The sequence below is a fragment of the Coregonus clupeaformis genome, chromosome 20 (assembly GCF_020615455.1).
Source record: "Coregonus clupeaformis isolate EN_2021a chromosome 20, ASM2061545v1, whole genome shotgun sequence".
In the NCBI taxonomy this organism is placed as follows: Eukaryota; Metazoa; Chordata; class Actinopteri; order Salmoniformes; family Salmonidae; genus Coregonus; species Coregonus clupeaformis.
Window position 1 is genome coordinate 44,907,306 of NC_059211.1, and position 144,179 is coordinate 45,051,484.

General features: G+C 43.1%; 4 protein-coding genes across 10 annotated transcripts; all 4 read left to right on the forward strand.

The window, feature by feature from the left end:
- Positions 1–13,206: 13,206 nt before the first annotated feature.
- On the forward strand, positions 13,207–21,120 carry LOC121533496 (hepatoma-derived growth factor-related protein 2-like). The gene is made up of 16 exons (XM_045205800.1): positions 13,207–13,445; positions 14,156–14,232; positions 15,689–15,827; positions 16,104–16,277; positions 16,395–16,514; positions 16,615–16,692; positions 16,826–17,012; positions 17,104–17,188; positions 17,292–17,571; positions 17,671–17,807; positions 17,915–17,982; positions 18,163–18,233; positions 18,392–18,493; positions 19,417–19,573; positions 19,773–19,893; positions 20,060–21,120. The coding sequence occupies exons 1-16, from the start codon at positions 13,374–13,376 to the stop codon at positions 20,154–20,156; spliced, it is 1,965 nt and encodes a 654-aa protein (XP_045061735.1). The 5' UTR covers positions 13,207–13,373; the 3' UTR covers positions 20,157–21,120.
- Positions 21,121–21,547: 427 nt separating this feature from the next.
- On the forward strand, positions 21,548–56,005 carry LOC121533497 (AP-3 complex subunit delta-1). 6 transcript variants are annotated; one of them, XM_041839480.1, is made up of 35 exons: positions 21,548–21,859; positions 24,641–24,736; positions 25,041–25,121; positions 25,230–25,310; positions 25,439–25,546; positions 25,634–25,763; positions 25,997–26,136; positions 26,268–26,341; positions 26,474–26,523; positions 26,908–26,957; positions 27,333–27,381; positions 28,689–28,834; positions 33,188–33,336; positions 33,684–33,914; positions 34,076–34,310; positions 34,448–34,593; positions 34,901–35,054; positions 35,272–35,343; positions 35,549–35,624; positions 35,891–36,078; positions 37,182–37,255; positions 37,536–37,556; positions 38,439–38,607; positions 38,718–38,855; positions 46,037–46,090; positions 52,642–52,746; positions 52,950–53,090; positions 53,382–53,429; positions 53,580–53,600; positions 54,009–54,198; positions 54,310–54,398; positions 54,581–54,666; positions 54,841–54,962; positions 55,311–55,390; positions 55,520–56,005. In XM_041839480.1, the coding sequence occupies exons 1-35, from the start codon at positions 21,764–21,766 to the stop codon at positions 55,613–55,615; spliced, it is 3,786 nt and encodes a 1,261-aa protein (XP_041695414.1). In that variant the 5' UTR covers positions 21,548–21,763; the 3' UTR covers positions 55,616–56,005. The 6 variants fall into 6 exon arrangements, with proteins under 6 accessions (XP_041695414.1, XP_041695412.1, XP_041695416.1 ...); XM_041839478.1 differs by having other exon boundaries at positions 21,549–21,859; positions 35,876–36,078; XM_041839482.1 differs by lacking the exon at positions 53,580–53,600 and having other exon boundaries at positions 21,549–21,859; positions 35,876–36,078.
- Positions 56,006–59,094: 3,089 nt separating this feature from the next.
- On the forward strand, positions 59,095–74,841 carry LOC121533498 (ubiquitin-conjugating enzyme E2 R2). Its single transcript, XM_041839485.2, has 5 exons — positions 59,095–59,771; positions 71,979–72,065; positions 72,296–72,393; positions 74,094–74,228; positions 74,471–74,841. Exons 1-5 carry the CDS (start codon positions 59,586–59,588, stop codon positions 74,691–74,693), a joined length of 729 nt encoding a protein of 242 aa, XP_041695419.2. The 5' UTR covers positions 59,095–59,585; the 3' UTR covers positions 74,694–74,841.
- A 55,721-nt stretch (positions 74,842–130,562) lies between these two features.
- Positions 130,563–136,794, forward strand: LOC121533499 (C2 calcium-dependent domain-containing protein 4C-like). 2 transcript variants are annotated; one of them, XM_041839487.2, is made up of 2 exons: positions 130,563–130,738; positions 134,199–136,794. In XM_041839487.2, exon 2 carries the CDS (start codon positions 134,245–134,247, stop codon positions 135,490–135,492), a length of 1,248 nt encoding a protein of 415 aa, XP_041695421.1. In that variant the 5' UTR covers positions 130,563–130,738; positions 134,199–134,244; the 3' UTR covers positions 135,493–136,794. The 2 variants fall into 2 exon arrangements, with proteins under 2 accessions (XP_041695421.1, XP_041695420.1); XM_041839486.2 differs by having other exon boundaries at positions 130,563–130,711.
- Positions 136,795–144,179: the final 7,385 nt, after the last annotated feature.

A 144,179-nucleotide genomic window follows, 5' to 3' on the forward strand; every position in this document is an offset into this window, starting at 1 on the left:
AGACAATGACCATACAATTAGAAGTCAAATAAATATGCATGTGTGGGCACCTATGCCTACTGCTTCCAGAATTTCATCTGCCAGAAAAATATACCAACATTTACAGTACATTTGATTCCATCTGGACTTTGGATGCAAGGAGAGACAATTTTAAACATACAGTATGGCTCAGTTGATACGATCAATACTAAGAATTACATTTAAAAAATAAAGATTTGGTTAATATACTCTAAAAAGTAAAGGTTCCTGGGGGATCCTTTAGGGGTTCTTCAAATTGAAACTGTAGGGGAACCCCTATAAGTTCTTAGAATAACTATTTAAAAGGGTTCTTCAAAGAACCCCTTTCAATGGATCCTCAAATAACCTTTTGAAGAACCTTTTAGGGTTAATTTTTGAACTACTCCCCACTCCCATATTATTATTATTAGTAGTAATACGCTTAACAATAACAACAATAACACAATATTTTAGTTTCCTGTTATATTCATCAGAGGTGTAGGGAGGGTGAAGTCTGTGAATCCAATTTTTTTTTTATTATACAGATGATTAACAAAACATGCACACGACAGTATTCATACCTTAGCTTTTGTGATGAATGTGGATGAATACAACTATTTTGATAATGGTTTTCATACACATACCTTGTCCATAATGTAGAGGCCTATGGGATTATCCTTGAAGAGGTAAGGGAGGGGGATTGTACATGTGATCTGCATAACATACCAATACCAATTGACATACCTTTGTATGCCTCCTCATCTGTAAACCTGCAGACACAGACACAAAAGTGAGCAGTTCAGTCATCTGCACCCAATACAGCTAGCCTTCAACATATTCTTATGCACTCTAAAAAGTAAAAGGTTCCTGGAGGATCCTTTGGAGGTTCTTCAAATTGAAACAGTGGGGGAACCCCTGTAAGTTCTTCGAATGAACTCTTTAAAAGGGTTCTTCAAATAACCCCTTTTAATGGATCCTCAAATAACCTTTTGGGGTTAATTTTTGAACTACGCCCCCCCTCCCCTATTAATAATATTATTAATAATACGCTTAACAATAACAACAATAGTACAATATTTTAGTTGTTAGTGTTTATTATGTTTTTAGTGGCAAAGCAGAATAAAAAAATCTAAATATGAGGTAAACTCCCAGCAGAGCCCCAAGTCCAATGGGTATATCCTCTGGCATGTTGATGTTCATGTGTTGATGTTCTCCATATCCATAGCTAGAATGATTTTGCAGTGCATGGTGATCGAGCAGGTTTCCTGTTATATTCATCAGAGGTGTAGGGAGGGTGAAGTCTGTGAATCCAAAAAATTGTAGTTGTACAGATGATTAACAAAACATGCACACAACAGTATTCATACCTTGGTTTTTGTGGTGAATGTGAATGAAAAAAACTGTTTTAATAATGGTTTTCATACACATACCTTGTCCATAATGTAGAGGCCTATGGGATATTCATTGTAGAGGTAAGGGAGGAGGATGGTAAATCTGATCTGCATAACATACCAATACCAATTGACATACCTTTGTATGCCTCCTCATCTGTATACCTGCAGACACAGACACAACAGTGAGAAGTTCAGTCATCTTCACCCAACACAGCTAGCCTTCAACATATTCTTATAGCCTACAGTACATATTATTACCTCTTTGTTGGTTGATATCCATTGAATTGTGTCCATTTTCTGTTTTAGAAAGATTTGCACAAATATGAAAAGATGGATAGTGTCATCAGAAAACAATATCAATTTAGATCATACAAGGGACCAACCTTACCTTAAATTGGGGAGATCTTTACATTTTTCAGTTAAGTGCCTGCACCTGCTGTCCTTTCAAATTCAAATCCAAATGTTTCAGTTGGGCAGTTAGGTTCCTGCAAGAACCCCCACCAACTATGGGGTTCTTGGAATAACCTTTTGGGTGCAATTTTCAGTGCCAAGAACCCTAAGGTTCTTCGAAGAACTTTGAGGATCTTAGAACCCTTGTTGAACCCCTAATTTTTAAAGTGTAGTTTTTATTTGGATTTATGATGGGGTAAGACAGTTGTACTAAGGACAGTAATCAAAAAAAATATATACAGTTGAAGTCGGAAGTTTACATACACTTAGGTTGGAGTCATTAAAACTCGTTTTTCAACCACTCCACAAATTTCTTGTTAACAAACTATAGTTTTGGCAAGTCGGTTAGGACATCTACTTTGTGCATGACACAATACATTTTTCCAACAATTGTTTACAGACAGATTATTTCACTTATAATTCACTGTATCACAATTCCAGTGGGTCAGAAGTTTACATACACTAAGTTGACTGTGCCTTTAAACAGCTTGGAAAATTCCAGAAAATGATGTCATGGCTTTAGAAGCTTCTTGACATCATTTGAGTCAATTGGAGGTGTATCTGTGGATGTATTTCAAGGCCTACCTTCAAACTCAGTGCCTCTTTGCTTGACATCATGGGAAAATCAAAATAAATCAGCCAAGACCTCAGAACAATTATTGTAGACCTCCTCAAGTCTGGTTCATTCTTGGGAGCAATTTCCAAACGCCTGAAGGTACCAGGTTCATCTGTACAAACAATAGTACGCAAGTATAAACACCATGGGACCAGGCAGCCATCATACCGCTCAGGAAGGAGACGCGTTCTGTCTCCTAGAGATGAATGTACTTTGGTGCGAAAAGTGCAAATCAATCCCAGAACAACAGCAAAGGACCTTGTGAAGATGCTGGAGGAAACAGGTACAAAAGTATCTATATCCACAGTAAAACAAGTCCTATATCGACATAACCTGAAAGGCCGCTCAGCAAGGAAGAAGCCACTGCTCCAAAACCGCCATAAAAAAGCCAGACTACGGTTTGCAACTGCACATGGGGACAAAGATCGTATTTTTTTGAGAAATGTTCTCTGGTCTGATGAAACAAAAATAGAACTGTTTGGCCATAATGACCATCATTATGTTTGGAAGAAAAAGGGGGCTGCTTGCAAACCGAAGAACACCATCCCAACCGTGATGCACGGGGGTGGCAGCATTATGCTGTAGGTGTGCTTTGCTGCAGGAGGGACTGGTGCACTTCACAAAATAGATGGCATCATGAGGAAGGAAAATTATGTAGATATATTGAAGCAACATCTCAAGACATCAGTCAGGAAGTTAAAGCTTGGTCGCAAATGGGTCTTCTAAATGGACAATGACCCCAAGCATACTTCCAAAGTTGTGGCAAAATGGCTTAAGGACAACAAAGTCAAGGTATTGAAGTGGCCATCACAAAGCCCTGACCTCAATCCTATAGAACATTTGTGGGCTGAACTGAAAAAGCGTGTGCGAGCAAGTAGGCCTACAAACCTGACTCAGTTACACCAGCTCTGTCAGGAGGAATGGGCCAAAATTCACCCAACTTATTGTGGGAAGCTTGTGGAAGGCTACCCGAAACATTTGACCGAAGTTAAACAATTTAAAGGCAATGCTACCAAATACTAATTGAGTATATGTAAACTTCTGACCCACTGGGAATGTGATGAAATAAATAAAAGCTGAAATAAATCATTCTCTCTACTATTATTCTGACATTTCACATTCTTAAAATAAAGTGGTGATCCTAACTGACCTAAGACAGGGAATTTTTACTCTGATTAAATGTTAGGAAATGTGAAAAACTGAGTTTAAATGTATTTGGCTAAGGTGTACAGTGGGGCAAAAAAGTATTTAGTCAGCCACCAATTGTGCAAGTTCTCCCACTTAAAAAGATGAGAGAGGCCTGTACATTTCATCATAGGTACACGTCAACTATGACAGACAAAATGAGAAAAAAAAATCCAGAAAATCACATTGTAGGATTTTTTATGAATTTATTTGCAAATTATGGTGGAAAATAAGTATTTGGTCAATAACAAAAGTTTCTCAATACTTTGTTATATACCCTTTGTTGGCAATGACACAGGTCAAATGTTTTCTGTATGTCTTCACAAGGTTTTCATACACTGTTGCTGGTATTTTGGCCCATTCCTCCATGCAGATCTCCTCTAGAGCAGTGATGTTTTGGGGCTGTCGCTGGGCAACACAGACTTTCAACTCCCTCCAAAGATTTTCTATGGGGTTGAGATCTGGAGACTGGCTAGGCCACTCCAGGACCTTGAAATGCTTCTTACGAAGCCACTCCTTCGTTGCCCGGGCGGTGTGTTTGGGATCATTGTCATGCTGAAAGACCCAGCCACGTTTCATCTTCAATGCCCTTGCTGATGGAAGGAGGTTTTCACTCAAAATCTCACGATACATGGCCCCATTCATTCTTTCCTTTACACGAATCAGTCGTCCTGGTCCCTTTGCAGAAAAACAGCCCCAAAGCATGATGTTTCCACCCCCATGCTTCACAGTAGGTATGGTGTTCTTTGGATGCAACTCAGCATTCTTTGTCCTCCAAACACGACAAGTTGAGTTTTTACCAAAAAAGTTATATTTTGGTTTCATATGACATTCTCCCAATCCTCTTCTGGATCATCCAAATGCATTCTAGCAAACTTCAGACGGGCCTGGACATGTACTGGCTTAAGCAGGGGGACACGTCTGGCACTGCATGATTTGAGTCCCTGGCGGCGTAGTGTGTTACTGATGGTAGGCTTTGTTACTTTGGTCCCAGCTCTCTGCAGGTCATTCACTAGGTCCCCCCGTGTGGTTCTGGGATTTTTGCTCACCGTTCTTGTGATCCTTTTGACCCCACGGGGTGAGATTTTTGCGTGGAGCCCCAGATCGAGGGGAGATTATCAGTGGTCTTGTATGTCTTCCATTTCCTAATATTTGCTCCCACAGTTGATTTCTTCAAACCAAGCTGCTTACCTATTGCAGATTCAGTCTTCCCAGCCTGGTGCAGGTCTACAATTTTGTTTCTGGTGTCCTTTGACAGCTCTTTGGTCTTGGCCATAGTGGAGTTTGGAGTGTGACTGTTTGAGGTTGTGGACAGGTGTCTTTTATACTGATAACAAGTTCAAACAGGTGCCATTAATACAGGTAACAAGTGGAGGACAGAAGAGCCTCTTAAAGAAGAAGTTACAGGTCTGTGAGAGCCAGAAATCTTGCTTGTTTGTAGGTGACCAAATACTTATTTTCCACCATAATTTGCAAATAAATTCATTAAAAATCCTACAATGTGATTTTCTGGAATTTGTTTTCTCAATTTGTCTGTCATAGTTGACGTGTACCTATGATGAAAATGACAGGCCTCTCTCATCTTTTTAAGTGGGAGAACTTGCACAATTGGTGGCTGACTAAATACTTTTTTTCCCCACTGTATGTAAACTTCTGACTTCAACTGTATCATAATTAGGGGTAAACACAGAATCAATACATTAGTCTCAATTCAAACTGATCCCAAAAGTTGTGTGATATCCACTACTGGACTTATCACCAGCATCGCCTGTGCCAGAGTATCAGTTGGCTGGGATTGCAACATGTATACAGTTAACATACATTGAAAGGGGGAATCTCTAGGTCAGAAGGAGGATCTTGTATTCAATGCGGTGGGAGACAGGGTACCTGTGGAGTTCATGGAGGATGGGATGATGATGGCAGCAGGTAGCCTAGTGGTTAGGTCATTGGGCCAGTAAACAAAAGGTCACTAGTTCTAATCCCCGAGCCCACAAGGTGAAAAATCTGTCCACGTGACCTTGAGCAAGACACTTATCCCTAATTGCTCCAAGGTCGCTGTTGATAATGGCAGTCCCTGGCTGTGACCCCACTCTCTCAGGGAGAGTTGGGTTATGCAAAAAAAATGTTTTACAATTCACACATGCATATTAATACACATTTGTATATGTGTGAAATAGGACAAATATAAGCACCCACCAAAATTATTATTATGTGCTGTCAGTATTTAGTGTGGGTGCAGAGATTTGGAGCTTATGGAGGCAGCTTGAGTTGATGCCGGAGAGTAATGCGTTGCAGTAGTCGGGAGGAGATGAGATTAATTCATTAAACTGTCTTTTCTTTCTAAAGTATGTCAGATGGTCCAGCACCATCCTCAGAATTGCTTTCATTTTTGGTGTAATTCTCATTTCTAGATAAGGCTTAAAATACAGTCTTGCTATGTCACGATTGCACAAAACACAGGGCCCTAATTATAAACAACATCCATGGCAGATTGTCAGTGTGCTGCTGTAAAACTGAGGTTTTAGGTTTGTGATTTCTTCAGCCACATCTTGTCCGACTCACGTGTCACCGACTGGGTGCACTCGATGCACGCTATCCACAGCTGCTTGGCCAGGTCGTCCGACAGGCGCTGCACTTGCCAAAGTAGTTTATATTATCATATTGTGCGTGTTCTTGCTGTCTATGCGGTACTGCTTGTACATGAGGTCATTCCATGAGCACTTCAGGTTCATCAGCTTGTGGTGGCCCTCCAGCAGCTCGGCTTGCTCTATCATTATGGAGTGTCTGCCACCATCTGAGGCATTACACAGGAAGGGAGGAGGAATATAAATACACAAAAACATTGTTACTGTACAGTAGGGCTCTCCAACCCTGTTCCAGGAGAGCTACCCTTCTGTAGGTTTTCACTCCAATCCCAGTGTTAATTTACCTGATTTAGCTTATCAACCAGCTAATAATCAGGTGAGATGAATTATGGTTGGAGCGAAAACCTACAGGACGGTAGCTCTCCAGGAACAGGGTTGGAGAGCCTTGCCGTACAGTGTCACATCAAATGCAATGCAAGCCAACAATAATAGTTCCCAATCAAGTGGCATCTTAGGTTGCAGCTGAGCATAACTGAAAATATATTCTACAGGTTCTCCACAGCTGAGGCAAGCTGACTGTGTTGCATCCCAGCATATTTTACGTCCTTCAGGATTCAATGATGTTGATGCTTTGCCTCCAGTCCTTGCTGATGTCTGCCAGGGAGTTCTGGATGTCCATCATGTCCCCCAGGGCATAGTGGAACTGACTGAGGCCTGTTCGTGCCCCGTCTAACTGGGAGTGGATGGCAGCCTGGAGAGTGGGGCCAACAATTGTAAATGGTTTAGATAGGGCTTTACAGCAAGCAGACTCCTTCAGTATACATACACAAACACGAGAGAGAGAGAGCGCGAGAGAGAACGACTTCCAGCAGTGGACATAACTTTATTCAAAATGTCTGGAAAATGACCTTAACGTTTCTGTCACTCTCCTGTCCATCTCCCTGATGTGTTGTTTTAGCAGGCCGGTGTTCCAGTCCATGAGTAAGTGTCTGGGCTGTTCCCCGTCTGCGCCCCTCTACTGGGACACTCAGGACCTCAGCCTCACATCTACAGGGAGAAGGAGAGGGCCACTGAATAAGCAATTCAACTCAACAGGCTTTTTAAAAGTATTATTATATTATTTAGGAAATGCTCCATTATTAAATTAAATACAAAAATTGCTCTATAAAGTAATCCAACAATGTGTACATCGCCATCTTGTCTATTTCAAATCTTCTCTCATTGATGAGACAGGCAAGTGTCATTCAAAGCAACGCTTGATTTCTGAGACACGCTCATGACATGCAGGGTGGACACCTACATGTCTCGCTCAATGAGAGAAGATTTGAAATAGACAAGATGGCGGCATACACATTGTTGGATTACTTCATAGAGCAAAACAAATTACACTCCATCTCCACTGCCAGACAGTTTTCAATGAGATATGGTCTCGCCTCCCTCAGCCTTTCTGAAGATATTTGCTGTCTGGTAGTCCAGTCTGATGAGACTGAGCAGTGGTGGTGAGGCCTTATCGTGGACATAGGAACTATTCCAAGAGATCCTGGAGTTCTTGGAGTATGCCATCTGTCCAAGAAATAGCTGCAAGATTAAGAAAGCATTTAAAAGTGACAGATTTAGGTATTATGCACTAATTAAAAGCAAACAAAATAATCTACCATACAGCTGATATGCAAACAAATTAAAGAAAATGTGTTATGCACTACAAATTAAGTACTTTATAACTACAAATGTATTTATCTTGAGTTTTTTCATGAAGCAGCATCAGACAACTGTTGATATTGGAGAAACTACATAAAAAAACAGCATTTGAAAGTGAAAGTGCGAGGTAGCATTATTACATCCTTAGTAAAAAATTATTGTAGGCCCATATGCATGGTATACAGTATAGGCTTTGCACAGCACTGGGAGAAAACTGCTCTTAAAGTGGCTGGTGATAGTAAAGCACTCATCCAATTCCACTTTTATTACATATACTGTATGATCATGAGTTGTTCCTGACTGCTGATGAACTCACAAATCAGTGTGTATGAGCACCCTACCCAACTATTATAATCTAAGTTTGTCAAGACAATTTGTAAAGACAGTAAATGTGATATAGTACATCCCAACTTTCTTGGGAACATTGGTCCAGTCGGTGGTGGTATTGCAAGGATCTGTAACTAAAACAAGACAAACACATTTTAATATATGTTCCAGAATTGAACCATATTAAAATCTCAAATTTAACTATTTTACTAGTGTGCATCCAGATTGTGTCGTAATTGGCTGAAAGTGAGTCTGTTCAAATGTACACTAGAGGACCAAAGTACTGCTGGCTCTCATTTTGGTGGTCCTCTGTAGCTCAATTGGTAGAGCATGGCGCTTGTAACGCCAGGGTAGTGGGTTCCTTCCCCGGGACCACCCATACGTAAAAATGTATGCACACATGACTGTATGTCGCTTTGGATAAAAGCATCTGCTAAATGGCATATTATTATTTTCTCTGTCTAATCAGGGAAATGAGACACCAGGTTTGTGGACTCAGGCCAATCAGTGAGCTTTACACCCAGGCAGATTTAATAGCTGGACTATGAGTTGTTCCTGGATCCGGCCCATCTCTAAAGCCTTGTTCACGAGGCAGACCTTAATGCTCAAATTATTTTTGTTTTTCAAATCCATTTTGGAATACTGATTGTCCAAACAGCAAGTTACAAGCGACCAAATCGGATTTTGTGTGTTCAGAAAGCAGTAATTTGTTGAAATGGCTACGCTAGTTGTCATAGTAACGACGGGTGTGCGCACAGTGTTGGGGTGGGGAGGAGGATTATTTAAGATAATGTTTGAAGAGGTAGGGTTTCAGATGCCCCCCCACACCCCAAAGGCCGAGACAATAAGAAGACACAGTGGCAGAATACATTTATCAACTTTGTTTTATCACAAAACCGGATAGCAACCTCTATCCAGTGATTTCCACAAAGCACATTGCATGTACAGTAACAGACAGTTACATGACCTACAGCATGGTCAAGCAAGTTAATGTTTCCGACATTTTCTGACCCCTAAACAACTATTGATTTAGAACCACAGAGAGTTACCGCAAGTCGCAAAAAAAACAGGAGCTGCCTCCACTATTCCAGACTCTAATAGTCTAATACAGTTACAACTAAAAGATAGCAAAAACACTTTAGTCCAATCAACATAAGCTAAATATGATGTGGCTGTCCATGCTTCTGATTTCTGTGTGCGCGTTCGTGCAAGTAGAAAAACATGTTGACTCACCCTACATGTAGAGAAACGCCGATGCCATCCTTGCTCTCATGTTGACGAAGCGGTCTATCATTCTGTCATACAATACACGCTTTAATTTTTTGTTGTCCTAGACTACCTGGCTTAAATGCATTTTTTTGGGAAGCCTGGCTTCCCTTGGCACCCATGAATACACGCCACTGCATGATTGAATGGTCTCTTGGGTCTCCAATAAAAGTGTAACATTTGCTATATGTAATTTAAGTTCAATTAAATAAATCAATGTGTGTTTAGTACAGGGGTGAAAGTATAATTAATTTCTTCCCGGTACGGGACCAACATTTTTTATGGGCCTAATCATATAATTACATATATAATCCCTATTAATTCAATAGGATCTCTGTGGGCCTAGTCTTAAATATTTGTCATTTAACTTTTAAAATGTATTACCGTTTATTGTGGCATAAACACAAGCAGTCATGTTTTCATCTGTTGTCAAACAATCACTTCAAATGGCTCCTTTATCAGGCTACCCGCGCACGTTCATCCACTCGCAATATATCTCCAGCCTCCAAACAGTGGTGAATGGAAATAGACATCTGTTACACAAAACACCAAAAAGTGTAATGCTATTTGGCGATTGTCATTAGGCCAGAATGTATGCGTCCACTGCTGTCCCGCCACTCATCTCTACCTTGTCAAATTTTCAGTGCTCTCGTCGAACCACATCGCATTTTGGTGCGTAGGTATATTATCCGTTTTCAAGTCCATTCGCTCATTTTTCATGCCTCTGACCAGCGGTAATGATTACAAAAATAGTGCAATTGCCTACAGTTTTCTTTACATTCTGTTTTAATGAGGCTAGTGTGATAGGCTCATGTTTTACCGGTATGTACCCCCACCTTTTAATTTGTTGGGAGCCATACCGGACCGTACCGCCTTACTTTCACCCCTGGTTTAGGGGTGGCATATCTTTACCGTATGACTGCGGACGATCAATCAATCAATCAATTTTATTTTATATAGCCCTTCTTACATCAGCTAATATCTCGAAGTGCTGTACAGAAACCCAGCCTAAAACCCCAAACAGCTAGTAATGCAGGTGTAGAAGCACGGTGGCTAGGAAAAACTCCCTAGAAAGGCGAAAACCTAGGAAGAAACCTAGAGAGGAACCAGGCTATGAGGGGTGGCCAGTCCTCTTCTGGCTGTGCCGGGTGAAGATTATAACAGAACCATGCCAAGATGTTCAAAAATGTTCATAAGTGACAAGCATGGTCAAATAATAATCAGGAATAAATCTCAGTTGGCTTTTCATAGCCGATCATTAAGAGTTGAAAACAGCAGGTCTGGGACAGGTAGGGGTTTCGTAACCGCAGGCAGAACAGTTGAAACTGGAATAGCAGCAAGGCCAGGCGGACTGGGGACAGCAAGGTGTCATCATGCCCGGTAGTCCTGACGTATGGTCCTAGGGCTCAGGTTCTCAGAGAGAAAGAGAGAACGAGAGAATTAGAGAGAGCATACTTAAATTCACACAGGACACTGGCTAAGACAGGAGAAGTACTCCAGGTATAACCAACTAACCCCAGCCCCCCGACACATAAACTACTGCAGCATAAATACTGGAGGCTGAGACAGGAGCGGTCCGGAGACACTGTGGCCCCATCCGAAGAAACCCCGGACAGGGCCAAACAGGAAGGATATAACCCCACCCACTCTGCCAAAGCACAGCCCCCGCACCACTAGAGGGATATCCTCAACCACCAACTTACAATCCTGAGACAAGGCCGAGTATAGCCCACAGAGGTCTCCACCACAGCACAAACCAAGGGGGGGCGCCAACCCAGACAGGAAGATCACGTCAGTAACTCAACCCACTCAAGTGACGCACCCCTCCCAGGGACGGCATGAAAGAGCACCAGCAAGCCAGTGACTCAGCCCCTGCAACAGGGTTAGAGGCAGAGAACCCCAGTGGAGAGGGGAACCGGCCTGGCAGAGACAGCAAGGGCTGTTCGTTGCTCCAGAGCCTTTCCGTTCACCTTCACACTCCTGGGCCAGACTACACTCAATCATATGACCTACTGAAGAGATAAGTCTTCAGTAAAGACTTAAAGGTTGAGACCGAGTCTGCGTCTCTCACATGGGTAGGCAGACTGTTCCATAAAAATGGAGATCTATAGGAGAAAGCCCTGCCTCCCGCTGTTTGCTTAGAAATTCTAGGGACAATTAGGAGGCCTGCGTCTTGTGACCGTAAGCGTACGTATTGGTATGTACGGCAGGACCAACTCGGAAAGATAGGTAGGAGCAAGCCCATGTAACGCTTTATAGGTTAACAGTAAAACCTTGAAATCAGCCCTTGCCTTAACAGGAAGCCAGTGTAGGGAAGCTAGCACTGGAGTAATATGATCAAATTTCTTGGTTCTAGTCAGGATTCTAGCAGCCGTATTTAGCACTAACTGAAGTTTATTTAGTGCTTTATCCGGGTAGCCGGAAAATAGAGCATTGCAGTAGTCTAACCTAGAAGTAACAAATGCATGGATTAATTTTTCTGCATCATTTTTGGACAGAAAATTTCTGATTTTTGCAATGTTACGTAGATGGAAAAAAGCTGTCCTTGAAACAGTCTTGATATGTTCGTCAAAAAGAGAGATCAGGGTCAAGAGTAACGCCGAGGTCCTTCACAGTTTTATTTGAGACGACTTTACAACCATCAAGATGAATTGTCAGATTTAACAGAAGATCTCTTTGTTTCTTGGGACCTAGAACAAGCATCTCTGTTTTGTCCGAGTTTAAAAGTAAAAGTTTTCAGCCATCCACTTCCTTATGTCTGAAACACAGGCTTCTAGCGAGGGCAATTTTGGGGCTTCACCATGTTTCATTGAAATGTACAGCTGTGTGTCATCCGCATAGCAGTGAAAGTTAACATTATGTTTTCGAATAACATCCCCAAGAGGTAAAATATATAGTGAAAACAATAGTGGTCCTAAACGGAACCTTGAGGAACACCGAAATGTACAGTTGATTTGTCGGAGGACAGACCATTCACAGAGACAAACTGATATCTTTCCGACAGGTAAGATCTAAACCAGGCCAGAACTTGTCCGTGTAGACCAATTTGGGTTTCCAGTCTCTCCAAAAGAATGTGGTGATCGATGGTGTCAAAGGCAGCACTAAGGTCTAGTAGCACGAGGACAGATGCAGAGCCTCGGTCTGACGCCATTAAAAGGTCATTTACCACCTTCACAAGTGCAGTCTCAGTGCTATGATGGGGTCTAAAACCAGACTGAAGCATTTCGTATACATTGTTTGTCTTCAGAAAGGCAGTGAGTTGCTGCGCAACAGCTTTTTCTAAAATTTTTGAGAGGAATGGAAGATTCGATATAGGCCGATAGTTTTTTATATTTTCCGGGTCAAGGAAAATTACCTGTTATTTTCATCTGTGTGTCAATCTGTTTGTAAAAACAACATTCATACAAAAAAACATACAATAATCACAAACAACAAGTTATATGTTGTGGAAGACAGATATTTATGAAATAAATGTTTTACTTCTGTGACAAACCTTTTGTTTTGATGTTACTATGCATTTTCTAATTAGTGGTAGATTCAAATTAGGAAAACGATTTAGAATTTATAGTGTACACATTGTAGAATATGATTGGTTTGAAGAATGGAGTGAGAGGAAATTAAACCAATTACAGTGGCCAGTAGGAGGGATTTCCGCTCCGATAATCACAGTTAGCGGAAGCTATTCTTGTGAAGCTAACCGCCTCATCTTGCGCTATTGAGAAGCTAGCTTTCTAGTTAGCAAACTTCATCGTTTTGCAGGTTTAGTGTCGTCCTGAAAACGGTAAAGAAGCGATACACAAAGACATTCAGAGTTAGCTAAAGAAGAAAGAAAAGGCTGTACAGAAGAGCAGGTCAATGCCGCACAATTTCCAACCTGGAGACCTGGTCTTCGCCAAAATGAAGGGGTACCCCCACTGGCCAGCCAGGGTAAGCTAGTAGCAGCCGGAGTGAAGGGGGGTGTGCGGAGGGGACGCTGGAGTTTCGCTGTGCATCCTTGGCAATGACTGACATAGCTAATATTATATAGCCAGCTAGCCTTGCCTCGTGCTTGGAACTATATAACTGTTTTTTTGTCCTAGCAATCTATTTGCAAGATGTTTGAGGGACCATTTATGGAAAAGTATAACCAGGCTACTTTGTGAATGGCGTTCATGTTTGTCTTATGTGCACGTATTTTGTCCAACCAGGCAGCGCTAAGTAGCTACAGTACCTGTACTTTACTTTTGGTGTGTGTTGATTGAAGATGAAGCCTTCTTGATTTACAACTTTGCAGACTTGCTGCCCAATAAAAAAAGATCCTAGTTATAGTAAATTAACCAGGTGAGTTTTTGGTACAGTAAACACACATTTTATTTTCTGGAAATGCATCTTTGATGTGACGTGTTCACTTCTGGCCAGGATTTTTTGGCAGTGATTAGACAATTCTACAGATTCTACCAATCAAGGTGTCTGTCGGAAGTGAGGGGTCCAGACAATGCCACAATATTATTGCCTACTTATTTCCAGCCTTCCTTTCCTCAGTTGCCCAACCTGACTTGAGGATCAGACTAGAAAGCGCAGTGAATATATTATCTCCTGTACCTAATTTGGATGTCTCTCACAATGTGTTTTTGGTTGTGTGGGTCTCATTCTCCTAGATTGAGGATGTGGCAGACGGAGCAGTGAAACCCCCTCCAAATAAAATCCCCATCTTCTTCTTTGGGACCCATGAAACGTAAGTGCTGTGTCTCTTTGATTTAGAATAGCAGGAGGGGAATCTCTTTGGTTGGACTTGGTATACTACATCATCATCATCAAGGTCCTTTATTGCAGGGGTTGTCAAGCTTTTTGGGGCCGGGGGCCCCTTTTGTGATCGCAAATTAATCAGGGACTCCCTTATAATCAGAACATAGCTTGAGTGAGATAAAAATAGCATAGAAGGAGTTCTACTATGACTTTGGCAGTGCATTTGCCTGGCTACCCAGACCCCTTGCTCTGGCCAAACGCTACGCCACCCCCACTGACTATAGTTTCTTCTCCGCAATGAAGAATGTAGCGAACGACAGAGCAACGGAATAATTTAGTGTGAGTCGTCAGGCTAGCAGTGCATGGCCGTATGAACCAAGTATCGTGCCCTGGGAAGGGACATTTTAAAGGCCCATCTCTTGACATCGGAGAGAATATCCTGCAGTTCTACACATTTTCTCATGGGGCAGAGATTTTTTGTTGTTGCAGCTTTAAAGCTAATATCGTGCAATTATACATGTTTTACCATGAGGCAGAGAGAACTTTGCAGTTTGAAAGCTTAAATTACAGTGCATTTATGTTAAAAATGTATATTTGTTGGGGGGGGATACAAGAAGTATTGAGTTGAAAAATGTATAGCTAGTGGAGTACTGTGAATATCAATATCCCTGTGAGCCTCCCAGGCCCATGTTGCCCAGGGTTAAGAACATAAATTGTAGATGAATAACATTGTATTGTATTACACCCTCTAAACTTTTCCCACCAATTCCTTGGCCAAAATCTGTTTAATCTGTTAGTAATATTAATTTTAAAAAATATTGAGGTCTGGCCGCGGACCTCCTGCAGTATCTCGGGTCTGCGGAGCCCACTTTGAGAACCCCTGCTTTATTGGATCAGTCGTTTTTTATATTTAGACGATGCAAATGGGGATGTTGTTGATTTGCATTTCTTTTCCAGTTGGTTCTGTTATTGTTGTTGTCCCCAGCTACCTAATGTGTTGTATGTTGTTTTTACTTGAAGTATCATAACTCATATTTCTGTGGAATGTATCCTCCATGTTTGTTGATGCACTGTATTTTCTTTAACTTATTTTAATCTTTTGAAACTCATTCATGTGTTTTTCATTACTGGTTTATGTCTGAAGTGATCTAGGTCAATTTGTGTGTGTAAAGTTCAGTCTTTTGTTTTGATCATACAGTGCTTATTCTGCAAGATGGCATATACACTATTCTTATACCACCACTAGGTGGCAAAAGATCCCTGTCAGTATTGTAGATCATGGCATTTACATAATGCAGAAACCCAGTGTGTCAGTTACCCTGAAAGCAGGGAGTTTGGCTGTGCTAAGTATCAGCTTTTTAATTCAGTGACTTAGAATTACAGTCTCGTAAATACCATCACAATATATAGCATTGTCTTATCAAATCATGCTCTCTCTTCCTCAGCGCATTCCTTGCACCAAAGGACCTTTTTGCATATGAGAAGTACAGTGAGCGCTATGGGAAGCCTAATAAAAGGAAGGGCTTCAATGAGGGCTTGTGTGAAATCCAGAACAACCCTCACGCCTCATACAGTGCTCCTGCAGTAAGTACATCATATCCTCAGAAGTCCCACCCAATACCGTTTCTGTAATACTGACCAACTGCAACTGAGTGCTGTTATCAATGGTTTCTTTTTTTTCTGTGCACTTCGGATCCATTTAGATCAGAGACTCATTCCCTAAAAGGGATGTGATTGCCAAAGTTACAGTACTATACAGCTCCCTGTTGATGGTATTATCTGCTCGGTCAGCACTCTATCACATCTGTGTTTATCAACAAACACTTATGTTTGGGCATTATCTCTTCCTTGACTCCCCAGCCTGCCAGCTCGTCTGACAGTGAAGCCAATGACGGTGCAGCAGGAAGTGAGGCAGGAAGCGAGGAAGCAGTGGTGCCCAGGAAAGCATATTCAGGAAGTGAAGTAGATTCTGACTCTGGAAGTGAGGATCGAGGAGGAGGAGGAGGGGTGAAGAGGAAGGCCCCTGCTGCCAAGGTGATTGCGAAATTATAATTTCAGTGTTTTTGGATGTTAATTCCAACCAGACAACTGCTTTTGCTTAGATGTGTCTCTGTTATAATATTAAATCTCTCTGTTCTATCTCGCATTCAGCGGCCCCCTGTGAAGAAGGCCCGGGGTTCGTCCAGTGACAGGGATGGAGAGGAGAGTGGCTCACCCTCTGAGCCAGACCCATCCCCTTCTGACTCGGACTCTGGAAAGAACAGTGACCAGGTCAGTTGACACATACAAACATTATATTATACACTATGTTATACACTAGCATGATAACTTGGTGTTAATTTGATGGTTTCTTGTTTGTTTTCTCCTGTAGGACTTCACCCCAGAGAAGAAAGCAGCAGCAGGACGTGGCGGCGTTGGGAAGAAGGTTGGAGGTGGCAAAGGGAAGAAGGTGAGGAAAGGATGCCCTTCAGGTGTCAAACAGCCCTGGGAAGCTGAATAACTAAAGCACCGTTTGTGGTTTCACAGTGACTGCTGGCTCTCTCTCTCTCATTATGGTTTTCTCTCTCTCTGGGATGCTGTAGAAGGTGTCGTCAGACTCAGACTCTGACTCTGGGTCTCAGTCGGACAAGAAGAAAGGGGGCAGTGATTCAGAGGATGAGAAGCCACGGCCTGCTCTGTCTGGATCAGAATCCCAGTCTGGCTCCAAATCCGACTCTGACTCAGAGCCACAGCCACCTCCACGGAAGGCCCCTCAAGCGCGCAAGAAAGGTGAGGGCCATTCTGTCTGGTATCCCACACAGTGAATGATAACTGTATTTGTCACTGCATAATCCTGTTCTCCGCCATTTGTCCCACTCAGAGAAGCCTCCACCAAAGCCTCGGGGTGGACGGAAACCCAAAGCTGCCCCGGTCAGAGCACCGGCGTCTTCCTCTGACAGTGACAGGTCAGCACGGCTCTAGTCTATTCCACATTGGTTGTGCTCTAATACATTATAAATGACTTTTATGAATAAATAAGTACATTATGAATGGTCTCCTGTACTACAGCGACAGTGAGCCGGACCGTGTCAGCGACTGGAAAAAGAGAGATGAGGAGCGTCGGAAAGAGCTGGAGGAACGCCGGAAGAAGGAGCAGGCAGAGGAGATCCTCAAGTATCGGGAGAGGGAGAAGGAAGAAGATGAGCAGAGAAAGAAGGACAAGGAGAAGGGAAAGAGCAGTGGTGAAAGCAGCTCAGATGAGGGCGTAGATGATCACCCACTGAAGAAGTCCAAGAAACCCCCACCGCCCCCCATCCCTGCCCCCTCTGACTCTGACTCTGGACCTGAGGTAACTGGCATGGAAGACTGTAAAGAGGGGACATTTGCTTGTTTTTGTTTTAGTATCATCTAGAATAGATTTGTTAAATTGTATTTTTCCCCCATTCAGGTGAAAGCATCTGCAAAGCGTTCAGACAACCAGAAGAAAGGGAGAACAAAGAAAGAGAGGGATCATGGTAAAGGCAAAAAGGAGAAAGAAGTGAAGGAAAAGCGAGCCCAGCGGTCAGAGGAGAGGCCCAGAGTGAGGTAAATTGCACATGGCTGAACAAGACAAAAGACCAGAGCACAGATCTCATTAGATGTTATCTTCATTAAATATAAATGCACACAGATCACTGAGCTCTCTCCCTCAGATCCAAGCCTGACAAGCCCAAACGCAAACCAGAGAGACCTCCCGAGAGGAAAGTAGAAAAGAAAAAAGGTCAGAGCTCAACGTTACTCCCAGTTCACCAATCCACTGTTTGTCCATTTGGAAAGCCTGCATATGGAAAACTAATTTGCATAATCTCACATTGTGTGACAAATGGTTGGTCAGATACAGTGCCAGGTAATATCAACTTTTTCGGGTCCTCACTCCTTGTCTTTTTGTGTCTGTACACAGAGCCAACCCCAGACGAAAAGCTGCAGAAGCTCCACACTGACATCAAGTTTGCACTGAAAGTGGACAACCCAGTGAGTAACCATATAAGGGGCTCCATTCATTGTCAACAGAAAAGTTATTATCACATAGTTGGGATTTTATAAGCAGCATGAGGAACCAAATTTTTTTATTTGACCAATTAAGGGTTCCTTGCACATAGAATACTGCAATCATGTTGTCTGTTCTGCAGGACATAGAGCGCTGTTTACAGGCCCTGGCGGAGCTCGAGGCTGTGCCGGTCACCAGCCACATCCTGCAGAAGAACTCTGATGTTATTGCCACGCTTAAAAAGGTGCCTTTCCCTCTGAACCTCTTAATGAAAGTGAACCTTTTGCACACTGAACAAAAATATAAACGCAACATGCAACAATTTCAAAGATTTCACTGTGAGAGTTCATATAAGGAAATCAGTCAATTTAAATAAATTCATTAGGCCCTAATCTATGGATTTCACATGACTGGGAATACAGATATGCATCTGTTGGTCACAGATACCTTTAATAAAATGGGCCTCACAATCAGGATCTCGTCACGGTATCTCTGTGCATTCAAATTGCCATCGATAAAATGCAATTGTGTTCGTTGTCCGTAGCGTATGCCTGCCCATACCATAACCCCACCGCCACCATGGGGCACTCTGTTCACAACGTTGACATCAGCAAACCGCTCGCCCACACAACGCCATACACGTGGTCTGTGGTTGTGAGGCCGGTTGGACGTACTGCCACATTTTCTAAAATGATGTTGAAGTCGGCTTATGGTAGAGAAATGAACATTAAATTATCTGGCAACAGCTCTGGTGGACATTCCTGCAGTCAGCATGCCAATTGCACGCTCCCTCAACTTGAGACATCTGTGGTGTTGTGTGACAACTGCACATTTTAGTGGCCTTTTATTGTCCCCAGCACAAGGTGCACCTGTGTAATGATCATGCTGTTTAATCAGCTTCTTGATATGCCACACCTGTCAGGTGGATGGATTATCTTGGCAATGAAGAAATACTCATTAACAGGGATGTAAGCAAATTTGTGCACACAATTTGAGATCTTTCTGGGATCTTTTATTTCAGGTCATGAAACATGGGACCAACACTACATGTTGCGTTTTATAGTTTTGTTCAGTGTAGATCCGCTGTGTATATCTCATCATCCCTTGTTTTATGGCCCCTTTGAACGCCACTGACGTTGTTCTGATTTGATGTTTGTCTTACTGTAGATCCGTCGATACAAAGCAAGCAGTGCCGTTATGGAAAAGGCCAGCCAGGTCTACAACAAATTAAAGGGGCAGTTTGTGGTCAAGTCTGAAATGCCAAGTAAACCCAAAGCTGAGGGAAAGGAGCAGGAAGAGAATGGGAAGGAGACACAAAACAAAGGTAATTCTCTCAGCCCAAACTTTTACCAACACTACTGATGGACTTAGTTACCGTTATCACATTTTCCTTATATTACCCCTCTTAAAGGAGAAGTTCACTATGGCTTTAATTCATAGACTTTTATTTTTCAATGTGTGTAACTAAAATAAAGGCCCTTCATTTGTAGCCAATCAATTTATTTAGCATAACTTGTCATCAGATGTAACGCCTGTGAATGGGGAATCAGAAGTCCAGAAAAAGGAATGCACTGAGCTGGAGGATACCCCAAAGTCACCGGTCCAGGAAGAGCATGATGAGCATGTGGCTTCAAGCCCCAACAGGTAAACGGTCTCCTCCTATGTCACATAATTGTGTACTTCCTTTATTTCTGCTAATATTTGTTCAAAGTATCCATGGTAATATATTGCTCTACTCATTGGTACTGTGCTACCATCACAACGGTATATGTGGCTCTAGTTCTGAAGTCTTGTCTCTTCTCCATAATAGGCCCAGTCCTGATAGTCCTTCTGAGCAGCAGACGCACACTGATGAAACACACCACGCTCTCTCTGCAGAGACAGAACTGACAGCGATAGAGAGCTGAAGAAAATGGAATACAATTGTTTACCACAGCTAAAAGGAAAGCTCACTAGTCTTGTCCCAGATACATGGCGCTGTGCTGACCCCTTTGTTGTTCGCCATTGTATTTTGCCTTTTATAGGACACCTTGGCCAGTCCCCAATTCCTCCCCCTCAAGCTACCTTGCTTTATTTTTCTCCCACATGAACTCTAACTTTGGTCTTTCATATTGTATTTATATTGAGAGATTCAATTTTTAGCACTTCTAACAGGAAATCGAAGGGGGAGAGTCTTGTCATGAATGTTCTGCTTTGAAATAACTGTACTGTCACGTGAGTCAAGGCATCTGTTGGCTTTGCTTTGAGATTGATATTGGAGCCTATAGAAAACCTAGAAAAGGCTAATGTCTGTTGGACAAGTATGAGTCTGGTACTTTTTGTGAGTTAGTTTTTTTTATCTGGTAATTTCCTATTAATCCAGTCACACCATATAAATATTAAGCCATTGAACGGAACCACATCACGTTTTCCAACTAAATTCCACTAACCTTTTATTTTTTTGTATAAGTATGTTTTCTGATATTGCATCTGCTTTTGACTTACTGAATGCTGTGGAATTATTCGCCCTGTCATCTGGTCTTTCCCTCAATACCATCTGCTTTCAATAATTTGCATATTGAACAGGATAATATACATTGTGTACAGACTGAATGATATGATCTTGATCCAAGTTGTCCAGATCCCATGTAGCTGGAGCCCATTTGACATTTGCTTGTCATACATACTATGTAAGTGTTTTTAGTGCTATGTAAAATAATTTGTATCATTTAGTTGAGTTAAATCAAAATCTCAACATTGTGGTCCTAATCTGAACACTTCTGTTATTGAAGGCTCATTGTCATCACATGGTACTTCAAGGAAGTCCTATATTCCCATAAAAGTGTAGTTGGATTGGGGTGTGACTGGTGTAATAAATGTATACATACATTACAAGTTGTACAAGTTGTAATTTACAAACCTTGTAACCAATCTAGGGAAGCAGAATAGCTGCACACAGGGCCTATGCATGTGGTCAGCGGTGTTACATTTATACATTTATGCAAGTTACATCGCAGATTAATTGCCATCCTTTTACATGAAAATGTTAATTCAGTCAGTCATTAATGCTCATTGGGTTTGCTGTGGCAAAGAAAAATACAACTAAAAGGCTATCTACTGTGCACAATGTTGTGGACATTGACACTCACAGACATGGTGATTAATTGCATTCTGTATAGAGAATAAAACTGGAAAATGATCATGCATTCACAATGCAAACCGCGTACTAGGCATATCTTTAATTGCATTGATTCTCATAATGAGAATCCCACATATTAATACACCCAGTCAGCTGACGTTAGACGCCATTTTGTCAGCCATTTCCTATACGGATCCATTGCCAGTGTCTTTGCACAGTTATAGGACGCCCCATCTGGCTTCGCCTTCTCTGCCCGGGATTAGTAAACAATTACGAATCCCGCAAAAACGGTATCCGGGTGGATGAGAGACTGTCTAGCGGGCCGGTTAGCACCCAAAAGACCTCAACAGGCACTTTGTCCCCGAGGACAGAAGCGACAGAAGTCAGCAAGCAGCCATGGCTCTGAAGATTGTTAAAGGGAGCATCGATCGGATGTTCGATAAAAACCTTCAAGATTTAGTACGTGGAATTAGGAATCACAAGGAAGATGAGGTAAAACAATTAGCTGTGTTTTCGGAAATGTCCACTGTCAGTAAGTCAATGTTCGTAACATATCTCATTGCAAAAATATTCTAGTTAGCCAGCTACAGTAACTCACCTATTTGATAGCCATTCCAACCATATGCTAGCTGTCTGCTATCCACATAGATAACTAAGGAGTCTTGTCATGAAGTTAATCAGGACTGAGTAGGTAACCTAGATAGAAGCACTAGCTAATGTCAACTAGGTGGTAGCCATTTAGTCTACTCGATAACTGTCAATGTGTCATTGCTCGATAATAATCGTAATTTGGCTAGCTTTCAGGTGATTACTTTGACAGATATCTTTGGTGCAACCGTTCAAACTTTAGCTAGCTAGCCGCAAAGCTAATTAGCTAGCAAGTGACAGCTAAGAAGCTAACTAGCAGTAGCTAAGTTTATCCACCTCTGCTGATGTGATCAGGATGATGCGCGGAATAATAGTCTTCCTTCTTCAGCACTATTTTTCTCATTTATTTGCTAACTGACAGTATCTAGAAAAATATATAGTGAGTTCATTTTGTGTATATTCATCTCCTATTGCATTAATAAAAACAGAGACATGCAAACAAAGTCTAGACGATTTTATTTTGTAGGCCTCGCTCTACAGCGTCAGTCAGGTGACAACGTTGCATAGGTAGACGAAAGGACGCTTCATCCACAGCCTTCTGATAACCTGGACTGAAAAACAGAGGCCCTTTTATCCAAACTTCTACACTTCCTCCACCTTTTAATGAATTCTGTTTGTACACTTATAGAAAATAGGTGAAGTGATACTCCTGAAGAGACATACAGCAGATCATCAGATGCTAGGCTTATGCAAGTTCACTAAAGATTTCATAATCATGCTTTATTAATATGGTTGTAGAATATACTAGCTATGTATACTGAGTTAGCAACATCAGAGGGCATCCAATGTGGTGTGGAAAACATGAATATTTAGTATTGCCATAACAGGGTACAGCTTCATAACGGTTGATTATATTTCTCTGTGGTATATGACAGCTGTTATGGTAGGAAATGCTCCTGTCTTCATGGGTGTCGCACCAGTGTTTTCAGGATGATGCCAGTGATGCTGTGTTCTGCTAATTAGATCATCAAAGAATCAGCATCATCACAGAGGGGTGTGTGACATTGGGTTGGCCAATAATCTGTCCAATAGAGGGCACTGTTGTTTGGATGAGATATGGAGGAGGAAGTTGCTCCAGAATGAATTCCTTAGTTTTAAACCGATTTTAAGTTTGGGAAATTATGTCACTTAGCAGAGACCATTATGCTGTTAGGTTGGATGTATTGCCACCATTCCAAAAAATTTATGCCAGTCAGTAACTAGGACATATAGGGAGTCTTTTATTGCTGAACTCTCTTGAGCAGCAGAGCGAGCCGGACCAGGCCTACTAAGAAATGTTGAATTGGGAATGGGATTTAGGCCTAAGTGTGAAATCGTGAGTTGACCTGTTCTACCATTTTAAATCTTGGGTTATTTTATACACACCTTGATTGATAGCTGCTGCTGGTTTCCACAGAGCTGTGGTGGCCACTGAATAATAATTTATCCTGTCAGTTATCTGGCAAAATAAAGTAAATGTTTTGTCATGTGCTTTTCCATTGCTTAGCTAGACCTACAAAGCATGATAGCTTTGACCGTATTTGACCATGGTCTTTTGATTCAGGTCCATATTCGGTCCCTTTTGTGTAACCTAACCCTGCTTACCTAGTGAAGGTGTTGGTTACCCAGCCAACAGTGGACAGCTCACTGAAGTATTAATGACTTGCGTGTGTTTGTGTGTGTTCTCTCCAGAGCTGCCCCTTGTTTGTCATGGACTCTATTTGCTTAATGCATATGTGCTGACGGATATAATACAGCTACACCTATTATACTTAGTCACTTCCTCATTTAAAAGGGAAGCAAATCTAAAAAGGTGTGAAGGCACACAATGCAATTGACATTAAATCCCAGATGGTAGAAGACAATAATATGTAACACTAACAGTGATGGTAGGTATTGTATTTGCTTATTCCTTTCCTGGAGGGAAAAACAGTGTCTGAGAAGGTCCCTCCACTGTCTCCCTGTACCTCCTGGAGAATCTGTTGTTCTGGCACAATGTAAGCCTTGGCTGTAGAACAACTATTCCAATTATTTCAATGGGATCTGAATTGGTAATTGAGTCAGAATGTGATAGAAAAGCACTCTGGTGATTCAGAGCATGGTCATGTGTCTCCATCTCTGCCCTGCAGCCTGATTGCAAGTATAATGTGCAGAGTGCAAGCCCCCCTCCCTCTCCCCCATCACCGTGCTGTCTCATGACTGCAGACAGATGACCAGCACACTTGTATTATAGAGCTCTGTGTGTGTGTGTGTGTGTTCCAAGTTTCTGTTTCACCAATGTTTTACTCTGCTCAATCAGAAAGTCTAACCAGGCTAAACAGTCTGTGTAGCAGATAAATGTAGCGGAAAACCTTGAATTAAAAGGTTACTCACTACTTATTCTTTAACTCCAAGTTCAGAATAAAACCCATTCAACCGTAGACTGAAAACCCTAACAAGCCTAAAACATTTCTGATCAGAAGCTTTGTTTGATTACCCTTTATTTTATAGATGTATAAAATGAATGACATTTCAAATGCCCTTAAGACTCCTCCCCTTACCTTAGACTATATGTTAACTGGTTCACGAGGTCAACCAGGAGATGAAAGTAAACTATCATGTGGAGGTTGTCATTGCTCTGTCTGATATTCCTCTGTCTCTCCTCAGGCTAAGTACATCTCCACCTGCATTGATGAGATCAAGCAGGAGCTCAAGCAGGACAACATTGCTGTCAAGGCCAATGCTGTGTGCAAGCTCACCTACGTAAGACCACAGACCAGCACCCCTCACTAAAACAGCCCTCACTGAAATTACCCTCACTGAAACTGCCCATACTGAAACTACCCTCACAGTGAACAACACAGAGATGCACAAACAGTGATGCACAAACAAAAACACTTAAGTTATATATCCTAGGCCTACTATGTATACTTTTTCACTAGATAGCAACTACTTTGAACACTGCTGTAGCTCTTTGATAATGCATTTAGGTCTCACTGCCACAGGGACAGCATAGTGGATGTTCAATGCCCTGACTCCATTTGTCTCTCCCCTGGTGTGTTAACAGTTACAAATGCTGGGCTATGACGTCAGCTGGGCTGCATTCAACATCGTGGAAGTCATGAGCTCCTCCAAATTCACATACAAGGTGAAAAAACTTGAATAATGTGCTTTATAATGTTGGTATTTGAGAATGTTCTATTGAAGATATAATTTGCCTTAGGTCAGAGGTTTAACATAGTGCTCTCTCCTACAGAGAATTGGTTACCTGGCAGCCTCCCAGTGCTTTCATGAGAGCACTGATGTCATCATGCTGACAACCAATCAGATCCGAAAGGTCAGTGTTGCTTTTTTCCTTCACACTTTTGGCCTGCCTGTCTCTGTTGATTTAAAGACCTGCTCTGATACCTGCTATTTCCTTTCTCTCCCTCTTTCTCTCTTTTCCATATATTTTTTCTCTCTCAGGATCTGAGCAGTCCTAACCAGTATGACACTGGTGTGGCTCTCACTGGTCTCTCCTGCTTCGTGACCCCTGACCTGGCTCGGGACCTGGCCAATGACATCATGACTCTGGTGAGTCACATTCTCAGCCACAAGAGTTCTTTCTGCACGTTTTTGTCTGTTTCATGCTTCTCTGACCTATCTCTGTCTGCCCTGCAGATGTCCCACACAAAGCCGTACATCAGGAAGAAGGCAGTCCTGATCATGTACAAGGTGTTCCTGAAGTATCCAGAGTCTCTGCGCCCTGCTTTCCCCAGGCTGAAGGAGAAACTGGAAGACCCTGACCCTGGTGAGATAGACTACCTAGTACCTACCTGCTTCTCTGTTGGTTGGGGCCAGACAGATTTTTTTAATCACCTGGAATCATAAATTATGCAATAACTAAGGAATTGAGTGTCTTAACTGAAGCTATTTTAAATAATTTGAATGCATTTTACCTCATTCGTATCCTAATGTCCTTAAGCATGGATTTTGTTGATCTAATCTCAACACTCTCCCTGTGTGATGCCTCTGTCCTGTTAGGGGTCCAGTCAGCGGCTGTTAATGTCATCTGTGAGCTGGCCAGGAGAAACCCTAAGAACTACCTGTCTCTGGCTCCGCTCTTCTTCAAGCTCATGACCTCCTCCACCAACAACTGGGTCCTGATCAAGATTATCAAGCTGGTGAGTGAACAGGGAGAGAGCTGTGGGAATCAATGTGTGTCAGTAACTGTGGAAGTAACAAATTATTGCCAAGTATCACATCATGGAGAGGTGTTGCTCCATTTTAGAGTGTGTGTGTGTGTGTGTTTCAGTTTGGTGCCCTCACACCCCTGGAGCCTCGCTTGGGGAAGAAGCTGATTGAGCCCCTAACAAACCTCATCCACAGGTAAAAAAAACCCTCACAGAGATCCAACCAAGGGGGTTTTGTTCAATCCCTATAACGAAAAGTTGTCTGATGAAAGTAATGACCTTCTGTCTATCCCTACTGCTTTTCTTACCCTTTCTTCCTCTCTTACAGTACCTCTGCTATGTCACTTCTATATGAATGTGTCAACACTGTAATAGCAGGTCAGTATTCGTCTTCTCACTTGTTCTTTTTGTAGGTACATTTTCATTTAGTCTGTGTGCCGGGTGTAGGCATCTCTCTTTGTGAAGCTTGTGTATAAACTGAAGATGTGGGCAGTGGGAACATGCCCAGTTATTTCTGGCTCATAAACACTCATAATAAAAAGACAATATTCTCTTTGCCATGTCTATAATCTTCAGTGTGGGCAGTTGTTTTTTTGTATGCCTGTGACGTGCTACAGAGGAGGTTGTGTAGACTGTGGTTTGTTTTATGTTAAGTGAAAAGCATCACTGTGCTTTTAAGATTTGAAGCTGGTGATAAATTGTTTTTGACAAGTATGTAGAGTTGTTGTCACAGCAGGATCTGATTGTCGTTGTCTGTTGCAGTGTTGATTTCCCTGTCCTCTGGGATGCCAAATCACAGTGCTAGTATTCAGGTAAGTTTCAGCCTTCATTTTCACGTCTTCTCTTGTAGCTGATGATGTTAACCCTTTCCACTCCAATTTGATGAGAATGCATGTTTAAACCATGAATCTTTTTTAATTCTTTGTTTTTACCATACAAGTCTTTTTCAAAAGATGAACACCAACAGATCAGACAGGCTAGTGCAACTGAATAAATTGTGTCTGATTTTTATAGCTCCTAAAATGTCTATATAAATGTATTTAATGTACAATGACATCAGCTGGGATCTACGGTCACTTTTGCCCCAATACAGTTGCTGAGCCCAAATGATAATGCTAACACTGGACCTGAACTGATAGTAATGTCACTTTCCCCTCTCTTCCTCCCTTCTTTCTCTCTATCCTCAGCTCTGTGTTCAGAAACTGCGAATCCTGATTGAAGACTCGGACCAGAACTGTGAGCCCTCTGTCAATGCCTGCAGTGTGTCATTCTCTCATTGTCTGCGTGTTTCTGAGTAGCCACCCATCTAGCTTACGACAACCTAGATCCCAAACTCTGGATAACTCGACATTTTGATCATGGTCCCACATTGGGGGCTGTTTTTACATTTCACTGCACATAGTTGCAGTTGTGACTGTATCAAAAGGTAGGGTTTTGTCTTCACATCCATTTATACATCTCTACTTCATCAGGCAATTTAGTTTTTAAATTTTCAGTATATTTGATAAGTAATTCATCGGTCTAACAGGTTACAGCTAACAGTAAGTTAAACCATCTACGATCATTATGTTGATGCAGCTGGTGATTCGAGTTATCTGGGCCCCTTAGTAGGTTGTGTGTAGATTAGATATACGTGGGCAGCTAGGTTTTGTTTTTAATTTGAGTTCTCTTGACCGTTTCGCAAGTTGGCCTCAACTTCAACAGGCTCTTGCCCTCCCTTGCTCACATTTGACACCACTTTAGTCTCAAACATCATAGTGTTTACAGGGCTTCTCCTGACCTGCTCTGATGAAACCGAACCTGTATCTGCAGCGACAGTACTTCACCTCAAGGTCACATTCACACATATTGATCCATAAACCTGATATGCAGCTATCTGTGTCTGAGGTATCAACAGCCCAGATAATAATTGGATGTTATCGAATGCCTGATTCAGCAAAAAAAAATAGTGTTTCTGTTATCGGGTTATTGCACTATGGCTACATCTACCTAGGACTCAAGTTGGTGGCAAAAAACGAAACGTCCATGTGTATATGTTGTCTCGTGTGAGTGTCTGTTCTCCATCGTTTTGTGTTTGTCTTTGTCTTTGTATTTTCCTTTCCTTTGTTTTAATGTAATGTTTTGTAGAGAAAGAATCATATAAATCTGTGAAAATATCAGGAAGTCAGTCAGACAGCATGTTATGTATACTATACTGTGTAGACAGTCACATTATAAAGGCGTTCAGAATAGTGATAACGGCCTACAGTAATGAGTCTAATGTAATCGGTGAGGTTTCGGCAGGTGAGAGGGGCTAGTGAAGACAGCCAAAGAGACATAGATTGTTCAAGATATTTTGGGTGACCAATAGACCTCTTGTGCCCTAAGACAGGGAGGTAGGCTATAGCCATAAGATAATGTATACTGTGGAATGTAAAGGCATGCTGTATGGCTCGTAGTACAGTCTCCATAGTGCAGAACCTCTAGTCTAGTGCGTAGGGAAGTAGAGTAGAAGGCCCAGTGTATAGTGCCCTGGCCACTGAGTGTGTTGTCTCTGTTCATAGTGAAGTACCTGGGCCTGCTGGCCATGTCCAAGATACTGAAGACTCATCCCAAGTCTGTCCAGTCCCACAAGGACCTCATCTTGCAGTGTCTGGACGACAAGGACGAGTCCATCCGCCTGAGGGCTCTAGACCTGCTCTACGGCATGGTGCGGATAACTGTCATGGCACATTGTCATCGAAAACACACTTACCCTAACCCCATGTCTTCACCACACCTCAGTAACCGAAAAGGTTGCTGGTTCGAATACCCGAGCTGACAAGTTGAACAAAATCTGTCTGTGCCCTTGAGCAAGGCACTAAACCCTAATTTGCTCCAGGGGCGCCAACCTATTAAGTCTGACCCTTTAAAACAATACATTTCACTGCACCTATCCGGTCAATACAACATTTTTCGATCTACTCAAGGGGAAATGCCTTTAGCTTAAGAACCTCCCTGATTCTATTGATAGCCTAATGCCTCCCAGAGGGGTATACTACCTACCTGGTTTGAGGAGTTAGCGAGGTAACTTTGGACAACTCTGAGTTCAACTCGGGATAACCGCTAACATAAAATTGGCTCACCTTTTAGCTACAGTGCTATGAAAAAGTATTTGCCCCCTTTCTAATTTTCTCTACTTTTGCATATTTGTGATACTGAATTATCAGATATTCAACCAAAACCTAATATTAGATCAAGGGAACATAAGTGAACAAATAACACAACAATTACATATTTATTTCATAAACAAAGTTATGCAACACCCAATTCCCCTGTGTGAAAAAGTAATTGCCCCCTTACACTCAATATTCTGGTTGTGCCACCTTTAGCTGCAATGACTCCAACCAAATGCTTCCTGTAGTTGTTGATCAGTCTCAAGTCGCTGTGGAGGAATTTTGGCCCACTCTTCCATGCAGAACTGCTTTAACTCAGTGACGTGTGGGTTTTCAAGCATGAACTGCTCGTTTCAAGTCCTGCCACAACATCTCAATTGGGAGTAGCTCTGGACTTTGACTAGGCCATTTGAAAACGTCCAATTTGTTGCTTTTTAGCAATTTTCATGTAGACTTGATTGTGTGTTTTGGATCATTGTCTTGCTGCATGACCCAGCTGCGCTTCAGCTTCAGCTCACAGACGGATGGTCTGACATTCTCCTGTAGAATTCTCTGATACAGAGCAGAATTCATGGTTCCTTCTATTAAGGCAAGTCGTCCAGGTCCTGAGGCAGCAAAGCATCCCCAAACCATCACACCACCACCACCATGCTTGACCTTTGGTATGATGTTCTTACTGTGGAATGCAGTGTTTGGTTTTCGCCAGGCATAATGGGACCCATCTCGTCCAAAAAGTTGACTCAAGTTTGCCAAAAAGCACCTGGATGATCATCAAGACTCTTGGAAGAACGTTCTATGGACAGCATGATTCAAAAGTATAACTTTTTGGACGACATGGTTCCAGTAATGTCTGGCGAAAACCAAACTCTGCATTCCACAGTAAGAACATCATACCAAAGGTCAAGCATGGTGGTGGTGGTGTGATGGTTTGGGGATGCTTTGCTGCCTCAGGACCTGGACGACTTGCCTTAATAGAAGGAACCATGAATTCTGCTCTGTATCAGAAAATTCTACAGGAGAATGTCAGGCCATCCGTCTGTGAGCTGAAGCTGACGCGCAGCTGGGTCATGCAGCAAGACAATGATCCAAAACACACAATCAAGTCTACATGAAAATTGCTAAAAAGCAACAAATTGGAAGTTTTGGAATGGCCTAGTCAAAGTCCAGACCTAATCCCAATTGAGATGTTGTGGCAGGACTTGAAACGAGCAGTTCATGCTTGAAAACCCACACGTCACTGAGTTAAAGCAGTTCTGCATGGAAGAGTGGGCCAAAATTCCTCCACAGCGACGTGAGAGACTGATCAACAACTACAGGAAGCATTTGGTTGGAGTCATTGCAGCTAAAGGTGGCACAACCAGTTATTGAGTGTAAGGGGGCAATTACTTTTCACACAGGGGAATTGGGTGTTGCATAACTTTGTTTATGAAATAAATATGTAATTGTTGTGTTATTTGTTCACTTATGTTCCCTTTATCTGATATTAGGTTTTGGTTGAAGATCTGGTAACATTCAGTATCACAAATATGCAAAAGTAGAGAAAATTAGAAAGGGGGCAAATACTTTTTCATAGCACTGTAGGTGAATTTCTATGGCAACGAATGCTTTAGAACTAACCTGCTCCGGTGAAGGCTAACTCAGGTCTAACTCAATTTATCCTGAATAAATCTAGTTAGTCTGAGCCGTAAATTGAGGATCAGTGAAATCAGATTATCTCGCAAACATCATCATCTTGCCCTTCATTTGAGGAAGATGACCGATAATTTTTTTTTTTACAAAATGTAAAAAATATATATTTTATTTTTGTTAAATTGTCATATTAAAATACCTATTACATATTTAGTAATGACAGGATGTATTTGAAAGTACACGCAGAGTAAAACGTCTGACATTCTAAAATTATTTTGATAGGAATGGGTAAAAAGGTGCTGTGTGCATTGATAAGCACAAAGATGGTATTAACTATATGTAATAAAAGAAAGACGTTACATCTAAAAGCCTATTTCGCATCATAGCCTGCTGAATTTGCAAAATAACTCTTTCATGTAATGTGGCACTGACTCGCCCGTGGATTAATGTTTCAGCATTGTCGCAATGAAGAGTTTGGGGTTCAACTAGCCACGTGCGACATGTACACACAGTTACAAGCCTGCTAGAGTTAGCGGTTAACGGTTCACCAAACCCACGGTTCGGTACGTATTGCGGTTTTGGGGTCACGGTTAAATTAATTACATTAAATGCCATTCACAATGTTCCTGGCATTATCTGTTGTGGCAGGATTGTTATGTTGGGCCTCAAGTTTCCACTGATGCTGCGTTTGTAACCATGTGGGTGGTGGGAATTTACCAGTTGTGAAATCGTAAATACCAATGCATTCATGTGATTTGAACTTGTTGAGAAATGCTGATTGACTAATGGCCAACAAGCTGCGTCAATCATAAACTAAAAGTACAGCTATCACGCTTGTCAGTGGTCGAAAAAGTACCCATTTGTCATACTTCAGTAAAAGTAAATATACCTTAATAGAAAATGACTCGAGTAAAAGTGAGTCACCCAGTAAAATACCACTTGAGTAAAAGTCTAAAAGTATTTGGTTTTAAATATACTTAAGTATCAAAAGTAAAAGTATAAATCATTTCACATTCCTTATATTAAGCAAACCAGATGGCACAATTTTCTTGTATTTTATTTATTTACGGATAGCCAGGGGCACACTCCAACACTCAGACATAATTTACAAACAAAGCATTTATTTTTAGTGAGTCCGCCAGATCAATAGGGATGTTCTCGTGATAAGTGTGTGAATTTGGACCATTTTCCTGTCCTGCTTAAGCATTCGAAATGTTATTAGAATTTTTTTTGTTGTTTTTTTTGTGTGGTACTTTTACCCCCTTTTTCTCCCTAATTTCATGATATCCAATTGGTCATGTCCCATCGCTGCAAATCCCCTACGGACTCGGGAGAGGTGAAGGTCGAGAGCCAATTAATAGAAAATGTAAACTTTTTGTCTTGCTTATGAGAGCGGGTAATACCTGCTTGCTGAAGTGGGTGCAAGACTGCAAGACGGAAGTTCGTAACGTGGCTCGGGCACTTTCACGATGTGCTGAAACCCCCTATTCTCAACCACCGAGAATGGGCGCATATCTGACTGTAAAAAATATAGAAAGCCTACTTATCGAGCTTGTAATTTCTTTGGCCTGGTCAGAATCAGCTGCCAAGGGCTGCTTTAATGCAGAGGGGGGACGATGTTGTGTTTCTTTTGAGTTTCCGTCTTGCTCAGGTATACTAGGGTGATGTCGGCGTAAATGTGTAACATATTTGAGATTTCTGCAGGCTGCTGCATAGGCTATTCTCATTGAGTGTGGCGACATACTGTTAACGTTTGATCCCAGACTCTGTCCATCGCCGTTGTAATCTAATATTCCCAAACTGGAGACGAGGATTGAGGATCCTCCAATTCTGGTTTATCGACCCGTAACACTCGCCATAGTTCAGAACTAGTTTCCGGCTGCGCCTCACAAAAGGACAGTTTTGAAATGTGCCAATTAAGATTTAAATGTCGTTTACAACGTGCGCATAGGCTCCAGTTGTTTTTAACAGAATAGCCTGAAATATTTTTTCAGATCAGATTTACTCGAGGCATAGGCCTACAATGCGGTGTAGGCATAGCCTATAGACCTAGTGTTTTTATTTATTTAATTTAATTTTTATGTATTCATTCGGGTTCACATTGCGGACTGAATCGAGGTCCCTGCACTGAACGGTTTGGTACGAATATGTGTACCGTTACACCCCTAGTTAGCGGCAGGCGGACAAGCAATATCCACCGTCATAGTATGTACTGGTCACAGTACAGTTTCTGATGCCCCCATGGCTCTGTTTCTCATTGACTATTTGTGTCCTCCCAGGTATCCAAGAAGAACTTGATGGAGATAGTGAAGAAGCTGATGCTGCACGTGGACAAGGCTGAGGGAACCACTTACCGAGATGAGCTGCTCACCAAGATCATCGACATCTGCAGCCAGAGCAATTACCAGTACATCACTAACTTTGAATGGTCAGTACAACTTACTGGCGGGGCCTATAATTGTCTCGGATTCTTTTAGATGCGTACTTTCATTACACACTTTTAAACTCATACTTTCTGTGATCATGAGTCTCTCTGTGTGTCTCAAGTAGCGTTGAAAGACTGAGTCAATTCGTTGAAGTAATGTGTCTTGCTGTATTGTACTCTATAGGCTGATCTGCTCTTACTTATATGTATTTTTGTAAGTTATTTGTAAATAGTTCACAAAGGTTTTTTTGGGATGACCTACCATTTAGGGGCCTACCTTCCACTCACCTCATCTCACCTGTTCTGAGGTACATCGGTCTGACTGTCTCTGTTCTGTGTCCATCTCTCAGGTACATCAGTATCCTGGTGGAGCTGACCCGTCTGGAGGGCACGCGGCACGGCCACCTCATCGCCTCCCAGATGCTGGACGTGGCCATTCGGGTCAAGGCCATCCGAGCCTTTGCTGTGGCCCAAATGGCTACTCTGCTGGACAACGCCCACCTGCTTACCGGCAACACACAGCGCAACGGCATCTGTGAGGTGCTCTATGCTGCCGCCTGGATCTGTGGAGAGTTCTCAGAGTATGTATTCATATTTATTCCTTTTCTGCAAGAGTACACACACACACCACACTTTTTTGCGAGACTGTTTTCCACTAAATCAAACTAGCTAACATCAGGCCAGTTCAGCCCTATATCATTGGCTTATCTCTCATCCAGTACCATCCTCCATCTTCCCCCAGACACCTGGAGGATCCCATGGCGACCCTGGAGGCCATGCTGCGGCCCAAGGTGGCCACCCTGCCGGGCCACATCCAGGCCGTGTACGTGCAGAACGCTGCCAAGCTGTTTGCCACGGTGCTGCGCGGCCAGGAGGGGGTGCCAGCGGACAGCACGGTGGCCCAGGAGACCAGCCAGCTGCTCATCGACAGGCTGCCTCTGTTTGTCCAGAGTTCCAACCTGGAGGTGCAAGAGAGGGTGAGTCACACAGGGCCTCACACAGCTAACCTTAGTTAACCTCTGGGGGCTATTGGCCGTTTGAAAGGAAAATACCTTTTTCACTATGCATCTCTCTTTGACCGCCCCCCTCACTCCCCACCCTCTCCCCTCCCCAGGCTTCATGCATCTTGCAGTTGGTGAAGTATATCCAGAAGCTGCAGCAGAAGGACGTGGAGGTGGCTGAGGAGGTGACGGCTCTGTTTGCTGGGGAGCTCAACCCTGTGGCCCCCAAGGCACAGAAGAAAGTGCCTGTTCCTGAAGGGTCAGTCTGCCTGCTGCTCTCTTCTACTCACAGTGCTGTTAAATGAAGCTTATAGTGATACACAACATTACATCTTTTTTTTTATAGGACTACTTTATACAGCCCATTACACAATTTTAGATATTGCAAAGTAGCTTTGTTTTTTTACAGTCTGTCTTGCAGACTACTGAATGTCAGTCTATGATGAGTCATATATAAAGTGCATACACAACATCAACAGAGACTTAGTGATAATAATAAAGCACTAAACACATCCCTATTGAACAGTACAGCTGGTGAGAATGTGTTATCTTTGTTTTGCCTCCAGTCTGGACCTGGATGCGTGGATCAACGAGCCTCCGTCTGGGAGTGAGTCTGAAGATGAGGGCAGGAAGTCCAAGGGCAAAGCTGTGTTTGCCAAGGAGGAGTCCAGACACACCAAGCCACGCTACACTGAGGTGGACGAGAAGGAACTGGCCAAGGTAAGAGGGAAATGTAGAAGACGACAATCACTGCTGTATACATATTGATATACAAGCTCATCAATTCTTTCATCAGTTGATCTTTTGCTGGTGTTAAATGTTTGGTGATGCTAAAACAATCAGACACCGAAGAGGTACACTGGTACACACCACTCAACCATAATATAAACACACTATAATTTTCATATGACTGAATTGATGCTGTTTCTCTCTCCAGAGGAGAGAGGTAAGGAAGGCAGAGCAGGCCAACAACCCCTTCTACATCAAGGCCTCCCCCTCCTCTCAGAAGGTACGCAGAGCATCATTACCCAATCAGCAGCTAGTCTTATGTATTATCCTGACTCTTGCAGAAATGTAATTAATTACACATTTGAATATACTTCCATCTAAATATGATAATTTTAATGGACTAGGAGCCTTTGTGGTATATGCCATTCACATCCCTGTGTTATAGTTCCTGTGTGTAAGACGTGTGTGTGTGTGTGTGTGTGCAGGTGTACCAGGATGGTGTTGGTGTGGAACACATTCCAGTGGTGCAGATTGACCTCAGTGTGCCTCTTAAGGTCCCAGGTCAGTTCCTCTGGCCACTAGATTATAAACTACCGATTTCAATGTACAGTGTCTGTCAGTGGTCCTGTAGACAGGACTCTGTATCCAAACCTAACCCATCTCCCTCTTTCTCTCTTCGCCTCTGTGTCATAACTTAACCCCTCTACTGTACCACTTTCTCTCTCATCTCTCTCTGTAACAAAACTTAACCACTCTTTCTCCTTCCTTCTCTCTCGCTTTCTCTCTTCCTTTCTCCCTCCCGTTTGGTTTAGGGATGCCAATGTCAGATCAGTATGTGAAGCTGGAAGAGGAGCGTCGGGAGAAAAACAAGGCAGACAAGAAGAAGAAGGACAAGAAGCAGAGGAGGGAGAAGGGCGAGAAGGGCCGCCGGAGGAGGGGGGACTCTGGCCCAGAGAGCGAGGAGGACATCACCCCTGCACACATGGTGGACATCGTCACTGAGGAGATGCCAGAGGTAGGGGCTTACACATGGTGTTCAGAGTAGAGGTCTTCACGGATCCAAAAGTTGACCTGTTCCGAAATGGACCTTGGGCCTTCCTACCCGGACTCGAAAAGCATAAATTAATTTGTTTAATATAGAGACCCGTTCCGTATAGATCTGGTCAGACCCGGTCCGATCCGAGTGATGGAAGCAGCAGAAAAGTAGTTTTTTAAAGCTACTTTATTAACCAAAGCTGATAAAGCGGGAGAGGAGGGAGTGCGAGGTGCCGCTTTGGAGGGAGAGACAAGAGACAGAAACCAACCAACATGCCCACTCGCACTATAGTAGACTAATAGCTGCCATAGCTAGGTTATTTATCATCAAATATGAGTACATAGTACCTGTCTTGACTGCATCAAACCGGAAGAAGCTAGTTATGCTAGCTAACGTTAGCTAGCTAGGCTAATTGAGACTGCAGTGCATGCGCTTTCTCATTCTACAGTTACAAATAACAACTCCATTCAGAATATTAAGTAGCAGCCTACCTGTTAGCTCTTGGTTGTTGTAGCCTATCCTTCTCCTTTCTCTTTTAATTCCATCCTTTTAATTCCATCTTCCATTGATTATTTATCTCCTAACTTCTGCCACACACGGAGGCTCTATGACTGTAGCCTATTGCCACTTTGATTACTTATAATTGGCCAGCAACAACAACAAGCTACATGCTCCACTCTGGTGAAAAGTAAAGGGCAGCAGCATAAATTATAACATTTCTCTCTCTACTGCAGCAGTCACGTTCGGATCTGTACAGGCCCTTCTGGACAAGTCAGTTAAGATTACACCTACAGAGACCCGTGACAATCATATAAGATCTGACCCAGACCCGTGATATTATTTAGAATTCCGGATCGGGTCTCGTATATTCGGATACAGGTGGATCCGTGAAGACCTCTAGTTCAGAGCGTTTCATATAGGAATGTAAGGTAAAAGAGAGCCCAAAACCTCATGAAAGGGGCTCAGGTCAAGAAGCCATAATACGTTTGTGGTTATATTGAGTGGTAATTCACATTAATTTCATATTAAATGCAAGGATATTATTTTGCACTGTCACTAACTCTACTCTCTTCCTGTCTCAGAATGCCTTACCCAGTGATGACGACGACAAAGATCCCAACGATCCCCACAAAGCTCTGAACATCGACCTGGACAAGTGAGTTCACTCATCACTGACCTCTCTGTATTACAGATGTCCGCTAATGGATTAGTATGAAACAGCAGGCTATATAACCAGGCTGTGCTATTATATACTCTGTGGGGGTGTATAATATCTCCCTGGCACCACTGATGAGAGATTGGTGCTAGTGCTGCCCTGGCCCTCTCCATCCTCACACACTCCCGCTCACTGTGCTGTGCTCTGCTCTGTGGTTATCACCCTCTGTCTCTCTCTCTCTCATGCGCACACACACCTCTCTGTCCCCTTGCCCGGGCAGTTTGCTGGCAGCATCTCGCAGGTGAGTACATTCTCAGTGTCAGGAGAGGCCCCGTCTGGGCCTGCATACTAAACTGACTGATCTGCTGTTCTCTCTCTCTCTCTCGCCTGCCCCCTTCCACTAACAGCATTACTCTCTCTCTTCATCTGATTATTTCTCTCTCTCTCCGTTTGGGCATGACGTGACTTTACAGTTTGAAGTTTGATCCCAGTGTTCAACAACACTATTTTCTCCCACTCACCCCTACTCCATTTGAAACCTTCTACAAGCTCACTTCAGAATATCAGCATTCCCTCCATACAAAACTCTGTTATTGTGGCAGGAGCTGAAGAAATGCGCTCTTCTCACCAAATAAACAGATTGATGTGATGAGAGTTTATAGATAGTTAATAGATTTCTCAGTGGAGCTACTGATTTTCTGAAGTCATAACTCAATCACCAGTACTACTCCTGGATGACTACTGTGCTGCTCTTTTTATTTCAAATCCTCACCCAATTCATTGGTCTTCTTCAACATAATGTTAATCGCTAGTTATTGGATAAACCTGTTAATGGGGGTGTCCCTCCTGACCCACCAACTGTGCCTGAGGAATGGCTTTGAAGGTTTGTGTTTGAGATGTCGTGCACCTGAGTGGAGTGGATGACTTTGTCTCAACTAGCTTCCTTTCCTAATCTCCTTTCTGTCACTGGCATTGATAAGTGAAAGGACTGGATAGGTGTCCACCATGCTGCTTTTAACCTGTCCTTTCCAGCCAGATTAGTGGTCATGGAGGAAAGGAGACAAGGAAAGGAGACTAGTTAAGACTATTGAGATGCAGCCAATGGCTCTGGTTTGACCAGAATCCCCATGCACACCCAGGGCTGTGGTTTTATCAGTGTGTCTCCTTCTCTCTGTGCTCTCAGGCCCCTGGCAGACAGCGAGAAGAAGCTGCCGGTCAGGTCACACCGTCCCGACGAGGTCCTCAAGAGCCCCATGGAGGACGGGCAGGGGGTGGAGGTTGCTCCAGAGCCCAAGAAGAAGACCGGAAAGGAGAAGAAGGAGAAGAAGAAGACAAAGGATAAGGACAGGAAGGTTCGGCTCCATCTTTATTTCTTTTAAAAATATTTTATATATTTTTGACATCTGTTTCCCTAGTATTTGAGACATTATTGACTTGAGGATTGTGTTTTTTGTCATTGTAGAAGAGTAAAGAGGAGAAGAAGAAGAAAAAACACAAACAAGAGGAAGGGGAGGATCTTATGGGCGCTGGGTCAGAGGAGCCTATCCAACCAGAAGAGACCAAGGGGGTGGCAGCCCCGCCTCCTGCCTCCACACCAGAGGTATGATGTCACAAAGGGAGGGACTACCTTTTTTATACAGGGACAATATATTTTTGGGCGACCCGACCAAATTCACATTGAAAGCAAGTCTAAGAAGAGTTAGATCTGTTCTATGTACACTATTTCTATGCTTCCCGTTTGTAAGTTTCACTTTTGCGTCTTTTACTTTCGGTTTTGTACACCAGCATCATACAGCTGAAAATACAATACTTTTGCAGAAAGAAACAAGGTCATAAAAATCAAACACATTCATCAGTAATAAGGCCCTCAATCAGCTTTCTGAATTGCCCTAGAGGCACCAAAACATCAAATTTAAGAAAATGTTGGAGATTGTTCCACAAATAAGGTGCAAGAAAACTAAAAGCTGATTTACCTAAGAAGCTGAGAATAAAAATGGGCTTCTTCTATAGAACTAGGTCATGCCTCTCGCTAAATAGTAGAAAGCAGGTTATTCAGTCGACGTTCCTAACGGTCATAGACTGTGGCGACATCATCTATATGAATGCAGCTGCCATTTCATTAATGCCATTAGATGTAACCGCACTTACAGTTGACCGGGGCAGCTCTAGCAGGGCAGAAATTTAACAAAATAACTTGTTGGAAAGGTGGCATCCTATGACGGTGCCACGTTGAAAGTCACTGAGCTCTTCATTGAGGCCATTCTACTGCCAATGTTTGTCTATGGAGATTGCGTGGCGGTGTGCTCGATTTTATACACCTGTCAGCAATGGGTGTGGCTGAGTTAGCCGAAGGGGTGTCCACATACTTTTGTATATATAGTGTACTTATAAGCAGGGATGCTATCAATATGGGCACCATCCAAAGTACATATGCTTAAATCATCAGTTACTTTTATGCATTCTATAGAACAACATACAGTGCCTTCAGAAAGTATTCATACCCCTTGACTTATTCCACATTTTGTTACATCCTGAATTCAAAATGGATTAAATAGATTTTCTTTCTCACCCATCTACACACAATACCCCACAAAGTGAACACGTTTTTAGAAATGTTTGCAAATGTATTGAAAAAGAAATACAGAAATATCTAATTTACGTAAGTATTCACACCCCTGTCAATAATTTGTAGAAACACCTTTGGCAGCGATTACAGCTTAGAGCCTTTTTGCGTAATCTCTAAGAGCTTTGCACAACTGGATTGTACAACATTTGGCCATTTATTATTTTCAAAATTCTTAAAACTCTGTCAAATTGGTTGTTGATCACTGCTAGACAACCATTTTCAGGTCTTGCCATAGATTTTCAAGTAGATTTAAGTCAAAACTGTAACTTGGCCACTCGGGAACATTCACTGTCTTCTTGGTAAGCAACTCCAGTGTAGATTAGGCCTTGTGTTTTAGGTTATTGTCCTGCTGAAGGGTGAATTCATCTCCCAGTGTCTGGTGGAAAGCAGACTGAACCAGGTTTTCCTCTAGGATTTTGCCTGTGCTTAGCTCCATTCTGTTTATTTTTTTATCCTGAAAACTCCCCAGTCCTTAACGATTACAAGCTTACCCATAACAGGAGGCAGCCACGACTATGCTTTAAAAAATGGAGTGGTACTCAGTAATGTGTTGTATTGGATTTGCCGGAAACATAACACTTTGTATTCAGGACAAAAAGTTAATTGCTTTGCCACATTTTTTGCAGTATTACTTTAGTGCCTTGTTGCAAACAGGATGCATGTTTTGGAATATTTATATTCTCCTTTTCACTCTTGTCAATTCTGTTAGCATTGTAGAGTAATTACAATGTTGTTGATACAGTTGAAGTCGGAAGTTTACATACACCTTAGCCAAATACATTTAAACTCAGTTTTTCACAATTCCTGACATTTAATCCTAGTAAAAATTCCCTGTTTTAGGTCAGTTAGGATCACCACTTTATTTTAAGAATGTGAAATGTCAGAATAATTGTAGAGAATTATTTATTTAAGCTTTTATTTCTTTCATCACATTCCCAGTGGGTCAGAAGTTTACATACACTCAATTAGTATTTGGTAGCATTGCCTTTAAATTGTTTAACTTGGGTCAAACGTTTCAGGTAGCCTTCCACAAGCTTCCCATAATAAGTTGGGTGAATTTTGGCCCGTTCCTCCTGACAGAGCTGGTGTAACTGAGTCAGGTTTGTAGGCCTCCTTGCTCGCACATGCTTTTTCAGTTCTGCCCACAGATTTTCTATAAGATTGAGGTCAGGGCTTTGTGATGGCCACTCCAATACCTTGACTTTGTTGTCCTTAAGCCATTTTGCCACAACTTTGGAAGTATGCTTGGGGTCATTGTCCATTTGGAAGACCCATTTAAGACCAAGCTTTAACTTCCTGACTGATGTCTTGAGATGTTGCTTCAATATATCCACATAATTTTCCTTCCTCATGATGCCATCTATTTTGTGAAGTGCACCAGTCCCTCCTGCAGCAAAGCACCCCCACAGCAGGATGCTACCACCCCCGTGCATCACGGTTGGGATGGTGTTCTTCGGCTTGCAAGTACCCCCTTTTTCCTCCAAACATAACGATGGTCATTATGGCCAAACAGTTCTATTTTTGTTTCATCAGGACATTTCTCCAAAAAGTATGATATTTTTCCCCATGTGCAGTTGCAAACCGTAGTCTGGCTTTTATATGGCTGTTTTGGAGCAGTGGCTTCTTCCTTGCTGAGCGGCCTTTCAGGTTATGTCGATATAGGACTCGTTTTACTGTGGATATAGATACTTTTGTACCTGTTTCCTCCAGCATCTTCACAAGGTCCTTTGCTTTTGTTCTGGGATTGATTTGCACTTTTCGCACCAAAGTACGTTAATCTCTAGGAGACAGAACACGTCTCCTTCCTGAGCGGTATGACGGCTGCGTGGTCCCATGGTGTTTATACTTGCGTACTATTGTTTGTACAGATGAACGTGGTATCTTCAGGCGTTTGGAAATTGCTCCCAAGGATGAACCAGACTTGTGGAGGTCTACAATTTTTTTTTCTGAGGTCTTGGCTGATTTTCTTTTGATTTTCCCATGATGTCAAGCAAAGAGGCACTGAGTTTGAAGGTAGGACTTGAAATACATCCACAGGTACACCTCCAATTGACTCAAATGATGTCAATTAGCCTATCAGAAGCTTCTAAAGCCATGACATCATTTTCTGGAATTTTCCAAGCTGTTTAAAGGCACAGTCAACTTAGTGTATGTACACTTTTGACCCACTGTAATTGTGATACAGTAAATGATGTGAAATAATCTGTCTGTAAACAATTGTTGGAAAAATTACTTGTCATGCACAAAGTAGATGTCCTAACCGACTTGCCAAAACTATAGTTTGTTAACAAGAAATTTGTGGAGTGGTTGAAAAACGAGTTTTAATGACTCCAACCTAAGTGTATGTAAACTTCCGACTTCAACTGTACATCCTCAGTTTTGTCTTATCACAGCCATTAAACTCTGTAATTGTTTTAAATCCTTGAGCAGTTTCCTTCCTCTATGGCAACTGAGTTAGGAAGGACGCCTGTATCTTTTGTAGGGACTGGGTGTATTGATAAACCATCCAAAGAGTAATTAATAACTTCACCATGCTCAAAGGAATATTTAATGTCTTTTTTATTTATTTATTTATTTTTATCTACCAATAGCAACCCTTCTATGCGAGGCATTGGAAAACCTCCCTGGTCTTTGTGGTTGAATCTGTGTTTGAAATTCACTGCTCGAATGAGGGATCTTACAGATCATTGTATGTGTGGGGTACAGAGATGAGGTAGTCATTCAAAAATCATGTTAAACACTATAAAATATATATTGAGGATTAAAACATACAATCTACCTGCTTTGAAGCCGCTCAACTTTTACATTACGTTCAGTCATCTAGCAGACTCTCATCCAGAGCGACCCACAGGAGCAACCAGGGTCAAGCGCCTTGCCCAAGGGCACGACGACAGATCTTTTTCTGTAATACAATGAAGGCAGACTGTAGGTCAGATAGAGCCTGGTCAACCGTGGTGGCAAGAGCATACACAACAGTATCATTGGCATGGTGCAGGTTAATTTTTGTCAATATTGTTAATGTAAACAATAAAAAGTACAGGACCCAGAATCGACCCCTGCAGGACACCTTTCGTTATGCTCAGAAAACCTGATTTAACACCATCAGTAGATACACATTGAGTTTTATATGTCAAGTAATTTTGAAACCATTTACATGCAGCCTGGTGTAGGCCAATTGAGGAAAGCAGTGAGTGATCAACAGTATCGAAGGCCTTTGACCGGGAGAGGGCAGCACAATGTTGCCTTTTATCCATACAGTTAACCACATCATTTATAACTAGGGATGCAGCAGAGATAGTGCTATGACCTGGTCTAAAACCCGACTGATGTACATTTAGAATACATTTCAAAGATAAGAAAGATCTTAGCTGAGAATGAATAAAGGATTCTAATATTTTAGCTAGGCAAGAAAGTTTAGGAATAGGCCGATCATTAATTATTTAGTTCGTAAGGGTAACCACCTTTGAAGGGGGAGTACATGGGCCACCTTCCAAACCTTGGGGATAGTACCACATATAATCGTCAGGTAAAAAATATGGGTTAATGATTCCACATTTGGGGGGCAGAGAGATCAAATAAAATAAAATTGTATTGGTCACATGCGCCGAATACAACAGGTGCAGACATTACAGTGAAATGCTTACTTACAGCCCTTAACCAACAGTGCATTTATTTTTAACAAAAAAAGTAAAAATAAAACAACAAAAAAAGTGTTGAGGGAAAAAAAAAGAGCAGAAGTAAAATAAAGTAACAGTAGGGAGGCTATATATACAGGGGGGTGCCGTTGCAGAGTCAATGTGCGGGGGCACCGGCTAGTTGAGGTAATATGTACATGTGGGTAGAGTTAAAGTGACTATGCATAAATAATTAACAGAGTAGCAGCAGCGTAAAAATGATGGGGTGGGGGGGCAGTGCAAATAGTCCGGGTAGCTATGATTAGCTGTTCAGGAGTCTTATGGCTTGGGGGTAGAAGCTGTTGAGAAGTCTTTTGGACCTAGACTTGGCACTCCGGTACCGCTTGCCGTGCGGTAGCAGAGAGAACAGTCTATGACTAGGGTGGCTGTAGTCTTTGACAATTTTGAGGGCCTTCCTCTGACACCGCCTGGTATAGAGGTCCTGGATGGCAGGAAGCTTGGCCCCAGTGATGTACTGGGCCGTACGCACTACCCTCTGTAGTGCCTTGCGGTCGGAGGCCAAGCAGTTGCCATACCAGGCGGTGACGCAACCAGTCAGGATGCTCTCGATGGTGCAGCTGTATAACTTTTTGAGGATCTGAGGACCCATGCCAAATCTTTTCAGTCTCCTGAGGGGGAATAAGCTTTGTCGTGCCCTCTTCACGACTGTCTTGGTGTGTTTGGACCATGATAGTTTGTTGGTGATGTGGACACCAAGGAACTTGAAGCTCTCAACCTGTTCCACTACAGCCCCGTCGATGAGAATGGGGGTGTGCTCAGTCCTCTTTTTTTTTTCCTGTAGTCCACAATCATCTCCTTTGTCTTGGTCACGTTGAGGGAGAGGTTGTTGTCCTGGCACCACACGGCCAGGTCTCTGACCTCCTCTCTATAGGCTGTCTCATCGTTGTCGGTGATCAGGCCTACCACTGTTGTGTCGTCGGCAAACTTAATGATGGTGTTGGAGTCGTGCCTGGCCATGCAGTCATGGGTGAACAGAGAGTGCAGGAGGGGACTGAGCACGCACCCCTGAGGGGCCCCCGTGTTGAGGATCAGTGTGGCAGATGTGTTGTTACCTACCCTTACCACCTGGGGGCGGCCCGTCAGGAAGTCCAGGATCCAGTTGCAGAGGGAGGTGTTTAGTCCCAGGATCCTTAGCTTAGTGATGAGCTTTGAGGGCACTATGGTGTTGAATGCCGAGTTGTAGTCAATGAATAGCATTCTCACGTAGATGCAGCAAAAATCAGCCCCAGTATTTTTTCTTTAACATCAATCTTAAGTAAGGCATCTAGCACATCACAGGTAGTAAATTGTTGAAATGAAAACAAAGATTCACTAGACATTGACGGTTAACCGTCAAGTCAGCTAGAGGCTGGCAGAGGGAAGAGCAGTTGATTGACTGACCAGGGTCAATTAAACCACAGTTTCTCTCAAATAAAAAGCTTGTCAAGATAAAATGATGATTAAAAGCATCACTTATCCCATTGTTCTCAGTTATGATGCCAGAGTCAGACAGAACTTGCTTAGGCAGGGAAGAAAATGAATTTGTACGCTTCAGTGCATTTACTGTTTTCCAAAATGTAGAAGGATTACTAGCAGGCTCAGAGATGGAGCTTTAATAATTAGCTTGATTTAGCTTTCTTAATCAATATAGTACATCTGTTTCTCAGTTGTCTGAAAGATTGCCAGTCCACTACAGAGTCAGTTTTCCTTGTTTTGGCCCAGGCCTGATTTCTCATCTGAATGAGCTCTGATCGCCCTGAAGAAAACCAAGGGTTAGATCTATCTTTGACTCTGAATTGTTTAAAAGGGGTGTGTTTATCGGCCAGAGGAATGAATATGGAGGATACATTTTCTAGAGTGAACTCTGGGATAGGAATACAGGAGGTAGTGGCTTAATCAGAGTAGAACATTTAATGTAAAAACCCTTGAGGATAACATTAGAATGAGTATTTTGCTGTCCGGTATCTCTAATACATACTATGGGAAAATGATCACTGAGATCATATTTAAATATGCCTCTAGACAAATATTTATGGGGGTTATTAGTAAGAATTAAATAAATCAATGAGGAGTTAATCAATGCACAATTACATTCTGTGTAGGGTATTTTGTCAATCCTGTTATTCATCTACATCTATTGTAGAATGAGGACTGACACTAAATAATTTGAAACTAAGAATTTGATTTGAATTAAAGAGGTCAGATAATTAGTCAAGCAAACACATTTCTTTGATCATTTTCATTCATCAAACATTGTCATTGCTGCTTTCAAGCCCCCTCCCATACTATCAGCAATAAAGATTAAATCAAGTATCGGTATGTGTGCTAAGATTTCAGTGCGCGTAGTCTCTCTTGAAATACTTGATTTATTCATGAAAAGAACAGTGTAATCTCTGTATCCATTTTCATGAAGAGGTAGCGCTAAAATGTTTAACCTGTCTGCCCCCAACCCCCTCGCCCCTCCCTCCCTCCCTGTTCTAGGCTTCGGATCTGGATTTCTGGCTCTCAAATGCTCCAGTGCCCTCTAACCCTCAGGTTGAGTTCCTCTCTCTCTCTTAGTCATTCCTTGTCCTTGTTGTCATTTGTGTTCTAACATCACCTCTTCATGCATCCTCTGCTCTCGTCTGATCCTCCTCACCATGCGTGGTTCTTTCTTTCCTTTCTTTCTTCCATTCACTCTTCTCTTCTTTCACACTTACATTACTTCCTCTCTTTCACAGGCCACATAACCCTACTCATTCTTGGGCTGTGGTTTTCTGTTCTTTGTAATTGTGTTTCTTAGTGTTGGTTCTCTCTGTTTTTGTTTTCCTCACTGTGTGTCTGTTTCCTGTCAGTGGTGGTCACAGTTGTTGTCAAGTTCAGGGGCCTCAGAGTGTCTGGAATCTTGCTGACAGTTCCTGTTGATCAAGTCAAACCACAGCAACAGTAGCACAGCTCTTCGTGTGTATGACTACATATAGACAGTGTTTTTGACTACTGACTGAGTGTTTGACTACATACCCTGTGCGTGTGACTGCACATGGACGTGTGTGTGTGCAGACGACCTCTCTAGCCCAGAGCAGCTGTTAGACCAGGCGGGAGACTAAAGAGAACAGTACAGTATTCAGTTTGAGCTCAGACTAGGTCATAAAGTTACTTTAAAGTCTCTGTGACCCCACACTCTCTGTCCTGTGTTCAGCCCCTGCTGTATGTGACTGTTTAAAGCAGAATCTGATCATTGGCCTGTACGTTTATTTGGGGGCTCTGCATGTTGAGAAAATGTATAAGGAACATCACACCAACCGTCTGCCCTCAGGAAATAGGCTGTACGTCTATCAGTCACCCAAACGTCCTGTTTGAACATGTTTCTGTTCTTCTGTTTTTTTTGTGTGTGTTTTGAGTCTATCGTTCCTCTAAAGCACAGATATCTATCTATCTCTTGCTGATTTTGTATCTTTGCCCACTGACAAAGGCAAAGGTTTATTTGAACAGTGAGCGACAGAATAACAACAAAAAAATCCAGAAAAACGCATGTCAAAAATGTTATAAATTAATTTGCATTTTAATGAGGGAAATAAGTATTTGACCCCTCTGCAAAATATGACTTAGTACTTGATGGCAAAACCCTTGTTGCCAATCACAGAGGTCAGACGTTTCTTGTAGTTGGCCACCAGGTTTGCACACATCTCAGGAGGGATTTTGTCCCACTCCTCTTTGCAGATCTTCTCCAAGTCATTAAGGTTTCGAGGCTGACGTTTGGCAACTCAAACCTTCAGCTCCCTCCACAGATTTTCTATGGGATTAAGGTCTGGAGACTGGCTAGGCCACTCCAGGACCTTAATGTGCTTCTTCTTGAGCCACTCCTTTGTTGTCTTGGCCGTGTGTTTTGGGTCATTGTCATGCTGGAATACCCATCCACGACCCATTTTCAATGCCCTGGCTGAGGGAAGGAGGTTCTCACACAAGATTTGATGGTACATGGCCCCGTCCATCGTTCTTTGATGCGGTGAAGTTGTCCTGTCCCCTTAGCAGAAAAACACCCCCAAAGCATAATGTTTCCACCTCTGTGTTTGACGGTGGGGATGGTGTTCTTAAGGTCATAGGCAGCATTCCTCCTCCTCCAAACACGGCGAGTTGAGTTGATGCCAAAGAGCTTCATTTTGGTCTCATCTGACCACAACACTTTCACCCAGTTCTCCTCTGAATCATTCAGATGTTCATTGGCAAACTTCAGATGGGCCTGTATATGTGCTTTCTTGAGCAGGGGGACCTTGCGGGCGCTGCAGGATTTCAGTCCTTCACGGCGTAGTGTGTTACCAATTGTTTTCTTGGTGACTATGGTCCCAGCTGCCTTGAGATCATTGACAAGATCATCCCATGTAGTTCTGGGCTGATTCCTCACCGTTCTCATGATCATTGCAACTCCACAAGGTGAGATCTTGCATGGAGCCCCAGGCTGAGGGAGATTGACAGTTCTTTTGTGTTTCTTCCATTTGCGAAAAATCGCACCAACTGTTGTCACCTTCTCACCAAGCTGCTTGGCGATGGTCTTGTAGCCCATTCCAGCCTTGTGTAGGTCTATAATCTTGTCCCAGACATCCTTGGAGAGCTCTTTGGTCTTGGCCATGGTGGAGAGTTTGGAATCTGATTGATTGATTGCTTCTGTGGACAGGTGTCTTTTATACAGGTAACAAGCTGAGATTAGGAGCACTCCCTTTAAGTGTGCTCCCAATCTCAGCTCGTTACCTGTATAAAAGACACCTGGGAGCCGGGAAATCTTTCTGATTGAGAGGGGGTCAAATACTTATTTCCCTAATTAAAATGCAAATCAATTTATAACATTTTTGATATGCGTTTTTCAGTTTTTTGTTGTTGTTATTCTGTCTCTCACTGTTCAAATAAACCTACCATGCAATTATAGACTGATAATTTCTTTGTCAGTGGGCAAACGTACAAAATCAGCAGGGGATCAAATACTTTTTTCCCTCACTGTATGTGTGTATATATATATATATATATATATATACAGTGGGGAGAACAAGTATTTGATACACTGCCGATTTTGCAGGTTTTCCTACTTACAAAGCATGTAGAGGTCTGTAATTTTTATCATAGGTACACTTCAACTGTGAGAGACGGAATCTAAAACAAAAATCCAGAAAATCACATTGTATGATTTTTAAGTAATTAATTTGCATTTTATTGCATGACATAAGTATTTGATCACCTACCAACCAGTAAGAATTCCGGCTCTCACAGACCTGTTAGTTTTTCTTTAAGAAGCCCTCCTGTTCTCCACTCATTACCTGTATTAACTGCACCTGTTTGAACTCGTTACCTGTATAAAAGACACCTGTCCACACACTCAATCAAACAGACTCCGACCTCTCCACAATGGCCAAGACCAGAGAGCTGTGTAAGGACATCAGGGATAAAACTGTAGACCTGCACAAGGCTGGGATGGGCTACTGGACAATAGGCAAGCAGCTTGGTGAGAAGGCAACAACTGTTGGCACAATTATTAGAAAATGGAAGAAGTTCAAGATGATGGTCAATCACCCTCGGTCTGGGGCTCCATGCAAGATCTCACCACGTGGGGCATCAATGATCATGAGGAAGGTGAGGGATCAGCCCAGAACTACACGGCAGGACCTGGTCAATGACCTGAAGAGAGCTGGGACCACAGTCTCAAAGAAAACCATTAGTAACACACTACGCCGTCATGGATTAAAATCCTGCAGCGCATGCAAGGTCCCCCTGCTCAAGCCAGCGCATGTCCAGGCCTGTCTGAAGTTTGCCAATGACCATCTGGATGATCCAGAGGAGGAATGGGAGAAGGTTATGTGGTCTGATGAGATAAAAATATAGCTTTTTGGTCTAAACTCCACTCGCCGTGTTTGGAGGAAGAAGAAGGAGGAGTACAACCCCAAGAACACCATCCCTACCGTGAAGCATGGAGGTGGAAACATCATTCTTTGGGGATGCTTTTCTGCAAAGGGGACAGGACGACTGCACCGTATTGAGGGGAGGATGGATGGGGCCATGTATCGCGAGATCTTGGCCAACAACCTCCTTCTCTCAGTAAGAGCATTGAAGATGGGTCGTGGCTGGGTCTTCCAGCATGACAACGACCGAAACACACAGCCAGGGCAACTAAGGAGTGGCTCCGTAAGAAGCATCTCAAGGTCCTGGAGTGGCCTAGCCAGTCTCCAGACCTGAACCCAATAGAAAATCTTTGGAGGGAGCTGAAAGTCTGTATTGCCCAGCGACAGCCCCGAAACCTGAAGGATCTGGAGAAGGTCTGTATGGAGGAGTGGGCCAAAATCCCTGCTGCAGTGTGTGCAAACCTGGTCAAGACCTACAGGAAATGTATGATCTCTGTAATTGCAAAGAAAGGTTTCTGTACCAAATATTAAGTTCTGCTTTTCTGATGTATCAAATACTTATGTCATGCAATAAAATGCAAAATAATTACTTAAAAATCATACAATGTAATTTTCTGGATTTTTGTTTTAGATTCCGTCTCTCACAGTTTAAGTGTACCTATGATAAAAATGACAGACCTCTACATGCTTTGTAAGTAGGAAAACCTGCAAAATCGGCAGTGTATCAAATACTCCCCACTGTACACACACACACACACACACACACACACACACACACAGGACCAGTCAAAAGTTTGGACACACCTACTCATTCCAGGGTTTTTCTTTTCTTTTTACTATTTTCTACATTGTAGAATAATAGTGGACATGTGTGTATATGTTGTACGAGATCTTCAGTTTCTTGGCAATTTCTCACATGGAATAGCCTTCATTTCTCAGAACAAGAATAGACTGACGAGTTTCTGGCCATTTTGAGCCTGTAATCGAATCCACAATTGCTGATGCTCCAGATACTCAACTTGTCTCAAGAAGGCCAGTTTTATTGCTTCTTTAATCAGCACAACCGTTTTCAGCTGTGCTAACATAATTGCAAAAGGGTTTTCTAATGATCAATTATGCCTTTTCAAATGATACACTTGGATTAGCAAACACAATGTGCCATTGGAACACAGGAATGATGGTTGCTGATAATGGGCCTCTGTACGCCTATGTAGATATTGCATTAAAAATCAGCCATTTCCAGCTACAATAGCCATTTCCAACATCAACAATGTCTACATTGTATTTCTGATCAATTTGATGTTATTTTAATGGTCAAAAAAATTGCTTTTCTTTCAAAAACAAGGACATTTCTAAGTGACCCCAAACTTTTGAACAGGAGTATGTATATATGTGTGTATGTATATACAGTTTGAAGTCGAAAGTTAACATACACTTAGGTTGGAGTCATTAAAACTCGTTTTTCAACCACTCCACAAATTTCTTGTTAACAAACTATCGTTTTGGCAAGTCGGTTAGGACATCTACTTTATGCATGACACAAGTAAGTTTTCCAACAATTGTTTACAGACAGATTATTTCACTTATAATTCACTGTATCACAATTCCAGTGGGTCAGAAGTTTACATACACTAAGTTGACTGTGCCTTTTAAACAGCTTGGAAATTCCAGAAAATGATGTCATGGCTTTAGAAGCTTCTGATAGGCTAATTGACATAATTTGAGTCCATTGGAGGTGTACCTGTGGATTTATTTCAAGGCCTACCTTCAAACTCAGTGCCTCTTTGCTTGACATCATGGTAAAATTAAAAAAAATCAGCCAAGTCCTCAGAAAAACAATTGTAGACCTCCACAAGTCTGGTTCATCCTTGGGAGCAATTTCCAAATGCCTGAAGGTACCACATTCATCTGTACAAACAATAGTACGCAAGTATAAACACCATGGGACCACGCAGCCATCATACCCCTCAGGAAGGAGACTCATTCGGTCTCCTAGAGATTAACGTACTTTGGTGCGAAAAGTGCAAATCAATCCCAGAACAACAGCAAAGGACCTTGTGAAGATGCTGGAGGAAACTGGTACAAAAGTATCTATATCCACAGCAAAACGAGTCCTATATCGACATAACCTGAAAGGCCGCTCAGCAAGGAAGAAGCCACTGCTCTAAAACCGCCATAAAAAAGCCAGACTACGGTTTGGCGTAGTCTGGCTTTTTGGAGAAGTGTCCTCTGGTCTGATGAAACAAAAATAGAACTGTTTGGCCATAATGACCATCGCTATGTTTGGAGGAAAAAGGGGGACCTTGCAAGCCGAAGAACACCATCCCAACCGTGAAGCACAGGGTTGGCAGCATCATGCTGTGGGGGTGCTTTGCTGCAGGAGGGACTGGTGCACTTCACAAAATAGATGGCATCATGAGGAAGGGAAAACTATGTGGATATATTGAAGCAACATCTCAAGACATCAGTCAGGAAGTTAAAGCTTGGTTGCAAATGGGTCTTCCAAATGGACCATAACCCCAAGCATACTTCCAAAGTTGTGGCAAAATGGCTTAAGGACAACAAAGTCAAGGTATTGGAGTGGCCATCACAAAGCCCTGACCTCAATCCTATAGAACATTTGTGGGCTCAACTGAAAAAGCGTGTGCGAGCAAGGAGGCCTACAAACCTGACTCAGTTACACCAGCTCTGTCAGGAGGAATGGGCCAAAATTCACCCAACTTATTGTGGGAAGCTTGTGGAAGGCTACCCGACACGTTTGACCCAAGTTAAACAATTTAAAGGCAATGCTACCAAATACTAATTGAGTGTATGTAAACTTCTGACCCACTGGGAATGTGATGAAAGAAATAAAAGCTGAAATAAATCATTCTCTCTACTATTATTCTGACATTTCACATTCTTAAAATAAAGTCGTGATCCTAACTGCCCTAAGACAGGGAATTTTTACTAGGATTAAATGTCAGGAATTGTGAAAAACTGAGTTTAAATGTATTTGGCTAAGGTGTATGTAAACTTCCGACTTCAACTGTATATGTATATATGGTCCATTGGAACAATGTCAGCATTAAAGAACTTCTTAACAACAAACAAATTACTACAATTTACCCAAGCTGCTACTACTACCTGTACTTGTATATGATCAATAAATGACAATGCGTGTTGTATATAAATTATCCTCCTAAATATGTCCAAACTAACTTTATTGGTGTGTGTTGACAGGCAGCAGCAGAAGCAGAGGATCCCACTAAGATGGTATCTGGTGTGGCTGCCGTGGCACCAGACTCTGAGCCTGAAGAGGCCAAAGACACTGAGCCGGAGGAGACTGTGAGTCACTCCACTCTACTGATGATGCCATAATCACAAGACAGAAATCTTAGCTGTTACTAAGGATTCTACATTACAGACCACTACAACAGGATACTGTATTTTTGACAGATCTTGTCTGAGCACTTCCCCATTGGACATTTTCACTCCCTCTTTCTGAATCGACTGCCCTTCACTTCATCCCCTGCTTGTTTCCCTCTTAGAAGTCCTCCAAGCACAAGAAGAAGAAGAAGCAGAAAAAGGAGGAGAAGAAAAAGAAGCACCATCATCATCATAATCATAGCGATGGGGCCGGAGACGAGTCTGTGCAGAACGGCACTGTGGAGGAGGAGGAGCCTCTGCCGGTCAGTAACCAATCACCTTTCACGCTGTCAATTCTCTGACCAATCCCTGTCCATTATGTAAAATCCCTGTCCACTGGATGTTTAATTCATAGATAAGCTCTCGTTTTCATTGTATGGTTTTGGTCTGTTGACACATCCCCACCTTCACCCTTTGATTGGCACAGTCAAGTGTGCATTGTGTATACGCTGGCTGTCTCAAATAGCATATACATAATCCACACGTCGGTCTGGTTGCCTTGTTTGCATATTGAGTGACGGGCAATAACTGACCAGACGCTTCTCTTGTTACAGCCCATGTCCAATTACGCCCTGCTGGCTGAGAACTCCTACATCAAGATGGTGAGCGTGATTGAGAGAGAAGCTTGACTGAACTAAATAAAAATACTATTGTATATTCTATGTGGATGGCTGATGATATGGGAACTGGGAAGGGTCATTTTAACATAAAATATAAATACTATATGTGGACCTCCTTTTCTCTCTTTCAAGATGAAGCAGGATGCTGATAAGGTATTGGCTGAGGTTCTGTGAACTGCAGGCTATGGGTTTTACAGGATAATATTATATATGTGCTGTATGGTTGTGACTTAGACTGTGCCCCCTGGCTTAATTACCCTGTGATAACCAAGCTGTTATGCAGAGACATGCATATATTGGAAAACGTGTTATTCAGAACACCGTAAGCCAGGGGCATCCTCTTGTGTTTGACGTTATGGTTCTTTACTATCCTATTAGTGCTTCCAGATTGCTTATGAAAAATCACATGGGATTCATGTTGGGATTGGAATGGTTGAATCGATTTGCTGGTTTGCTGTGGTTTTGCATGCAAGTCAATCTGCCGGGCTCCTTGTGTGAAGACTGCTGGCTACGGAGTGGATCGACCTCTGCTTTATCTCTCCCTTCATCCCTCTCCTCCAGGTGTGTGACATCCAGGGGAACCTGCAGGACGGTAGCCAGGTGGTGGTCTCTATCATCTTTGAGAATAAGTGCGACAGCTTTATCAAGTCAATGGAGTTCAATGTGCTGGACTCTCTCAACTCCAAGCTGCAGCGGCCTGATGGAGCTGGCCCACATGACGGCCTCAACGTGCCCTTCCAACTACCCCCCGGTGAGGAGAGAGCGGGATGGAGACTATTATTGAGAACTACATTCACTTCCAAATATTAAAATTCCTGTTTTACATCCAGACTAATCTGTTTGATCTCCTCTTGTTCCTCAGGGATCTCAAACGAGGCACGCTTCATCTTCTCAGTGCAGAGCATCGTGATGCCCCAGAAACTGAAGGGAACCCTCACATTCATAGTCAAGGTGAGTTAGTCTAGCCCACGCTTTGTGGTGGGCTAGACATCGCCCCCACTAGCCCTCTTTGTGAGTCTGTCTGCGACTTTGTCTCTGGATACAGTCTCTTTTACTGCTCAAGGTTTGGCTGACTTATTCTCATCCGTAAAAGCGTATTATTAATCTTCTGCTGTTATAATGTTCTCTCACAGACTGATGATTCCTCCACTCATGAGAAACTGGACTTTAAACTGCACTTTACCTGCACCTCATACCTGATCACCACTCCCTGCTACAGGTCAGTGCAACTAGCTGCCCTCAAAGAACCTCATTCTGCTGTTCAATAATAATGAATGTTACCTAACTGTATATTTGGAGCGATTGGCTTAGTGTGTTGTGCCCTGATCTGAACTCATGATTAAACTGCTATGTGATGTGTAGTAAATGTGATTGCTGCTGTTGTTGTTTGCAGTGATGCTTATTCTAAGCTGTTGGAGTCAGGGGACCTGAAGGGGAGCTCTCTGAAGCTGGAGGGAGTTAATCAGCCCTTCCACCATCTACTGGCCAGGATCTGCTTCCACCACCACTTCTCTGGTGGGTACACTGGGACTGGAGGAAACCGGTGGAAGGCAAAAGGGAGAGAGAGAGGGTGGGGGATAGGATAGGATAGGGACTGGGATACAGGGGAAAGGTTGAGGCATGGGAGAGGTATTCAGGGGAGAATGGACCCAACCATTTTTGGGGGTGTTTTTTCTAGTTTGCCTCGTGCACAAATATATCTCTTTGAGTAAACATGTCCACTTTAAGAGGATAATGTGGTAGATAAAGACCTTCGATGTTGAGATTGCATCTGTTCACAGATTAGTGTCAGTAATTCAAAGTGTTTGCAAATGGACTGAATGGTATAACAAGCTTATGGTTGTGTTCTTGTCTCTTTACCAGTTGTGGAGAGGATCGATTCCTGTGCCTCTATGTACAGCAGGTCAGTCCAGGGTCACCACGTGTGTCTGCTCGTCAAAACTGTGAGTAGCTCTACTCCTCAGTCACGTGTCCAGAGATCCACATGTTCAGACAACTCAAATGAGATAGAAGGCTGTGAGTCATCATTGTAACCTTTGCCCTCTGTCTGTCTGTGTCCCTGTCCGTCTCAGGCTGATCAGACCGTGTCCATCGACGCTAAATGTGACGAGCCGGGCCTGCTTGGGAATGTGCTGGATGAGATCAAGCTCACCTTCTCTCAGTGCTGATTGTGTCTGACAGCCACTTGGTGCCCCCCTACCCCCTGTTCAACCCCTCGCTCGCTGAAACACACACTTGTATAATCCCATTACAAACACTGCGGCTGGCACTCCTAGTTTCACCCTATTTATTAATCGTCAGATTCACAACTCTCCTTCTTTCACTTCCCCACTCCCCCATTCACTGATTTTCTCTATGCACACTCCCTCAGTGCACTTATAGTTCCACTTCCTCGTTTCAAATCTCTTTTCCTCTTCCAGCCTCTCCACTGTCAGAATGCTGGTTTCCCCTGCTCCCCCCTCCCTCCCTCTGACTGAACTTGTACCAATTCTCTCTCTCACTCTCACTCACTCATCTGCATTACAGTCTGTGACGGTCATGTAATGTAATCTGACAACTATACTTTTTTTGTTGTTGGTTGAATTGTGTTTTTACTTTTTCAAGTTGTTTCTTTGTTTGTTGCTGTTTTTGTTGATTTCTGACGTCCGTCTGCCCCCCCGCATTAAACATCAGTGTGTTACTACTACTCTCTATAGTCCTTGTAGAATGCGTGACTCCCTCTGACTGGCCCTAGTTGGAAACATCATGTAAACTCCTCCCTCCATCCTGACCTGACCTCCTGAGACCCACCTCCAACCTCCCCCTGGTGTCCATGCTCCAGCTGTGCTAAGCTTCAGTTTGAACCGTGTCGCTGTAACATATCAATCCCTGTAAGAATTTAAAATGCCTGAGCTGGAAAGTTACACTAAGAGTGAATTGGAATCAGCTCAAAGTGTAGCCATACTGGAAAATAATGTTTCTGCATCTGTCTTGCTCTCAGTCTCCTATTCTAGACATGGGTAGAATGGTATCTTTTTACAATTGTCTGATTTATCGCTTTGATTATGCTGTAACGGTTGAAGGATATTTTACTGCTCATCTGCTGTGCTGATCTAGACCTCTCTTTCTTGCCTCAGGCATGTCTACCACAGTATCTGTAGTGAGTGACCGAATAATATAGAACCTCTCATTGCTCTGCCTCGGTTTCTCTTTATTCACTTGTGACCAATTAAGTGAAGGCTAGCTATCACATATTGCAGCTAGAGCCTCTCACGTAGCTTTGCTATAATAGCAGGCTTCGCATATCAATTTGTTGTAGGTCTCCCAGATGTGTTGATATACTTAGTTTGGGATCACCTATGGGAATGGAAGGCTATTGTAGTTGTCATACAGGCACATTTTATTCTGGGAGATCAATGGTACTTGGTTTCATATTTTATTTTCAATCAGTATTAGTCAAGGTGGCTTCTTGTTTGCTACTCCCTCCTGTCTTGAGAAAGCAAAACATTCAGTCAGTCTTTCAAATCATCCAAACCTCTTGCGCCTCTGCCACTTTTACTCTTACAATACATCATATATGTCACTGATATACAGTCATAAACCGATCTTACTCCAGTGTTATATTCTCTCAGAACTGCCTTGCCACATCCTGTGCATTGACAATATGACGAACATTAATGTTCATCATTTCAAATGGCTTCTTCCTTTCATGACTTGCTCAGAGGTTATAAGTTTGCTGTGTAGTTACTCTCAACATGTCTCACTGCCTGGTCCAGCACGACGTAGTAGCAACTGATCCCATCGTTTTTTGTTTGTATCCCGACTAACCCTCATTCATGTCTTGCAAGCGTAGATGATGTTGGTCTCCTGTTGGACAATGGGTCTCCTGTCCCTTGTTGGTCTCCTGTTGGACAATGGGTCTTCTGTCCCATGTTGGTCTCCTGTTGGACAATGGGCCTTCTGTCCCATGTTGGTATGAGCACAGAGTAAATAACTGTTTTCCAGAATGTTATCCAAAGAAAATATAGTTCCTGAAAAATTATTTGATTTGCATTACAGAATGGAAATGAAACAATTACTTGTAAATCATACATTGTACTAATTATGAACATTTCTGTGCAGAGTATTTCATTAAAATGTGTATCTTGCATGAGTAGGAATGTATACTTTTATTATTTTCCCTATCCAAGGACACACTCGCACACAAACTCCCTTGTCATTCCTTGATTGTCTTTATTTTCTATTATAGTTTTTTTAATGAAGTGAAAGTAAGTTGACTTCATCATTCTACAGTTTGATGGTGTTGTATTTTTAAGTCCATACAATTAAAAAAATGATATCTTTGAATGTTTTAAATTATTTAACATTGGGGAAGGGGGTTCTATTTGGTGTCATGGCGCTGAGAGGAAGAGGCTCCAATCAGTAGAGAGGAAAGGTCTTGTAATGCTATTCAGAGAAGATACCCACTTTTTCTTAATTCTTTCTCTGGTAAATTGTAGTGATTGTCTTGCTGAGTTTGGCTTGTGACATTAAAATATACTCTCATTGCTCTTTGTTTGAAGGGCCTGTCCAACTCCTTCATTCGCAATTCTCTAGCTGTAATATGTTTTAAGAGGGGACTACATGAGCAAGACGATATTAGTCGTCTGGCATATCAACATTCCCTTTAAAGAACGGATAAGTCTACCCAAATTGAAATAAAGGCTGAGCTGCTTTCACATCATTTTTAAAAAAATCTTTCCTTTATTGACTGATTCATTAGAATTCCTGTTTTGTGTAGGTGTATTTGTATATTCAGTGAAACAGCATGCACTTTTCTTTGTGTGCAAGTCCGATTAAATTATGGATGTATACTGAACAAAAATATAAATGCTAAGATTTTACAAGTTACAGTTCATACAAGGAAATCTGTCAATTGAAATAAATTGATTAGGACATAATCTGTGGATTTCACGACTGGGCAAGGGCGCAGCCATGGGTGTGCATAGGCCCACCCTCTAGGAAGCCAGGCCCACCCACTGGGGAGCTAGGCCCAGCCAATCATAATGAGTTTCCCCCACATAAAAGGGCTTTATTACAGACAGAAATACTCGTCAGCACCCCCCTCCCTCTCCTCAGATGATCCCACAGGTGAAGAAGCCGGATGTGGAGGTCCTGGGCTGGTGTGGTTACATGTGGTCTGCGTTTGTGAGGCCGGTTGGACATACTGCCAAATTCTCTAAAATGATGTTGGTAGAGAAATTAACATTCAATTCTCTGGTGGACATTCCTGCAGTCAGCATGCCAATTGCACGCACCCTCAAAACTTGAGACATCTGTGGCATTGTGTTGTGTGACAAAACTGCACATTTTAGAGTGGCCTTTTATTGTCCCCAGCACAAGGTACACCTGTGTAATGATCATGCTGTTTAATCCGTTTTTTGATATGCCACACCTGTCAAGTGTATGGATTATTTTGGCAAAGATGAAATGCTCACTAACATGGATGTAAACAAATTTGTGCACAACATTTTAGAGAAATAAGCTTTTTGTGCGTATGGAACATTTCTGGGATCTTTTAGTTCAGCTCATGAAACATGGGACCAACACTTTACATGTTGCGTTTTTATTTTTCTTCAGTATAATTTGGAGGCTCTGTGTCCTAACTTCAATTCCCAGAAAGCTTTGCTAGCACTGCTCAGGGCTTCAAGCTTTGTGGGACCAGCTTGAGCGACTTTAGTTGCGACACGGTGAAGCAGCTGCTGTAGTGAATTAAGACTGAGGAGGGGAGATCTTTCCCTACTCTGTCGGACAGTCGTTCGTTTGTGATTTCTGGTTTACTTTGACTATTAAAATTTCCGTCGCTCAAATCTGTCTTCGAGTCAATGAGGACACGTCCCGTTGGCCGCCAGGGGTAGATCAACAACAGATTCGCGAGAAGTGCTAGCAAGCTAGGTTTGGGTTGGTTGTAATCGAGAGATTTACGGGTTTGTTCGATCACAGTGGAAGAGAACCGAACGCAAACGTAATAACAGCGGAGAATTGTAGAGTTTTTGTGAGGGGAAACGAGTGAACAATCAAAAGGTTTCTGGGAGGGTGGTTGAAGTAGCTAGCTAGCTAGCTAGCTACCTTTTATCTAAAAAGCTCTAGATAGGTATTTTAAACAAATCGTCGCGGAATATGGCTCAGCATGGACATCATCATGTAGCCAGTTCCCAAAAAGCACTCATGCTAGAAATGAAAAGTCTTCAAGAGGAGCCAGTTGAAGGGTTCAGGATAACTTTAGTGGACGAATCGGACTTGTACAACTGGGAAGTTGCAATATTTGGACCCCCAAATACTCACTACGAGGGAGGTTATTTTAAGGTGAGTATTCTGAATATTTAACAAGATAGCTAGCCAGCCATCAAATCACTCACTGTCGCAGTGTTTTTTTCTCCTCGTAGCACGAATGTGCTTGGGTCTCCAGACTGATTATATGTGCCTGGTCAGTGTTCACTCTTGTCCAAAACTAGAAATTCATGTCTACAGTATTACTTCTGTAAATGTTATGGCGGTAACAATTGTGCTATATTTTGTCACTATTGTTTGTGACGTACCTAACTATTGAAAACTGTCTGACAACCTCGAACCTGGCCTAGTTTCCTGACTTGAGTTGACCAGTTGAACACAGGTGGCTGGTGGCACCTTAATTGGGGAGGATGGGCTCATAGTAATGGCTGGAATGGAATCAATGGAATGGTATCTAACACATGGATTCCATGTGATTCCATTCACACCATTCCGGACATTTGAGCCATCCTACCCTCAGCAGCCTCCTGTGCAGCTGAACTACATCTGACAACCATGTTCAGATGTTAACAGATAATTTGAGGAAATAAAATTGCCAAATGATCTCACTGTAGCCAGTGAGCCAGTCAGGCAGAATTAACTGTCTGTATGTTGCCATTGCTTTATTGTTCATAGATTGGTCCTGTTTGTCAATGTATGTCCATATTTTAACCCTAACGACCTCCCAATAACGTGACAAGATTTCTTTCTGATTGGAATTTCGGCAATCATTGCCCAGCACATGTTGTTACAATGTATCGCAATGTATTACATCCAAAGCCACATTGTTACTTTCCATGGTTGTTTGAAATGTATCTCAAATCAAATCAATTTTTATGTCACATGCGCCGAATACAACAGGTGTAGACATTACAGTGAAACGCTTACTTAAAAGCCCATAACCAACGACGCAGTTTTAAGAAAAATAAGTGTTAAGTAAAAAATAGATGTAAAAAAATAAAAAAACAAATAATTAAAGAGCAGCAGTAAAATAACATTAGTGAGGCTATATACAGGGGGTACCGGTACAGAGTCAATGTGCGGGGGCACAGGTTAGTTGAGATAATTGAGGTAATATTTACATGTAGGTAGAGTTAAAGTGACTTGGTAACACACGTTATTGATATACAGCTGCTGATAATGATAAAGACTAATTAAGCAGACCTCATTTATAATGTATTGTAGGTTCCTATCACAGGAGGTTGGTGGCACCTTAATTGGGCAGGACGGGCTCCTGGTAATGCTGGAGTGGAATTAGTGGAATGGTATCAAATGCATCAAACACATGGTTTCCAAGTTGGACAATGCTCGCCGCTGCTATCGCTTAGCTATGAAAACAAAAGGAACTGGGTTAAGTTTGATGCATTATACGAACCAGTGGAGGCTGGCTCATAATAATGGCTGGAATAGATAAAGACCAATTAAACAGACCTAATTCATAATATATTGTAGATTCATTGTTATGAGCCGTCCTCCCCTCAGCAGCCTCCACTGGTCCCTATAATGCATCAAACTTAACCCCGTTCCTTTTGTTTTCATAGCTAAGCAATAGCAGCGGAGAGCATTGTCCAACTTGACTCTAAGCACCCAGTATTATAGCCTAGTGTCAGTATCTATCTATATTGTTTGTCATTGATATTTGGGTTGTAAACACTCAATGTTTATCTTTTTTCTTCTGGTTTTGACTAGGTAGTATACAGCTACGACGAGAAGTGACTTTTTTGTAGCAGGTTAGGAGAACTTAGGCAGCAGGCTAGGAGAATTAGGTTAAGGATAACATTTTTACATTTTAGTCATTTAGCAGACGCTCTTATCCAGAGCGACTTAGAGTTAGTGAATACATATTTTTTTATACTGGCCCCCAGTGGGAATCGAACCCACAACCCTGGCGTTGCAAACGCCATGCTCTATCAACTGAGCTACATCCCTGCCGGCCATTCCCTCCCCTACCCTGGACGACGCTGGGCCAATTGTGCGCCGCCCATGAGTCTCCCGGTCGCGGCCGGCTGCGACAGAGCCTGGATTCGAACCAGGATCTCTAGTGGCACAGTTAGCACTGCGATGCAGTGCCTTAGACCACTGCGCCACTCAGGAGTACGGGATAAAAGGGTGAGGGTTAGCTAAAATACCAAAAAAATACCAACCACGGTATTTTTTTTACCATGTCGTGATATGACTCAGATGAAACATCATAAAGACATTCCTGCTCATGCCATAATTTAACTGAGGATTTTTTCAGACCAGTTGTAAACCAAGGTTTCCAGAATTGAAAGATGTAAGAAAAGTCTGGTAAGCAGACTCCACATCGGCCTGATTATAAACATTTTCCCATGAAATATCATCAATCAACATCTTAACGTGCTCACAATTACTTTTGTTAAATATCCTACCTTTAATGTCACTAATCATTCCCATCTGTTCATTTCCAGCTGCCAAAGAGAAGTGAAAAATATTGGAAAGTGGTCAGAAATGTCAGTAGAAAGTATACCTGTATTAGCCACATTATTCAAAGAATTTGTAAAAATATTATCAATAAGGATGGCAGATGAACTGGTCACTCTTGTGGGCTTATAGATGAGGGGATACAGATAGCTGGAGTATAAAGAATTCAAAAAGGCAGATGTCAGTGAGTGCTTCTCACATTTAAATAAGTTTATGTTGTAATCACCCAATAGAAAACACATTTTATCTTCATTAATGAAACTACCAATGTCAGAATCGGGTGGCCTACTAATTGTCTGCTAATTGGTTGATGTCATTGGAAACACTTAGAGGAAGCTATCTTTTTATTCAGAAACCTGCTTCCAGTCTTTTCTGAGCGGTGCAGTAGGCTAAGCTTGCACTGTGCTAGCTAGGAACATGTGTATTGTGGGTGCTGTGTACGGGATTCAATTGTTGGGCCAGGAATGCAATGCTTGGCTGTGAAATACACAGCAGACCTGTGACTCATTGGTTTGTTGGAAAAGTTCAAGGAAACCAGTTTCCACATTCTGACTAAGAGCCTCCTTATCTATACAGGTTAGACAAACCCTCTGTGACATGTTGCTTTTACTTATTTATTGAAAAGAGTGAGTCAAACAATGACGTATGCCTATTCAATCCCAGAGCAGCACATTTTGCGTCAGGGTGCAACTCCTCTGTGTCACCAGACCAAACAAAATATGAATGATAGATGGGCAAACAACACTAAATTACAATACAGTAATAATATTTCCAAATAGGCTACTCAACACTTGACATTGTTAGGGGGGAACTCCTCTCATTCATTGCCAATGTGTAGCTCTGTCTTCATTTATATACAGGTAAAAGTCAGTAAATTAGAATATTTTGAAAAACTTGATTTATTTCAGTAATTGCATTCAAAAGGTGTAACTTGTACATTATATTTATTCATTGCACACAGACTGATGCATTCAAATGTTTATTTCATTTAATTTTGATGATTTGAAGTGGCAACAAATGAAAATCCAAAATTCCGTGTGTCACAAAATTAGAATATTACTTAAGGCTAATACAAAAAAGGGATTTTTAGAAATGTTGGCCAACTGAAAAGTATGAAAATGAAAAATATGAGCATGTACAATACTCAATACTTGGTTGGAGCTCCTTTTGCCTCAATTACTGCATTAATGCGGCGTGGCATGGAGTCGATGAGTTTCTGGCACTGCTCAGGTGTTATGAGAGCCCAGGTTGCTCTGATAGTGGCCTTCAACTCTTCTGCGTTGTTGGGTCTGGCATTCTGCATCTTCCTTTTCACAATACCCCACAGATTTTCTATGGGGCTAAGGTCAGGGAGTTGGCTGGCCAATTTAGAACAGAAATACCATGGTCCGTAAACCAGGCACGGGTAGATTTTGCGCTGTGTGCAGGCGCCAAGTCCTGTTGGAACCTGAAATCTCCATCTCCATAGAGCAGGTCAGCAGCAGGAAGCATGAAGTGCTCTAAAACTTGCTGGTAGACGGCTGCGTTGACCCTGGATCTCAGGAAACAGAGTGGACCGACACCAGCAGATGACATGGCACCCCAAACCATCACTGATGGTGGAAACTTTACACTAGACTTCAGGCAACGTGGATCCTGTGCCTCTCCTGTCTTCCTCCAGACTCTGGGACCTCGATTTCCAAAGGAAATGCAAAATTTGCTTTCGTCAGAAAACATGACTTTAGACCACTCAGCAGCAGTCCAGCTCTTTTTTTTCCTTAGCCCAGGTGAGACGCTTTTCGCGCTGTTTCTTGGTCAACAGTGGCTTGACACGAGGTATGCGGCAGTTGAAACCCATGTCTTTCAAGCGTCTCTTGGTGGTGGATCTTGAAGCCCTGACTCCAGCAGCTGTCCACTCCTTGTGAATCTCCCCCACATTTTTGAATGGTTTTTTTTTCACAATCTTGACTAGGGCGCGGTGATCCCTATCACTTGTACACTTTTTCTGACCACAGTTTTTCCTTCCCTTTGCCTCTCTATTAATGTGTTTGGACACAGAGCTCTGAGAACAGCCAGCCTCTTCTGCAATAACCTTTTGTGTCTTTCCCTCCTTGTGCAATGTGTCGATGGTCGCCTTTTGGACAGCTGTCAAATCTGAAGTCTTCCCCATGTTTGTGTAGGCTTCAGAACTGGACTGAGAGACCATTTAAAGCCCTTTGCAGGTGTTTTGAGTTAATCAGCTGATTAGTTTGTGGCACCAGGTGTCTTCAAAATGTAACCCTTACACAATATTCTAATTTTGTGACACACGGAATTTTGGATTTTCATTTGTTGCCACTTCAAATCATCAAAATTAAATGAAATAAACATTTGAATGCATCAGTCTGTGTGCAATGAATAAATATAATGTACAAGTTACACCTTTTGAATGCAATTACTGAAATAAATCAAGTTTTTCAAAATATTCTAATTTACTGACTTTTACCTGTATTTGCCATGGCCAAACACTCTTTGCTGGATCACACAACTACCCTGTGGGAAGGAAACTCTAGTCCACCTTTACTCCACGCACAGAGACTCGTACAAAGCTCTCCCTCACCCTCCTTTTGGCAAATCTGACCATAATTCTATCCTCCTGATCCCTGCTTACAAGCTAAAACTAAAGCAGGAAGTACCAGTGACTCGCTCAATATGGAAGTGGTCAGGTAGCTTAGTGGGTAAGAGCGTTGTGCCAGTAACCGAAAGGTCGCTGGTTCTAGTCCCCGAGCCGACTAGGTGAAAAATCTGTCTGTGCCCTTAAGCAAGGCACTTAACCCTAATTGCTCCTGTAAGTCGCTCTGGATAAGAGCGTCTGCTAAATGAATAAAATGTCAGATGATGCAGATGCTAAGCTACAGGACTGTTTTACTAGCACAGACTGGAATATGTTCCGGGATTCATCCGATGGCATTGAGGAGTATACCACATCAGTCACCGGATTCATCAATAAGTGCGTTGATGACGTCGTCCCCACAGTGACCGTACGTACATACCCCAACCAGAAGCCATGGATTACAGGCAATATCCGCACCGAGCTAAAGGGTAGAGCTGCCACTTTTAAGGTGCTCATCACTAAGCTAAGGACCCTGGGACTAAACACCTCCCTCTGCAACTGGATCCTGGACTTCCTGATGGGCCGCCCCCAGGTGGTAAGGGTAGGCAACATCTGCCACGTTGATCCTCAACACGGGGGCCCCTTGGGTGCGTGCTTAGTCCCCTCCTGCACTCCCTGTTCAACCACAACTGCGTGGCCAAGCACGACTCCAACACCATTGTTTGCCGACGACACAACGGTGGTAGGCCTGATCACCGACAACAATGAGACAGCCTATAGGGAAGAGGTTAGAGACCTGACAGTGTGGTGCCAGGACAACAACCTCTCCCTCAACGTGATCAAGCCAAAGGAGATGATTGTAGACTACAGGAAAAGGAGGGCCGAGCACGCCCCCATTCACATCGACGGGTCTGTTGTGGAGCAGGTCTAGAGCTTCAAGTTCCTTGGTGTCCATATCACCAACAAACTATCATGGTCCTGTCTCCCGAGTGGCACAGCGGTCTAAGACACTGCATCGCAGTGCTTGAGACATCACTACAGCCCCGGGTTCGATCACAGGCTGTGTCACAGCCGGCCGTGACCAGGAGACCCATGAGGCGGTGCACAATTGGCCCAGTATCGTCCGGGTTACGGGAGGGTTTGGCCGGCCTTGATTTCCTTGTCCCATCGCGCTCTAATGACTCCTTGTGGTGGGCCGGGCGCCTGCAAGCTGACTTCGGTCGCGTGTTGGACAGTGTTTCCTCCAACACATTGGTGCCGCTGGCTTCCGGGTTAAGCGAGCAGTGTGTCGAGAAGCAGTGCGGCTTGGCAGTGTCTACCAATTGGTAGACTGTAACTACCAATTGGATGTCACGAAATTGGGGAGCAAAACGATCATGGTCCAAACACACCAAGACAGTCGTGAAGAGGGCACGACAATGCCTATTCCCCCTCAGGAGACTGAAAATATTTGGCATGGGTCCTCAGATCCTCAAAAAGTTATACAGCTGCACCATCGAGAGCATCCTGACGTGTTGCATCACTGCCTGGTATGGCAACTGCTCGGCATCCAACTGCAAGGCGCTAGAGAGGGTAGTGCGTACGGCCCAGTACATCACTGGGGCCAAGCTTTCTGCCATCCAGGACCTCTATACCAGGCGGTGTCAGAGGAAGGCCCTAAAAATTGTCAAAGACTCCAGCCACCCTAGTCATAGACTGTTCTCTCTGCTATCGCACGGCAAGCGGTACCAGAGCGCCAAGTCTAGGTCCAAAAGGCTCCTTAACAGCTTCTACCCCCAAGCCATAAGACTGCTGAACAGTTAATCAAATGGCTACCCAGACTATTTGCATTGAACCCCCCCTCGCTGTTTTATTATCTGTGCATTGTCCCTTTCCCTCTACCAACATATTACCTCAATTACCTCGGCTAATCTGTACCCCCGCACATTGACTCGGTACCCCCTGTATATAGCCTTGTTATTGTTAACTTTTTTTTATATATATTTTTTACTTTTGTTTATTTAGTAAATATTTTCTTAACTCTTATTTTTCTTAACTGCATTGTTGGTTAAGGGCTTGTAAGTAAGCATTTCACGGTCAGGTCTACAGCTGTTGTATTCGGCGCATGTGACAAATAAAATTAGATTTGTTTTCAGCAGTGCTAGGGCCTGCAGCCTGATGCCTAGTGACACGGTGGCAGCAGCACTGCAGCCTGGTCTGGGGTGACCCTGGGACACGGACGAGGAGCCAAGTCACCTGGCCAGAGAATTTGTCCTGGCAGGGCCAGAGGGCAGAATGACCGCTGCCTGGGCTGGAAGCTCAGGGCTCAGGGGAGATCTGCTCTCTCCATCAAGACCCAGTATTTTATACATAATCACTTTGTCACCTCCCTCCCTCTTCATATTCTCTCTTCTTCTTGGGGACTACATTGTCCTCCCCAACCCTTCATTGACACACCAGCAATCCTATTAGCTTAGCTGTCCCTGGCAACCTTCCACTACGACACCCAGCCAGCCAGCCCTTCACTCTCATAGTCAACAACACATCCCTCAAGCAGAGTAGGCCAAAGACAGCCCCCTTATTTCTTTTAACAACAGAGCTTTTCAGCTTTGAGATGTGCATTATGTTTTGCTTGGAGTTCAAAGGCTGTCATGACGAGGAATAGCTCTAGCTCAGCTACTTCCTTTTGAGTGACATCATACATACACTTCCTCAACCATGAGGTCATCTACATGTTGAAGCGTGAGATTTCCGCCACGAGTTACACTAGCTAGAAAATATCTTAGAAGTAAGCGAAGCTTAAGCCTATGCCACGACAGTGTTAAGAGCCTGGGGTCAGTGGAATGTCAGCACTGATGAGGGTGACGGGAACCACACTTGGTATGGTTGAGAAATGCAAACCCTGCTTCACAAAGTGGAGAGCACACTAGTTTCGTTCAACGTAACATGACGTGATGTAATGTAACATTGACAGTCAATTGAGACACTCCGTATTCAGAACCTGGCTGTTAATGTGGTGCCAGTCTCCTGGCCTCAGGCTGGTGACTGGAGGGGAGGAGGAGGAGGCCTGCACAGGGCTGGGCTAGGCTGTCCTTCCTGGGCTGCTGGAGTCATGTTTCCCCCTCTGGCTGCCTGGCTCTGTCACACAGAAATAAGAGCTGGGAGTAGGAGCGAGAAAAATAGATAAAGGGAGAGCGAGGCAGTGCCATTCCTGGCCCCGCTCGGGCTGGGCCCCTGGGGGCCCTGTGAAAAGCGAGAATGCCATGAAGTGAATGGGGGCCCATTTAGAGGTAGAGTCAGACAGTACACCTTCCAACAGTCAGCCTAATCATGATCGTGTGCTTACACGTCCCTAGCCTGGGCTGATGTCCTACTAAGAGAACTGGGCGCCATTGATAGGCAGCCTGTTTCAGCTTTTGCTTTTTTCAGAAATAGGCCAACATTGGGCTAGTTTAGCGTATTTCCAGATATTGCTGGACTGAATCAGGTTGCAAATCCAATGTTTCCCCTACATGGATAAATCACTAATTTTGCCTACTTCCATGGGAATTAGGCCTACCAGTAATGCTTTGAATCAGAAAAGGTTGAATAATGCTTGGTGCCTTGGTCCACAGTAAATTTAGTTCACTCTTTTCTCAGTGAGCCTAATAGTAGAATATTTGTGCAGCACAGCTGCATTGTCTTTTTCCAATACTAAAGGTCTGGGTTTTGGCAGGCCCTCCTCATTGTGTCAAGTTTGTTGGCAGCCTCTAATTAGGCAAATTGTGTTTGAAGTGGACCGCCGTTCAGTCTTGACAGTGGTTCTGGTGTAGTGTACTGGGCCTGTACTTCTTTCTCCTCCTCCCCTCCCCCGCACTGAAAAGGTTCTGTTAATGAGGCAGGACCCTGGTGGGTCTGGGCAGGATAATCTACAGCACCTCTCTCACATTCTAGTCTACAACACGTGTATATATGCATGTGTGCGGCGCACTGCTGTTCTCAAGGACACATTCCTCTTTTCATTCACACTCTGTAGAGCAGCCAGGAGAGAGGGAATGAGAGAGAGAGAATCCAAGGGAGAATAGAGAGAAAGAGAGCGCCTGGGGACTGGTAGAAGGGGGTCGGCAGACAGGGGAAGGTGGTGCGTTGGGAGAAGAACATAATGATTAGTTCTGTTAGGGTTTAGGCTGTTTTAGCTGACCTGGTTTACTTTGCCTTGATTCCAGCCTCCCTCCACAAGGTGTGTTTGTTCTCCCTGACTGGCTTCGCCACACAAGTGTTCAGGTCATCATCCAAGAAAGAGATTTTAAAAGAGTAGAATATGTATCTGGCTTATTCTTCATTGCCATAAATTGTTTCACCTTTTAACCACGTAAACTCTTAACGATGCAGTCTGGGATCTTAAGCATTTACAAATGGAATTCGTAACATATCATCATACGAATTGCACACAAAAAATAAGGATGTGTGTGTCATACAAAATGGATGACGTAGTGTGTCATCCGAAACGGGGACCCATTTTGGCTCATCAGCACTACTTTCAAAACTACTGGCTGAAATTATACCAAAGCTGTGGAGCATCACTTTAACTCTGTTCAGATCCTATTACAAGGAGAGTGTTGCAAGAGAGCAGGGGATAGCATGTTCAAACAAACATGGGCTCGGTAGGTTACTAGGTAGATGCTGAGCCTAGCAGTTCTGCTCTAGAAATCCTGTTTTCCCTGCTCCAGCTGCTTCTCCTTCTGCCTGGCTGACTAAAGCAGCAACACATCCTCCCAGTTCTGTACCTGTGACTGGGTGATACTTAAAAGCAGCTGCCGCTTGTTTCCACAGGGCTCTCAGGAGAGCCTCACTTCAAAGAGACATGGAGCTGAGCAGCCAGGAGAGGGGAGGAGAGGCTGGGTGTGCACTGAGGAGCTATGGGTTAGGGTGTGTCGCTGTGTGGCATGGCTATGTGATATGAGAGACAGTTGAGGCTTGCAGGCATGCAGGGGATATTTATAGAAGAGAGAGGGAGTGTGTGTGTAGAGTTAAGAATTAGGGAGGGAAATGGAGCTAATGTCCTTATTCTGAGCCTCCTCTTGTTTGTTTGGCTCCTCCTTGAGATGCTCTTAATGAGGTAGGCAGTAGGCACAGTGCAGCAGAGGGCGTGAGCAAGGCCAGCTTTTTAAGCCCAGTCACATTCCACTGCGCTCTCTCTCTCGCTCTGTCTCTTGGTCTGTGTGTGTGTCGCTCCGTCACTGGGCTTGGTGTCAGTTTTGCATGCAATTCAGTGGTTTCAGCTCTCTCTGCTGCCATGGAAAGTTTCCCCCCTCCCTCCCTGCCTGTGAGTGCAGCCTGCCTGCCATGGGCTGTGTGAGTGGCATGCAGGGCGGCAGTGCCAAGGCAGTGCTCTCTGGAGGACAGACCCTCCTTTCCACCGCTCCCTTTCCTGTTTTCCTTATCTTTCGCTCTTTCAAACTAAGCCTGGATCAGCCATTTTCTATGTTTTATTTAACTCATGCAAATAAATAAAGCCCTTTAGTTATGTTGGTTTGGTGTGTCTTTGTGCTATTTTGGGCAGAGTATGACCAAAGACAGTACAGTATGAAGATGGGGTAAAACTGCTTATCCAATAACAATCACACTTCTAGGTGACGTAATGGCGACGTTGGCTAGCTAAGCTCGTACAGAAACATGTCATCGGGTCTAACCGTTGTCTCGCACCAAACTGCGTATGTGCAGGCTGTTAAATCAAAGGCACTGCTAAAGTTATTTTTGACCAATAAAACATTGTCACTTTCACGAGGTTGGTGTAATAACATGTTCAACTACTTAAGACATTGGCTCGAATCTAGGTTGTGCCTTTTTAGATTTCAATAAAATTAATGTTGCGCCTCTGGGTTTAGAAGCTCTGTGGTATGAGGTTTTATTATTATTGAGATCCATGTTGTGGCTCTATGTGGGCAGAGAAAGTGTTAAAGGCCTTCTATAAGCCACATGGTGAAATGCAATACCTTCTTTTAATAAGCTGATTGCTTGAATATTGCACTCAGCTCACCTTACGGAGCTTAAATATCCCTCTGCGTTACACCTGGTCCTCACTGACTACTATGCTAGCTGGATGTAAGCTACATGTAAGCTACAAGGCTGTTGTTGCCTGTCTCTCTCGCTGTCTGTATGTGTAATGTTGGCGTGACCCCCAGTCATTCTGGACCCGAGCCAGTTTGGAGGCATGGCCCCAGACTTTAAAAGCAATCAGGGTTCTATTATGCCTGTCAGGTTTTCCACTCTGGGCTTGTTGTTGTATGGAACTGGTAGATATGGCAACGTCTTCCTGTTCAATTTACTAGTCACTACTGCCTTGTACAATGCAATCAGCATTAGGCCTAAATAACAGTGTAATGTTAGGGAAGGCATTGCCTCGTGTGGAGTTTGTGCACAACCCCCCCACCCCCCACCCCTAGTACATGTTTCCTCCCTCCCCAACACACACAGACACACACCCAGCCCCCACCCGCTTCCCCTCGTGGCAGTTGGCTCAGCATGGTGTGCGCCAGCTGACCGTGCCGAATCAGCAAATGTGGGAGAGTGTGGGCAGGGTGTGGCAGAGGGGGGATCAGCAGGATCTGTGAGTGGTGTGTGTTTCTGCCTTTTGTCATTAGTTTATGTGTGAGAGGTAAAGAACGACCCCCACTGGCGAACCCTGAGCCTCGGAGGAATGGGAGGGGTACCATGCTCTACTCGGCACTGGGAATTATGGTGTGTGTGTCAAAACCACGATCTGTATTTAATGTTGTGTTGGCTAGATGATCCTTACTACTTACTACAGCGCAGACACAGTATCACCACATATCAGCTTTGGATTACATTTATAATAGAGGTTAGAATATCCTCAGCTTTTCAGCTTGTCTGTCTGTTTGCTGTTAAACACCAAGCTCTGGAGTCAATTAACCAGGAGATTCCATATCCGTCAGTCGGTCCGTGGTAAAAGAGATGGAGAACTCTAACTAGGCCTATTCACCCGTTTTTATTAAGCTGGTTATCATTGTGAGAGAGCTGTTTTCAACGACATAAGTGAGAGTAGGTAGAAAGGTAGCCTCCACTCCAATGTCTATGGCATGACAACATAGGGGAGTTGGCTAAAGCACGTACTGGTCTGGTACCAAGCTAAGACGGGCCTAAATAAAGTAGTCATGACTAGGCATTTGACCAGAGGTATATTCTTTTACACCAAGAGGCCTCTGCCTCTTGCATCACTAATTGGTGTGCACTTCTTCCTCTTCTCTCAGGCTCGGATCAAGTTCCCCATCGACTATCCCTACTCTCCTCCGGCCTTCCGCTTCCTCACCAAGATGTGGCACCCTAACATCTATGAGGTAAGAGACAGAACAACACTGTCATTGTTACTCAATCACCTCTTTTGTTTAGGCTTTTCCCCTACATAATAGTCCAATGTCCCTTTTGTCTCTTGATAGCTTTAATTTGTCATCTTCTATTAGAATGTTTTCAGACTCTGCTGCTATCATATGATTTAGCGATGGCCTAGGTAGTGCGTTTTTATAGATGGTTAATGTATTGTTGGTAACTGACGTGCGTGTTTCTGTAGAACGGGGACGTATGTATCTCCATCCTGCACCCCCCTGTGGACGACCCCCAGAGTGGAGAACTGGCTTCTGAGAGATGGAACCCCACACAGAACGTCAGGTACCCCATACACAACACCTCTTTCTCTCCCTCACACAATGATCATTCTCTCACTACACCCCTTTTCATCATCTTTGAAATGTGGTTGACTGTTAGTATAAATGTGGAATTTATCAAACACTTATTTTTTTTACACACGTTGATTTCATTCCATTTACTTGTTTCCGTTGTCTCCAATTTTATTTTCTTTATATTTCTCGCTCACTCACATATATTACGACACACAGACACACTGTCACAGACATAGCAGGATATATAATTACTACATTGGATCTCCTCGGCAGCGCGGCAACTACAGTCAATTAAAAATAGCCTCACGTGTCTTTGCCCAGAGAGACACTACGGGTGTGAAAAAGTTGGAGTGGAGCGAGAATGCTGTGTACACAGTCATATCACACGTTTTGACTACCTTCGTCTCCGCTATGTTGAGTTCTGAGGTGACATTTTCCTAAGCTACAACACAGCACACCATTTTATCAGTGGACCTGTCTTCTTTAGTTTATTAGCCAGGTTTAGACTTCCCCTGAGCACGACAACAAACTAAGGATGTGACAAATGTGCAATTGTTCTTATTGTTTAAACTGACATTATTTTTAACGTTTAAGCAATAAGAAAAAATCATAAAATGACAAATTCACAATTCAAATATTATACTGCTTATGACCGCTAGGGTGCAATGCAGTTCAATCTACCACAGTCCTGGCTACTTACTAGATGGCGCTCATCTCACTGCTGTCTCCCACTCAGCAATGATTGTAGTTAATGCTATTTTAGGTTCTCTGGGGCCCTCTCCTCCATGACCTCAGTAGACGGGACTTAATGTTCCACTTCTCATCAATGTGATGGCTCGTTGCAGTGATGTATGACAACGTGTTCATAGATGTCCAACAATCTGTTGTTAACGCCATGTATGGTGTTTGAGAGCTCGCGCTTTGTACTTGCGGAGCAAGGCCATCATCATCCAGGCCGTCACCGCTTTTTGACACGGCGTCTTGTTCTAGATATGCAGTCACGGCAGTGAAGCCGACATCCTCTACCATTGACAATGGCTGCATATCAACTGTAATCAGCGGTGTGATTTTCTCACTCTGTCCCTTTCATATGGTTAAGCATTGCACATGTACTGCCACTGCAGCTCAACTCACCTCCTTCTCATTTTAACTTCTCAGTATTGTCATACAATACTTTGCTGCTGTCACTTCCCTGTCTCACTCTGCCATTTTTCCAACGACGTTGACGTGCGGAGCACTTTATATCTGTGGTAAATCATTTGAAAGATGCTTATCTCCTCCTAATGTTACAGCATTGTTGCATTAGGTATTTGTTACATTTAAATGTGTCACTTTATGATGATGATCAGGACCTGTTAGTAGTAGTTATGTGATAACTGCCCTGTGTGAAAAAGTTTTTCGGTTGGGGATTTTGTCTAAACGTTAACGATCCCAATGTCATTTATACGTTTAAACGTTCACACCCCTACAACAAACAATAGTGTCTGTTGTGTCCATCCATCCCAGTGTGTCAGATTAGCTGCTGTCAGAACTGTCTGAGATCAATCAGCCACCGCAGGAGCAAATTGACTTAGCTGATTGGTTGCCTTGCCTCTAATAACCCTGGTGTTGACTCCTTTCCATCTCTCCCTCGCTCTTTCTGTTCCTTCACTGTCTCTCTTCCTCTCCCCCCCTCTCTCTTCCTCTTAGGACGATCCTGCTGAGTGTGATCTCTCTGCTCAACGAGCCCAACACCTTCTCCCCAGCCAACGTGGACGCCTCCGTCATGTACCGCAAGTGGAGAGACAGCAAGGGCAAGGACAGAGAGTACGCAGAGATCATCAGGTGGGTGCTCGCGCACACACACACACACACAGGGACAGTGTGCACAGATGGATCATATGGTCCACACAAAGAGCAAGGCCAGGCACAGAGAGAGCGACATGATCATTATGTAGGCACACACATATTAAGGGTGAGAACAGAGATTATACTCAATCCATCAGATACACACTTTACCACCTCCACAGTTAACTGATGTCCCTGTTATCCAGCTCTCACCATGTCTCTTCCCTGTCTCTTAACAGGAAGCAGGTCCACGCCACCAAAGCAGACGCTGAGCGCGACGGCGTGAAGGTGCCCACTACCCTGGCAGAGTATTGCGTCCGCACACGCGCCCCGCCCCCCGACGAGGGCTCCAACCTCTTCTACGACGATTACTATGACGACGAGGACCTGGAGGACGAAGACGAGAATGATGACGAGGACTGCTGCTACGACGAAGACGACTCGGGAACCGAGGAGTCCTGACGACCCACCATCGCCTCACTACCCCTTCCTCTCCCCCGTCACCACACCCCCCTTAAACTGAACTCATACTCCACCCCCCCACAGTGCAGCCACACCTGCACGTTAAACCCAGATGCGTTTCGAAAGAAAGCTACAGATTTAGTTTGTCCATTTGTTTCTGGTGTTTTTATTTTCCTTTCTGCGGAGTGTCACAGAGCTAATGTTAGCTCTACAAATGATTCCCATGGTTTGCTCTTCATGGCGGCTCTCAATTACCGCTTGCTTTTTAACGTTTTGGGTAAGGGCTGTCTCCTGTAGAGTGTGTGTATCCAGACAGAGGCAGTGTGGAGAGAGAGAGAGGCGTGAGCTAGTAGTGTTCATCTGAGCTTAGTGACCTCTCACCTAGTTGACAGCCGTGTGAAGCCCGCCTTCCTGTCACACGAGGCTAACAGAATAAGGGGACCCCTGACATTTCACTCTTGGGTCTGGGGTTGCTCATAACTGTCTGCCACGGTCTACCTAGCTCTAGAGCCACGTTTTACTGTATGAATTGGTGGCTTGTAATGATAAGGGCGAATTGCAGACAGTTGATGTTCTGATGCTGATGTACTCTTTTGGAGACCTATGCAGTCTCTCATACATTTTACATTTTAGTCATTTAGCAGACTCTCTTATCCAGAGCGACTTAGTTAGTGCGTTCATCTTAAGATAGCTAGGTGGCACCACCGCATCTCAGTCATAGTAAGTACATTTTTCTCCAATAAAGTAGCTATCAGCAAAGTCGGTGTTAGTTCACGAACGTCAATTATTTTGTAATATATATTTTTTGGGGTGAGGAGTATGGGCAGGGACTCTGCTGTCCTAGCTTCAGGGGGAAGCTGGTTCCAGCGTCGGGGTGCCAGGACAGAGAAGAGCTTTGACTGGCCCTCCTGTAGGGGTGGGAGGGCCAAGAAACCAGAGGTGGCGTAACTGAGTACTCTGGTTGAGGTGTAGGGTTTGAGCATAGCCTGAAGGTAGGGAGGGGCAGTTCCTCTTGCTGCTCCGTAGGAAAGTACAGAAAGGCAGTGGTCTCAGCTGGGGTTTTTTTTTTACCCATGGCCTGAACAACTGTGTTAAATACAGAGCTCCTAACTCTGATCACTACCTCATGCTTTTTCATAAGTCCAACACCACATGCTTGCAGTCCTCATGTAATTCCTCACCAGCCACATCCACTGCTCATTTAAAGATGGAAGTGAGGGATAATTGTCTCAATGTGTGTCTATATGCATGTTTGGGTGGTGGGTCATTATGTCATTCAAATGTAGTGCAGGAATGCTTCGCAATTGAGAAAATGTTTGCATTAACTCAACGTCAGTTTGAGTTAGACAACTCCCTATGCCAAGTCTGTGAAACAGTGATGTCTCGCACATCAGCCATTTTGAATTAGCTGATTTGTTTAAACTCCTCAGTCACTTGACCAAACGTATGTCTGTAGAGGTGTAACACAAGTGGCTCCATCACACAGGATTTGACACACTAAATACAAACTATTTAACAGTATTTACACAACCCCATGTTTCTGTTGCTTCAGTAGTGTGTAAATGCTCATTCATCGTTACGCATTGACTATTTGATGGGAAGTTTGAGAGATGAGAAGGGCATTTCCCATCGAATGCTAGGGACGTGGATAGGGAGGGTTGAGTATTAGGTCATACAGCTATCCCACTAGCATGATGGTGTCCGGCTCGGTACAGGGCTGTAGGAAAACACTTTCGATTCCCATACTCCATTATAACTAAGTTGAGAATGGGCTTCTTTTGATGCAGTATGTTACTTCAGAATTAATAAGGTGTGAGCAAACATTTTTTTTCTTTACATGTACTTAGTGCTCAGATTCTTGACCTTTTGTTTTAAACACCATGTCATGCGGATATTCATTTGACTTAGTAGTACATTTACCACCATTTTAATTTTTTCCAATACAGAAATATTCAGGTATTTTTCCAATTGATGAAAATGGGTGATTACTGGAAACTCATGTACTCTTTGTCGTGTTAACATCTTGAGTATTAAGCATGTATACATCAATTCTTAACTGTTTTACATTCTCCATATGGCTGTTGCGTCACTTGAATAACCCCCGTTTTGTTTTAAGGAAGTGGGATTTAATTTTGTGAATCTGCCGTTTTTATAATCTACTGTATATTCCCTCCCAATGTGCAACCTTCCTTCCTTCCCATCCATACAGACTTTCTTTTTGGTGATGGCATCACCGAGGGACCCCCGGTGTTACTAAGGAAAACAAAACCACAAACTTTCCCCCAACCTATCACCTCTACTTCAAAGACTGTATACAATCTGGATATTTTGACGATCACTTGATGTATTTCTTTCCTTGTTTGTATTTTTTTTATGGGTTGTAAATCAATTTAAAGCCTAAATAAAGATCTTTCTTAGACGTTTGAGCTGTTTCTTATAGCAGGAGTGAATGGATATATTCTAATAGATATTATAATAGACTGTTTATGGTCTAATATTTTCATTGACTAATTATAATTGAATACGATTCTTAACTCACTATTATTCATTAAATTCATTTCTGTTTTGTGTTCTTTTTATAGATACTGTGGGGATGTATGACTGAAGGATAACTATGAGGTAAGACTGTTCTTCCTCTACTCACACTTCTTATCTGGAGTGTTGAATGTAGATTAAGTGAAAATAAGTCACTGTTAGTGTAACAAGGAAAGTTGATGATGAGATCTGTACTCTGTAGTCACCCTAACACCCAGTTGGGGTGGTGGCGACCTAAAGGATTTCCTGATGCTTTCCTTGGCTAAAAGGAGCACATACTGAATAGTACTGTTATAGCGTCTTTATTTATTCCATTCTCTGTTTGTGTTCTCTTCTAGACACTGTGGGAACGTATGACTTGGGGCTAACTCTGAGGTAAGACTGTTATTCCTCTACTTACTCTTCTTATCCTGAGTGTTGAATGTAGAGAATGAATCCACTTAACTTTAGATTAACACCACAGTCTAAGGGTCTTGATCCAAATGGTTTTAGCCCTTTTTTGAGGACAGAGGTCAGATGTCGAGGATAGTTGATGATGATTTGTACCCTGCAGTCACCCTAAGAGCTGGGGTGGTGGCGACCTAAAGGATTTCCTGATGCGTTCCTCGACTAAATCATTACCAAAAACACATACTGTACGTTTGCTTCTTTATTTATTCTGTTCTCTGTTATGTGTTCGCTTACAGACACTTGGGAATGTACAGTTGAAGTCGGAAGTTTACATACACCTTAGCCAAATACATTTTAAACTCAGTTTTTCACAATTCCTGACTTTTAATCCTAGTAAACATTCCCTGTCTTAGGTCAATTAGGCTCACCACTTTATTTTAAGAATGTGAAATGTCAGAATAATAGTAGAGAATGATTTATTTCAGCTTTTATTTCTTTCTTCACATTCCCAGTGGGTCAGAAGTTTACATACTCAATTAGTATTTGGTAGCATTGCCTTTAAATTGTTTAACTTGGGTCAAACGTTTCGGGTAGCCTTCCACAAGCTTCCGACAATAATTTGGGTGAATTTTGGCCCATTCCTCCTGACAGAGCTGGTGTAACTGAGTCAGGTTTGTAGGCCTCCTTGCTCGCACACGCTTTTTCAGTTGAGCCCACAAATGTTCTATAGGATTGAGGTCAGGGCTTTGTGATGGCCACTCCAATACCTTGACTTTGTGGTCCTTAAGCCATTTTGCCACAACTTTGGAAGTATGCTTGGGGTCATTGTCCATTTGGAAGACCCATTTGCAACCAAGCTTTAACTTCCTGACTGATGTCTTGAGATGTTGCTTCAATATATCCACGTAATTTCCCTTCCTCATGATGCCATCTATTTTGTGAAGTGCACCAGTCCCTCCTTGCAGCAAAGCACCCCCACAGCATGATGCTGCCACCCCCGTGCTTCCTCCAAACATAACGATGGTCATTATGGCTAAACAGTTCTATTTTTGTTTCATCAGACCAGAGGACATTTCTCCAAAAAGTACGATCTTTGTCCCCATGTGCAGTTGCAAACCGTAGTCTGGCTTTTTTAATGGCGGTTTTGGAGCAGTGGCTTCTTCCTTGCTGAGCGGCCTTTCAGGTTATGTCAATATAGGACTCGTTTTACTGTGGATATAGATACTTTTGTACCTGTTTCCTCCAGCATCTTCACAAGGTCCTTTGCTTTTGTTCTGGGATTGATTTGCATTTTTCGCACCAAAGTATGTTCATCTCTAGGAGACAGAACGCGTCTCCTTCCTGAGTGGTATGACGGCTGCGTGGTCCCATGGTGTTTATATTTGCGTACTATTGTTTGTACAGATGAACGTGGTACCTTCAGGCGTTTGGAAATTGCTCCCAAGGATGAACCAGACTCTACAATTCTTTTTCTGAGGTCTTGGCTGATTTTCTTTTGATTTTTCCATGATGTCAAGCAAAGAGGCACTGAGTTTGAAGGTAGGCCTTGAAATACATCCACAGGTACATCTCCAATTGACTCAAATTATGTCAATTAGCCTATCAGAAGTTTCTAAAGCCATGACATCATTTTCTGGAATTTTCCAAGCTGTTTAAAGGCACAGTCAACTTAGTGTATGTAAACTTCTGACCCACTGGAATTGTGATACAGTGAAATAATCTGTCTGTAAACAATTGTTGGAAAAAAAAAACCTGTTATGCACAAAGTAGATGTCCTAACCGACTTGCCAAAACTATAGTTTGTTAACAAGACATTTGTGGAGTGGTTGAAAAACGAGTTTTAATGATTCCAACCTAAAGTGTATGTAAACTTCCGACTTCAACTGTATCACTCAGGGATATCGCTGAGGTAAGACTGTTGTGTACTATTCTCATCCTGAGTGTTGGTCAAAAGAAGCCACTTAACTTTAGATTAACCACAACACACTCAGGTTGTTGACCTTTTGGCCCTACTGGTTCTGGCACCCTTGTGATGTTAGGGGGTCAGGCGACAAGGAAAGTTGTTGATGAGATCTGTACCCTGCAGTCACCCTGAAAGATGGGGTGGTGGCGACCTAAAGGATTTCCTGATGCTCTCTTAGCTAAGCTATTTAAACATGTCATTATGCTGAAAATGGTTGAAAGATAAACTAACATGGTTATTCAAATAATAGCCTTGTGAGAAGAGATTTATATTGGCCTGTAAAGGACTCTTATGTATTTTTTACCTCTAGGGGGCAACATTACATTACCTTTCACTAGAGTCTAGAGTAGATAATAGTGGGGCTGTTGTTATCAGCTATAGTGTCGGTTTACACATGGTTTCAATCTGCTGACCAACTGAAACCGCATTAGATTCAACAGTAAATGTTACACATACAGACAACTGAACTTTCCACCACAGTTCCATCATAACTGTTAGCAGGTGGTTCTCTTTCACTTACAAAATGGCTCCTCTTGCAGTAGTGTGGGCAACAACACCAAAATAATGTGTACACCACCCTTAACAAATAGCACACAGTAAAGTGAAACATCAAACAGTTTCAGTTTGATTATCTGATGGTGTTCTATGTCATTGCCCAGGCTACCTCACCTGTTGAGCATCGAGGGAGAAGACCCCATCCTTGTCTGATAAGAGAGGGAGAGTCACATGACTCACAGAAACACTTCTAGCATTTTGAGGATTAGGAACAGATCAAAATTTACTGGGTGGGGGGGGGGGTTATAAAAAAGTAATGCACTCCCCTCCCAAAGTATATATATTTTTTCTCACATGAACCTTCCCTTGTACTGTAAAATAAATTCAACACCCTCCCCCCTCATAGAGTTAACTAAAAATAATGTTTACGACCACAAATAATAACTGTAGCGACCCTGTGTTTTATAAACGTGTTTATCTACTTCGCTATTGTAGCACAGTCGATGCCATGCAGGGCTACGTTTCTGAAGGTTGAGGGTTCGCCGACCACCACAGAGGAGCTCGCTGTCCCTGCCTGTTTCATTACTTCATGATCAGAGCTGTTGTCAGACAATGATCAGCTTGGGGTTTTTCAACATTTTGATGCCGTATTTATAATTGTATAAAAGATAGGTAATTTATGGAACTGTATGTTGTCTGTATGCCTCTGGGACCAATTCTTAAGCCCGAAGGATAGCTGCTTTAACATTGTCCTAATCTGAACGCGTACACGTTCTGAACTTTTCCCACAAGAACACTTTGGAGGAGCAGTGACCAAATTCACTATATGGCCAAAAGTTTAGGCCTAGCTCGCAGTCGGTGTTCCAATTCATCCCAAAGGTGTTCGATGGGGTTGAGGTCAGGGCTCTGTGCAGGCCAGTCAAGTTGTTCCACACTGATCTCGACAAACCATTTCTGTATGGACCTCGCTTTGTGCACGGGGGCATTGTCATGCTGAAACAGGAAAGGGCCTTCCCAAAACTGTTGCCACAAAAGTTGGAAGCACAGAATTTTCTAGAATATCATTGTATGCTGTAGCGTTAAGATTTCCCTTCACTGGAACTAAGGGGCCTAGCCCAAACCATGAAAAACAGCCCCAGACCATTATTCCACATCCACCAAACTTTACAGTGGGCACTATGCATTCGGGCAGGTAGCGTTCTCCTGACATCTGCCAAACCCAGATTCGACCATCGGATTGCCAGATGGTGAAGCGTGATTCATCACTGCTCCAGAGTCCAATGGCGGCGAGCTTTACACCACTCCAGCCGAAGCTTGGCATTGTGCATGGTGATCTTAGGCTTGTGTGCGGCTGCTCGGCCGTGGAAACCAATTCCATGAAGCTCCCGACGAGCAGTTCTTGTGCTGAGGTTGCTTCCAGAGGCAGTTTGGAACTCGGTAGTGAGAGTTTTTACGCGCTACGCGCTTCAGCACTCGGCGGTCCAGTTCTGTGAGCTTGTCTGGCCTACTACTTCGCGGCTGAGCCGTTGTTGCTCCTAGAAGTTTCCACTTCACAATAACAGCACTTACAGTTGACCAAGGCAGTTCTAGCAGGGCAGACATTTCACGAACTGAGTTGTTGGAAAGGTGGTATCCTATCACGGTGCCACGTTGAAAGTCACTGAGCTCTTCAACACGGGCCATTCTACTGCCAAAGTTTGTCTATGGCGATTGCATGGCTGTGTGCTCAATTGTATACACCTGTCAGCAACGGGTGTGGCTGAAATAGCCAAATCCACTAATTTGAAGGGGTGTCCACATACTGTTGGCCATGTAGTGTATCTCGCAGCCATTTTAGGGATGTAGCAATCCGCTCAAACAGAGTAAAATATACATCCACCTCCTTTTTGTTGAAAGGCGGTATAAACCGGCTGTTCTTACCAAGATCAAACTCTGTTGAGGATGAAGGATGGCCTGACTTTATTCTGAGTACTTCCAGATCTATCTCCCTTTGTCGTGCTTCCAGCTCCATCTCTTTCAATTGAATGGCATGTGCACATTCTTGTTCTAGTCTGGCTGCATGTTCTCTTTCCCTTTCCTTGTGCTTAAACTCTGATTTCTGTTCCAATCTCTCCTCACATTCTCTTTCCTTTGTTCCCATTTTGCCTTTAGTGCTACGTCTCCCAGTTGCATGTCTATGGTGTGCACTCTACCACCCGTAGGACCCTTTTCATCATCCTCCCTCACCGGAAGAGTTTCCCCCTCCACCAAAGCAGTATAGACTAACTCTTTGACTACTGCTTTCGAATCAGCATGTGCAACTTTGATGTCATAATGCTTTGCAATGACGAGCAGATTCACCTTTGTACATTTATCTAGCATCTCCCATGTAGGGTTTTCCACAAATGCTTCGAACTTTATGCAACTTTCAAAATTATTCCACCAATCTTATAACCCTTCAGAGTGGATGTCAGTGACCGGAATTCTACCACAAAAGTGTATTTTGAATACTCAAATATCTGGGCACAGCAGAGCTTCAGAGTAGGTGATTAGACCGACTACCATACTCATGGGAAACAAGATTCCGGACGAGCCCCCATTTTTTGTTATATTCCCCAGCAAGAAAACATTTTTTTGCTGTTGCTCAAACAGAAAGGGGAACTAACAGAGTCACTGACAACAACCAAAATGAAACGGGTGGGGTTTTAGGATGGGTTCGGAAAGACACTCGTGGGTTTCCACTGAAAGTTGACTAGCAACAACAACTTGGACATAAGACACCCACCATGAGTGCACACCAAATTTGCCCAAGAAGAGACAAACAAAATAAAAACCCACACCAAACTTAAACACAGGAAGCAAACCAAAAAGTGGAGCAAAACAAAAACAGGGAAGATCAGATAAAGGATTGTTTGTCTAGAAATCAAGTAGGGAGTGCCAGCTAAAGGTGTTAACCCTCCTTCTCTCAAGACAACTGGAGCACTGGGCCAGCTACTCTTAAATAGCACCTAGGCCAGCACAGGTGAAACACCTTCCCTCTAATGAGATGACCAAACAGCACAGGTGTAATACAGAATGACTAACGAGGTGACACCGATCAGTGCGCCCTGTGTGCTAACGTCCCACCCCCGCCGGCCAAATAGGTAGGTCCCGCCAGCCAGATAGGTTGGTCCGGCCGGCCACATAGGTAGGTCCATAAAGGTAGGTCCAGATAGCTAGGTCCTGTTGGCCAGCCAGATAGCTAGGTCCGGCCAGCCATGTGGGTAGGTCCGGCCGGCCAGATAGGTCAGGCCGGCCACATAGGTAGGTACAGCCGGCCGGCCACATAGTTTTGCCCAGCCAGATATCCATCCCTACCTTGCTGAGCGGCCTTTCAGGTTATGTCGATATAGGACTCATTTTACTGTGGATATAGATACTTGTGTACCTGTTTCCACCAGCATCTTCACAGGGTCCTTTGCTGTTGTTCTGGGATTGATTTGCACTTTTCGCACAAAAGTACGTTCATTTCTAGGAGACCGAACGAGTCTCCTTCCTGAGCGGTATGACGGCTGAGTGGTCCCATGGTGTTTATACTTGCGTACTATTGTTTGTACAGATGAACGTGGTACCTTCAGGCGTTTGGAAATTGCTCCCAAGGTGGATCCAGGCTTGTGGAGGTCTACAATGTTTTTTCTGAGGTCTTGGCTGATTTCTTTTGATTTCCCCATGATGTCAAGCAAAGAGGCACTGAGTTTGAAGGTAGGTCTTGAAATACATCCACAGGTACACCTCCAATTGACTCAAATGATGTCAATTAGCCTATCAGAAGCTTCTAAAGCCATGACATCATTTTCTGGAATTTTCCAAGCTGTTTAAAGGCATAGTCAACTTAGTGTATGTAAACTTTTGACCCACTGGAATTGTGATGCAGTGAATTATAAGTGAAATAATCTGTCTGTAAACAATTGTTGGAAAAATGTATTGTGTCATGCACAAAGTAGATGTCCTAACCAACTTGCCAAAACTATAGTTTGTTAACAAGAAATTTGTTGAGTGGTTGAAAAACGAGTTTGAATGACGCCAACCTAAGTGTATGTAAACTTCCGACTTCAAATGTATATGTATGTGTGTAATGTGTGTGTGTGTGTGTGTATGTACATATGTGTGTGTGTATATATATATATATATATATACACAAACAATAGTACGCAAGTATAAAGACCATGGGACCACGCAGCCGTCATACCGCTCAGGAAGGAGACTCGTTCTGTCTCCTAGAGATGAACATACTTTGGTGCGAAAAGTGCAAATCAATCCCAGAACAACACCTTGTGAAGATGCTGGAGGAAACGGATACAAAAGTATCTATATCCACAGTAAAACAAGTCCTATATCGACATAACCTGAATGGCCGCTCAGCAAGGAAGAAGCCACTGCTCCAAAACCGCCATAAAAAAGCCAGACTACGGTTTGCAACTGCACATGGGGACAAAGATCGTACTTTTTGGAGAAATGTCCTCTGGTCTGATGAAACAAAAATAGAACTGTTTGGCCATAATGACCATCGTTATGTTTGGAGGAAAAAGGGGAATGCTTGCAAGCTGAAGAACACCATTCCAACCGTGAAGCACAGGGGTGGCAGCACCATGCTGTGGGGTTGCTTTGCTGCAGGAGGGACTGGTGCACTTCACAAAATAGATGGCATCATGAGGAAGGGAAATTATGTGGATATATTGAAGCAACATCTCAAGACATCAGTCAGGAAGTTAAAGCTTGGTCGCAAATGGGTCTTCCAAATGGACAATGACCCCAAGCATACTTCCAAAGTTGTGGAAAAATGGCTTAAGGACAACAAAGTCAAGGTATTGGAGTGGCCATCACAAAGCCCTGACCTCAATCTTATAGAAAATGTGTGGGCAGAACTGAAAAAGTGTGTGCGAGCAAGGAGGCCTACAAACCTGACTCAGTTACACCAGCTCTGTCAGGAGGAATGGGCCAAAATTCACCCAACTTATTGTGGAAAGCTTGTGGAAGGCTACCTGAAACGTTTGACCCAAGTTAAACAATTTAAAGGCAATGCTACCAAATACTAATTGAGTGTATGTAAACTTCTGACCCACTGGGAATGTGATGAAAGAAATAAAAGTTGAAATAAATCGTTCTCTACTATTATTCTGACATTTCACATTCTTAAAATAAAGTGGTGATCCTAACTGACCTAAGACAGGGAATTTTTACTGGGATTAAATGTCAGGAATTGTGAAAAACTGAGTTTAAATGTATTTGGCTAAGGTGTACGTAAACTGACTTCAACTGTGTGTATATATGTGTATATATATTCTGTATAATAAATTCCCCTTGTAGGCCTTTCACTATAGGCATACTCTTTTTCCTCTACATTTTGTTTTAGTTCAATGAAAAGGTCTCCATCTTCGCAATCAACAGTAGCCAGGCGTATGTGCGCGCAAGGGGTGAGAGAATGGTGCTGAAGCGCAAATTGTAGGCTATGATAGACAGCCTCTCCTGGACAATTTGGCCCAATACAAATGTATTTATCGGCTTTTCATTATTTTTATCGGCCAAATGCCAGTGATTACCAGCTAAGGGAAACCCTGGCGCATTTTCCCATCAGTTGTATTTTCATCAAATTGACTTGTCGAAGATAAATCCCTGCGGGAATACGTAGTGCTCATAAAAATACATTTTGAGGTTATTAAATTCCCATGTACCGAATATAAAATACAAGTTAAATGGGTTTCCCATCACATTTAAACTCTAAGCCTACTGATGGGTTTTCCACTAAAAATGTTGCTTTGGTGTTGAGAATGTGCCCATTCTGGTATTGGCAGGTGCGCTCTAACCAACAGCTTGCATATACAGTGCTACAACATGAAGAGATTATTATGGATAAAAGTGTGAGATTATTTTTTATTTGTCAAATGGCAGCCAAGCATCGATCATCATGTCACCAGAATATTTATTGAAAGGACCATCAACCTCATCACTGTGCACTGTCACCACCGTGTTAAATTCATCATAATTTATTTCATCTGTAGCCTAAAACTGCATACTTTCCCATAATGTGGTGATCTTTTTTGATCAGACGTGTAGGCTACTTTACTCACATAAAGAGGTTGGATGGGAACCTGGTTTATGTCAAGTCATTTTGAGGATGCTGGGTTTATATTTTGGATGAACGTGCGCATGCCTACAGGATACTTTTTAAGTAGCCTAATCAGATTAAAACGTTGTGACTGGTTGTGTTTATGCCACATATAAAAGGTAATACATTAAAAAAAAAAAATAATGATAAATATTTAGGCTATATTGAAGGATTTCTAGGTGCGCGAGGAATAGCCGCTCAGATTGGAAAGGAGGCAGAGCTTGTGTTAAGCTTTCCTGAATAACTGGGCCTGCCGGGAGCATACGTGGCCACATTAATATAGGACAAGTTTGGAGAATGGTGGTCTGCAATCATAGCATCCTATTTCCCAAGCTAGAGGCTCTGGGGTTGGGCAGTACTACTCTTGAATGGGGTAAGTCCTACTTGTCGGGAAGGGAACAAGTGGTTGAGGTAAATGGTTTGCCCTCAGAGGCTAAACCCGTAAGCTGTGGCGTGCCACAGGGGAGCGTGCTAGGGCCTCTGTTATTCCTGCTGTGCATAAATTATATGAAGTATGCTTGCTCATGTCATGTCACCTGTTTCTTTATGTGATGACCAAACCACACTAGCAAGTATACTGCGTGCAGAGCTCACTAACATCAATGCATGGCTCAAAGACAACAAGCTATCTCTGCACCTCTGCAATTCTGTTCGGGCCCAAAATGAAACTAAGCAAGTCCTCAGACATCAGGGTACAGCTAGCAGGGTATGTGTGGCAATTAAGTAACTAGGTAAGGTCACTGCCACAAACAAGTTATTGGCTAAGAAGTCGAAGATGTTGAACAAATATTCAAAGAAAGTGCTAGCAAATGTTCTCATCTAATGGCATTTTGAAAATGTTAGCACCTCCTGGTTCGAATGCTTAACTAATCTACTAAAAAGCAAGCTTCAGGTAGCCCAGAACAAGTTGATTCGGGTTGTGTTGAGTCTGAGCCCACATACTCATATTGGTAGGAGACAATTTCAGGAGCTCAACTGGCTACCCGCTGAATCAAGGGTCACAGACCAAGCTTAGTCTGGTACATAGGATCCAGCTCCTAGGTATTTGTCTGACTACTTTCCCCATGTTAGAGATTCACACAACCGCAACAGTAGAGCTAGGATAGCTAGTGTGTGTGTGTGTGTGTGTGTGTGTGTGTGTGTATATATAGATTCAGAAGCCTGACAGGGAAAGGTACTTTTTTATATTCAGGAGCTTCTGAGTGCAAAAGTCTGCCTCTGTCTGTTAAAACTATTCCCACTCTGAGTAGCTTTAAAAGGAAGGTGAAATCCTGGTAAATGGATAGTGTGCCTCTGAGCAATCCCTCCTATCCCATTGATGATGACCAAATAGCATTCCTTTGTATATAGTATGTATATGTTGTTTTTATATGACTAAATAACCAAATTGACTTCCATTTTAGCTTCTGTTTTTTTTTTACCTTCCACATATGCCAAACTTGCCAAATGCTATCATGAAAGAGGACTACAATGGAAATAAGTCATATACTTTTTTTGTTTATCCTCAATGATTCTTAATCAAGTGCATAACTTTGTATGTGTACCTTGTTTTAAATTATCAAATAAACCAAACTTATCATGACCGTGTCACATTCTTCTCAAGTCCTCCCTATTCTGCAGTGACACATTGTCCCCCGCTCACCCACCCACACCTGACTAGAGGACTCTCAGACCATGAGAAACAAGATTCTCTGGTCTGATGAAACCAAGATTGAACTCTTTGGCCTGAATGCCAAGCGTCACGTCTGGAGGAAACCTGGTACCATCCCTACGGTGAAGCATGGTGGTGGCAGCATCATGCTGTGGGGATGTTTTTTCAGCGGAAGGGACTGGGAGACTAGTCAGGATCGAGGGGAAAGTTGAACGGCGCAAAGTACAGAGAGATCCTTGATGAAATAATGCTCCGGAACGCTCAGGACCTCAGACTGGGGCGAAGGCTTACCTTCCAACAGGACAACGACCCTAAGCACACAGCCAACACAATGCAGGAGGGGCTTCGGGACAAGTTTTTGAATGGCCTTGGGTGGCCCAGCCAGATTCCGGACTTGAACCCGATCTAACATCTCTGGAGAGACCTGAAAATAGCTGTGCAGCGACGCTCCCCATCCAACCTGACAGAGCTTGAGAGGATCTGCAGAGAAGAATGGGAGAAACTCCCCAAATACAGGTGTGCCAAGCTTGTAGCGTCATACCCAGGAAAACTCGAGGCTGTAATCGCTGCCAAAGGTGCTTCAACAAGGTACTGAGTAAAGGGTCTATGTGATATTTCAGTTTTGGGTTTTTAATAAATTTGCAAAAAAATCGAAAAACCAGTTTTTGCTTTGTCATTATGGGGTATTGTGTGTAGATTCATGAGGAAAAAAACTATTGAATCCATTTTAGAATAAAGCTGTAACGTAACAATGTGGGAAAAGTCAAGGGGTCTGAATACTTTCCGAATGCACTGTATATGATATAGGCTACTGCACATTACGCATGACAGAAAAATATAAAAGCACATAGATGTAGCTAGCTATATGCTCTCTTTGGTAAATAAATGAAACTAGCTTCAGTAGGCTAATCTTTTTGAGTGTGAACTGTATTACTGTACTGTATTATATTATGCTGTATTATATAGACTGGAATTACGCACATCGTTCAAACCATGATAAAGCAGAAGTGAATGTGATTTTGGTGCAACACATGCGGCCTACCAATGTACAAGTATAGGCTAATATATATATGGGCTAGCGAGTTTGATTTACATTTTGAAATATACTAGGGCCTATAATTAGTAGGCTGACGCATATATAGGCTACTTTTCATAGTATTTCCCGTAATGTTATTAGCCTACCTCCTCTTTCTCTCTATTGTTGCTTCATTCCTTCCTTGCTTTCAACTGTTAAATTAAATAAGTTTAGTTGTCTTATCTTCATCATTCTAATGACATCCTTGATTAATATAGGACTAGAATTAGATGCAGAAGGCTTTCACTTCTCTTCACGAAGCCTACCGCCATCTCGCGTTCGCTCTTCTTTCAAACTACCCGTGAGTTCTATTGGCTGCTGTATTTAACATTCATCAAAAAAGAGCTTGCGTCCCTCTTCGAATAGTCTATTGCTATAGGAAATGCAAAAAAAGTCATGTCCAGCAAGCTATTCTAGTTTATCTTTCTCTGCATGGGACTCCAAGAGCTAAGGTTTTTTAAGGAGAGGCTAGAGGAGCGTAGTTGCGTGCGTATTGCGCAAGAGATAGTGACTATAAATTAGAAGCATATTATGCATAATCCATCATTAATTAGCTAAATATAAGGGTAATACTGCATTGAATGTATTACCTGAAAGAGGTAGGCTAGGACATCTATATATAGGGCTATATCTAGAACAGGATTATCTATTTTGGATGCAATTTGAATGAAGTTGATGGAGAGAGAGAGAGACTGCAAGAGAGTGCTTGGGTGCACTGATTTAAAGCAACAATACGAGTGATATGCTGTTTTAAAACTCTGCTGCTGCAATAATGAAATTAAAATCTTAACAATTAAACAAGGTGACCCCTGAAAGCCAGATGGAGATGGGTAAATTAGACGGCATTCGCTCTTTATATTACTGTAACATAGGTTATGCTGCAGCAAATGTAGGCCTACCTGTCACAAGAAAAAAAGTTACCATGATGAGATGATAGGTCTATATGCATTGTGAACTGCACACCATACTGAGATGGGCTGTTTTTCCCCACCCTGAGCGTTGATTCATCAGGCAGAGGCCGTAGAGAAGCCAGATTTAGACATCGCATGTAATTTAACAGTTCCATTTCACGCCAGCTGTTCATATAAATAATTTATTATAATTGACTGGTTTCTCACAGTTATTTATCCTGGGAAAAGGACGTTGTTTTGGGTGGTTAATCCCGGTAAATCTCGGTATCTGGGTTCCCGCCATTCAACCCTACACCTGACCTGCCCTCTGCCCTGTATGTGACTGAGTGGTGGACGGAGGAGGTCTGGTTCTTGTGAGTCACATGTTCCCCCTTCCATAGGCTGACTGCTACAGAGCTCCATATGAGAGGCCTTGAACTGAACCGTCACAGATTGGAGAGGTGAAAAGTGCTCCTCCCAGTGTGTGTGTGTGAATTATATACAGTACCAGTCAAAAGTTTGGACACACCTACTCAGTCCATCATTACTTTAAGACATGAAGGTCAGTCAATCTGGAAAAAAACAAAAACCATCAAGCGCTATGATGAAACTGGCTCTCATGAGGACCGCCACAGGAATGGAAGACCAGAGTTACCTCTGCTGCAGAGGATAAGTTCATTAGAGTTACCAGCCTGTGATATTGCAGCCCAAATAAATGCTTCACAGAGTTCAAGTAACAGACACATCTCAACATCAACTTTTCAGAGGAGACTGTGTAAATCAGGCCTTCATGGTCGAATTGCTGCAAAGAAACCACTACTAAAGGACACCAATAAGAAGAGACCTGCTTGTGCCAAGAAACACGAGCAATGGACATTAGACCGGTGGACATTTGTCCTTTGGTCTGGAGTCCAAATTTGAGATTTTTGGTTCCAACCGCTTTGTCTTTGTGAGACGCGGTGTGGGTGAACGGATGATCTCTGCATGTATATTTCCCACCGTAAAGCATGGAGGAGGAGGTGTTATGGTTTGGGGGTGCTTTGCTGGTGACACTGTCTGTGATTTATTTAAAATTCAAGGCACACTTAACCAGCATGGCTACCACAGCCTTCTGCAGCGATACGCCATCCCATCTGGTTTGGGCTTAGTGGGACTATCATTTGTTTTTCAACAGGACAATGACCCAAAACACACCTCCAGGCTGTGTAAGGGCTATTTTACCAAGAAGGAGAGTGATGGAGTGCTGCATCAGATGACCTGGCCTCCACAATCCCCCGACCTCAACCCAATTGAGATGGTTTGAGATGAGTCGGACCGCAGCGTGAAGGAAAAGCGGCCAACAAGTGCTCAGCATATGTGGGAACTCCTTCAAGACTGTTGGAAAAGCACTCCAGGTGAAGCTGGTTGAGAGAATGCCAAGAGTGTGCAAAGCTGTCAAGGCAAAGGATGGCTATTCGAAGAATGTCATATAAAATATATTTTGTTTTGTTTAACACTTTTTTGTTTACTACATGATTCCATGTGTTATTTCATAGTTTTGATGTCTTCACTATTATTCTACAATGTAAAAATATAGAAAAACCCTTGAATGAGTAGTTGTGTCCAAACTTTTGACTGGTAGTGTAAGTCTATGGTGTGTGTGTGTGTGCCTGTGTATTGTGGGGGGAGCAGGGGGGAAACTTCTTGGCTTACTGTTTGTCAGGATATGTGAGGCTTGGTCTCCAAGGCAACTAAGGGGGATGGGGGAAGATGGAGAGAGACGGATGGTAACAACAATGGATTTTTTTTTTTATGTGCTGTGGACATGTAATGCCTCTGACTCCCCAGCCATTGTGTCCGTATGTGAGGGGGAATGGAGCCCCCCTCCTCCATGCAGCACACAAACTGCTGGAACAACAAATGCTGTGCTGCGGCCTCCTGGCATGTTAGCTCTCCCACTGAGCCTTTGTACACTTCTGTTGGGTCAGAGGGTTTTATCTGTTATTTCTGCTCTCCCCCGCTCTGCTTTCATCTCACTTCCTGTTCTTCCAGGGGTCCAACAGACTTGTTTGCGGCTGTGACACAGAGAATTAAAGGACTTGGTCTCAGGACATACAGTCATGGTTTGACTCCCTATGGTCTGAAGGATAATTGGCCATTTTCCAGCGCTCTGATTTACATGTCCTCCCTGGGAAGAACAAGGAAGGTGCACCATTGAAATTGTTTCTGTGTCATTCACAGGTATGACCGAGGGCATGAGCTTGTTTCCTCTGGTTTAATTGGAAGACTTCAGTGTTTTTTAAATTCTCAAATGGATAGTGTGATGCTGGCTGTGGCCATTAATGAGCACAGAACAGCCACACTTTTCTCTCTGTATCTGTTATCTGTCTCTAGGTCCCTGTCTCAGCCTAGATCTGAAGAACCCTTGTAGGCTGTCTATGGCCTTAATTTGGAAATGAATTGGCTTACCTACTAATATAAAGTATGTGTGTGTGTACACCACTGTACCAAATAGACTCAGGGAGTGTAGCTAATATTACAGCCTTGCTAGCCCTGCACTGGTGGATCTAAACTGCTGTCTCAGACTGCTGTAGACAAGACTGTGACCCTCTCAATTACCTTAATCAGGGTGTTTTACCAACAGTGACTGGGTAAGAGGTTAAACGGTAATCTGCAATCCATAATAAATGGTATTGGTTATGTCGTGAGAAAATGACACTAGCAGTGGACTGTTATGGGTTGACCTGGTTGCAAAGTGTACAATTGAGTATTTATTAGGATCTCCATTAGCTCTTCCTGGGGTCCAAACAGGGTTAAAACAGTTACAACAAAACACAACGGCCTACATCATAAATAGAACAAAACATCATACAAGATATTATTACTTTATTACACATACAAAATACAAAATCCACAATACCTAACATTACAGTGTGTGTGTGTGTCCGCGTTGTGTCAGGAGGTGTTGTTTTATAAGATTTTACTGCTCGCTTGAGTTACTTGATGTGGAAGAGTTCCATGTAGTCATGGCTCTATGTAGTACTGTGCATTTTACAGAGTCTGTTCTGGACTTGATGACAGTGAAGAGACCCCTGGCGTCATGTCTTGTGGGGTATGTATGGGTGTCTGAGATGTGTGTTAGCTGTTTGAACAGACAGTTCGGTACTTTCAACACGTCAATACCTCTCACAAATTTCTAGTTTTATTAGTCGTATGTACGGGATACACATGGTATACGCCGTCCAATGAAATGCTTACTTGCAGGTTCCTTCTCGACAATGCAACAACAATAAGAAATAAGAAAAGATAAGAATACGAACATAAAGTAAATGTCTCAGTAGAATATAACTAGATGATAACTTTACATGAAGTAAAGTTGTGGGGCTTGCTTTAGCTTTTTTAAAGTATTTTTGTGGTAGTGGTCGATGTAAAAAAAAATTAGTACTTGACTATTTAACCTTTTCACATGTACAGTGGGGAGAACAAGTATTTGATACACTGCCGATTTTGCAGGTTTTCCTACTTACAAAGCACGTAGAGGTCTGTAATTTGTATCATAGGTACACTTCAACTGTAAAACAAAAATCCAGAAAATCACATTGTATGATTTTTAAGTAATTAATTTGCATTTTATTGCATGACCACCAAGCTTTCTCTCACAGTTGAAGTGAACCTATGATAAAAATTACAGACCTCTACATGCTTTGTAAGTAGGAAAACCTGCAAAATCAGCAGTGTATCAAATACTTGTTCTCCCCACTGTATTAACAAACGGTGTGATCATTCTACAGTGGTCCCTGCAGCGTACGCTCAAACCGGTGTGATTAGAACGCTTATTTAGAGCATCCAGTTTCGATTGACGCAACAGTCAGCGTTTGAGCTGGCCACACTGTTTTTTCATAGAAACGTTTTGCACAAACGCAGTCCTTACAAAGTTATGTCCTTAATCAATCAATTTTATTTTATATAGCCCTTCTTACATCAGCTAATATCTCGAAGTGCTGTACAGAAACCCAGCCTAAAACCCCAAACAGCTAGTAATGCAGGTGTAGAAGCACGGTGGCTAGGAAAAACTCCCTAGAAAGGCGAAAACCTAGGAAGAAACCTAGAGAGGAACCAGGCTATGAGGGGTGGCCAGTCCTCTTCCGGCTGTGCCGGGTGAAGATTATAACAGAACCATGCCAAGATGTTCAAAAATGTTCATAAGTGACAAGCATGGTCAAATAATAATCAGGAATAAATCTCAGTTGGCTTTTCATAGCCGATCATTAAGAGTTGAAAACAGCAGGTCTGGGACAGGTAGGGGTTCCATAACCGCAGGCAGAACAGTTGAAACTGGAATAGCAGCAAGGCCAGGCGGACTGGGGACAGCAAGGAGTCACCACGGCCGGTAGTCCCGACGTATGGTCCTAGGGCTCAGGTCTCTCAGTTGGCTTTTCATAGCCGATCATTAAGAGTTGAAAACAGCAGGTCTGGGACAGGTAGGGGTTTCGTAACCGCAGGCAGAACAGTTGAAACTGGAATAGCAGCAAGGCCAGGCGGACTGGGGACAGCAAGGTGTCATCATGCCCGGTAGTCCTGACGTATGGTCCTAGGGCTCAGGTTCTCAGAGAGAAAGAGAGAACGAGAGAATTAGAGAGAGCATACTTAAATTCACACAGGACACTGGATAAGACAGGAGAAGTACTCCAGGTATAACCAACTAACCCCAGCCCCCCGACACATAAACTACTGCAGCATAAATACTGGAGGCTGAGACAGGAGCGGTCCGGAGACACTGTGGCCCCATCCGAAGAAACCCCGGACAGGGCCAAACAGGAAGGATATAACCCCACCCACTCTGCCAAAGCACAGCCCCCGCACCACTAGAGGGATATCCTCAACCACCAACTTACAATCCTGAGACAAGGCCGAGTATAGCCCACAGAGGTCTCCACCACAGCACAAACCAAGGGGGGCGCCAACCCAGACAGGAAGATCACGTCAGTAACTCAACCCACTCAAGTGACGCACCCCTCCCAGGGACGGCATGAAAGAGCACCAGCAAGCCAGTGACTCAGCCCCTGCAACAGGGTTAGAGGCAGAGAACCCCAGTGGAGAGGGGAACCGGCCTGGCAGAGACAGCAAGGGCTGTTCGTTGCTCCAGAGCCTTTCCGTTCACCTTCACACTCCTGGGCCAGACTACACTCAATCATATGACCTACTGAAGAGATAAGTCTTCAGTAAAGACTTAAAGGTTGAGACCCGAGTCTGCGTCTCTCACATGGGTAGGCAGACTGTTCCATAAAAATGGAGATCTATAGGAGAAAGCCCTGCCTCCCGCTGTTTGCTTAGAAATTCTAGGGACAATTAGGAGGCCTGCGTCTTGTGACCGTAGCGTACGTATTGGTATGTACGGCAGGACCAACTCGGAAAGATAGGTAGGAGCAAGCCCATGTAACGCTTTATAGGTTAACAGTAAAACCTTGAAATCAGCCCTTGCCTTAACAGGAAGCCAGTGTAGGGAAGCTAGCACTGGAGTAATATGATCAAATTTCTTGGTTCTAGTCAGGATTCTAGCAGCCGTATTTAGCACTAACTGAAGTTTATTTAGTGCTTTATCCGGGTAGCCGGAAAATAGAGCATTGCAGTAGTCTAACCTAGAAGTAACAAATGCATGGATTAATTTTTCTGCATCATTTTTGGACAGAAAATTTCTGATTTTTGCAATGTTACGTAGATGGAAAAAAGCTGTCCTTGAAACAGTCTTGATATGTTCGTCAAAAGAGAGATCAGGGTCAAGAGTAACGCCGAGGTCCTTCACAGTTTTATTTGAGACGACTTTACAACCATCAAGATGAATTGTCAGATTTAACAGAAGATCTCTTTGTTTCTTGGGACCTAGAACAAGCATCTCTGTTTTGTCCGAGTTTAAAAGTAAAAAGTTTTCAGCCATCCACTTCCTTATGTCTGAAACACAGGCTTCTAGCGAGGGCAATTTTGGGGCTTCACCATGTTTCATTGAAATGTACAGCTGTGTGTCATCCGCATAGCAGTGAAAGTTAACATTATGTTTTCGAATAACATCCCCAAGAGGTAAAATATATAGTGAAAACAATAGTGGTCCTAAAACGGAACCTTGAGGAACACCGAAATGTACAGTTGATTTGTCGGAGGACAGACCATTCACAGAGACAAACTGATATCTTTCCGACAGGTAAGATCTAAACCAGGCCAGAACTTGTCCGTGTAGACCAATTTGGGTTTCCAGTCTCTCCAAAATAATGTGGTGATCGATGGTGTCAAAGGCAGCACTAAGGTCTAGTAGCACGAGGACAGATGCAGAGCCTCGGTCTGACGCCATTAAAAGGTCATTTACCACCTTCACAAGTGCAGTCTCAGTGCTATGATGGGGTCTAAAACCAGACTGAAGCATTTCGTATACATTGTTTGTCTTCAGAAAGGCAGTGAGTTGCTGCGCAACAGCTTTTTCTAAAATTTTTGAGAGGAATGGAAGATTCGATATAGGCCGATAGTTTTTTATATTTCCGGGTCAAGGTTTGGCTTTTTCAAGAGAGGCTTTATCACTGCCACTTTTAGTGAGTTTGGTACACATCCGGTGGATAGAGAGCTGTTTATTATGTTCAACATAGGAGGGCCAAGCACAGGAAGCAGCTCCTTCAGCAGTTTAGTAGGAATAGGATCCAGTATGCAGCTTGAAGGTTTAGAGGCCATGATTATTTTCATCATTGTGTCAAGAGATATAGTACTAAAACACTTAAGTGTCTCTCCCGATCCCAGGCCCTCGCAGATCTGGCGCAGATCCAGGACAGCTAAGCCCTGGAGGAATACGCAGATTCAAAGAGGAGTCCGTAATTTGCTTTCTAATGGTCATGATCTTTTCCTCAAAGAAGTTCATGAATTTATTACTGCTGAAGTGAAAGCCATCCTCTCTTGGGGAATGCTGCTTTTTAGTTAGCTTTGCAACAGTATCAAAAAGAAATTTTGGATTATTCTTATTTTCCTCGATTAAGTTGGAAAAGTAGGATGATCGAGCAGCAGTGAGGGCTCTTCGGTACTGCACGGTACTGTCTTTCCAAGCTAGTCGGAAGACTTCCAGTTTGGTGTGGCGCCATTTCCGTTCCAATTTCCTGGAAGCTTGCTTCCAAAGCTCGGGTATTTTCTGTATACCAGGGAGCTAGTTTCTTATGACAAATGTTTTTCGTTTTTAGGGGTGCAACTGCATCTAGGGTATTGCGCAAGGTTAAATTGAGTTCCTCAGTTAAGTGGTTAACTGATTTTTGTCCTCTGACGTCCTTGGGTAGGCAGAAGGAGTCTGGAAGGGCATCAAGGAATTTTTGTGTTGTCTGAGAATTTATAGCACGACTTTTGATGCTCCTTGGTTGGGGTCTGAGCAGATTATTTGTTGCGATTGCAAACGTAATAAAATGGTGGTCCGATAGTCCAGGATTTTGTGGAAAAACATTAAGATCTACAACATTTATTCCATGGGACAAAACTAGGTCCAGAGTATGACTGTGGCAGTGAGTAGGTCCAGAGACATGTTGGACAAAACCCACTGAGTCGATGATGGCTCCGAAATACTTTTGGAGTGGGTCTGTGGACTTCTCCATGTGAATATTAAAATCACCAAAAATTAGAATATGATCTGCTATGACTACAAGGTCTGATAGGAATTCAGGAAACTCAGAGAGGAACGCTGTATATGGCCCAGGAGGCCTGTAAACAGTAGCTATAAAAAGTGATTGAGTAGGCTGCATAGATTTCATGACTAGAAGCTCAAAAGATGAAAACGCCATTTTTTTTTTTGTAAATTGAAATTTGCTATCGTAAATGTTAGCAACACCTCCGCCCTTGCGGGATGCACGGGGAATATGGTCACTAGTGTAACCAGGAGGTGAGGCCTCATTTAACACAGCAAATTCATCAGGCTTAAGCCATGTTTCAGTCAGGCCAATCACATCAAGATTATGATCAGTGATTAGTTCATTGACTATGACTGCCTTTGAAGTGAGGGATCTAACATTAAGTAACCCTATTTTGAGATGTGAGGTATCACGATCTCTTTCAATAATGGCAGGAATGGAGGAGGTCTTTATCCTAATAAGATTGCTAGGGTGAACACCGCCATGTTTAGTTTTGCCCAACCTAGGTCGAGGCACAGACACAGTCTCAATGGGTATGGCTGAGCTGACTACACTGACTATGCTATTGGCAGACTCCACTAAGCTGGCAGGTTGGCTAACAGCCTGCTGCCTGGCCTGCACCCTATTTCACTGTGGGGCTAGAGGAGTTAGAGCCCTATCTATGTTGGTAGATAAGAGGAGAGCACCCCTCCAGCTAGGATGGAGTCCGTCACTCCTCAGCAGGTCAGGCTTGGTCCTGTTTGTGGGTGAGTCCCAGAAAGAGGGCCAATTATCCACAAATGTTATCTTTTGGGAGGGGCAGAAAACAGTTTTCAACCAGCGATTGAGTGCTGAGACTCTGCTGTAGAGCTCGTCACTTCCCCTAACTGGGAGGGGGCCAGAGACAATTACTCGATGCCGACACATCTTTCTAGCTAATTTACACACTGAAGCTATGTTGCACTTGGTGACCTCTGACTGTTTCATCCTAACATCGTTGGTGCCGACGTGGATAACAATATCTCTATACTCTCTACACTCGCCAGTTTTAGCTTTAGCCAGCACCATCTTTAGATTAGCCTTAACGTCGGTAGCCCTGCCCCCTGGTAAACAGTGTATGATCGCTGGGTGATTCGTTTTAAGTCTAATACTGCGGGTAATGGAGTCGCCAATGACTAGGGTTTTCAATTTGTCAGAGCTAATGGTGGGAGCCTTCGGCGTCTCAGACCCCGTAACGGGAGGAGTAGAGACAAGAGAAGACTCAGACTCAGACTCCGACTCGCTACATAATGGGGAAAACCGGTTGAAGGTTTCTGTCGGCTGAATGAGCGACACCGGTTGAGCATTCCAACAGTATTTCCCCTCCAGAAGCCATGAGAAAGTTGTCCGGCTGCGGGGACTGTGCGGGGGATTTATACTAACGTTACTGTCTGTACTTACTGGTGGCACAGACGCTGTTTCTTCCTTTCCTACACTGAAATTACCCTTGCCTAACGATTGCGTCTGAAGCTGGGCTTGTAGCACAGCTATTCTCGCCGTAAGGCGATCGTTCTCCTGTATATTATGAGTACAGCGACTGCAATTAGAAGACATCATGTTAATGTTACTACTTAGCTTCGGCTGTTTGAAGATGTTGACGAACCATGTCCAGATAAAGCGTCCGGAGTGAAAAAGTTGAATAAGGGAAAAAAGTTGCGATGGAAAAATGGAAAATAAAGTAAAATTGGCAGCTAAAACGCACAGGAAAATGACTCTTCTGTCTCGGGATAAAACGTCAGGGGTGAAAAAGTTTAACGAAAAAAGATGAGTGAGGACAAAACTAAAAAGTTGGTAAATTTGTTGAACACAGAGATTGATTAAACGTTTATTAAAAGTAAAACGTGAATAGTTTGGCAGGTAGCCAAGTAGCAACAAACAGCACAGCAGCACGGAGACAATGCGGAAGCATATATTCAGACATTCACAGAAGTCATGACAGCATAACACAATCATTCAAACCAGAAAATGTAGGCTACATTACTCCTAGCGCTAACTGAGAAAAGATTGACATAACACAAGGTCATATTTAGCTAACTCTCAGCTGACAGAAACCACTATGAATTAGCTAAGCAATTACTATTTACAATTCATCACATCACCGGTGAGCTCACCATTGATCGAAATAATTGAGTAAAATACTTTATACAAATCAAAAGTAATCGACGATGGGTAGTTTGTGCGTGCCACCATGTTAGTTTTTTCACGTCAACCAAAGATAAGAAGAGAAGACAAGATGAGTTTGGTTTGTTTGCAGTATGCATGTTGAAGGGGGTGTGTCGTCTACGATCATTCACTTCCCTTCATTCACTTCCGGAAGTTTACTTGAAAAATGAGTGAACCATTCCTTCACCTCATTATAACATCATTGGTCTGACAGACTTTTACGTGACACCCAGAATGCATTGTATAACATCAACAAACATGGCGTCACACATAGCTGGCAAATAGCTTAGCATTAGCTCATTATAATCAATACAACCTTCAAAAAAGTATTTTACACACATCATAGGTGTCCATTACAATCTATGCAATAATCGGAATGCATTATTTGTCACCAGTACTTGAAAACATGAATAAACTGTAAATACATTATGCTACATACATACATACATACAGTGAGGGAAAAAAGTATTTGATCCCCTGCTGATTTTATAGGTTTGCCCACTGACAAAGAAATTATCAATCTATAATTTTAATGGTAGGTTTATTTGAACAGTGAGAGATAGAATAACAACAACAAAATCCAGAAAAACATATGTCAAAAATGTTATAAATTGATTTGCATTTTAATGAGGGAAATAAGTATTTGACCCCTCTCAATCAGAAAGATTTCTGGCTCCCAGGTGTCTTTTATACAGGTAACGAGCTGAGATTAGGAGCACACTCTTAAAGGGAGTGCTCCTAATCTCAGCTTGTTACCTGTATAAAATAAACCTGTCCACAGATGCAATCAATCAATCAGATTCCAAACTCTCCACCATGGCCAAGACCAAAGAGCTCTCCAAGGATGTCAGGGACAAGATTGTAGACCTACACAAGACTGGAATGGGCTACAAGACCACCGCCAAGCAGCTTGGTGAGAAGGTGACAACAGTTGGTGCGATTATTCACAAATGGAAGAAACACAAAATAACTGTCAATCTCACTCGGCCTGGGGCTCCATGCAAGATCTCACCTCGTGGAGTTGCAATGATCATGAGAACGGTGAGAAATCAGCCCAGAACTACACGGGAGGATCTTGTCAATGATCTCAAGGCAGCTGGGACCATAGTCACCAAGAAAACAATTGGTAACACACTACGCCGTGAAGGACTGAAATCCTGCAGTGCCCGCAAGGTCCCCCTGCTCAAGAAAGCACATATACAGGGCCGTCTGAAGTTTGCCAATGAACATCTGAATGATTCAGAGGAGAACTGGGTGAAAGTGTTGTGGTCAGATGAGACCAAACTTGAGCTCTTTGGCCTCAACTCGCCGTGTTTGGAGGAGGAGGAATGCTGCCTATGACCGCAAGAACACTATCCCCACCGTCAAACATGGAGGTGGAAACATTATGCTTTGGGGGTGTTTTTCTGCTAAGGGGACAGGACAACTTCACCGCATCAAAGGGACGATGGACGGGGCCATATACCGTCAAATCTTGGGTGAGAACCTCCTTCCCTCAGCCAGGGCATTGAAAATTGGTCGTGGATGGGTATTCCAGCATGACAATGACCCAAAACACACGGCCAAGGCAACAAAGGACTGGCTCAAGAAGAAGCACATTAAGGTCCTGGAGTGGCCTAGCCAGTCTCCAGACCTTCATCCCATAGAAAATCTGTGGAGGGAGCTGAAGGTTCGAGTGGCCAAACGAGTGGGACAAAATCCTTCCTGACATGTGTGCAAACCTGGTGGCCAACTACAAGAAACGTCTGACCTCTGTGATTGCCAACAAGGGTTTTGCCACCAAGTACTAAGTCATGTTTTGCAGAGGGGTCAAATACTTATTTCCCTCATTAAAATGCAAATCAATTTATAACATTTTTGACGTACGTTTTTGTGGATTTTTTTGTTGTTATTCTGTCTCTCACTGTTCAAATTAACCTACCATTAAAATTATAGACTTATAATTTCTTTGTCAGTGGGCAAACATACAAAATCAGCACGGGATCAAATACTTTTTTCCTTCACTGTACATATACTCTATGCTACAGTAGAAACGACAACACGATATACAGAAAATAAGGCACTTACTTTGAAAGGAACGCACACATGTGCAAAGTTGTTATTTGTAACAAATTGTCCGCAACAGTGAAATGGGCTACTTCTATCTGAATTAATGAGGAGGCGGAACACGCCTCAATTCAAACTGTTCTTAGAAAATGTGTTTGTTAGAAAATAATTTGAAATTGACAAATTGAAACACAGCCTATAGATAACACGCACTGCTTGCTAATTAACTGTCCTGTTGCATAACAATTACATTTTGGAACAGTGAGTGCATTCAGTGAGTGCATTCTAACTCCAAAAAGTTTTGGGACACTGTAAAGTCCGTGGAGAATAAGAGCACTTCGTCCCAGCTGCCCACTGCACTGAGGCTAGGAAACACTATCACCACCGATAAATCTACAATAATCGAGAATTTCAACAAGCATTTTGCTATGGCTGGCCATGCTTTCCACCTGGCTACCACTACCCCGGCCACCAACTCTGCACCCTCCGCTGCAACTTGCCCATGCCCCCCCCGCTTCTCCTTCACACAAATTCAGACAGCTGATGTTCTGAAAGCTGCAAAATCTGGACCCCTACAAATCAGCTGGGCTAGACAATCTGGACCCTTTCTTTCTAAAACTAGCCGCCGAAATTGTCGCAACCCCTATTACTAGCCTGTTCAACCTCTCTTTTGTAACGTCTGAGATCCCCAGAGATTGGAAAGCTGCCGCGGTCGTCCCCCTCTTCAAAGGGGGTGACACTCTAGATCCAAACTGTTACAGACCTATATCCATCCTGCCCTGCCTTTCGAAAGTATTTGAAAGCCAAGTTAACAAACAGATCACCGACCATTTCAAATCCCACCGTACCTTCTCCGCTATGCAATCCGGTTTCCGAGCTGGTTATGGGTGCACTTCAGCCACGCTCAAGGTCCTAAACGATATTATAACCGCGATCGATAATAGACAGTACTGTGCAGCCGTCTTCATCGACCTGGCCAAGGCTTTCGACTGTCAACCACCGCATTCTTATTGGCAGACTAAATAGCCTTGGTTTCTCAAATGACTGCCTCGCCTGGTTCACCAACTACTTCTCAGATAGAGTTCAATGTACAGTGGGGAAAAAAAGTATTTAGTCAGCCACCAATTGTGCAAGTTCTCCCACTTAAAAAGATGAGAGAGGCCTGTAATTTTCATCATAGGTACACGTCAACTATGACAGACAAAATGAGAAGAAAAAAATCCAGAAAATCACATTGTAGGATTTTTTATGAATTTATTTGCAAATTATGGTGGAAAATAAGTATTTGGTCAATAACAAAAGTTTCTCAATACTTTGTTATTTACCCTTTGATGGCAATGACACAGGTCAAACGTTTTCTGTAAGTCTTCACAAGGTTTTCACACACTGTTGCTGGTATTTTGGCCCATTCCTCCATGCAGATCTCCTCTAGAGCAGTGATGTTTTGGGGCTGTCGCTGGGCAATATGGACTTTCAACTCCCTCCAAAGATTTTCTATGGGGTTGAGATCTGGAGACTGGCTAGGCTACTCCAGGACCTTGAAATGCTTCTTACGAAGCCACTCCTTCATTGCCCGGGCGGTGTGTTTGGGATCATTGTCATGCTGAAGGACCCAGCCACGTTTCATCTTCAATGCCCTTGCTGATGGAAGGAGGTTTTCACTCAAAATCTCACGATACATGGCCCCATTCATTCTTTCCTTTACACGGATCAGTCGTCCTGGTCCCTTTGCAGAAAAACAGCCCCAAAGCATGATGTTTCCACCCCCATGCTTCACAGTAGGTATGGTGTTCTTTGGATGCAACTCAGCATTCTTTGTCCTCCAAACACGACGAGTTGAGTTTTTACCAAAAAGTTCTATTTTGGTTTCATCTGACCATATGACATTCTCCCAATCCTCTTCTGGATCATCCAAATGCACTCTAGCAAACTTCAGACGGACCTGGACATAAGCAGGGGGACACGTCTGGCACTGCAGGATTTGAGTCCCTGGCGGCGTAGTGTGTTACTGATGGTAGGCTTTGTTACTTTGGTCCCAGCTCTCTGCAGGTCATTCACTAGGTCCCCCCGTGTGGTTCTGGGATTTTTGCTCACCGTTCTTGTGATCATTTTGACCCCACGGGGTGAGATCTTGCGTGGAGCCCCAGATTGAGGGAGATTATCAGTGGTCTTGTATGTCTTCCGTTTCCTAATAATTGCTCCCACAGTTGATTTCTTCAAACCAAGCTGCTTACCTATTGCAGATTCAGTCTTCCCAGCCTGGTGCAGGTCTACAATTTTGTTTCTGGTGTCCTTTGACAGCTCTTTGGTCTTGGCCATAGTGGAGTTTCGAGTGTGACTGTTTGAGATTGTGGACAGGTGTCTTTTATACTGATAACAAGTTCAAACAGATGCCATTAATATAGGTAACGAGTGGAGGACAGAGGAGCCTCTTAAAGAAGAAGTTACAGGTCTGTGAGAGCCAGAAATCTTGCTTGTTTGTAGGTGACCAAATACTTATTTTCCACCATAATTTGCAAATAAATTCATAAAAAATCCTACAATGTGATTTTCTGGAGAAAAAAATTCTCTATTTGTCTGTCATAGTTGACGTGTACCTATGATGAAAATTACAGGCCTCTCTCATCCTTTTAAGTGGGTGAACTTGCACAATTGGTGGCTGACTAAATACTTTTTTTCCCCACTGTATCAAATCGGAGGGCCTGTTGTCTGGACCTATGGCAGTCTCTATGGGGGTGCCACAGGGTTCAATTCTTGGGCCAACTCTTTTCTCCGTGTATATCAATGATGTCGCTCTTGCTGCTGGTGACTCTCAGATCCACCTCTACGCAGACGACACCATTTTGTATACATCTGGCCCTTCATTGGACACTGTGTTAACAAACCTCCAAACGAGCTTCAATGCCATACAACACTCCTTCAGTAGCCTCCAACTGCTCTTAAACACTAGTAAAACTAAATGCATGCTCTTCAATCGAACGCTGCTGGCACCCGCCCACCCGACTAGAATCACTACTCTCGACGGGTCTGACCTAGAGTATGTGGACAACTACAAATACCTAGGTGTCTGGTTAGACTGTAAACTCTCCTTCCAGACTCACATTAAGAATCTCCAATCCAAAGTTAAATCTAGAATCGGCTTCCTATTTCGCAACAAAGCCTCCTTCACTCATGCTGCCAAACATGCCCTCGTAAAACTGACTATCCTACAGATCCTTGACTTCGGCGATGTCATTTACAAAATAGCCTCCAACACTCTACTCAGCAAATTGGATGTAGTCTATCACAGTGCCATCTGTTTTGTCTCCAAAGCCCCATACACTACCCACCACTGTGACCTGTACGCTCTTGTTGGCTGGTCCTCACTACATGTTCGTTGTCAAACCCACTGGCTCCAGGCCATCTATAAATCACTGCTAGGCAAATCCCCGCCTTATCTTAGCTCATTGGTCACCATAGCAGCACCTACCCGTAGTCTGCGCTCCAGCAGGTATATCTCACTGGTCATCCCCAAAGCCAACACCTCCTTTGGCAGCCATTCCTTCCAGTTCTCTGCTGCCAATGACTGGAACGAATTGCAAAAATCTCTGAAGCTGGAGACTCTTATCTCCCTCACTAACTTTAAGCATCAGTTGTCAGAGCACCTTACCGATCACTGCACCTGTACACAGCCCATCTGAAATTAGCCCACCCAACTACCTCATCCCTATATTGTTATTTATTTTGCTCTTTTGCACCCCAGTATCTCTACTTGCACATAATCTCTTGCACATCTAGCATTCCAGTGTTAATACTAATTGTAATTATTTTGCACTATAGCCTATTTATTGCCTTACCTCCATAACTTGCTACATTTGCACACACTGTATATATATTTTCTGTTGTATTTTTTGACTTTATGTATTTTTTTACCCCATATGTAACTATGTGTTGTTGTTTTTATCGCACTGCTTTGCTTTATCTTGGCCAGGTCGCAGTTGTAAATGAGAACTTGTTCTCAACTGGCTTACCTGGTTAAATAAAGGTTAAATAAAAAATAAAATTAATAAAAAATAATGTGCATAAAACAACTCACGCTGGGGTGACCGTTAGAGATGTTTAGAAACCCACGTTTGAGAAGGTTAAAGCAAAGCAGTTACACATAGTCAAAGTTAAATTAAGAAAAATACTTGGTCTGATTACTTTGATATACTACTATATCAACCTTATGACTTTGGATTATGGGGCAGTTAGATCACACATTTCATCAGAAAGAACTGCACTCGGACTACTAAACTTTTATACACTTTCCTACTAGAATAGCACAGTAACTGTAATAATAGAGCACCGAAGACAATGAAACATTGTTGAAGTTTTAAATAAATGAAAAAGGTTATTATTTCACAACGTTGAGACCAAGATAGCATACCCTTTAAATTTTTGTCTAAAGTGTAGTGAAAGTTGTAAAAATGTCAGCTGTTTTTGAAAAAGTTGGGGGATCAATCGTTAATGCGGTTACTAAAACAGCTGTATCGTTTGATTGGTAGAATATGTTTTTGTTCCGATGTCATGTTTGAATAGCAGAGAAGTAGAGGAAGATTTCGTATGCTCTAACTTTGTCTAAATTGTTTGCAATGTATTGAAAGTAGCTGATTTGTGTCACATTTTGCATTGTTGCATTTACAGTGAATGGAATGTTTGAAGTGATGATGTCACAATGGGGCCTTTAGAATGTTGAGGAAATCCCATGAAAGTGGATAGATGACAAAGAGAACAAAAAGCTTAATATACTGAACAAAAATATAAATGCAACATATAAAGTGTTTGTCCCAGAAATGTTCCATACGCACAAAAAGCGTATATTATTTCTCTCAAATGTTGTGCACAAATTTGTTTACATCCCTGTTAGTGAGCATTTCTCCTTTGCCAAGATAATCCATCCACCTGACAGGTGTGGCATATCAAGAAGCTGATTAAACAGCATGATCATTACACAGGTGCACCTTGTTCTGGGGACATTTAAAAGGCCACTCTAAAATGTGCGGTTTTGTCACACTACACAATGCCACATGTCTCAAGTTATGAGGGAGTGTGCAATTGGCATGCTGACTGCATGAATGTCCATCAGAGCTTTTGCCAGAGAATTTATTGTTAATTTCTCTACCATAAGCCGCCTCCAACGTCGTTTTAGAGAATTTGGCAGTACGTCCAACCAGCCTCACAATGGCAGACCATGTGTATGGCGTCGTGTGGGCGAGCGGTTTGCTGATGTCAACGTTTTGAACAGTGTGCCCCATGGTGGGGTTATGGTATGGGCAGGCATAAGCTACGGACAACAAACAAAATTGCATTTTATTGGTTGGCAATTTGAATGCACAAAAATACCGTGAAGAGATCCTGAGGCCCATTGTGAGGCCAATTTATTTTAAGGTATCTGTGACCAACAGAGGCATATCTGTATTCCCAGTCATGTGAAATCCATAGATTAGGGCCTAATGAATTTAGTTCAATTGACTGATTTCCTCATATGAACTGTAACTCTGTAAAATCTTTGAAATTGTTGCATGTTACGTTTATTTTTGTTAGGTGTATATTCTACCAATCAAAAGTTACAGCTGTTTGTCGGAGTTTAGAATGACTAAAAGTAGCTATCTAACGTCACCTAACAACTCTCATGTCTCGTTATTGAGCAGCCCAAACGGAGCTGTTGCTATGGATGCCAACGCATTTCAATGGCAAAAAAAAGGGTCATAGACTAGAATGGTAAAAAGAAAAAGAAAAAGTATTCACACACAATACCCCATAATAACAAAGCGAAAATAGGTTTAAATTTTTTTATAAATAAAATAAAAACAGAAACACCTGTTGTGGAAATTCTACACCGGGACATTCAAAGTCAATCTTATATGCATCATTGTTTATTAACAGCAAGCTGGAGAGGTCACAGTCAAACTTAGATGCATAAAGTACCGGTCTGAAGTGAGCTCCACCGGGGCAGTCCTGTTAGATCTCTTACAGTGGGGAGAACAAGTATTTGATACACTGCCGATTTTGCAGGTTTTCCTACTTACAAAGCATGTAGAGGTCTGTAATGTTTTATCATAGGTACACTTCAACTGTGAGAGACGGAATCAAAAAAAAAACCAGAAAATCACATTGTATTGTATTAATTTGCATTTTATTGCATGACATAAGTATTTGATCACCTACCAACCAGTAAGAATTCCGGCTCTCACAGACCTGTTCGTTTTTCTTTAAGAAGCCCTCCTGTTCTCCACTCATTACCTGTATTAACGGCACCTGTTTGAACTCGTTACCTGTATAAAAGACACCTGTCCACACACTCAGTCAAACAGACTCCAACCTCTCCACAATGGTTAAGACCAGAGAGCTGTGTAAGGACATCAGGGATACAATTGTAGACCTGCACAAGGCTGGGATGGGCTACAGGACAATAGGCAAGCAGCTTGGTGAGAAGGCAACAACTGTTGGCGCAATTATTAGAAAATGGAAGAAGTTCAAGATGACGGTCAATCACCCTCGGTCTGGGGCTCCATGCAAGATCTCACCTCGTGGGGCATCAATGATCATGAGGAAGGTGAGGGATCAGCCCAGAACTACACGGCAGGACCTGGTCAATGACCTGAAGAGAGCTGGGACCACAGTCTAAAAAAAAAACATTAGTAACACACTACGCCTTCATGGATTAAAATCCTGCAGCGCACGCAAGGTCCCCCTGTTCAAGCCAGCGCATGTCCAGGCCCGTCTGAAGTTTGCCAATGACCATCTGGATGATCCAGAGGAGGAATGGGAGAAGGTCATGTGGTCTGATGAGACAAAAATAGAGCTTTTTGGTCTAAACTCCATTCGCCATGTTTGGAGGAAGAAGAAGGATGAGTACAACCCCAAGAACACCATCCCAACCGTGAAGCATGGAAGTGGAAACATCATTCTTTGGGGATGCTTTTCTGCAAAGGGGACAGGACGACTGCACCGTATTGAGGGGAGGATGGATGGGGCCATGTATCGCGAGATCTTGGCCAACAGCCTCCTTCCCTCAGTAAGAGCATTGAAGATGGGTCGTGGCTGGGTCTTTGAGCATGACAACGACCCGAAACACACAGCCAGGGCAACTAAGGAGTGGCTCCGTTAGAAGCATCTCAAGGTCCTGGAGTGGCCTAGCCAATCTCCAGACCTGAACCCAATAGAAAACTTTGGAGGGAGCTGAAAGTCCGTATTGCCCAGCAACAGCCCCGAAACCTGAAGGATCTGGAGAAGGTCTGTATGGAGGAGTGGGCCAAAATCCCTGCTGCAGTGTGTGCAAACCTGGTCAAGACCTACAGGAAACGTATGATCTCTGTAATTGCAAACAAAAGTTTCTCTACCAAATATTAAGTTCTGCTTTTCTGATGTATCAAATACTTATGTCATGCAATAAAATGCAAATTAATTACTTAAAAATCATACAATCTGATTTTTCTGGATTTTTGTTTTAGATTCCGTCTCTCACAGTTGAAGTGTACCTATGATAAAAATTACAGACCTCTACATGTTTTGTAAGTAGGAAAACCTGCAAAATCGGCAGTGTATCAAATACTTGTTCTCCCCAATGTATTATATACTGCTTACACAGACAAGTTACATAGGCATGATTTAGTTTATTCATTATTCATAATTAATTCATCATTAACGTTTGTTTCATGCATGTGACCGACCAATACTTCACAAGGCTTTTTCTCTCCAAGCTGAGACCTTGAAACTGAAATATCCCTTTCGTTCTCAAAACAAGGTTCTGGGCGTACTGCCAAATTGCAGATGCTGATAGTGAGGATTCCTCCCAGGCACGTTCAATCAGTCACTTGCATGAACACACAAATTGGTTATTAGAAAAGCACGAACATAGAACACAGAAATTGGTTATTAGAAAAGCATGAACATTTTCCATCACATTCCCTCCTCTTATCACTCATTCTGTGATAATTATATTAACATTTTATTCATTTGGTTATTACTTAAACTATCAAATGAGTAAGTAAACAAAATCAACGCATAAATCCAGACACTCCAAGTGTCTCCGGAAGGTGGTGAGTGACTCCGCTGTCCTGGCGTCGTGAGGTAGCTTGTTCCACCATTGGGGTGCCAGAGCAGCGAACAGTTTTGACTGGGCTGAGCGGGAACTGTGCTTCCGCAGAGGTAGGGGGGCCAGCAGGCCAGAGGTGGATGAACGCAATGCCCTCGTTTGGGTGTAGGGACTGATCAGAGCCTGAAGGTACGGAGGTGCCGTTCCCCTCACAGCTCCGTAGGCAAGCACCATGGTCTTGTAGCAGATGCGAGCTTCAACTGGAAGCCAGTGGAGTGTGCGGAGGAGCGGGGTGATGTGAGAGAACTTGGGAAGGTTGAACACCAGATGGGCTGCGGCGTTCTGGATGAGTTGTAGGGGTTTAATGGCACAGGCAGGGAGCCCATCAACAGCGAGTTGCAGTAATCCAGACGGGAGATGACAAGTGCCTGGATTAGGACCTGTGTCCTGTGTAAGGCAGGGTCGTACTCTGCAAATGTTGTAGAGCATGAACCTGCAGGATCGGGTCACCGCCTTGATGTTAGCGGAGAACGACAGGGTGTTGTCCAGGGTCACGCCAAGGCTCTTTGCACTCTGGGAGGAGGACACGACGGAGTTGTCAACTGTGATGGCGAGATCGTGGAACAGGCAGTCCTTCCCCGGGAGGAAGAGCAGCTCCGTCTTGCAGAGGTTCAGCTTGAGGTGGTGATCCGTCATCCACACTGATATGTCTGCCAGACATGCAGAGATGCGATTCGCCACCTGGTTATCAGAAGGGGGAAAGGAGAAGATTAATTGTGTGTTGTCTGTGTAGCAATGATAGGAGAGGCCATGTGAGGATATGACAGAGCCAAGTGACTTGGTGTATAGCGAGAATAGGAGAGGGCCTAGAACTGAGCCCTGGGGGACACCAGTGGTGAGAGCACGTGGTGCGGAGACAGATTCTCGCCACGCCACCTGGTAGGAGCGACCTGTCAGGTAGGACGCAATCCAAGAGTGAGCCGCGCCGGAGATGCCCAACTCGGAGAGGGTGGAGAGGAGGATCTGATGGTTCACAGTATCAAAGGCAGCAGATAGGTCTAGAAGGACGAGAGCAGAGGAGAGAGAGTTAGCTTTAGCAGTGCGGAGAGCCTCCGTGACACAGAGAAGAGCAGTCTCAGTTGAATGACCAGTCTTGAAACCTGACTGGTTTGGATCAAGAAGGTCATTCTGACAGTTTCACACCAACCTTGATAAGAATGAGATTGGGGCAAGGTTAGCCCAAGCTACAATCTAGCGTCTCTAATCACATTTTAGGGGCATCGCTCTGTCTCTAGAAGCCTCGCCTTTCCAAATCATAATTAGACCTATTGATAAATTATTAACTTATACCTAATTATCAGTGTTTACTTATTATATTTAAATCTCACCCAATGTCTCTAGCCTTTCTAGTGAGGGTGATCAGGCCTCACCAGAAGGTCATTCCACCCCATTAAGTGAGTGTTTCTTTCCCTTTTCTTTCCCTGTACCTCAGACATTATTTAAAGACATTTCTTATCAAGATAATTTACTTGTGTGCAACCAAAACTCGGACAAAAGATACTTCAGAAAATGTCATTTATGTGCCCTTTTAAGGTGCATCCTTTCTAACGTGAAAAACCCACTTAATCCAAAATAAAAAGAACCAACACAATTAATCAAACACGGTATTAACACCACTAACAAATATTCATAACAGGTGGGTTGTGTGTGGGTGCTGGCAATTGTGGTAAAATGTAGGGTAAAAACAAACAAAATGGCCAGGCCTTACTTAACTTGGGAGCTCCTTTTAACAGCCTGTTCCGGGTACCTTTATACTAACTGTTCTCCCAAGGCACCTGCCTCAGAAAGCATTTCAAAGGGAGAGATACAGAATCATTCGTAAACTCATCAGAAAACTTGGTAGTGGACATTCCACAAGTCCTGGAAGAAAGAAAATAAACATGTAGTTAGTTTGCACATCTTAATCAGTCCTAAAAATTCTTAATCTTAATCGAGTTTACTGCATCTTGGGCAGGAAGTCTTGATAAAACCATACGTAAACATAATTATACTTCAGACACATCAGATGATACAGTGTCCCGTTAAGCGGAAGAGGCACCTTCTAAAGGAAACAATCCCAGAGCCCCTCTTGTAATCTTATTATTTTTACATGTTGCATTGATATATGTCCTGTACTGACTGTCCCATCAACTAGTCAAAATATGAAACCTGTTATTTAAAAGTTGGTGCTGGCTTATCAGCTCAATATTTGGTACTAAAAACATTTACTTGGATATAATTCAATTATGGACACAGTTCAACGTAATGGAAACAGATTATTGTTTTAGATTGCATTACTTCTTACTTAAATCACTGGTGCTACCCAAACTATAGAACTGAGTAATAATAATTGGAAATTGTCAAAAATGTCTCTTATTCAATTATTCATACCTCTTTCCCAAATTTTCCCACTGGGTCCCTTACAGCCTGTTTGAGTTCAGTGAGTACTGGTGGCTATCTATTTGTCCACAGGAAGCTTACCTCTAACCCAAACAACAGATGGCGGCCTCTAATTTAATGTAATATCAGTCCCAATGCTCAATCCCTCTGTTCGTCATGTGACCTTGTATTGAAACATTTACTTCTTCAAATTACTAAGATATTGCATTATTAAAGTGCTATCTGAAAGCACTAATGTTACCATTCACTTTGTTAATTTCACTAGTCTCCATTTCTGTTTACTTCAACTAGGACTCTCAAGACCCTCCCAATCACTACTGCTAATACACACGGATCACTCAAACAATGTTCTGCTTTTCCCTCTATTGCAAGGTTTAAAAACAAAACAAATATGATAACTTTCTCCATATTGGAAGGCATTGTTTTAATTTTAGTCTACCCAAACAATGTTACTCTATATATTTATTACCAATTTCTGTTGGATATTCACTTTCTGCTTCACACTTATTAAATGTCTATTATTTTAAGATTAACATGTATTGCGCCAAATTTCTAAAATACATCGGCCAATTCAGAAGGGAAGAGAGAAACTTTGGAGGGAGCTTCCTTTTTTAAGTTAGCTCTCGAGACTAGAGTCTCTTTCTGGGATCAACTTTCACTATAACTGGGCTGGCACTGTCTATCAGTCCACATACATTGTTACTTTATCAAATCTAGTAACCCATTATACTATTAATTTATCTTAATACTTTTTACACCACTTACGTACAGTTGAAGTCGGAAGCTTACATACACCTTAGCCAAATACATTTAAACTCAGTGTGACGTCACGAGAGGCTACACGGCTTTCAGCGGGATTGCTCAAGTAGTGCAAGGAGACAAGGTTCAAACAAAACAAGGATTTTATTAAAGGTCTTGGGAAATTAACGAAAATATAACAAAATTATGTTCTCTTGTGGCTCTTTAAGGGTTAACAGTTCAGGGATGTCTCTTCCACATCCAAAATCATAATTCTCACTCGCTCAGATAACTTTTCCCCAGCCTTACTGTAGTCCACGTTGCAGCTAGTGGCCAACCCAGCAAAAAGTCCTTCCAAATGTCTCTCACGTATTTCCACAGGTGCATATATCCAAAGGTGAGTATTTCCCAAAGGTAAGTATCTCCAAATCCTTATATTCCTCATGGAAGTGGACGTGCAGCACTCTTGTCCTCCAGAGAGCCCAGGTTGGAGACTGTGTCTCTTCACCCCCCACACACACCCTCAGTGTGTCTCTTCCCCTTCCCAAACCTTCAGCTCATCAGCTCCTCATTTGTTTCAGCTGCGTGGGAAGATTGGCCATAGAGGGGGTGGAGTTCCCGACCATACCAGCAGATGGAGCCATAGCTATCTGGGTTTGCAGCCACCTCAGGGGGATGTAACGTCCCTCCAGGACACAGCCTCTCGTGACATCACATATCCCCCTCCTCGGGACCGACGTCCTCGTCGGGTAAAGGCAGCGAAGAAGGCATCACGCCGGGAGAGGGCGTCCGCATTGCCGTGGTGCTTGCCAGCCTGCTCTCTCTTCAACTCCTCCACCTCTAGGACCAGGGACTCAGCCTCCTGTTGTCTCTCCTTGAGTTTCTTACTGAACGCATCAGCCTTGGTTTTAGCAGAGTTTAGCTTCTGTTGAGCAGCTTTCAGTTCCTTCTCTCTCTCTGCCTCCGCATTCTTCATCTTGTTCTCCAACACCTTGTACTTCTCCTCTGCCTTCTTCTGGACCTCCTTACTACTGCGCAGGGTCTCCTCACACTCCTCGATGGTCCTGCGCAGCCTCTCCAGCTCCTCCTGTTGCTTATGGAAGGAGCTCTGTTGGAGTTTAGCCTGGAGGATATCTAACTCTTCTGTCTTCATGTCTAACTGTTGCTTTAACAAACGATACCTCTCAGCGGTCCCCTTCAGACCAGACAGTTCTTTGTCCAGATTCTGTAGCTCCGTCTCTGTGTCGGTCTGGGCACCTGCCATCCCTATCAGAGCCCGGGCGGGAGTGAGTAATTCGGAGGATTGCACCGGAGCCTTCCCAGGATGAGTTTTGCCTCTCCGTTTCCGCGGTACTCGGGTTATCCTCTCCTGAGACTCTCTCCAGAGTGGGTAAAAGGCTGGGCAGTCTCGTCCAATTAGGACAGGGACGGGGAGGGAATCAACCACCCCCGCCGTCGTGTGTATGGTTCCCCGTGTGCTGGTCATTGTAAGTTCAGTAATGGGGTATTCTCTGGTGTCTCCATGGACACAGGAAACTGGGAGGACTTTTCCCGGGGTCAGACACGTTGGGCCCACCAAATCCTTACGCACTAGGGTGGCCCGGCTACCAGAATCCAGTAAGGCCTCCACATCATGGTGATTCACAGTTACCGGGCAGGTGGGGGTCGATCTGGGCCGCCATCTACGACTCCCAAGAGCGAGGCAAACGGTGTGTGGGTGCTGAGCTGGAGGACTCCGCAGTGGGCATAGGTTCATCGGCTGGTTTCCCACACTGCCAGGAGATATGTCCCATCTCCCCACACCGGTAACACTGTCGAGTTTCCCCCTCCTGGTGTACTCTTCTTGGACCCGCCTGGTTTCTGGCTCCCCCTGGAGCCGGGATAAGTCCTGACGTGGCTGGGTTCGAGACCTTGGGGTCCTTTGGACGGGTTCTTCCCATTTGTGGTGGGGCCGCCCTCCTGGGGTCTTTTCGGAAGCATTCAGCATCTCCGCTGTGGCCTGGTACTTTTCCACAGCTTCCACGGTCAGATCAGCCGTGGTCAAGGCCTGTTGACTGATGAACCGTTTTGCCTCATAAGGCAGGGGCGCGTAGGTAACGATCCACCACAACGGCCTCCACCACCGCCGCTGCTGTATTCCTCTGCGGATCCAGCCATTTCCTTGCGATTCGGACAAGTTCATGCATCTGCGCCCGAGGAGGTTGGTCTGGTTGGAAGGTCCAGCTGTGAAAGCGCTGGGCCATACCAAACTTTGTGAGTCCATATCTGCTGAGGATCTCAGACTTCAGGGCATCATAGTCAGTAACCTGGTCAGGGCCCAGGTCCCGGACAGCATTCAGCGATTCCCCGGTTAGAAAGGGGGCTAACAGACCAACCCACTGTTGCTTGGGCCAGGCCTCCCTAGTGGCCGTGGCCTCAAATGCATGCAGGTATGCCTCAATGTCATCGGTAGCTCCCATCTTAGATATAAAGTCACTTGCCTTTATTGGACGGGTATTTTGGACAACCCTCTGTCTCTGCAACTGCAATTCCTCTGCCTTCAGAAGGTTGGCTTTCTTTTGCTCCTCCAAGAGAGCCACGTTTGCTTGCATCTGGGCTTGCTGGCCAGCAACAAGGGCTTTCAATATGTCCTCCATTTCCGTCGGCGGGGAGCCTACGGCCAACTTGGAAAACTGGGTGATCAAACCTTCGGTATCCTCCTCTGACATGCACTATTAACGCTTGAGCTTGCCCGCATCCTCCACCACCTGTGACGTCACGAGAGGCTACACGGCTTTCAGCGGGATTGCTCAAGTAGTGCAAGGAGACAAGGTTCAAACAAAACAAGGATTTTATTAAAGGTCTTGGGAAATTAACGAAAATATAACAAAATTATGTTCTCTTGTGGCTCTTTAAGGGTTAACAGTTCAGGGATGTCTCTTCCACATCCAAAATCATAATTCTCACTCGCTCAGATAACTTTTCCCCAGCCTTACTGTAGTCCACGTTGCAGCTAGTGGCCAACCCAGCAAAAAGTCCTTCCAAATGTCTCTCACGTATTTCCACAGGTGCATATATCCAAAGGTGAGTATTTCCCAAAGGTAAGTATCTCCAAATCCTTATATTCCTCATGGAAGTGGACGTGCAGCACTCTTGTCCTCCAGAGAGCCCAGGTTGGAGACTGTGTCTCTTCACCCCCCACACACACCCTCAGTGTGTCTCTTCCCTTCCCAAACCTTCAGCTCATCAGCTCCTCATTTGTTTCAGCTGCGTGGGAAGATTGGCCATAGAGGGGTGGAGTTCCCGACCATACCAGCAGATGGAGCCATAGCTATCTGGGTTTGCAGCCACCTCAGGGGGATGTAACGTCCCTCCAGGACACAGCCTCTCGTGACATCACATCAGTTTTTCACAATTCCTGACATTTAATCCTAGTATCAAGTCCCTGTCTTAGGTCAGTTAGGATCACCACTTTATTTTAAGAATGTGAAATGTCAGAATAATAGTAGAGAGTGATTTATTTCAGCTTTTATTTCTTTCATCACATTCCCAGTGGGTCAGAAGTTTACATACTCAATTAGTATTTGGTAGCATTGCCTTTAAATTGTTTAACTTGGGTGAAACGTTTCGGGTAGCCTTCCACAAGCTTCCCACAATAAAGCTGGGTGAATTTTGGCCCATTCCTCCTGACAGTGCTGGTGTAACTGAGTCAGGTTTGTAGGCCTCCTTGCTCGCACACGCTTTTTCAGTTCTGCCCACAAATTGTCTATAGGATTGGCTTTGTGATGGCCACTCCAATACCTTGACTTTGTTGTCCTTAAGCCATTTTGCCACAAATTTGGAAGTATGCTTGGGGTCATTGTCCATTTGGAAGACCCATTTGCGACCAAGTTTTAACTTCCTGACTGATGTCTTGAGATGTTGCTTCAATATATCCACATAATTTTCCTTCCTCATGATGCCATCTATTTTGTGAAGTGCACCAGTCCCTCCTGCAGCAAAGCACCTCCACAGTATGATGCTGCCACCCCGAGCTTCACGGTTGGGATGGTGTTCTTCGGCTTGCAAGCAACCCCCTTTTTCCTCCAAACATAACAATGGTCATTATGGCCAAACAGTTCTATTTTTGTTTCATCAGACCAGAGGACATTTCTCCAAAAAGTACGATCTTTGTCCCCATGTGCAGTTGCAAACCGTAGTCTGGCTTTTTTATGGCGGTTTTGGAGCAGTCGCTTCTTCCTTGCTGAGCAGACTTTCAGGTTATGTCGATATAGGACTCGTTTTACTGTGGATATATAGATACTTTTGTACCTGTTTCCTCCAGCATCTTCACAAGGTCCTTTGCTGTTGTTCTGGGATTGATTTGCAAGTACGTTAATCTCTAGGAGACAGAACGCGTCTCCTTCCTGAGCGGTATGACGGCTGCGTGGTCCCATGGTGTTTATACTTGCGTACTATTGTTTGTGTACAGATGAACGTGGTACCTTCAGGCGTTTGGAAATTGCTCCCAATGATGAACCAGACTTGTGGAGGTCAACAATTTTTTTTCTGACGTCTTGGCTGATTTCTTCTAATTTCCCCATGATGTCAAGCAAAGAGACACTGAGTTTGAAGGTAGGCCTTGAAATACATCCACAGGTACACCTCCAATTGACTCAAATTATGTCAGTTAGCCTATCAGAAGCTTCTAAAGCCATGACATAATTTTCTGGAATTTTCCAAGCTGTTTAAAGGCACAGTCAACTTAGTAATGTAAACTTCTGACCCACTGGAATTGTGATACAGTGAATTATAAGTTAAATAATCTGTCTGTAAACAGTTGTTGGAAAAATGTATTGTGTCATGCACAAAGTAGATGTCCTAACAGACTATAGTTTGTTAACAAGAAATTTGTGGATTGGTTGAAAAATGAGTTTTAATGACTCCAACCAAAGTGTATGTAAACTTCCGATTTCAACTGTACGTCTACATGTGGGTGTGCAAGTTGTGTATTATTATACATTTTTCCATTGTTACTTCATCAAATCTCTAGTAATCCATTATACTCTTCTTCACAAATTTCTCCTTTACAATAGTGTTCTATTCATACAGGGGTTTAAATATTTACTCTAGTGTTCTATTTAACAGCATATTCGGTAATAGTACTCTCTCCTTTCACCTCTTCATATACACAGATTCCCTATATAACGTTATATCAACTTAGGTATTCACATCTACACCATCAGCAACGATCACAGCACAGCCAGCCCGAGAGGTACACATATCATGTTCTCGAGGAACTCTCAGTGTCCGGGGGCATCAATGAACTCTAGCCTTCATTGTTACAGCCCTTACCCATCTCAGCTGTTACCCTTTCAAACTTTTCAATGGCTTCTCCTGTCAGTGCTCACTACCTGTAGATTGACGGGCGATGGTGGACAGAACCCCAAGATAACGTTATAGATTGAAAAACTCAGCTCACACAGAACTGGTTGGGGTATTCATTCAGACGCACTCAGTAATCTCCCATATTATCTCTTTCACATCAGAGCTAGTCCCCTGACAGCTCTCATTCACTCAATACTTAATAGTAATAATATCTCTTATCTAAATTTCAAGCCTCTTGTTATCCAAATTTCAATCAGCTTAATATCCACATTTCAATCAGCTTAGACATGTCCTTTCCACACTCACACAACTCTCACATCCACATTCACTTAGCGCTATTCCCAAACACACTCGGTAATCTCCCATATTACCCCATGTGCATCTTCAACGATTCTCTTGTCATTACTTCCTATGCACCATATGTATCTTCAACGGTTCTGTTGCCGCTACTTCCTATACATATAAAATAACACCCCGTGCTTAATAACACCTTGTGCTTTTTGTAGTGGCTGCAGACCATGTAGACACTTATTCAATAAATGCCTACAGACAGCTGTCAGCGGGGCTTTCCATGGTACCGTTACTTGCCCTTGCTCTAGCCTTCACTCTCATATGTATCTTCAATGGTTCCTCTATAGTCTCTACAGTATTTATACTCTCTACACTATCTATAGGCTTGCGTATCTATAGTCTCAGTGTCTGTAGTCTCAGTAGTCTATGTAGTCATACATGCCATAGTCTCTATAGACTCTATAGTCTTGCCGCCATACATATAGAATAGCACCTTGTGCTATTACTTAAGACTAGTGTTACCTTTTTATGTTTAATTTGATTGGTTTTATAATTTATTTTTATACAAAATCATTTAAATGTACTTACTGAAATCAGTTGCCGTGTCCCTTAATTGTTCTTGGATGATGTGTCTCCTCCTGGACAGCTCACAGTAAGGGTCTGGTCTGGGTGGGTCTTCGTCGTCTTTTGGTCAGACGGGAATTTCCCTCACGCTTCATAAAATGCGCCACTGGTTTTCCTCACAGACCCTCACTGGAAAGCTCCGCAGGCAGAATCAATAATCGTGTTCACCAAATTGTCGTGGAAATTCAACACCGGGACACTCAAAGGCTGGAGAGGTCACAGTCAAACTTAGATGCATAAAGTACCGGTCTGAAGTGAGCTCCACCGGGGCAGTCCCGTTAGATCTCTTATATACTGCTTACACAGACAAGTTACATAGGCATGATATAGCTTATTCATTATTCATAATTAATTCATCAATAACATTTGGTTCATGCATGTGACTAGGGCTGTTGCGGTGACCGTATTACCGCCACACCAGCGGTCAAGAGTCATGAAGGCAGTCAAATTCCATTTAGTCACGGTAATTATGCTTCTCCAAGCTCTGATGCTGCTGCTGGTCGTTAGTAGACTACCAAACTTGCTAACTGCCTAGTACTCAGCACTCTATTGTCCCTCTAATCACTCTGACATCAATGCAAATGTAATCGAAAATCTAATCAAACACTTCATGATAGCCCATGAGCTCATGTTGCACAACATTTCTATAGGCTAGGCAAATGCACGAGAAAACAGTTACTGTATATATTAAGCACATTGCTTATATTTACAACAGGAGTATAGCCTACCTGGCTGGCATGAAAATGAATCACGGGAAAAGCGTCCTCCATTCGCTATTTAAGTGCATAGATTACATTTATTTTTTCCCGCTGCCCCTGTTTCGATACAGGTGCATGATAATGGTTCATTCTAAATCAAAACAAATTTCATACATATATTATTTAGTATATGTAAAGACAAGATTAAATCAAGAATATGGGTGACAATATTAGCCTATCACTTGTGAATTATATATTATCACTTGTGAATGATGCCCAGCATAAGAAACAATGCCTTTGTGTGACTTTTTCTAATCATAGTCGCACACCTCATGGAGCCTATTCCATAGGCCTATATGTTTTGATAAGGTTTGTATCACAACTAAAGTGGCTAAATAACTTCTTAAAATTAAGCACTTTAATCCGCTTTACAAGGGGTGTAGAGCCTAACTGGCATACATAAGCAGCGCGTGAGTTTTTCAGTTTGGGGAAGTTAATTTTCACCATAACAATGCACCTTTATAATAAAAGCATTACATGCATAATTGCATTTGTGGTCACTTTTGATAATGGTGTTTTCCGCTAACGGAACATTTGCGCTTATAGCCTACGACCATGTGATCATTGCTGCGCTTATAATGTGAAGAAATAGCCTAATGGTTTATCAACATTTTAAGCTAAACGTTCTGATCTGTTGCATCAGCCACATTGCGTAAAAATGTTTTTTTGATGGTAGTGGTTGTACTAATTTGGGATCTATCGCATCCCACAACTGTCCCAGACTATGTTTGGAATATGTATTTCTTGCATATAATAGGTCGACTTTTGTACTATGAGGGATAGTAGATTGACATAGGTTAGTGCTTTTGCTGTTCGTTAGGCCTACTCAGCTTGTTGGCTGACGAAAAGTAAATGTGGACACTTCTTCCAATATCTTCAATATGCACCTCGGAATTGGATAAGGACGCGCACAGTTGCGTCCCCGATGTGTCTGTCTTCACTTGTAGCCTATGAGAAATACCCGATCACGTGATGGATAGCCTTGTGAGTGAGAGGTGATTCGGAGCGTGCAGCACTCAGGGAGAAGTGCACAACGGCCACTGGCCGCAAAAGGCATGGATTTTCTTAGGGTGCATTAAGGCCACATGAAGGGGATGCCGCCGTGAAATTCTAGGCATTATCAAGTGCTTGTCAAATTGTGAATGAGTGAATGATGTAGTGTGTACAGCCTGCGCAAAAAACAAAGCAGAGCTCATGCCTTTTCAAGTGACTTTTTTCAAATCATCATTAGTCGCAGCCTTACAATGTATTAAACATCTAAACATATAGCCCAACGTTTGTAGTTCAACTAAAGTTACATGAATAACTCTAAATTAATACCTATTTCTTTGATAACCGCTCAACACAGAATAGCCGCATGTGCGCACTCCCTCAAATCATTTGGAGAAAATATCCTTTCTATTTTATTCAGCTTTGTTCAATTGTATTCTTCATACTATAAAATAATGCCACGGAATTCTAAGCAAATCTTGTCTGCTAAATGAACTAGTGTAGCCCCAGCCATTTGGCATAGCCAGATCAGGACCTAACATAAGGACAACTCAGAGTATGCTATTCTGTACTTCTGAAATATACATTTTCTTCATATCATGCTTCTTTACGACCTGTCTAAAATAAATAATGCATTTATTGTGAAGGTGTAGGCTATATTACATGGATTTATTAGACTTTTTAAAATGTAGATGTTCTAAAGGTCTGCATCAGTGGCTTGAAGGCTATATGTGGAAGCCAGGAGATGCTAAATGTGTTTATGTTAATTAACGGTCAATTGCCGTGAAACCGACGTGACCTCCACTGCCCTACATGTGACCGACCAATAGTTTACAAGGCTTCTTCTCTCTAAGCTGAGACCTTGAAACGGACATATCCCTTTCATTCTCAAAACAAGGTTCTGGGCATACTGCCAAATTGCAGGAACTGATAGTTAGGATTCCTACCAGGCACATTCAATCAGTCACTTGCGTGTACACAGAAATTGGTTATTAGAAAAGCATGAAAATAGAACACATAAATTGGTTATTAGAAAAGCACAAACATTACATTTTCCATCACACACCTTAATTACATAAGTATTCAGACTCCTTTGCTATGAGACTTGAAATTGAGCTCAGGTGCATCCTGTTTCCATTGATCATCCTTGAGATGTTTCTACAACTTGATTGGAGTCCACCTGTTGTAAATTCAATTGATTGGACATGACTTGGAAAGGCACACACCTGTCTAAATAAGGTCCCACAGTTGACAGTGCATGTCAGAGCAAAAACCAAGCCATGAGGTCAAAGGAATTGTCCGTAGAGCTCCGAGACAGGGTTGTGTCGAGGCACAGATCTGGGGAACTGTGTCGAGGCACAGATCTGGGGAACTGTACGAAAACATTTCTGCAGCATTGAAGGTCCCCAAGAACACAATGGCCTCCATCATTCTTAAATGGAAGAAGTTTGGAACCACCAAGACTCTTCCTAGAGTTGGCCGCCCGGCCATACTGACCAATCGGGGGAGAAGTGCTCTCGGGGACAATGACCCCAAGCATACAACCAAAGCAATTCTGGAAAGGCTTCAGAACAAGAATGTGAAAATCCTTCAGTGGCCCAGCCAAAACTCAGACTTGAATCCTATTGAAAATCTGTGGGAAAACTTTACTGTTCACTGCCGCTCCAAATCTAACTTAATTGAGCTTGAGAAAATCTGCAAGGAAGAATGGGAGAAAATCCCTAAATCCAGATGTGCAAAGCTGATACAGACATACCCAAGACGATTCAAACTGTATTCGCTGCCAATGGTTCTTCTACAAAGTATTGACTCAGGGATATTTCTGTATTTCTTCTTCAATAAATGTGCAACAATTTCTAAAAACATGTTTTCACTTTGTCATTATGGGGTATTGTGTATTTGGTGAGAATTATATATTTAATCCATTTTGAATTCAGGCTATAACACAACAAAATGTGGAATAAGTCAAGGGGTATTAATACTTTTTGAAGGCACTGTAGTTAACTCTTGGTCCACAATATGGCAGAGGATATAAAGCCATAATACATGTTTTTTCAGCAGCAGACTATGATCGATGATGTCAAAAGAAGCACTCAAGTCTAACAAAACAGCTCCCACAATCTTCTTATAATCCATTCTTTCAGACAATCATCAGTCATTTGTCTTAGTGCTGTCCATGTTGAGTGCCATTTCATAAAAGCGTGCTCAAAGTCTGTTGTTAATTTGTTTACTGTGAAATAGTATTGTATCTGGTAAAACACAATTTTTTCCAAAGGTTTACTAAGTGTTGGTAGCAGGCTGAATGATCGGCTGTTTGAACCAGTAAAGGGAACTTTGCTATTCTTGGGTAAAGGTATGACTTTTGCTTCTCTCCAGGTCTGAGGGCAGACTTTCCTGTAGGCTTAGATTTGTATTTGTATTTATTATGGATCCCCATTAGCTGCTGCCAAGGTAGCAGCTACTCTTCCTTAAGACAGCTATTTTAAAAACATTTAAATACATTTACAACAGATTTCACAACATATTAAGTGTGTGCCCTCAGGACCCTACTCTACTACCACATACTGTATCTACAACACAAAATCCATCAAATCAAATCACGTTTTATTTGTCACATACACGTGTTTAGCAGATGTTATAGCGGGTGTAGCGAAATGCTTGTGCTTCTAGCTCTGACAGTGCAGTAATAACTAACAATTTCACAACATATACCCAATACACACAAAAAAGTAAGGAATGGGATTTAAGAAATATACATATATGGACACGCAATGACAGAGCGGCATGGACTAAGATACAGTAGAATATTATAGAATAGAATACAGTATATACACATATGAGATGAGTAGTGCAAGATATGTAAACATTATTAAAGTGACTAGTGTTCCATTTCTTAAAGTGGCCAGTGATTTCAATAGGCAGCAGCAGCCTCTAATGTGCTAGTGATGGCTATTTAACAGTCTGATGGCCTTGAGATAGAAGCTGTTTTTCATTCTCTCGATCCCAGCTTTCATGCACCTGTACTGACCTCACCTTCTGGATGATAGCGGGGTGAACAGGGAGTGGCTCGGATGGTTGATGTCCTTGATCTTTTTGGCCTTCCTGTGACATCGGGTGCTGTAGGTGTCTTGGAGGGCGGGTAGTTTGCCCCCTGTAATGCGTTCGGCAGACCGCACCACCCTCTGGAGAGCCCTGCGGTTGTGGGTGGTGCAGTTGCTGTACCAGGCGGTGATACAGCCCGACAGGATGTTCTCAATTGTGCATCTGTAAAAGGTTGTGAGGGTTTTAGGTGATAAGCCACATTTCTTCAGCCTCCTGAGTTTGAAGAGGCTCTGTTGCACCTTCTTCACCACACTTTCTGCATGGGTGGATCATTTCAGTTTGTCGGTGATGTGTACGCCAAGGAACTTGAAGCTTTCCACCTTCTCCACTGCGGTCCCGTCGATGTGGATAGGGGGGTGCACCCTCTGCTGTTTCCTGAAGTCCACAATCATCTCCTTTGTTTTGTTGACGTTGAGGGAGAGGTTATTTTCCTGGCACCACACTCCCAGAGCCCTCACCTCCTCCCTGTAGGTGGTCTCGTCATTGTTGGTAATCAAGCCTACTACTGTTGTATCGTCTGCAAACTTGATGATTGAGTTGGAGGCATGCTTGGCCACGCAGTCATGGGTGAACAGGGAGTACAGGAGGGGGCTGAACACGCACCCTTGTGGGGCCCCAGTGTTGAGGATCAGCGAAGTGGAGATGTTGTTTCCTACCTTCACCACCTGGGTGCGGCCCGTCAGGAAGTCCAGGACCCAGTTGCACAGGGCGGGGTTCAGACCCAGGGCCTCGAGCTTAATGATGAGCTTGGAGGGTACTATGGTGTTGAATGCTGAGCTATAGTCAATGAACAGCATTCTTACATAGGTATTCCTCTTGTTCAGATGGGATAGGGCAGTGTGCAGTGTGATGGCAATTGCATCGTCTGTGGATCTATTGGGGCGGTAAGCAAATGGAAGTGGGTCTAGGGTGACAGGTAAGGTAGAGGTGATATGATCCTTGACTAGTCTCTCAAAGCACTTCATGATGACAGAGGTGAGTGCTACAGGGCGATAGTCATTTAGTTCAGTTACCTTTGCTTTCTTGGGTACAGGAACAATGTTGGCCCTCTTGAAGCATGTGGGAACAGCAGACTGGGAAAGGGAGAGATTGAATATGTCCATGAACACACCAGCCAGCTGGTCTGCGCATGCTCTGAGGACGTGGCTAGGGATGCAGTCTGGGCCGGCAGCCTTGCGGGGGTTAACATGCTTAAATGTCTTAATCACATCGGCCATGGAGAAGGAGAGGCCACAGTCCTTGGTAGTGGGCCTCGTCAGTGGCACTGTGTTATCCTCAAAGCGGGTGAAGAAGGTGTTTAGCTTGTCTGGAAGCGAGACGTCGGTGTCGGCGACGTGGCTGGTTTTCTTTTTGTAGTCCGTGATTGTCTGTAGACCCTGCCACATACGTCTCGTGTCTGAGCCGTTGAATTGCGACTCCACTTTGTCTCTATACTGATGTTTTACCAGTTTAATTGCCTTGCGGAGTGAGTACCTACACTGTTTGTATTCTGCCATATTCCCAATCACCTTGCCATGGTTGAATGCGGTGGATTGCGCTTTCAGATTTGCGGAAATGCTGCCGTCTATCCACGGGTTCTGGTTAGGGTAGGTTTTAATAGTCACAGTGGGCACAACATCACCTATACACTTCCTAATAAACTCAGTCACTGTTTCAGTGGATATGTCTAAATTATTTTCAGAAGCTACCCGGAACATATCCCAGTCCGCGTGATCAAAACAATCTTGAAGCGTGGATTCCGATTGGTCAGACCAGCGTTGAATAGTCCTTAGCACGGGTACTTCCTGTTTGAGTTTCTGCCTATAGGAAGGGAGAAGCAAAATGGAGTCGTGGTCAGATTTGCCGAAAGGAAGGCGGGGGAGGGCCTTATAACCATCCTGGAAGTTTGAATAGCAATGGTCGAGGATTTTAGCAGCGCGAGTACAACAGTTGCTTTGTTAAAATCCCCGGCTACAATAAATGCAGCCTCAGGATATGTGGTTTCCAGTTTGCATAAGGTCCAGTGAAGTTATTTGAGGGCCGTCGTGGTATCGGCTTGAGGGGGGATATACACGGCCGTGACTATAACCGAAGAAAATTATCTTGGGAGATAATACGGTCGGCATTTGGTTGTGAGATATTCTAGGTTGGGTGAACAGAAGGACTCGAGTTCCTCTATGTTACTACAATTACACCACGAGTCGTTAATCATGAAACACACACCTCCGCCCTTCTGCTTCCCGGAGAGATATTTATTCCTGTCTGCGCGATGAACTGAGAAAATGGGGCTGGACCGATTCCAACAGAATATCCCAAGAGAGCCATGTTTCCGTGAAACAGAGTATGTTACAGGCCTTGATGTCTCTCTGGAAAGAAATCCTTGCCCGTAGTCCGTTGACTTTGTTAACCAAAGATTGAACATTAGCGAGTAGAATACTTGGAAGCGGTGGGTGGTATGTCGGACCAGCAGGCCGCTCCGAGTGCCTCTCCTCCGCTGGCGATGTTTTGGGTCAGCCGCTGGAATCAGTTCAGTTGCCCTGGGGAGAGCAAACAAAGGATCTGCTTCGGGAAAGTCGTATTCCTGGTCGTAATGCTGGTGAGTTACCGCTGCTCTGATATCCAATAGTTGTTCCCGGCTGTATTTAATGATGCAAAACACTTTCTGAGCTAATAATGTAAAAAATAATACATAAAAAAACAAAATACTGCAAAGTTTCCTAAGAGCTAGTCGCGAGGCTGCCATCTTCGTCGGCGCCAGGATCCTGGAGTGACCATCACCGTGTGTGTGTGTGTGTGTGTGTGTGTGTGTGTGTGTGTAGTGCGTATGTTTTCGTGTGTTTGTATGCATATGTCTGTGCCTATGTTTGTGTTGCTTCACAGTCCCTGCTGTTCCATAAGGTATATTTTTTATCTGTTTTTTAAATCAAATTTTACTGCTTGCATGAGTTACTTGATGTGGAATAGAGTTCCATGTAGTCATGGCTCTATGTAGTCTGTTCTGGACTTGGGGACTGTGAAGAGACATCTGGTGGCATGTCTTGTGGGGTATGCATGGGTGTCCGAGCTGTGTGCCATTAGTTCAAACAGACAGCTTGGTGCATTCAACATGTCAATACTTCTCACAAACACAAGTAGTGATGAAGTCAATCTCTCCTCCACTTTGAGCCAGGAGAGATTGACATGCATATTATTAATGTTAGCTCTCTGTGTACATCAAGGGCCAGCCGTGCTGCCCTGTTCTGAGCCAATTGCAATTTTCCAAAGTCCCTTTTTGTGGCACCTGACCACATGACTGAACAGTAGTCCAGGTGTGACAAAAATAGGCCCTGTAGGACCTGCCTTGTTGATAATGCTGTTAAGAATGCAGAGCAGCGATTTATTATAGACAGACTTCTCCCCTTCCTAGCTACTGTTGTATCAATATGTTTTGACCATGACAGTTTACAATCCAGGGTTACTCCAAGCAGTTTAGTCTCCTCAACTTGCTTGTATAGTTTAGTCGCATGATTTCTCAATTTACAGTACATTTGCCAATCGCCAGACTTATTTTCCATTCCCTTTGCCTCTCAACCATACAATTTTTCAATTCCTCATCAATCCATGGGGATTTAGCAGTTTTTACAGTCAGTTTCTTAATGGGTGCATGCTTTTTAGTAACTGGAAGAAGCAATTTTATAAATGCATCAAGTGCGGCATCTGGTTGCTCCACAACAGACTTCAACATAGGAATCACTACAGAACCACTTGTATGATCTCTTATACACATTTTTAGGCCCAGCCTTTAGAACTTTGGCTTTTCTAGATATGGCTACTATATTATGATCACTACATCCGATCGGTGTGGATACTGCTTTAGAGCAGATTTCTTCCGCATTAGTAAAGATGTGATTAATACACGTTAATTTCTTTCCTGTGCTGTTTGCATATACCCTGGTAGGTTGACTAATTACCTGAACCAGATTGTAGGCACTGGTTACAGTTTGAAGCTTTTTCTTGAGTGGACAGCTTGATAGAAACCAGTCAATATTTTGGTCACCCAGAAAATATACCTTGGTTAATATCACATACACCATCAAGCATTTCACACAAGCACTACATGACCAAAAGTATGTGGACACCTGCTTGTCGAACATCTCATTCCAAAATCATGGAATTTGGTCACCCCCTTTGCTGCTATAACATTCTCCACTCTTCTGGGAAGGCTTTCCACTAGATGTTGGAACATTGCTGCGGTGACTTGCTTCCATTCAACCACAAAAGCATTAGTGAGGTTGGGCAATAAGGCCTGGCTCTCAGTCAGCGTTCCAATTCATCCCAAAGGTGTTAGATGTGGTTGAGGTCAGGGCTCTGTGCAGGCCATTCATGTTCTTTCACTACAATCTCGACAAACCATTTCTGTATGAACCTCGCTTTGTGCACGGGAAACAGGAAAGGGCCTTTCCCCAAACTGTTGCCACAAATTTGGAAGCACAGAATCGTCTAGAATGTCATTGTATGCTGTAGCGTTAAGATTTCCCTTCACTGAAAAACAGCCCCAGACTATTATTCCTCCTCCACCAAACTTTACAGTTGGCACTATGCATTCGGCAGGTAGAATTCTCCTGGCATCCGTCAAACCCAGATTCGTCCGTCGGACTGTCAGATGGTGAAGTGTGATTCCTCACTCCAGAGAACGCATTTCCACTGCTCCAGACTCCAATAGCGGCGAGCTTTACACCACTCCAGCTGATGCTTGGCATTGCGCATGGTAATCTTAGGCTTGTTTGCGGCTGCTCGGCCATGGAAACCCATTTCATGAAGCTCCTGACTAACAGTTATTTTGCTGACCTTGCTTCCAGAGGCAGTTTGGAACTCGGTAGTAAGTGTTGCAACCGAGGACCGACGATTTTTACGCACTTCAGCACTCGGCAGTCCCGTTCTGTGAGCTTCTGTGGCCTACCACTTCGCGGCTGAGCCGTTGTTTCTCCTAGACATTTCCACTTCACAATAACAGCACTTTCAGTTGACCGGGGCAGCTCTAGCAGGGCATAAATTTGATGAACTAACTTCTTGGAAAGATGGCATCCTAAGACGGTGCCACGTTGAAAGTCACTGAGCTCTTCAGTAAGGCCATTCTACTGCCAATGTTTGTCTATGGAGATTGCATGGCTGTGTGTTCAATTTTATACACCTGTCAGCAACATGTGTGGCTGAAATAGCCGAATCCACTAATTTGAAGGGGTGTCCACATACTTTTGTATATATAGTGTATTATCCAGATACTGACTGTTAGCACTTGGTGGTCTATAGCAACTTCCCACAATAATAGGATTTAGGTGAGGCAGGTGAACCTGTAGCCATATCACTTCAACAGCATTTGACAAAGTCAATAACTGTTTGTCATGCCATACTTGAGCTCTCCTTTGTTTACCTCTTCAGAACAGGTTGTGTCAGGGTTGATACAGTATTTGCCAATCACTGAAGAATGTCATAAAGAAAGTGTACCTACCTACAGCCGTAAGTTCTGTCTGTCTCTTCAGTGTCTCTGTTAAAGTGTCAGGTGTGTTATGGTTAAAGAGGCTGACAATTCTAATTAAAGTCTAATCCAAGTGTTCATTTACTCTTGGGCCTCCTGTTTGTGTCAGCTCCCAATTCTATTAGGTGTCTGACAGAAAAAGGGCATTGTCTGCCCCAGGAGCAATGAGGTGCCTGCAGTTTTCCATAGTTGTCTGTGTGTCTGGCTATACCTCTCACAAACCGGTAATGAAGAATAGAAGCACCAATTATATTTTTGGGCAATCAATTAGATGCCGATTACATGTTCATTGTGTTTCACAATCAACATGTAATCGGGTGCTGTAGAATTATTTAAGATACTCTTTGAAGAGGTAGGGTTTCAGATGTTTTTGGAAGTTTGGCAGGGACTCTGCTGTCCTAGTTTCAGGAGGAAGCTGGTTCCACCATTGGGGTGTCAGGACAGAGAAGAGCTTTGCCTGGGCAGAGCGGGAGCTGCCCTCTCATAGTGGTGGGAGAGCCAAGAGACCAGAGGTGGCAGAATGGATTGTAGGATTGTAACTACATGTGAACCATTTTATGTTATTCTGCTATTGTTTTTTGTTGTCGTTTTTTTCTCTTTCCACCAGTATGTCATCTTTTTATTTTAAAGCCTATAGTTTTGACTGATGCTGGAAATGAGTGCAAGCCATTGAACAAAAATATAAATGCAACATGCAACATTTTCAAAGATTTTACTGAGTTACAGTTCATATAAGGAAATCAGTCAATTGAAATAAATACATTAGGCCATAATCTATGGATTTCACTTGACTGGGCAGGGGTGCAGCCATTGGTGGGCCTTGGAGGGCGTAGACCCAGCCAATCAGAATGAGTTTTCCCCACAAAAGGGCTTTATTACAGACAGAAATACTCCTCAGCACTTGCCCGTTCATGTCACCGGCCATAGACCAGTGCGCCGCGGTTCAGTTTAATCGAATGCTGTCACTGGCTCGCTTGAGGATCTCATAGTTTTCTCTTATTGGTCGGCTCCAGCGTCGCCACCGGGAGTGTGTATAAAAGGCATCATAATCTCTCATGAAGTGCAAATCCATCTCTGGTCTCTGGGGTGCAGAGCAGCCAGCCAGCCAGCCTAGGTCTTCAAACAGTGTGAGATCCAGAGGAGGCGGGAGAAAACACCTGTTACGGAAGAATCAAGTCGACAAAGCAGCCTCCACGTCTTCAGTAAGTGTATTAAGCTGAATTCAACAGGTATCTAAAATTTTATATTTGTCTCACTCAAGGGCGAGTACTGAAATATATTCGGTCACGGGAGAGCATAGGCTACGCCTATGGTAGCCTACGAACTTATTATTTTCACTTGTTGCACTTTATTTTCGTATTATGATAGGCTAATATAAACTTCTACATTATTGACTTCTTTAATAAAGTGACGTTCTTACGATGGTAGCCTACACCAAGTTTTGCTAAAATCTAAGGAAATCCGTCTTCATTCTCAAAGTTATTATAAATTCAAGATTGTGCAAATTCATCACAGACCAGACCTGCTAGCATTTTGTCTGTATCTTCCATCTCTTATCAACATGAACTGACCACAAAATTCAACAACTCTAGCCAAAACATCATATAGGATTCCAGTAGAAAATATCATATTATAATCCCCCCAAAAATCCTATCAGATTTTGGAACCTACCCTATAGGATTGTATAGGATCCTATAGGAATCCAATAGGGCTGGTTTCAAAATCTGATAGGTTTTTCTTTTGGGTTACATTTTTTCAAATTGTATTTTAAAGGAGATCTGAGTTATTTAATTGTATTTTTTTTTTTGACAGGACAGATGTAAGTACAGATAGGGAGACGGATATAGAAGTGGTTAAGGGCGCAGACAGTTGGCCGAGCCGGGGCTCAAACCTCTGTCGCCGAGGGGGCAAATGTGGTCCGGAGCTTAGACCGCTACACCAGACTCCAGCACACTGATAGGATTTTTCTATTAGATTCTTGTATATAAAATCCTATAGGATAGAATCTTATAGGAGTCCAATAGGACTGGTTCCAAAATCTGCTAGGATTTTTCTATTGGATTCTAATTGGATCCTTGTATTGGAATCCTATTCATTTTGTTGATGGGAATTGTATAGATATTTACATTACAATCTAAAGGATTTATCCTCAACTTGGCTATACACTATAGTTAACCTGGCTGCTTAACATATGGAGCACCCACCCTCCAAACATCTTAGACAATTAGGGCGGGAGCCTAGTGGTTAAGAGTGTTGGCCAGTAACCGAAAGGTCGCTGGTTTGAATCCCTGAGGCGACTAGGTGAAAAATCTGTTGATGTTCCCTAGTCGCTCTGGATAAGAGCGTCTGCTAAATGACTTAAATGTAATTACCTATTAAGGTGGACACGAACTATATTAACTTCATAAGCAGCCAATATTGCCACCTGAGATGGTGACCCTATAGTGGGGAACCGCTGGCAATTTCCCCTCTACCCAGTAGCTATCTCATGCAGCCCCATTCGCCCATGTTCCAAGTAAACATCTGCGTCACACATTTAAGTTATTGTGCCAACTGCAACAACAATAGCTGTGAAACCTACTTTGATTGTCTGCAAGATTGTTTAAATTTGTGTCAAAAAGGTGTGCTATTTGGCGTTACAGCCAAACAGCATAAAGCTAGATTAACAATTTGATATAATCTAAATGTGACACAAGTCGTCTTTTTTTTTTTCAATACATATTTCAGGTGTGCCAAGAGTTCACTAGCTGCGCATTGGTAATTACATCCAGGAGGGAGATAGGGAAGATGGGGAGGGAGCACCGTCTAGGGATGGAGGGAGAGTGGGGGGGAGGGGGTACGACCCTGGAGGGGAGGGACAGGTAGGGAGGGCGAGGGGGTGGTACAACCCTGGGAGGGAAGGAGTTGGGAGGGTGGGGGTCTCTATCTTTTTATTTTCCTCTCCCTATCCCAACATAAAGAGGGTAAAAGGAACATTCTCTTTTTTGTATGCATAGCTGACTATTATATATTAAATGAAGGAAATGCTCATATCTTTGTGTTACTGTACCAAATGTTTTATTTAGCTTCTGTAAAGATGCTGTGCATTCTAAGGGGAACCCCCCCAAATATTGTGTTGTTGTAACATTGTATATATACTGAACAAAAATATAAACGCAACATGTAAAGTGTTGGTCTCATGGGCTGAAATAAAAGATCCCCAAAATTTTCCATATGCACAGAAAGCTTATTTCTCTCAAATTTTGTGCACAAATTTGTTTACATCCCTGTTAGTGAGCATTTCTCCTTTGCCAAGATCATCCATCCACCTGACAGGTGTGGCATATCAAGAAGCTGATTAAACAGCATGATCATTACACAGGTGCATCTTGTGCTGGGGACAATAAAAGGCCACTCTAAAATGTGCAGTTTTGTCACACACTACAATGCCACAGATGTCTCAAGTTTTTAGGGAATGTGCAATTGGCATGCTGACTACAGGAATGTCCACCAGAGCTGTTGCCAGAGAATTGAATGTTTATTTCTCTACCATAAGCCCCCCAGGCCCACCCATGGCTGCGCCCCTGCCCAGTCATGTGAAATCCATAGATTAGGGCCTAATTAATTGATTTCAATTGACAGATTTTCTTATAAGAACTGTAACTCAGAATTGTTGTATGTTGCGTTTATATTTTTGTTCACTATAGTATTGTGTGTCATATTGTAATGTCTAATTCAAAGACAAGAAGTTGTATAAATAAGAATCAAATCAAATAACCCAAGTGCTTTGTTGAAAAAGGTGAACTGTACTGGTGGTCATACTGCAAATTAACTTGCAACCTTGGCTCATTCCCATATTGTGGTGGTGAATAAAACTGAAATGAATATAGAACTTGTTGTTTCCAAACAATGAAAATGTTGTAATTGATGTTGTATTGTAATTACTAATCCTATAGGATTTTTTGACTAAGGAATTGAAGTTAACCGAATAAATAGAATATAATACCCTATGGCTGTTGAAGTGGATCTCAATTGTGTGCTAGTGTTTATTTTGGTGTCACATTTTTAAACAAACCAAATGAAATCAAAACAAAATTAACTGTGGTTCTAAGATGAGTCAATGTAATCTAGGCTACATTTGTTATTCTGACTAATGTAGACTTTATTATTCCACAGTAGCAATTTGCTACAGCATGTTGGCATAATATAGGTTACTTACTGCAACCTAGACAACATGTGAATGTACTGTATGAGTAAATGTACAGTAAGTGTTTTCTTTGCCTTTGTAAATCAATCATGTCCTACGTACCTCTTATTTGGGCTGCACAAATTATTTCTTTATTCAACAGCTCTATCATAAATAATTATAAACTGGGTGGTTCGAGCCCTGAATGCTGATTGGCTGAAAGCCGTGGTATATCAGACCGTATACCACATTTATTTTTACTCATCTAATTATGTTGGTAACCAGTTTATAATAGCATTAAGGCACCTCTGGGATTTATTGGACATATACCACACCCCATCGGTCCTTATTGCTTAAATATAAACTTGACACATTGGGGTCCATTTACTTGTTTTTCTAGTTTTTAGATTCAGTAAACCATTTCTGGCACATATATAGTAACAGTTGCAATGTGATTTTTTCAGTGTATTAATTAATGTATTTCACACCAATATCTGCTGCCTTGTTTGTGCTTTTGCCTGCAGACAGAGAAACACCCCCGTATCCCACCTAGTGAAGCCAAGTGGGACCATGTGGGTTCTGGACAAGATCCGTGGGTCGGTAGAGACCACTGTGCTCCGGCGGGGGGAGAACGGGGACAAGGAGGGCAATACTCCAGCCTACAGCAACGTCCTCACCCCTGATAAGATCCCTGACTTCTTCATTCCCCCCAAGCTGGTCTCCTGCCCCCCAGAGCCTGAGACCCTGGACGTCGTCAAGCCCAAGGAGGGACTTTGGCCCTCGGCCTCTGAGCAGACCATTGGCAGTAAGAAGATCAGCAGCCCTCGAAGTCCTCGTCTGGTCGTCAAGCTGGCTGGGGACACCAAGAACCTGCTGATGGCCGCCAACCGTCACATCATCCAGATAGAGAGCGCTGATGATGTGGTGGCAGGGGACACCAATGCTGACCCTCAGTCTCAGACCGCTATGTCACTGCCCTACGTCCCCAAGACCCAGACCTCCTATGGTTTTGCCACTCTGATGGAGAGCCCCCACACCCGCCGCAAGGAGTCCCTGTTCCACTGTGACCAGACCAGCCCCCTGACCTCCCCCAACTGCCAGAGAAAGGGGAAGAGCAGCGTCAGCGAGGGCAACCACCTCAACCCCCCTGACTTCAACGCCTCTCACAACCCGTACCGCTACTTTAGCGGAGGGGAGAGTGACACCTGTTCCTCGGCTGAGTCCTCTCCCTTCAACTCCCCGCTGCTCTCCCGCTCTGCCTCGCTGCTCAAGATCTTCACACATGAGACACAGGCCAAGGTGGTGAAGGCCAAGAGGAAGTTTGCCCGCCACAGCTCCTTGTCCACAGACGAGTGCAGCTCGGCAGAGCCCAGTCCCAACGTGCCGCGGCGTCTCCACTCCCCTTCCCTCCACGGCAGTGGGCCGTCGGACCGGGAGCACCGGGAGCACACCATTAACCTGCACAATGGCGGCAGGGTGAGGCTAAGCGCTGACTACGATGCCGGCACGGCCCGCCTGCGCATCCGTGTTCTGGCTGCCGAAGAGCTCTACGACAAGATGTACGACATCAAGAGCATCAACTGCTGCGTGTCACTGTACCTGAACCCTGGCAAGCTGCAGAAACAGAGGAGCACTATCATCAAGAACAGCCGAAATCCTGTGTTCAATGAGGACTTCTTCTTTGACGCTGTGACCTCAGTGCAGGTGAAGAACCTGGCAGTGAAGATCAAGGTGGTGAATAAGGGCACCAGCCTGAAGAGAGACACTCTGCTAGGGGAGAGAGAGATTCCTCTGGGGAAGCTGATCCATGACCTCTAGATTTGTCCTGGAGATATAGAACAGAACTCTGACTGACACTGAATGAGACTAATGGAAGAGATATAACTGGGGTTAGATGTTTGCTTGGTGCTCCACAGAGAACTGTCTGAAAGGAGCAGTTCATTTACAGGTCACTGACTGTTTGGTCTGGTCTAGCAGCTCATCTCTTAGCTGGTCACCTCCCCAACATTCTGTTCCCTGAGCCTGCAGCCCAACTTCCAGATCATGTGGTGGACAATCAAATATGGCACAGGTCAAAAGACACCTGCACATTTGAGTGACTCACTTTTTGTACTCTCATGATCTCGACGTTGTATGTTGCATGGTTGTAACTTAATGTGACTCATCCGCAGACGATTCAGTGTTTATTCAGTTCAGCACTACAACGCTTTTATGGATCAGTAGGTCTACAATAACCTGATGTGCAAATTATCCTTTGATCCTGATTGTTGTTGCCATCTACAGTACTACTGGAGGGAGGGCCAATCTGTGATGTGACCACAATGTCCCAAACCTGGAGGATAGAGATCAGACATCACTGTATGAATCCTCTTCCGCTTTGCATGAATATGTAAATGCAGTGATACATTATCAGTTTGTACTTCCGTTTCGTAACACCCACAAACCATAGAGAGAGAGAGAATGCATGTCATTTTAAAGAGTGTTTACCAAGTGGTTGAACATGATTTTCTACATAAATGTGGTATTTGTATGAGACATATGACAGTATGGTGTATGTGTGAATTTGTTATCAAGATACAACATTATGACTTGTTTGTTAATTGTCAATTATGTACTGCTCTCTGCTGGAGAGTGAATGATTGGCAGCCCCCTGTTTGAACCTCGACTATACAAAATAGCTCTCTACAAAACCATTGCTTTGCCCCAAGCTTATACTTTATATAACTAATTGCTGTATGTGTGATAATGTTGTTATTGTGAAAAATCAGTATGATACTATACAATTATTAGTTTGTGCATGTTCATGCTATCTATATACCTGCTGTATATGGGAGTGTGCTCACTGAGTTGTAACCAATCCCTTTTTTGGCTTACATCAGCATAACTAAGAAACATAAATATTGTCAGTAGATTTGATAAAACTTCATTGTAGTAGACAGGGTCAAAATGTAAGTGCTTTTATGATGTAAATTCAATTAAGTCAAAAAGTGGGTAGTGTATTTTGGGGATTGCCGAACAAGGCCTATTTTTTTGTAATTGATTGTCTTTTCTAGTTTCTCATATATACACTACCAGTCAAAAGTTTTAGAACACCTACTCATTCAAGGGTTTTTCTTAATTTTTTACTATTTTCTACATTGAAGAATAATAGTGAAGACATCAAAACTATGAAATAACACATGGAATCATGTAGTAACCAAAAAAGTGTTAAACAAATCAAAATATATTTTTTATTTGAGATTCTTTAAATAGCCACCCTTTGCCTTGCTGACAGCTTTGCACACTCTTGGCATTCTCTCAACCAGCTTCACCTGTAATGCTTTTCCAACAGTCTTGAAGGAGTTCCCACATATGCTGAGCACTTGTTGGCTGCGTTTCCTTCACTCTGCGGTCCGACTCATCCCAAACGGGTTGAGGTCGGGGGATTGTGGAGGCCAGGTCATCTGATGCAGCACTCCAAAGGGTGGCTATTTGGTTACTACATGATTCCATATGTGTTATTTCGTAGTTTTAATGTCTTCACTATTATTCTACTATGTAAAAAATAGTAAAAATAAAGAAAAACCCTTGAATGAGTAGGTGTGTCCAAACATTTGACTTGTAGTGTATATGCACCAGAAAAGTGCAGGTGATTCTGATTGGCAATGTCACACAGTTACACAGTATGAAATGAATATAGCATTTTTAGATCTGAGCACCTTGTCCATATTAAACTGATTTCTAAAAGTGGAACAATACCCACTTGTGGGCCCCGTGTAGCTCAGTTGGTAGAGCATGGCGCTTGCAACGCCAGGGTTGTGGGTTCGTTTCCCACGGGGGGCCAGTATGAAAAAAGTATGAAAATGTATGCACTCACTAACTGTAAGTCGCTCTGGATAAGAGCGTCTGCTAAATGACTAAAATTTAAAATGTATCCTCTAGTCCAGGGGTGTGAAACTCATTCCATGGAAGACCTAGTATCAGCGGGTTTTTGTTTTTTCCTTTCAGTTAAGACCTAGACAAGTGTTTATGAACTGATACGCAAAACGAAGCCGGATTTAAAACTTAGAATTGTTCAATTGAAATTATTATACAAAATTCTTGCTACCAATAGAATGTTATTTATATGGGGGATACAATATTCCCAGCTCTGTAGATTTTGCTGTGAAGAGACAGAATCATTATATCATTTGTTTTGGTCCTGTCCATTTGTAGCTTGTTTTTGGTCACAGGTCCAGGAATGGCTGAAGGATTGCAATATTTACCTGGAGCTAACCCTGCAGAAAGCACTACTGGGTGATCTGAAAAGTGATATTCAATCGATCAATAATATAATAATACTTTTAGCAAAAATGTTTATTTTCAATTTACAATCTGTAGAAACAATGAGAATAGAAGGATTCAGAAATGTTGTGAAACATCACAGTACAGTTGAAAAATATATGGCAAATAGAAATCCAATATGGATGGTGTTAAAAGATAGATGGGAGGTGTTGAATGGAGCTGAAGGATGGGACTAATAACAACTAATAACAACAAGGTAACTAATGTAAAGCATACTGTGTCCATAATAAGTATATAGGTTATAGGTTGAGAGCTTTTGTGAAAGAGTACAGTTAGAAAGATATAGCATATAGAAGCAAACCGGATGGACATCATGAAAATGATCGGAGAGGTTGAGGGTAGAGGAAGTTCAGGAGTAAAAACAAACAAAATATAATTATTGTAAAATGTACTGTGTCCATAAAATTTATATAGTATGTATAAGCTGGAAGTAGAGGCCTAAGCGTTGTTGTTCACTAGTTTACTCCAATTAGGGAAGGGGTCGTGGGGCTGGAAAGTAATAAAGGGAAATATATTTTATAAAAGGATATGTATATACACTACCGTTCAAAAGTTTGGGGTCACTTACACATTTCCTTGTTTTCTATGAAAACATACATGAAATGAGTTTGAGTAGGAAATATAGCAAAATGAATAGGAAATGTAGTCATTGACGAGGTTAGAAATAATGATTTTTAATTGAAATAATAATTGTGTCCTTCAAACCTCCATTTGCAGCAGGCCTTGCAGACCTTTGGCATTCTAGTTGTCAATTTATTGAGGTAATCTGAAGAGATTTCACCCCATGCTTCCTGAAGCACCTCCCACAAGTTGGATTGGCTTGATGGGCACTTACGTACCATACGGTCAAGCTGCTTCCACAACAGCTCAATAGGTTTGAGATCCGGTGACCGTAATGGCCACTCCATTATAGACAGAATACCAGCTGACTGCTTCTTCCCTAAATAGTTATTGCATAGTTTGGAGCTGTGCTTTGGGTCATTGTCCTGTTGTAGGAGGAAATTGGCTCCAATCAAGCGCCGTCCACAGGGTATGGCATGGCGTTGCAAAATGGAGTGATAGCCTTCCTTCTTCAAGATCCCTTTTACCCTGTACAAATCTCCCACTTTACCACCACCAAAGCAACCCCAGACCATCACATTGCCTCCACCATGCTTGACAGATGGCATCAAGCACTCCTCCAGCATCTTTTCATTTGGTCTGCGTCTCACAAATGTTCTTCTATGTGAACCGAACACCTCAAACTTCGATTCGTCTTTCCATAACACTTTCTTCCAATCTTCCTCTGTCCAGTGTCTGTGTTCTTTTGCCCATCTTAATCTTATATTTTTATTGGCCAGTCTGAGATAGGGCTTTTTCTTTGCAACTCTACCTAGAAGGTCAGCATCCCGGAGTCGCCTCTTCACTGTTGACATTGAGACTGGTGTTTTACAGGTACTGTTTAATGAAGCTGCCAGTTGAGGACCTGTGAGGCATCTGTTTCTCAAACTAGACACTCTAATGTATTTGTCCTCTTGCTCAGTTGTGCACCGGGTCCTCCCACTCCTCTTTCTATTCTGGTTAGAGCCAGTTTGCGCTGTTCTGTGAAGGGAGTAGTACACAGCGTTGTACGAGATCTTCAGTTTCTTGGCAATTTCTCGCATGGAATAGCCTTCATTTCTCAGAACAAGAATAGACGGACGAGTTTCAAAAGAAAGTTATTTGTTTCTGACCATTTTGAGCTTGTAATCGAACCCACAATTGCTGATGCTCCAGATTCTCAACTAGTCTCAAGAAGGCCAGTTTTATTGCTTCTTTATAAATACATAAATAATTAGTCATTTAGCAGACGCTCTTATCCAGAGCAATTATGGTTAAGTGCCTTGCTCAAGGGCACATCGACAGATTTTTCACCTAGTCGGCTCGGGGATTAGAACCAGCAATCTTTCGGTTACTGGCACAACGCTCTTAACCACTAAGCTACCTACCTGACACCTTTAATCAGCACAACCGTTTTCAGCTGTGCTAACATAATTGCAAAATGATTTTCTAATGATCAATTAGCCTTTTAAAAAGATAAACTTGGATTAGCAAACACAACGTGCCATTGGAACACAGGACTGATGGTTGCTGATAATGGGCCTCTGTACGCCTATGTAGATATTCCATAAAAAATCAGCCATTTCCAGCTACAATAGCCATTTACAACATTAACAATGTCTACAATGTATTTCTGATCAATTTGATGTTATTTTAATGGACAAAATAATTGCTTTTCTTTCGAAAACAAGGACATTTCTAAGTGACCCCAAACTTTTGAACGGTAGTGTATATGTACAGTGAGGGGGAAAAAAGTATTTGATCCCCTGCTGATTTTGTACATTTGCCCACTGACAAAGAAATGATCAGTCTATAATTTTAATGGTAGGTTTATTTGAACAGTGAGAGACAGAATAACAACAACAAAAATCTAGAAAAATGCATGTAAAAAATGTTATAAATTGATTTGCATTGTCAAATAAAATCAAATTGTATTGGCCACAAGCGCCGAATACAACAGGTGCAGACATTACAGTGAAATGCTTACTTACAGCCCTTAACCAACAGTGCATTTATTTTTTTATAAAAAAAGTAAAATAAAACAACAACAAAAAAGTGTTGAGAAAAAAAGAGCAGAAGTAAAATAAAATAACAGTAGGGAGGCTATATATACAGGGGGGTACCGGTGCAGAGTCAATGTGCGGGGGCACCGGCTAGTTGAGGTAGTTGAAGTAATATGTACATGTGGGTAGAGTTAAAGTGACTATGCATAAATAATTAACAGAGTTGCAGCAGCGTAAAAAGATGGGGTGGGGGTGGGGGTCAGTGCAAATAGTCCGGGTAGCCATGATTAGCTGTTCAGGAGTCTTATGGCTTGGGGGTAGAAGCTGTTGAGAAGTCTTTCGGACCTAGACTTGGCATTCCGGTACCGCTTGCCGTGCGGTAGCAGAGAGAACAGTCTATGACTAGGGTGGCTGGAGTCTTTGTCAATTTTGAGGGCCTTCCTCTGACACCGCCTGGTATAGAGGTCCTGGATGGCAGGAAGCTTGGCCCCAGTGATATACTGGGCCGTACGCACTACCCTCTGTAGTGCCTTCCGGTCGGAGGCCAAGCAGTTGCCATACCAGGCGGTGATGCAACCAGTCAGGATGCTCTCGATGGTGCAGCTGTAGAATTTTTTGAGGATCTGAGGCCAAATCTTTTCAGTCTCCTGAGGGGGAATAGGCTTTGTCGTGCCCTCTTCACGACTGTCTTGGTGTGTTTGGACCATGATAGTTCGTTGGTGATGTGGACACCAAGGAACTTGAAGCTCTCAACCTGTTCCACTACAGCCCCATCGATGAGAAAGGGGGCGTGCTCAGTCCTTTTTCCTGTAGTCCACAATCATCTCCTTTGTCTTGGTCACGTTGAGGGAGAGTTTGTTATCCTGGCACCACACGGCCAGGTCTCTGACCTCCTCCCTATAGGCTGTCTCATCGTTGTCGGTGATCAGGCCTACCACTGTTGTGTCGTCGGCAAACTTAATGATGGTGTTGGAGTCGTGCCTTGCCATTAAGTGTTGTTACCTACCCTTACCACCTGGGGGCGGCCCGTCAGGAAGTCCAGGATCCAGTTGCAGAGGGAGGTGTTTAGTCCCAGGATCCTTAGCTTAGTGATGAGCTTTGAGGGCACTATGGTGTTGAATGCTGAGCTATAGTCAATGAATAGCATTCTCACGTAGGTGTTCCTCTTGTCCAGGTGGGAAGGGGCAGTGTGGAGTGCAATAGAGATTTCATCATCTGTGGATCTGTTGGGGCGGTATGCAAATTGGAGTGGGTCTAGGGTTTCTGGGATAATGGTGTTTATGTGAGCCATGACCAGCCTTTCAATGCACTTCATGGCTACAGACGTCAGTGCTACGGGTCGGTAGTCATTTAGGCAGGTTATCTTAGTGTCCTTGGGCACGGGGACTATGGTGGTCTGCTTGAAACATGTTGGTATTACAGACTCAGTCAGGGACATTTTGAAAATGTCAGTGAAGACACTTGCCAGTTGGTCAGCACATGCTCGGAGTACACGTCCTGGTAATCCGTCTGGCCCTGCGGCCTTGTGAATGTTGACCTGCTTAAAAGTCTTACTCACATCGGCTACGGAGAGCGTGATCACATAGTCAACCGGAACAGCTGGTGCTCTCATGCATGCTTCAGTGTTGCTTGCCTCGAAGCGAGCATAGAAGTGGTTTAGGTCGTCTGGAAGTCTTGTGTCACTGGGCAGCTCGAGGCTGGGAAAGAAGTATTTGACCCCCTCTCAATCAGAAAGCTCCCAGGTGTCTTTTATACAGGTAACGAGCTGAGATTAGGAGCACACTCTTAAAGGGAGTGCTCCTAATCTCAGCTTGTTACCTGTATAAAAGACACCTGTCCACAGAAGCAATCAATCAATCAGATTCCAAACTCTCCACCATGGCCAAGACCAAAGAGCTCTCCAAGGATGTCAGGGACAAAGATTGTAGACCTACACAAGGCTGGAATGGGCTAGAAGACCATCGCCAAGCAGCTTGGTGAGAAGGTGACAACAGTTGGTGCGAGTATTTGCAAATGGTAGAAACACAAAATAACTGTCAATCTCCCTCAGCCTGGGGCTCCATGCAAGATCTCACCTCGTGGAGTTGCAATGATCATGAGAACGGTGAGGAATCAGCCCAGAACTACACAGGAGGATCGTTTAAATGATCTCAAGGCAGCTGGGACCATAGTCACCAAGAAAACAATTGGTAACACACTACGCCGTGAAGGACTGAAATCCTGCAGCGCCCGCAAGGTCCCCCTGCTCAAAAAGGCACATATACAAGTTTGCCAATGAACATCTGAATGATTCAGAGGAGAACTGGGTGAAAGTGTTGTGGTCAGATGAGACCAAAATCGAGCTCTTTGGCATCAACTCAACTCGCCGTGTTTGGAGGAGGAAGAATGCTGCCTATGACCCCAAGAACACCATCCCCACCATCAAACACGGAGGTGGATACATTATGCTTTGGGGGTGTTTTTCTGCTAAGGGGACAGGACAACTTCACCGCATCAAAGGGACGATGGACGGGGCCATGTACCGTCAAATCTTGGGTGAGAACCTCCTTCCCTCAGCCAGGGCATTGAAAATGGGTCGTGGATGGGTATTCCAGCATGACAATGACCCAAAACACACGGCCAAGGCAACAAAGGAGTGACTCAAGAAGAAGCACATTAAGGTCCTGGAGTGGCCTAGCCAGTCTCCAGACCTTAATCCCATAGAAAATCTGTGGAGGGAGCTGAAGGTTCGAGTTGCCAAACATCAGCCTCGAAACCTTAATGACTTGGAGAAGATCTGCAAAGATGAATGGGACAAAATCCCTCCTGAGATGTGTGCAAACCTGGTGGCCAACTACAAGAAACGTCTGACCTCTGTGATTGCCAACAAGGGTTTTGCCACCAAGTACTAAGTCATGTTTTGCAGAGGGGTCAAATACTTATTTCCCTCATTAAAATGCAAATCAATTTATAAAATGTTTTACATGCGTTTTTCTGGATTTTGTTGTTGTTATTCTGTCTCTCACTGTTCAAATAAACCTACCATTAAAAATATAGACTGATCATTTCTTTGTCAGTGGACAAACGTACAAAATCAGCAGGGGATCAAATACTTTTTTCCCTCACTGTATGTATATGTATTTATATGTATGTATGTCTATATATATGTATTTATATGTATGTATGTCTATACATATGTATTTATATGTATGTATGTCTATATATATATATATATATATATATATATACACAGTTGAAGACGGAAGTTTACATACACTTAGGTTGGAGTCATTAAAACTCATTTTTCAACCACTCCACAAATTTCTTGTTAACAAACTATAGTTTTGGCAAGTTGGTTAGGACATCTACTTTGTGCATGACACAAGTAATTTTTCCAACAATTGTTTACAGACAGATTATTTCACTTATAATTCACTGTATCACAATTCCAGTGGGTCAGAAGTTTACATACACTAAGTTGACTGTGCCTTTGAACAGCTTGGAAAATTCCAGAAAATTATGTCATGGCTTTAGAAGCTTCTGATAGGCTAATTGACATACAGTGGGGGAAAAAAGTATTTAGTCAGCCACCAATTTTGCAAGTTCTCCCACTTAAAAAGA

Coding starts and splice junctions, on each gene's coding strand:
- LOC121533496 (XM_045205800.1), top strand. CDS start 13,374: ATGCCGCACAATTTCCAACCTGGAGACCTGGTCTTCGCCAAAATGAAG. Junction 16,278..16,394: donor GGAAGGCCCCTGCTGCCAAG/GTGATTGCGAAA, acceptor TCTCGCATTCAG/CGGCCCCCTGTGAAGAAGGC. Junction 19,574..19,772: donor GAAGGAGACACAAAACAAAG/GTAATTCTCTCA, acceptor ACTTGTCATCAG/ATGTAACGCCTGTGAATGGG.
- LOC121533497 (XM_041839478.1), top strand. CDS start 21,764: ATGGCTCTGAAGATTGTTAAAGGGAGCATCGATCGGATGTTCGATAAA. Junction 34,311..34,447: donor ACCTGGAGGTGCAAGAGAGG/GTGAGTCACACA, acceptor TCCCCTCCCCAG/GCTTCATGCATCTTGCAGTT. Junction 53,091..53,381: donor AGGAGGAGGAGCCTCTGCCG/GTCAGTAACCAA, acceptor CTCTTGTTACAG/CCCATGTCCAATTACGCCCT.
- LOC121533498 (XM_041839485.2), top strand. CDS start 59,586: ATGGCTCAGCATGGACATCATCATGTAGCCAGTTCCCAAAAAGCACTC. Junction 72,394..74,093: donor AACCCCACACAGAACGTCAG/GTACCCCATACA, acceptor TCTTCCTCTTAG/GACGATCCTGCTGAGTGTGA. Junction 74,229..74,470: donor GAGTACGCAGAGATCATCAG/GTGGGTGCTCGC, acceptor GTCTCTTAACAG/GAAGCAGGTCCACGCCACCA.
- LOC121533499 (XM_041839487.2), top strand. CDS start 134,245: ATGTGGGTTCTGGACAAGATCCGTGGGTCGGTAGAGACCACTGTGCTC.